Source organism: Caloenas nicobarica, chromosome 3, assembly GCF_036013445.1.
Source record: "Caloenas nicobarica isolate bCalNic1 chromosome 3, bCalNic1.hap1, whole genome shotgun sequence".
Lineage (NCBI taxonomy): Eukaryota > Metazoa > Chordata > Aves > Columbiformes > Columbidae > Caloenas > Caloenas nicobarica.
Window position 1 is genome coordinate 77177629 of NC_088247.1, and position 120430 is coordinate 77298058.

A 120430-nucleotide genomic window follows, 5' to 3' on the forward strand; every position below is an offset into this window, starting at 1 on the left:
TTCAGCTCTAAAAGCCTCCCTGCTGTCACCTGCGTTTCTGTTTGCCACCTGAGGATGGAAGACGGCAATGGGTCTCGTTCCTCACATGTACACTTTACAGCTTTAATTTTGCCACGATGAGCTCAAGTGAGGAGCGAGCCCAGCGCCTCACCAAACAGGCGTGAGGACGCATCGGCTGGAGCTCTGCTGGCTGCTCTGTGGGCAGGGGTGGAGAAGAGTCCCTCGGCCTGATGGATGTGGGTTGGGTGGTGCTGCAACAGCACGCTGAGCTGGAGACCCCCAGAGCTCCTGGACAGGCAGCATTTTGGCAGGACCCACCTGTACATCCCCATCTAACTCTGGCAGTACCAGGAGCCCGGCTGGCCCATGACCAGCAGCGATTCACGCCAGTGATTCACGGCTAGTATGTGAGATCGTTAGAACTTTCCTGAGTTATTACAAGTACAGAGAGACGAGCAGTTCAGTGGTGACCATGGTGGGCATGTGCAGCTGCTGGCTGGCTCCTTGCATGCTAATTGCCTCTGCTTTCTTTCACCCTGTCCCTTTGGAAAGCTCTTCAAGACTGACATATTTCATGGTGTCCAGCCCTCTCAGAGACCTCAAGTGTTAGCAGGCATGGTTTATAGCTGCCATGTGTTCTCAGCTAGAGAGCAGAAAACATACACCCGCCACATAAAACCACACTGGCACTATTTTGCAATAGCTATCACTATATGACTATTTGTATCAGATCAAAAAGGTTTTCTTATGTTATGACATTTAAATGTCTACATTCTGGTACAGGAACAAAGCCATATTACTGCTCAGCTATCTTTTTAATTTAATGAGCTGGATGCTTGAAATAAAAATTCTAACTAGTTTTTAATGTTAACTCCTTAATAAAGGAATTACAGCTAAAGTCTTACGTATTAGCTAAGACTTGCGTTGTTCTAAAAGGACCTATGGTTGCCATTTATGTGGTTCTTTACAAAGCTCTAATTATGAAGTTCCTTGAGAAAATGAAAAGTATGCTTCCACTTGAACTCATTCGTGGATGAGCCTTTACACCCTTCGTATTTATTGATGTCATTGTCAATGAAATATAAAGTTTGTGGAATTTAATAATTTGGAAATGGAAACTGCAATATCTCAATTACAAGAAGTTAATAGTAAAACCACAGTTAGGGCTCATGGCATATTTCCACATGCTGTCCCTGAACAGCCAACTTCACCTGTGGCAGTGGTGCACAAAGTAAAGTTTCTCCAAGACAGAAGAGACCAGCAAAGCAATGAGGGAATTAGGCATTCCAAAGAGTCATATGAAGCTCTCTTTACCTCCAATATTTTTGTGCTAGGATTACTTAGTTCATTTTTACTACAAGCCCCTTCATCCCTTTCCTGCCCTGACTCTAGTCACTGACATTCCAAGATTTCCAGGCTTAGAAAACAGTATTAAACTCTTTTTCCTGTCATCCTTTCCTAAGCACGAAGACATGACATTTAATAATTTCTCGTGAAAACTGTAATCACTATTTTATCTGCAGTTTTTGGATAACATACTGTTAATAGACCCATTAGATGCCTGAAGAGAGAGCATCTGAAAGTCTGTCTCAGTCTTATTGCTATTATCTGAATAGGGATGATGCAGGTGCTAGAGAGTAGAAGAACTACTTTTAGCTTTTGTGTGGGTGCTGAATTTTAAAGACTCCAGCATCCTTTCTTATTCTCAAATAAAGAACATTTCAAGCGATGCGTATTGATGTGACAAATTATGTTTCATATAATTGTATCATCATTTTCCTGAAAGCTGCCAATGACTAATCCACTATCTTGGAAATACTTTCATTGCAGTATATATCCCTTAAATTGGAAAGGAAAGCAGCTAGGTTTACCTCCCACTGCATTCTTAAGATTTCTCTCTGATTTTATTATTTTTAAAAGCTTTGCATACAATTTATGCTAAAGGAGAAAAGCATGGCAGTGTGCAGCAGGCAGGGACAGAGATACTACAATTAATTTGTGGTAGATACTCCAGGTACCATGAACCTTCAAGAAATGTAGTTAGTATTATACAAATTAACATGCCAGTGCTGATTCATTATTTTTAATATCTCACCTTCCTGAAATGGTATCTCCATCCATGTATCACTTGGCTGTCTGGCAAAATTGTGGAAGGAAAGTTCTGTGTTAGCTGCTTTCAGTGGATGTTTAAAACAATGAGCATCAGTTAATAAATAGAAGTTAAAGACAGAAAAGAGTATTTTCCTAATATTGACATCTTACTGAGTGTCTTTATTTTATTTTATTTTGGGAATGGAATTGCTTATATGAGTAAAGGTAGAAGAGTTTATGTACCTGGATGCAGTCCTGAGCATGGAAGTCAATGAGTGAGTGCTACTGATTTCTCTGATAACTGTCAGTCACTGCAACATGCGCTGTACTCCAAAGATGTAAATAATCCTACTGCAGTGTTGCAGATGAATGCATCTGGCACATGCAGCCAGTGAGGCTGCAGTCATGCTTTAAAAAGCTGTGGTCCTAAATAAAAAAGATAAAGAAGTAGTTTGCAAAGTCCTTGAGTGGTGGGTCATGGAAACCAACTATAAAATGCAGTAATGGCATTGTTTTGTGATTATATTAAAATATGATTTTATATGTATGATATAAACAAACATACATCTTGACATAAGAAAAAATTTTACAGTAAGAACAATAATTGATTGGAACAACATCCTCAGGGACATGGTGTAGTCTTCATTGCTGGAGATTTTCAAGGTGCAATTGGAAAGGGTGCTAGATAATCTCATCCAGGCTCCCTTTCCTGTGAAAGGTTGGACCAGATGATTTTAGAGATCTCTTCCAACCTGGGCTGTCCTATCATTTTTTGATTCTATGATACATGCTGTAAGATCTATAGTGAATGTATGTAAAATGTAGAACTGCAGTACGAAAATGGACCAGCCTAAAACATGTTTTGAACACATATCATGTTAAAATATTGCAGAATCATCCTCTTTCACTGATGTGTTAAGTACAGGCTAGTATTTTACATCAAAGATGAGTTGAGTACAGAGAGATGAGGAGGGAAGGAGGCAGGAGGGGAGGCAGGGAAGGATGAAACTTCAGCTCTCTCATGCTGGAGTCACCATGCCCAAACAAAACAGCATAAAGGATCTTCTTGACTTGCAACATACTACCTCAGTGCCCCAAATAATAACTAAAAAAGTCTGTGGGTCTCCACCTTCTCTTCCCCCTGACATGCTCATGATGACAGTGAGGAAAGTTCTCAAAAAGGGACTTAATGATTTTTAGTTCATTTGACAATTTCGTCTGGGTTGTTGACTTCTTAGCTGGCTAGCTGGAGTTCGATGATATCCCAGGCAGCACAAAAGTAGCGAAACTGAAATGGAGATAACTGCCCATGTCTGATTCAGCAGACTCTTCCCAAAATTCAGAGACTATCAACTTATTTCAATCAGGAGAGGAAATAGATGGCAGAATTGTTTATTTCTTTGATAATATTCCCATTAAAACAAAGTTCAAAAGCTCGCCTTCTTTAAGACAAGAGAATTAGAATAACAGTGCAATATATTTGTCCAAAAGTGTAAAGCTTTTAATCAGGATTACAGTATTCATGAGTAGGGCCATGAAAATGGTCAGAGGGCTGGAACACCTCTCATATGAAGACAGGCTGAGAGAGTTGGGGCTGTTCAGCCTGGAGAAGAGAAGACTCCATGGAGACCTTATTACAGCCTTTCAATATGTAAAAGGGGGCTTATAAGAAAGATGGAGAGACTCCTGTAGTGACAGGACAAGGTTTTAAACTGAAAGAGGGATGATTTAAATCTGATAGAAGGAAGGAAGGAAATATTTACAATGAGAATGGTGAGATACAGGAACAGGTTGCCCAGATAAGTTGTGGATGCCCCACCATTGGAAGTGTTCAAGGCCAGGCTGGATGGGGCTTTGAGCAATCTGCTCTAATGAAAGATGTCCCTGCGCATGGCAGGGGAGTTGGACTAGATGATCTTTGAAGTTCCCTTCTGACCCAAACCATTCTTTAGTTCTGTGGTTCTATGATGCTGTGACTGTCCAGAAGATCACTGCTGTTGCCTTTCTTTCATTCTGTATTGTTTCTTCAACTTGTCTCACTCAGGCACGTAACTCCATGGAAGACTACCTCATGAAACCTTTATGTCTATCTGGTTTATATTTCTCAGTGGTTTCACATGTTTGTTTGTTTGGTTTGCACTCTGATCTGTATCTGAGTTTTTTTGGAGATGGCATGGTTTCAGCCACTTGGTTTCTTAAGGGAGTTCAATAGTTTCTCACAGTTATCACGAAGGAAAGGTAACAGTTGTATGTTGCAAGTTCAGTGAGGTTTAATCAAATCCACAATGAGACTGTGTTGTGAAAGAGGCAGGAAACAAATTTTCCCCCCTTCTCATTTTTTCTAATAGATATCTTTTAGAGAAAGAGATGGAAGAAATTTAGGTATCCCTTGACAATAGGGGTTATGCATTTTTAGCATTTGCATTGGTAGCCACTGGATGTCGCTAATGGTTCACAGAAATAGAAATCTGTACAGTTTTTCCAGGCAGTAAAAAAATGCGTTAAAGAGCACAAAATTTGGAGGAGAAGCAGTTCTATGTGAAATGGAAGCAAATTTTATTACTGTGCAGTAACCCTAGATCTGGTTTGGATAACAAAGTGGTATTGAACTCGATGACTTCTTAGGTAGCAAACAGATCCTACATTGTGAGAGTCTGGGGAACAAAGCCTGCAAACTTTCTTGTACAGCTCAGTTAAGAGGCATGAGCACACCAAGCTGGAAGAGAAACTCTGCATGGGAAAATGTGTGAGTTGTGTTGTATGTGTAATGGGTATTGCATACAAGTGTACACTCACACACAGAGAGTCCACTAATAACACCACAAGAGGGGAAATAATGAAAATACCTCAGGTGTGCCATTATTGTATAAACCAGTTAAGAGGAAAAATACATATCTGAGGATTTTAACAAATGCACTTTAAAATGGCAAAGTGTCTTCTGACCAAGATCACCATATAGGTACCATTACTGCTGTGCCTTTTGCACTGCAAGTCTCAAGAAGACAACATAACAAATAACTTAACGCTGTTGTGATTTTTTTGCATTAAATTAGCAGCCACTAGAATATCTGCTACAGATGTGTGTAGGACTTCCAGACTTCTGTTCAAGAAATCCTAGAGAGAGATTTCTATTTATGCACCACATATGCCAGATATCAGACATACCCCAACTGCTTCAAATTTGCTATGAATGTATAGATCATCTGTGCAGCCACCATGCAAGGGACGGATGGCTCTCTGCTGCAGTCCAGGCGAGTGTTTTGGTCAGATCCACTGGCATCAGATGCATTCCTGTTGCCTGGAATGCCACAGATTTCCTGACATACCCAGTCAATCTGCTCGCGCACCACCAGCCATCTGCCGGGGCTGCCTGATTTCTAGAAATGCCAGAAAAATAGCCAGACTGCTTTTTCTTCTAGGACATAAACTGCAGGAAGGAAAAGAGGGCATGCTGGTCAAAAAATGAATCTATAAGCAAGAATACAGGGAGCAGAAGTAAAGGTACACTATAAATACATTACAAATATAGTTTAACCATTGCAGTCTGGGGACTGGCCCATATGTTAAGGCAAGTTGCCCTTATACATGAACACATATTTGATCAAATTATAATTTATTTCTTTGTTCTTTTGCTATCTCAGTTTTGAATACTGTTATTTTTTGCTTTGTCCACCCTCAGTTCCTTCCATTTCGGTTTTAAAGTTTCATCTGTGTTTCTAAGTTGTAGACGTGTTAATGTCTGTGTGCTTTTTAAAGCCCAGGCACAACTGAAAGTGATAGTAGCAATGGTATGTGCAAGATGTGAATTTTATGGTATGGGATACAAAGAAACCCCTAGGCAGACTATAATGAGGCTCAATGTACTAATCACCTTGGTATAACTCTTATGACTTCAGATGGATTATACCAATAAAACAAAAATTTACTTTCTTGATATGAACAAAAAGACATGCTGAGCAATGAAGCAACATCTGTCAATGGGAGCCAAATGTGAGACAGACATCTGTGGTTTTAAGGGGCTGATCATTCATAGACAGCATACCCAGAGGTCTCTTCTGCCAGTGCTTGGGCCAGGGACAGATGTTCACAAGTTTTTCTGTCCATTCCTTTGTGGGACTGCATCTTGGTCTCAGACCTTGGAGAGCTGAAACTTTAATCTCAGCTCCGACATTAAATTCCTTTTTGATCACAGGCAACATGCTTAACCTTTATTTGGCTCCATTCCTCCACGTTTTTAAAAATGACTCTGCACAGCTAGAAACCTAGAGTGATATTGATTTTTAAAAAATCCTGAACTCTGTTGAAGTTAAGTTTACCCAAAAGTTTGGCAAAACCTGTCTTTTATGAGAAAAGCTGTATTTGATTGGAGTTATTTTTGCCCCTTCCTACCAGGACGCTGTTGGGCTGCATAGTTTTCTTCTGAGAAGAATTCTTAATCCTCATGCAGATGGGAAGTAACAATAAACACCATCTGCTGCAAATTAGGTTACTCGCTTAGCAACGAGTGAGATCAGGCTCCATCTCAGCCTCCCATTTTCTGTGCTGAGGTACACACTGGCACTTCAGCCTCTAACAGAGCAAGTGATCAGAAACAAAGTGGAAATGAGAAATGAAAAATCTTTCTTCCTCCCCTCCTGGTGAGATCCTTCCCATCCCTGCCAAGGCTCCAGTTTTATCGCCATACACCAAAGAGGCCGAGCTCTGATCCTCACCCCAACTTCCTCTGGTTTCCAGCTGCTCCCAGGGGAGCAGGAGCAGCATCATGAAATGCTGGCAACCTCTCACGGCTGCGAGGTGCTGGGAGCCAGCCCAAAAAGCAAACGGGATCAACAGGGGAGGGCTACGTTGAGACGTGAGAGGTGATTTAAAGCTGACTGCTGCTGGCAGAGCTCGTGGAGGAGAGAGCCAGCGAGGTACTCGATTGCTACCTGGCCTCCCCCGCAGGACCTGTCCCCTGTTCTGTGGGTGCCATTGGTCTCTCCAGCCAGGCATCAGCCTTCTCCTCCCCGATCCACCCCAGGACTGCTCAGGATTACAGCATGTCAAGTTGTTTAGGATAGCAGGTGTCTGAGCAGACGCTTGTCATTAACTTGGCATGGCATCTCTCCGTGCAAAGCTCTCTCTGCTGCACTGTGACAAGGTGATTTTAAAAGAGAATGGGCTGTTTTTTCTATCATTTTATATGGTGCCCAATTGGCACTCTCTGTTGGTAATGTCAATGAGGCTTCAGGCAGCCCGTGATTCAAATGCTGTGCAGATCACAGATTCACATGCATTCATAGTCTTCAGAAGACATTTAAAGCATCTTTCTGATGCAGCTATGCAAGGAAATGTTATATTTGCCCTGAAAACACAAAAAATACACTTGTAGATAAAGGACTAGAATTTGACTCACTGCCACGGGAAAGATCACTCTACTCTTTATTCGAATATTTGTGAAAAAATTGCAAATCTTGACAGTTTCAAGAGCTCCTCATAGAAATACTGTATGCATCATTCCTTTTTCATATTTGTTGTGCTGTGGTTTCCAGTTAATGTGCCGGTAGGTGAGTGTTGGCATGATTAGTCACTGGGAACCAACCTTTTTAATCTGCTCGGAAAATTTTACTGTCTGTGTATTAGATTTGTTAAATTAATGCATGTGACACTCCATACGTTGCGAGACTCAGCTAATTGCAATGAGCTGTATAGATTATTTTGTGCTTCGAGGATGCGTCACACACTACTGAGTTTGTACACAGGTGCTGATCAGCTGAAGCTCCTGAGAAGTGGAGGATTTATGGGCACATGCACTAAACCATCCACATGTCCATATGTTAGTCCTGCAGGTCAAGCATGGTACATCTTATCTATTGATGCTCTGAGGTAATATCCCAGCTTTCCAGACATACAGTAGCCTGGTTGGAGCTAGTGACAAATAATGCCAGCTGCCCAGAAGTCATAGGCAAATGTGAAAGATCCTCTCATTCTACACAGGCAAAATTTTTAAATGGAAAAAAACCTATCCGAGGCATACGGCAACCCAAACTACACATAGATGCAGACTGTGAGTCACTGTCATTGTCTAATGCTGTACAGTTAGAGCTAGGAAAAGGACAAGGCTATGATTTGCAATCCTCCTCTGTCCTTAGGCCAGCTTTGTTGGATTCTCACTTAGGCTACCAATTAATTTACACATGGCAATAAATGGTCAGACATGAGCCCATATTTTCTGTTGATTCCACCATTTTCTGCTTGTCCTCTGCCATCTAAACCTAATGAATGGCTCCTGTGCAGTCAAGTGCCTTTGTTAACAAAAGTTTCCCCTGACCTCAGCCATAGTATAGAAAGATATTATAATTGCAGATAAAATTTGCAGTCAACTAGTTTTATGGTGCTTTTGGTTTAGATAGTTTATAACACTTGGAAGGGACCACATATTTGAAAGCCATGCTTGAGGCTTCTTAGGAAACAGATCCCTACAAGGTGGATCACATTCAGCATCTGAAAACCAAGGCAAGAAAAATCATGAGTCATTTATTAAAAAAGCAGAACGCATCTGTGCTTCACCAGTGGTGTAATTATGTGCAGTAGGTTAAGAAAGGGGTTTTTTATTAAAAAGAATTTATAGCATGCACCCTCCTGAGATATAAGCGAAGAAATTAGCAATAGAAATTACCTGTTTGGTCATTAAGTCCATCCCTTCACAGCAGGATAATTGCTGTGCAATAAGGAACACAAGTAGCTTGAATAAGCTTAAATTTCTCATGGAGAAGACTGAATGCAAGATATTACTTCTTTGTACAGATTAAAAGGGCTTGCCTTGATGAAGTGGTCAGCATTTGTTATTAAAAAAAAAATCATTGTGCCAAGAAGACAATGCCCAGCCTGACCCAGTTTCTGAAAAGCAAAAAACATGGCTTTATCTTTTCTCCTGTCTTTGAGTATATGGTTCCTGTGAGATATGGGAAAGGTGTGCTATGGAGACTGATTAGAAACAGGAGTGCTAAATATCATTTACTGTGAAGAAGAACTCCCATTCCTCCCTTAATGATCAGAGTTATTGGCCATCCTCTACTTTTTTGAGCAAATAATGTGTGGCCCTATTCTGTAAATCTTGCATGAGTGGCATTGGACATATGATGTACTCTGCTGGGGTTCCCCACACCCACACTGAATGTAAAGGTGGAGGGCAGGGTGCCGGGGTGCATGCACATTGCCAGTGGCCCTGTCTGCTGAACTGAGGGAGTCAGCCCTGAGTCACCCCGCTGTGGGGGAGCTGCCAGCGTGAGGGAGGCGTTTATGTCAGCTCCTCACTGGGCTCCCACGCATGCTGCTTGCTGATAATTTTATGATAAATCTCACAATACAGCACTTGGCCCCTTGAGTTCCTATTTAACTTTTCTGTGCCATAGGCAAATGGCACAGTAGGCATAGACAAATGGTTTTCAGTAGTTGAATGAATCCTGGGAGGCAAGTACAGGGGACCAGACATAGACATTTGACAGACAATTAGAGAAGTTTGGAGCAGTTCTCAGCCTGAGATCAGAGTTTCACATCTTCAAGATACAGGGGACAGCCCAGAGTTGGGCTAACGTGTTTTTGAGAGTGCTCTCTGGGTTACTCTCTTTAAAAGATAGTGGCACTGAGGAAGCCCTGGAGCGTACTGAACACTACTTTGTGTTTTAGCAAGTTTGCATCTCAGCTATGGAGAGCAAGAGAACAGAGGAAGAAAGATATTGAAGGAACAAGAGTGGTCTGAACTTACCCAGTAAAACTATGTAGAGGTGCTACAAAGATGCCGAGAGTGCTGTGTGAAGCATTTGAAGTAAAGAAACCACAGGAAATGAACCTGGAAGAGTTACAGGACATCTGGGAACGCTGAAGAAAGTGGACTGAAGTCAAGGGAAGGGATAGCTCCTGTCTGAATCATGGAAGAGGCTCATGAGGAAAACAAGGAGGCTGTAATACTCTTAAGTCTTTTGAAGTCCACCTCTAAGTTCTTGCCTTGGAAATTCTTGGCAGTGCTGAGTCGTCTGGTGCTCTGCAATGACTGTTTGCCTTGCCATTCACAGCTTGATTCCACTTGACCAAATACCTCTAGATCTATTTCCATTGTCTGATTGGTTTTGTATCCATCTGAAGTTTCATAAGCTGTATTTCACATGGCTGTAGTAAGTGATTCCCAACTGGGTATGCTGCTGACCACAACAAAAATGTTTTTTGAAAAAGAGAGAGAAGAGCCTGGGAGAATTTTCAAGGTTAAGGTATATTTGAGTAGATATAAATAGACTAAAGCTATCATCCCACCTGCTTCTCTTCTCTAACAGTCCTGCAGATCACAGGCTCTAAGTGTCACACACGACAAGGACAGGAGAATACAGAAAAAAGGAAGGAGTACTGCTGGCAGTATAAAAAAAAAAAAGTTTAAATTTATTTCTCGCTCACAGGTCCTAAACCATAACTATTTTGTGCAAGTTGTGAGTTCAACCGTGAAAGCACTTTGGGTCACCTTGCTACAAATATAACACACTGCTGTTTTCTCTCGTTGTCTCATAAAGTGTGGCAGGTGAGGTTTCAGTTCGGCTTTACTGTTCCAGCTCTCTCCCATTCTACAACATCTCCTAAAATATTTTCTCTAGTCCCCTCTGTAAATTAAAAATGTTTTCAAGTCAGATTTTGGTGTTTTGGTTTGGTTTGGTTCGATATATTTATATTTATATTTATATTTATATTTATATTTATATTTATATTTATATTTATATTTATATTTATATTTATATTTATATTTATATTTATATTTATACTTATATTTATATTTATATTTATATTTATTTTTATTTTTATTTTTATTTTTATTTTTATTTTTATTTTTACTTTTACTTTTATTTTTATTTTATTTATTTATTTATTTTTTAAATTTTAAAGATTTTAACAGTTGCTACAGAAAGTCTGATTGACAGCTCAGCTGGCCCCACATGCTGTCTTTGATGGTGTCTAAAAACAACAAGGATATTTATTGAATCTCTGAAAGGTACTCTACAGAATCTCTCCCTAGCTAATAATCAGAAAGACTCAAATGCCTCGAAGCAAATTAACAACCTGAAGCATCAAAAAATCTCTTCTTATCCCAAACAGTGACTGGAATGTCCCTATTAATGAAAGAAAAGGCCAAGATTTAGGCTTACTGTTAGAGCCAGCTTCAGGCATAAATATGCACCAATGACTGCTGTAACCATGTGCTTATAAGGACCTTTCCATGTGCCACCCTGCCCAGTCCTGCATCCTATCAAGCCATCCTTCTGCTGCAACTGCTGATGTGGAGGCTTTAATTCAAGATAACCGAAGGCCTCTTTCCCTTTGAAGGAAACCTGAAATCTTTGAAGGAAAACCGAAATCTCTGGAGACATTCAAGGACAGGCTGGATGGGGGTCTGAGCAACCTGGTCTAGTTGAAGATGTCCCTGCTCACTGCAGGGTGTTGGACTAGATGACCTTTGAAGGTCCCTTCCAACCCAAACTATTCTATGATTCTATGAAAGACAGCTTGATGTGCACTGTGGCACAAGATAGTAGGGATGCTGGAGCAACAGATGTGTTCTCGTGGGTGGTGGTGGGTTTGTAGCTCCCAGATCTCTTCTATAGGTCTCTGTGCAAAGACTGAGCTGGTGTTAGGACCAGCACTGCCCTGTAAAAGCACTGGTGAGTCCTGGGAAGCAGGATACAGTATGGAGTGGGGCACTGGAGGTGAGCAGAGAGAACACAGGGGAGGTGGAAAAGATGAAGACCGCCATGGGATGGGTGCTTACCATATGGGGGGAGGTAAACCTGCTTATTTTAGAACAATTTAGAGCCCTGAATCCAAGTTTGGAAGATGGCCCAGTTTTATTACAAGCCAGTCTTTACAGCATACATTCACTCCTTACCAGAGAAGGAGGAGAATTTTCTTCACAACATCTGAGCTGACAGGACCAGCTGGAAGCAGACAAAGTGGAAAAGGGAAGGGGGACTTTGAAATGGTCTTCAACTGGCCTGGTTGATGGCAATAATTTAATTCGTTCCTTCAGCTCAGAGGCTTTGCAGAGAGCAGTGTCTCATCAACATTCCAGTTTGTTGTTGTGACCCTAGGGCAGAAATCTGTGCTTATATTTTTTGTATTGTCCTCTCAGATTTTTTTTTAAGAGAGGTCACAGGCAATTCCACTTATTCTAACAACATTTGTTGTTTGTAATCCCCTATCTCATTCAGATTACAGCTTGCAGCTTCTGCACATGAGGAAGTCTGCATAATAGTTTCAGTTCACTTGTTAACAGTAATTATTTTTTCCAGCCTCTCTTTTGATGTAACCTGAATAGCTTGGCCTCTAAGAGATGTAATTAGTGATTCCTGCAGTTTGCTATGGAATTGGGCAATTGCATCATTGAATTCAAGATAAATCTTAACTTGGTGTTTCAGGCACTCACATAACCTGTTATACAACAAGGGAATAAAAGCTACGCAATCCTGCCCTTAAGAACTTTGGCCCAGTTATTTCTGCTTCTCCACAGCTTTAATGCAAAGAGAGAAAACACAGATTTACCACTGCAGATGAAGGGATATCAGCTGCCCAGATAACATCAACTGGCATGTCCTTGGTTTGTGTGACATGGGATGAAGCAGCGTAGACCCACCACTCCCCTCACCCTTTTGGCCGTGCAGCTAACAAGGTCTGGGTATAATATGTGCAGCAGCAAAGATGAGAAGCGATACTAATGCAAGAGAAACAAAACCAAAACCAGTTCCAGCTTATTTGGAAGGAATTATATCTGGGGAAGGCAAGTCAATCATTCAAGAGTGTTATCATTTGCTGTTTTCTCTCAGCTTGATTATTGTCTTCCGTTGAAATACAATTACTGTAATAACACTTGAATTTTTTTTAGCATTTACTATCAGTGGGTCTGAAAACTCCTAATGTTATTTAAGCCTCACCTCACTCCTGTAAAGTAATCATGTTGTTATGAATAGGAATACCTATTCCTTACCTCACAGGGAAACCAAGGCACAGAAATTGTAATGTTATCTGTATATGGCTGTGCATAGAATAAGTGGGAGAATGAAGAACTGATCCCAAGTATCGTGCAGCTTTACCAGTTTCCTACTTTCCTACTATCCCAGTAACCAAAGAATTTGGAAAATAATCCGGTCACAGGGGAAATAAATGTAATTTTATTTAGTAATACTGAAATCTACTGTTTAAAATGTTATTTATTATTTTCATTGTATACGGCCCCTTTCTTTGCAGCTAACTAGGATTGATTTTAAGGTAACAGTTCCTGAATTTTATGTATAATCTCCTTAAAAACATCCCTGCTTTTGGACTGTCCTCTTCTCAAAGTCATATGGCAACCCCGTGACAACGCAGTGTTGTACCTGCACACAGAAATCCTAACACTGCCGCGGTGATTGATAGGACACTGCCACACAGTAGGCAGGAGTACATTTTTAACAAATTGCAGTCCTTTCCTAGGATCAGAACTGCATGACACACAAAAGAAGTAGAAACTAGTAGTAGAAACTCATCACTTTTATTTCTATCTCCTCTGCTCTGAAAGCTAATACGTAGCTGGATGCTATCTCCAGTATTTCTTACCAAAACATCAGTTGTTCAAACCATGCAAAACACCTCTAGGCATTCTTTGACTATTCCCCGAAGTACACCAACATACTGCTGTTCTACAACCTTAAGACAGTTTTATTAGGGCTAATGCCTTGTCCCTCTGGCATTATCAGAAAGCAGAGAGAGAGGTGAATAGAAATGTTTGCCTCTTTCATTATGTTGCCTTTTCTCACTTATTTTTGTGTAGTGTATCTCTTGCCTATATACATATTCTGACATTCCCTGATTGTCTCTTTTCCCCACCTCTCTTATCTGTCTTGCAACAGATTTTGCTCCCTTTTCTCTCTACTCTTCCATTACAATTCTTCACTTTGACGTTCCTAGAAGAATATCACAGATATCCCAATGGATCCTGTGAATGGTAGGCCAGATTTAAAACCCATTTTAACCAAGGGAAATCTCTCAATTTCAGCTATAGACAAAAATAGCATAACAAGAACTGGAGTTTGGCATATCTGGTGTCTTCTTCCAAGGCACTGATCACACATTGGAATTTGTCAGCTCTGTCCCATATGTTGTTTTTTAAGTTTGCAGAGATACAGTCCATTAGTAGGCCTTGTGCATGCTTCACCATTTCTGAATTAGCCAGAGCTCTTTTAATTTTAATACCCAGACTGTCTCCTAAACGTGTCTTATTAGAGCCGTATTTCCTTGAAGATGGTATCCATTAAATTTTTGGCTTTCTTGGACAAGCAGTGTCTTGCCTAAAGCTTGGAATCAATTTTTGAAGATGTCCTTTTACACTCAATTTGTCTATCATATCTCATGTACTAGACATTTAATTCCTCATTCTTATTGTGGCCAAGACGCAAGAGAAACATATCATTCCTCTAGAAGTTGCTACCACAGGGATCAAGCCCAGCTTCTTAGGATGATTTATAGGATACACATGGGTGTACTCAGGTGGCTGATCCACTGTTTCTCTTCCCTATCACATTCTGTCTCATTGATGGATGCACATTCTTGGGATCTGTGATGTGAGACGGACTGTGCAGTGTATCTCTTCCCAACTTGGGTTTACATGATCCTTCTATTCCACCAAGGTCTGCCAAAGAGAAAAAAACACCAGCTGGAAATCTCTGATAAAACTGGGAGCAGAGGCTATCCTAGTGTCATGTGTGAAGAGCAGCTCCCATTACATTCTCAGCGAGCTCAGCTACTAATAAATGTTAATTAGTTCATTAGTGTCCCCATTAGTGTCTAGTAGCATGTGATTAAGCTGCACACAGCACAATGGGGAAGGCAGTCAACAAGCTAGGAGGAACTCAAGTCACTCTGAAGAACTCTTCCAGCAACAGAGCATTGGAGGATACCACTCTACGGTGTCAACACAAGTCACAACAACTTCAGCTGGAGTGAAAAGGAATGGAGATCCCACCATATGTGAGAGAACATGAGGCAAGTGTTGCTTGCTTTGGAAAGGTTGATTGGGTTGCTCTGTTCTTTCTCCATCTCTTCTTTCACCATGTCCCTCAAAAACACAGACCTCTTGTTGATTCCCAACATAAGGCAGTTCCATGGAGAGCACTGTCCATCTGTGGATGATAAAGGCCATGGCCCACCTCTGGTCTTTCCCTCTCTTCTCTCCTTAAGCTAAGGCCTTAGGACTTGCAACTTTGAGCAGAGCAGTAAGGCACAAACACAGATAGATGTTCAGGAGAGCTGACCCACAGCAGAGCTGGCACAAGAAGAATATCACAGACAATGGAAGTCTGACTGCCCTGTTGTTTTGGTGGGTTTTGGTCCTGTGACTGTTGTAAGCTGTCGTACTACCCCAGGATCAGTACATCACCCAGCACAGGTTTCTATGTTCTTATAAAGGCTTCTGTAAAATAACTGGATAGGGAGTTTCTGAAAGCACAGCTATGGGGATTATTCACCCATTCATTGCTAATATAGCACTTCCTTATACCTGTATCTTTCTTTGCATTAGCATAATTTTTTACTACAAGAAGTCACTACCCAGTACTATATCTTCTATTTTTTGTTCTCTTTTATGTGATGAATTGTGTTGCTGATGGAAAAAACACGTCTCTTTATTTATGATACAGATGCTTTAGCTGTCAGTCCTCACAGGCGACATCCTTGGCCACCAGACTTTAAAATAGTCTGGACTTCATTCCTTTTCACAGACAAGGAAAGGTGTATGATTGTTTGCCTTACAGTTCCTCTGTTTCCTAATATGTGCAAGGCTCCTCTCCTTGCATGAGTTATGGGCACGAGTATCACCTTTGCATGTGCAGGCAGTTCTGCCTTGAACAGATGCATCCTTGGCAGTGAAGATGTGCAGAGTTTGCAGATGACACTGGCAGCTGGCTGGACGGAATCTGCTTGTACACCAGCCACGCTCTGCCATGCTGACTTGGTTAATCCTTCACAAAGCCACCAGGAAAAAGAGTTTAAGAAATACCTGATCCCCTGTTCTGGTTTTCACCATTCCCCACTCCTTCTCAAAGGCAAAGGGCATCACTTTCCTGGTCAATGCACACATAAGCCCAAATCCAAAGGGTGGCATGCCAAAATCCAGAGCTGCTACTCTTTGGTGTCCCTTTAGGACAAGACAGCTGGCAAAACACCTCCTCCACAATAGCTACAGATTGTTTTGTAGAAGTTGTTTTACAGTCATCTAGGGAAATAACTTCTCTTCATTTACTATTACAATGACTTTGCAGTTTGTGAGAAGCCTGCACTTTACTGATTTGAATGATTCGTTACAGTATCCTCACTTCTTAATTTTTAATAAAGTGGCTCAAGAAAGTTCTAGTAGTAATGTAATAGACATTTTTTTTTCCCTGTGTGGCTTAGGCACTGTTTTTCCTGCAGTTTCCTTACTCTTATGAGGAGCATAAATTGTCAGTTGTATAGTACTGTACTGGGGATACATTCTTCAAAAATGTGAGAAAGAAGCCAATTAGTGTAGAAATTATTTTGGCTAGCCAAAGAAAGCTGCATTCTTATGCCAACCTTAGCTGTCTTGACAAGTCATTGTTGTTGGCAAACCTCCTCTTTTTCATTTTAATCTGTATTTTTTATAATTCAGCGTCCCCATTGATTTTACAGAAGACTGATATCAGACTGATACAACCAGTATAAAACCAGGGCACAAAGGAACAGAGGAAACAACAAAAAGGAGAAGAAACATGAAAAAGCATATTGTGGCAGGGACTGAGTTCGTGTCACTGGCTGTAAGTAAGGCTGCCTGACACTTCCCAGATAAGGCTGCTTTCTGTTGACTATAATTATATAACTCTTTATCTGTTTAGGATTAAACTTGTCTTGCTGTGTGTCTGCTACAAATATATATAGATATGTATATATATATATATATATTTTTTTTTAATGCCAACAAAATACTCAGTGGCAGAAGAGAAACCCTGGGGAAGCTTTCCCTCATATTCACCATCTGGAACAGTAAATTCCAGAATGGCTGTCCAGAAAAGCCTCCTTAATGGAATAAGAATCATGTAGCTATTGACATAAAGCAAATAGAAAGGCTGCCTGCTTCTTTAACCTAAGTAACAATGTCCTGGCCTTGGAACCCTCAGTCTCATTCAGTGACCTACTCATTTTCAGAGACCACTGTTTCTATGATGCAATGTGACAACATCTCAGTTTCTCGAGGTGGTGCAGTGCATCAGATGTGTTTTTCTGAAGCTGAGGAGAGCAAAGGTGAGCAGCTTTGCCAATAATGAAGATGAGACCCTAAACCTCTATCTGTATTTCCACTCTTGGAAGAGACAGCTGTAGTCAATGTTGGCAGCTGCGAACGCAGTAGCGTATCTTTGGTTAAGGAGGCAGCCAGTCTTTGTGCTCTTGCTTTACATGGTGACTGTTCCTTTGCACTTTCTGACTTTGCTTGTCAATGGCTCGAATCTCCAATTTATCCTTCAGATAAATTGCCAGAAGTCTGTCATTCTACCCCTAGCTTCTCCATCCCTTTCCTCAGGCGTCACCCCCACGTATGCTCATATTCATTGAGGTTCATGTTCATCTTTCAGTTCACTCATGTCCACTCTTGGTTCATTGTGCAGGATTGATCCTTCCTGTTGCTGTAAACACTGCTCACACCCCTTATCTTCAGCCCCCTCTGCAGAAAGGTAAAAACAAAAAGACTTGCCCCAGGGATCTGCGACTGGTGACCTGCCTTGGCAGTGTAACTTCAGCTCTGCAATATATGTCAGACCTGGACCTCATTTCCAGTGAAAAGAGTGCCCAGTGGACCAGTCTGAGGCTCTTGACACAGAGATAAGCCATAGCAGCCTGAGGGACTGGTCCTCACTTCTCTGGAGTGTTTACGAGTTATACAAGTGTAAAAGGAAACACTGCCTTTGGAAGAGACACATCTCAATTTTATTAAAAACTAAGGAAATTAGTAATGACAAAAATTAACTCAATAAAGCACTACTTTTTTTACACAGGACTTCAGCGGCTGAAATGGTGCTGAGCTTTTCTCTCTTTCTTTTTGCATTCTCAAGGAATTCTGCAACAATCGGAAGTTAAAAAACATTGGTTTTGTCCGTGTATGATGTAGAAAACATTTCCTTTTTGAGTTCTGATATTATGGTCAAAGTCATGTTTTTAATATGATGTACAGTGGTGAAACTTTGCTTGTATACATACCATTGCCAGTCCTACCAAATCAGCTAAGTAAAGCTGAAAAATCAGGTAGTCATAGCTGGGTACAGAATGTTGGTCTATAAATACACCCTGAGCTGAAATTTCTGTTACTGATAGGAGTACAAGAGTTGCCAGATTTTGAATAATTTTGTAGCTCTTGCCTTCAAATCTTGTTTTGATACTGAACTTTGGGAAATAAAAAGTTTGAAATAGATAGCTTAAAATATTAATCTGTTATGTTGATTATCTGAATTTACATGTCACCTGCTTTTGCATATTCTTAGATTTTTTTGCATTACTGGCCACCTAGAAACCTCAATTATTTCCAAGCTCCTGGTAGCATTTCTTCCAGAAAAAGGTGTGCATTCTTAACTCTTTGAGTGGATGGAAGTGAAGTGACTGTTTTTTTCATAAGAGGGTAGTTGATGAAATTTCCAGACTTTGCAGTACTTCAGAGGGATTGTTCGTTGTGAGTCAGTAGCAAAGGGGAAAATTAACTTTACCATCTGACAAGTCATACCTCACTATTGAAAGTCTCATTTAACAGTGTTTCACTGCACCCTTTCAAAACATGCTGTACCAGATAGCTTTGGGAAGTAGAGCCAAAGCCTTCACACAGACAGTTCCTCTCATTGAATGAAAGATGTGCATGCCTGATGCTGTGACTAACACTTTCCACCTTATGTCCTGAAATGCAGCGTCCTGTTTGGATCATTTCTTGCTTCCTTTTTCGCTTCCTTTTTCTTCCCCTCATAGTTATGTAAACATCTTTTTTGCCTATGTTTTAAGTTTTGGCTTGTCATGTTCAGAGCAAGCCCATGGCAACAAACTCATTTCCTTCTGTTGCTGTTGGCTATCTACGCCTGACACAAAGCCTGGCCTATTAGTAAAATTATCATTGTGTGTGCTCTATTTTTCCTCCATGAGAAGTTGTTATTGTTCCTCATAATAGTTATTCTCAATCACATTCATTGTGTGACTTGTTTATTTAATGTCCTTCAGTTTATTTATAGCTCATTTGGAATCATCATCAGCTCCTCCCTCATGCAGCAGAGTATTTGATTGTGGAAGCTGATTCATAAAATTGCCTTGAGCAGGATGGCTCACACAGGCGCTTATGCTAACCCTGCATTCAAAGATCTGGGCAATGCAGGATCTGAACAAGACTCTTCCTTGACTAGAATTTTCTTTGGATGGTTCTGCACTGTAAATGCACTTTGTGCACTTCCAGATATCACCGCTGTCTGTGTAAGTTTTCTGCAGGCTGTATTGATTGTGTATTGGAAGTACCTGAGTTGGACATAGCATTTACTTCTCTTCATTCAACAAATAAAGGTGTTTTTAGTCAACAGTCTCTGTATAGCCTTTTGTCCTTAATTGCAGGAGGATGCTCATGCAGACTGAGAACAAAGACTCCTCCAGTTCAGCATTGTGTCTCTGATACTGGCCAACAGCAGATACTTAGAAGAAGAAAGTGAGAAAAAGGGCAACTATAAAACAATCTTTCTTCTATTTCTTGATGCCTCAGCATCAAGATTTTCTTCATCTTGAGGATTTAGCTAGGAGGTTAAGTTAAATAACCCTTGGTGGACTTCTACATTAACGACTATGTCCAGCAGGTTTTTTAACCCCTTCATGCTTTAGTCTCCTCAACACCTGTGGCAAAGAGTTCTGTGGTTTAATTACCTGTTGTGCACCAAAGCACTTCTTTTTGTTTTATTTAGATTTGCTGCCTGCTATTTAGTTTGGATGCACTTTCATTCTTTCATTCTAAGAAACAGTGAAGATCTGTTGTCCTTTTCCAAACTATCATATTAATAAACCCTCAGTCGTCTCTTTTCCAAGTTAAAGGGATCTAAGCTGTTTCCATAGCTTTGAACAGACTTATTTCCTTTGTCCATATCTTCTCTGAAAAAAAAAGATTTTTTCCCCCTGAGAAAATGTAGGCACACAGTGTATTTATATAATGATGATTTCTATTTGTGACTCCCATTCTTTTTTTTGCCAATGTCAATAGCTAATTTAGAGCCCATTCACTTTTATGTATACTTAAAAGTGTTTTTCCTGTATGTGATACTATGATCTTAACCTTATGTTTCATCTACCATTTTATCTTGCAGCTATTCAGCATTGTGAAATCCCTCAGTCACTTTGTGCAGTCAGCTTTGGAACTGATTTTACTGAACAATTTTTTATCCTCACAAAAAGTTTGTCACAGAGGCATATACCTTCTTCTCCTGTCATCTCTAACTTTTTCACAAGTCCTGGCACATAACCTTGAGGATTCTTGGCGGTAATTTCCCTTCATTATGAAAAGTTAATGTTCCTATCCTCTTTCTGCTATGTCATAAGCAGATTTTAATGACAAGAGCTCCTTCTTTCCCATGTCATGATAACTATGTTCTGTGAGGGAGCTTACTGAGAGCTCAGAAAAGAGCTGTGGAGCAGGGGTGAGCTCTGAGAGCTAGGGATTCAGATTACAGCAGCAAAGCATCTGGGTCATCTGGTGGGAGCTGGAGCTGCTGAAGGTCACGACTAAACAGCTGGAGAAATTATTAAGGAGACCTGAAATTAGGTCTGGCTGAGAGAAAACAGGTTGGAGAGACTAAACGATCAGCCCATATCAGATCTTGCTCAGAAAGCTAATTCAGATTAAGCCATGCTATGTGAATGCAAAGAGTTATATTAAAATCGTGTCACAGAAAAAGGATTAGATGACTTGAGGGAGGGGCTGTATGCCTCATTCCTATTTGACTGACAGTTTAAATCCAGATCAGGGCTGTGTTGCTCAAGGTGTATTAGCATTTTGCGGCTTGTCTGAGTACAGTATGATTCTCTCAAGTCATTCAAACAGGGATGACACAAAATTTCCTCTGGATGTCTCTTTCATCCCCGGGGCCAGTTCTCACGATCAAGCCTGTTAGTGTATATGGATGGCACTTCATCCTAAAATGCCATAGTAGAAACTCTTTCTCTTTGGTTGGCGAGTAATTCAGAGGGGTATTGTCTCTTCAGAGAGATAGCGGAACTGGGTATCTTGGTTTGTCCCACAATAAATTTTGAGGAGTCAGAGCCCAGAGCTGTTTTTCTTATAAGTCTCTTAGTGATGAAGGGTGCCAGTAGAGAAACCAAAACCTGACCGGGTAGGAGGAAAAACCTCCTTCCCAGCCCGCCAGGAAATCCATTTCCAATGGGCTTATACTGATGACTGACGACATACAATTTTTGGTTGGTGAGATCTTCCACTCAGCCTACTCTGTTTTCTCTTTATGCCACTGCTTACCTCTGACTCAGCTAACTTATAAATGTTGCTTCATTTTGAGAGAGAGGTTGGTAATTGGTTTTGGAAAACACTTGGAGGTGACTCTTCATTCCCCAGCTTTGGTTTTTTGCATGTGCTTAATGCCCAATCCATTTTTGTAAGAGTATGCAGAGCCTGCTGCCACCAAATTGTCCTTCTTAGTAGTAAAATTATGGTATTTAGTCAAATGCATTGTTATTCCCCAGACTTCCGTTCACTCAAACTGCTCCTTCTGCAGTGTTCATATGTATTTTAAAAAGGCAAGAGAACAAAAATACCACATGATCTATTTGAAGCAAAGTAATGGCTGACAGGGAACTTGAGTTTATATTAAAATATATATATATATATATGTTTTCGTTGGCTGAGATAGGGCTCTAACCACATATCAGAAAATTCCTTCCATGTATGTTGTTATGTGACCAACAGAATTACATGGGAAAGAGCTAGCATTTCTTTGTAGAGTCTTCTCATGTTTCATCACACAAATGCACATGGTCCATCACTGAAGGAATGTTTTTGCTTCATGAAAAGACATAGTTCATTATGATTTGTTGCTGTGCTGTGCTAGTGGTGACTTTTATCGTTGCCATGCACACAGCCAAAAACTTTCAGTCTGGATGGCTTTAATTTAAGTTTCAGATAACAAACGAAAAAAAGAAAATTTCCATGTCAGAGATAGTACAGTATGTGTGCACCTCTTCTTTTCAGGCTATTGTGAACTCCCAGAGGGTTATTAGCTTGAAAAGTTAGACACATAAAGCCATAAAACTCAGCAGTTGTTTTCATTGCCTATGTCTAAATTAACATTTCCATTTGGACAAATACTGACGGTTTTAAGAGAATTCTTTTATCGTCTCCACTTATCATTTGTTGGCTTGGTTCACCAAGTGGTATCTGCACACAAGGACTGGATTTGCTTCAGAAATGACTGGAAGTTCTGCTCCAGCTGTGCACCAAATGTCCTCCTATCCTTACCGGGTACAAAGGTCTGGAACAGTTATTGGTTCTTGGGACAGCTTTGAACCACAGACAAGACAGAGGATCATCAAGTCCAAGAGTCCACTGAGTAAAGATAGTTCAAAGTAAACCCTCTGGCTTGGGTATAGTGTAGACAGAGGAGCCTCATGTGATCTGTTCCAGTGACACCAGAGTAGTTGCTTATGCAGACAGCTGCTGTGTATCCAAGTCCACAGTCATCAGTACTGCAGAATGGACAAAACCAGACATCTTCCAAAAATAATTACCTCTGTCTAACTAAGACTTGGTGGCATGGACAGGAGGAGCAACCCGTGGATGCCTCACTGTGTGGCAGGGCATTGCCTTGCTTACTGACCGGAGATCAAATAGATCATCCTCAAAGGTCAGGGAACAAGTTGTCCTCTGGTCCCACATACCTGCTTCCCATGTGGAGTCAGGTTGGTTGAAAACCGAGTTTCCAGTGAAAGAAGATTTTCAGGGATAAGACACACTTTCAGCTGAAGGTGCTGTATTTCCAAGGAAAACTTTTCTCTATAATATCTTTGTCCCCAACTTTCCAGTCTAGTAAAAAGACTTTTTAAAAACCTACTTGTCGTATTTTCTGCCTTTACCCCAACACATTTGCTGATCAGTTTTCATTGGGAATTGAAATTGAAGACATCCATTCTGGAAATATCCATTCTGGAAATAGCCTTTCACTCCCACCCATTGCCCTTTTACTCAGACTTTCCAGGCACCAAAAAAAAAAAAAAAAAAAAAGCTTCGTGTTTGGGTGAGTGGGTGGATGTGACTTAGTGGATTAGGTGGAAGGTAAGAGAGACAAACTGAGAAAGGGAAAAAGGATATTTGAAATGGCGAGTAACCAAGAGAATATTTAAAGGGGAAAAACCAAATGTGAGTTTAAGTGTTGGAAGAAAAAGGACAGAGAAAAGCAAAAATTCTATAAGAAAGAAAAGCGGGAAAGGAAAATAAGTGTTCAGACAGTAGGAAAGAATAAAACTGTAGGGGAAAAGTAATAAAACGGGTGAAAACCTAGAAGAATGGTATTAAAGACCCCTCCGTATTTTCATGATGAGACAGCAATTTGGTTTTATGCCCATACGTTAGTGAATGAAGTCGGCTGTGGTGCCAATTAGTTTCTAAGGGCTTACACCTTGTCCTCATTTTTCACTGCACTTTTCCTCTTATCTCAGCTGCAGTTTCATTTCATAAGCACAGCTGTAAGTCTCCTTTCTCTTACGGGAGCTCCGGGAACCATGACATGCTGTGCCACCACTGGATGTGCGTGGAAAGCTGCAGGGTCATGAAAAGCAAGACAGAGAGCTGCTGTCTTTAGACAGAGCTGCTTCAGCACCCGCACATGTTCCTCAGCATAAAAACCAAACTTGTCAGGGTCCAGCTTCATCTTCACAACTGCTGACAGGTTCTCAAATGGCATTACGGCAATCTGGGGCTTCAGAAATTATTCATTTGGGGGATTTTTTGTTCTTGCTGTCTAGCCTTTTAAGGTGGAAATGTACTATTTTTCAGACGAGTTGATGTGCCTTCTGTAGTATTTTAAAATTCTAGGGGAGGCATCATTTTTCAATGCAAGTTGTGGGCATTTTAAGATGAATTTCAACTGAACTCCATTTAGACACTTGACTACTCTATTGTTCCTAGAGGTCGCTTGGAGGAGACGTCTTCCTGAGGCCACAGGTTGGTGTGCAGAAGGACAACAGAAGCGGCAGCTCTGAAATAACTTTTGGCATGAGGAATAAAAATAAAGTTTTAACCAAAGAAAGGAGAAATGTCTCACATTTCCAGAAGCACAGAGCATAACAGCCCATTTTCAGAGCTCGCTGAAAGAAGTGGTGAGCTTTACCTTTAATGTGCATGTGCCACACTGCTGTCTTTCAGCCCTCTTTTTAATCTGAAAGCAAGGTATGCTATGACTAATTTGTGTAGCATAAAAAAAACCTTCCTTAATTTCTCATACACTGTAAACCATCAAAATTTGTGATGGGACAACAGTGCAAAAAGTTTCATTAAAAAAAATAATTGGATAAAAGTAGTAGTTTCTTTGTGCATGAATACTCCTGTAAGAGACTTTCTGGAGAGCATTTTCATTAACAGTAACAATAATAAGAGTAACAGTAATAATACTATAATGGCAAAAAACCAAGAAATACACCTTGTATTTTTACAAAGGAATAATTTCTCCAGAAATTTACTTCCAAAAGTGATATTCTTCCAGTCCAGGGCCATGCACTTACCGTGTTACACATATATCTAATTAAATCTCAGCAACAATGCTCCAATTTTAGATATCTTACATTTTTAATAAACTGTACAAGAATAAAATCCATCTGACAATAGCATGAAGATCTTTCAGAGGCAAGCTTTATTAATCTTTATTCCTGCCGATAAGCATTTAATCACACCAGGAATCCTACTTAAATGAATGAGAGAATAGTGTGGAACTTCTGCACCTCCATAGGTAATTATGAGTAACTTTGGGAAGAAATCTTATCAATGCTATCTTTGTCTCTTCTCTAACCAAAGGGGATGGCTGATGAAGACATAAGTTGCATATCCAGATTTGTAAACAATGTCTGAAATTAAGATTTTAAAGTCACCTTCTATTGGTTTTGATCCAATTTGGGGGTGTGCGTGGTAAACAGGCCTGGTAATTTAGCCCTTGTGTTGACTCCAGCTACTTACATAGAATGCATTCTACTTACCAATAATGAAATGCTTTCCCTTGCATTAGTGGGAAACTGCCATGTAGCATCAGATTTGCATGGTATAACCCTGAGTCTATATTTTCCCTCTGACTTTGAGCCCCTCAGAGTTCCTTTAATGACTTTATAGGTTCTGTGTTCCTTCATTTAATTATTTAAATTATTATTATTACTATTACTACTATTATTATTATTGGTATTAGTATTATTATTACATATTGTTCAATTAGTTCCTCCATTGACAAGAAGCACTGATGTGTCAAGTTTAACAGAAAATTTCTAAAGTCCATCCTCATACAACTGTTTACATCTCTGTTCACTCCCTATTACCCTTGTTGATTTTTTTTTCAGGGAAGGTAAATTGTTAATCTTTTTGTTGATTGCTAAAAAACCAATAACATCAAAATCCTTTGATTATTTTTATCATGTAGTAAATTCTTACATTTTCGTAGTTTTCCAGAGTAAGTCAAATTCTGCTCAAAACTAACTGCCAATTTCTTTTTAGATTGTAACTGTGCAGGTATTGCACTGTTTTTTTGTGGTTGGTTTGTTTGTTTGTTTCTGTTTTTATTCTGGAGAAGTTTAGATACCTTCTTTTTCCTTCATCGATTTGTCTCTGGCATTTCAGGTTCTTATCTCAGCAGAATTATTGACTTAAGCTCAGTCAACCACAACAAACATATGCAAAGCTACACAACCCCATACAGCAATTTCTGTCCTGCATCATAGACAAATGGCAAATGCGCGTTTGCCAATCACCTAAATTCTTCTCACCAATTTGAAGGCTATCATCATTTTTCCTTTCATCAGTTAACTCGAATAACCTCTACATTGCTGCAACAACAATTTAAACAAATGCGCTTGCCCACCAGTGCTGAGACTCACTTTGAGTGGGTGCTTGTGCTCTGGTGGAGATGCGAATGGGTATTAGCCTCACACAGGACTTTTCTGGTAGCAGATTTCCTATGTGAGTCAGGTTCTACATGGACCTTGAGCACATAGATTGAAAGCCCCTCCTGTAACGTAATTCTGTACATTTTCTCTGTGTTTGCAGCCTATGGTTGTAGGCAGGCATCAGTAGTGTCTGTGGAGGATGTCATGACTCCAAATGATGCAAAAGAAAGTAGTTAGAAAGGTTGTTTGAAAGTCAGTAAGCTATCTTTAAAGAGAGGATTCAAATTTTGTGGCATCCAGACTCATCAGTACCTATGAAGGACCTCCAAATGAATATTAGATGTTAATTTTAAAAAACTAGGGCAAAAATTGCCCCAAATACCTGTTCCTTAACCAAGCTTGCATGCTTTCTTTTTGAACATCCCTGGCAAGCAATAGGAAACATGCTGGTGAAAATTATGATTTTGCCTGCTCACTTGACTAGCCTATTACCTGTGTTCAGGCCTGGGGACTGTTCACCAGCTGAATATTGTTGCTTGAAGCCGTCTTGATTGTGTTCAAAATACATCTGCAGATGGAGTGAAGAAGTGCTTCTCCTGCAGTGAACAGTCCTCTCTGTGCTACTATCTTGTTTTTGTCACAGTGATTTTTCTTTTTTGGGGGGACAAACAGCATTTAGTGCTGAGCATTACCATAACGTTTTCTAAAAGCACTTTCTGTGACGGAAGAGACCGCTGCTGGATTCCTCATAGGCCTGCTTGGTAGCCTTGCAACAAGCTGATAAAAAAAAAAAAAGGCAGAGTAATGACAGAAATCAGCAAACTGACATAATTCCCCATGTTAATAAATATTTCAAGTCATCCCACTAATGCTGCGATTTTCTAAGAATATCCAGAACCTTTCATTAATGACCTCTGCTAATGCCTTTTGCCGGCTAGAGTCGTTCCTCTCAGTCACACTAATAGCAACATGACAGACAGGCCAGTAATGGTGTCCTGGTGGCCGCAGCCACCACAGACCAGCCAGGGCCTTGCACTGGGGAAAGCGGGCTGGGGGCAGCCGTGCCCTCCCCCTCGTGATGGCCACAGGGGTTCGGTCAGCTGGGGCTGTCTCTGTCAGGGTCCCATCCTATGGGAGAACTGGGATGATCCAAAAAAGGGGAAAGGTAGGGAAACCCGTGAGATGCCATGAATTTTGTGGGGGACCGAGCTTGCCCATGGCCGCCTCAGCAACAGGGAAACAGTGGAAGAAGGTTGTAAAAGGCAGTTTGTCCCCACCTTAGTTGCTGCACTCAGGAATATTGTCCAATTTTTTTACCATAGTATTTAACTTTGATATTAATATTTCTGCAGCAACATCTCCTCAGAGTACAAGGAACGAGGAGCAAACATTATCTGTGTCAGAAAGGTTAAAAAGCATCCAGATTTTGGTAATTATCACTCATTCATAATTTCAGTCCGTATATACAAATAAGTGAATTCTGAACTCTTCCCATGGAACATTTCTCATGCATATTTCTAGGACCTGTTGAAAATGTAGGTGTGTTCCTACCCCCATGGAGGCCACCGAGGAGGGGAACCTGTCATCATCTGACTCTGGGGAGGAAAATGCTGCTGCTCTGTCACACATGTCCCACATGCTCTGGGACATGTTCATGTGGAGCAGAGAGGGAGGAAAAGGCTGAGAGTTATAGCAGCACCTTGAATAGGTCCATGCCCATCACTGAGGGTGGCAGAGGGCCCTTTGGGAGGACCTTTTAGTCTTCAGGATCTCACTCAGCCACCGGTACAGAACTTGCTGTTGGACCCAACCTTCTTTGTGTACCCAGGAACACAACTCACCGATGTTTCTTTCTGAATTGCCCTGCCCTGTTTTCATTAGCAAGCTTGCCAGCAGAGACTTTGGGGTCACCACTGACATCGGGACTAACATCTCTGCCAACAAATGTACACTTTGTCAGCTGTTCCCCATACTACCGTTCCCCCAAGAGGGCCTGTGGGTTAGAGTGCGTGCTGTATTGCCCATGTATGGCCATTGCAGGAGGGTGCTGGCTCTTTACTGCGCTTGATCCAATCCCAAACATGGACCACATTAGTTCAGGAGACCGATGGAGAGCAACAGTGGTCTCCAAATCCTTGCTTGCAGCAGAAATGCCTAAGCTGCCTGTGTGTGCAGGAGACAAACACGACACTGCTCCTAATATTTTTCCAGCACTATCTCTGTCATGCAGGAAATCATTGACAAATAGCTTCAAGATATGCAATACAAATGCACCTGGTGTGCACCTCATGCTGCAATGCCTTTCATCCACTCACCATATTGGTATCTTTTCAGACAGATGCCAAACAGTTGTTACCAGGATGTTTTTGCAAAGAGGCTTCTGGTGTGAACATCTTTTCTTGGTTTTCCAAATGAAAAAACATAGATCTATAGCTCAACATGATCACTTCCCATCCCCATGTTCCAGTCCTCAGAATAGCCTAGAAGTAAAGAATTAAAAAATCAAAGAATTAAAGAATCCTAGTAAACTGAATTTTTCCTCTAAGTTCTCCTTAAACATGTGGAGTTAAGGGAGAAGCTGAAGGAGCAAAGTTTAGTCAAAAGTAATGCCATACAACAGCTGCTTTTGACAGAGATGTCAGACACGCCTAACATCAAACCAAGGTGAAACCAGCTTTGCTGCTGTGTTGCATCTCAAAAGGAAGAAAAGATTTCTGGTCCTAAACTGACTGAAGGACTTTTTTTTTGCTTACTCTATACTGAATGACTTTGGTGCTTTAACACATATTCTGGATATAGCCAGGACAGCAGCCAACTACAGCAGCTACAGCAAACGATAAGGAACATTAGGGATGAACAATCAGAAACACAGAGCTCACTTTCTTTACTAGTATGTGGTTCCAAACAGTGGGCCACATCTGCACCTGATAAAATTAATTTCATTGTAACCCAAGGACGACACCAGTCTGTTTGCTTACAGGATATGGTCATCTCCCTTTCCTACATGTTCTTGAGCAATGCACTAGTGAGTATCACAGACTATCACTTCCATTGCAGCTTTGACTTAATAGTTTATAGTGCGTAACATGTGTACCTCTCAGGGAGATCAAGAAAAAAGTCAATACAGGAAAAGTTCTGGTTAGTGAATTTCAAATGTTCCACTTTCAGATAAATATTCTGAAAAAATGCTACTTGTAAAACTCTCGGAAGTGCTAGGTGAGAGTAATTTTCTACTTGATTTTGAGATGAAAAATATCGATGACTTGTTTTTCTTCAAATACTGCCCTTGATGAAGATTATGTTACCTTGCAGCAGCCTTAATCTGGATTTTTATTTATAAAACATTGAGCTATAGTAGTCCCTCCACTGGGGTGAACCCTAAATGTTTAATAAATGTTCATAGACTAACCTCAGCACTTACCCAAGGAACAGAAAAATCATGCTGCTTTTCTGGTTTATTTACAAACAAGGATGGAATCCTGGATGTGCCAGAGTCAGTGGAAAGACCAGCTCTGGTTGCGATTCCTGACTGCCTCCCTCCCTCCAGAGGCCAAGTTCCTCAGCATTCCTCTTCCTCCATGCTGCTGGGAGCCTGGGGGCACTTTGCATCGAAAGATGCCTTCACGCTTAGCATTTCACAGAGCACCATGCATGAGCAGTCCAAATTTGGATCAACCTAAAAACATAGACAAATAGCTCTCCACAAACAAGAATGTGGCCACTGAAAACTACTGGTGTTTTTTGAAAAGCCGATTTAATTCCCCTCTAAATAGATTTAGTGGTTTAGCTCTTAAAAGAGATACATGGATTTAACCAAAACCAAAAAGCAAGACCTTTTCTATCCACTGTTGAGTAATTAGTGCATTTAATTTCTAAATTGATTTATTTTCAATTACACTTAGCTGAAAGACTCAGGTAGCCAAAGAAATTGTGTTTAAACTTAAAAACAAAATGTTGAATTGGACTGAGACTGAGAAATCAGATTTCTTACCCCCTTGACATTAGTTAGTCAAAATTGTGATGCCTGAATTAAACAAGAAAAATATATTTCTAACATATAACAGAGATTTTTTGAGAGTTTTTCAACAGTCAAAATTTATTCATTTAGGAAAGGGGCTATGTGGATGCAAGCTGTCCTGAAGAATTCTCAGTCCAAATTTGATCTCAGTGAAAGATGGTACAACTCTCTTTCACCAAAGAGTTACAATGGATGATGCCTTTGATGCATTTGGCCCTGCGAATTAAGCATCAAGGTAGTTTTCAGCAAGCAGATTTCCTATGGAATAATGCTGATTCATTCAAGCTGAAACCATCCGCAGGAAGCATCAGTTCTGACAATTTTTTTACCATCGAAAATTTTCAAAAGTGATTTAAAAAATCTCAACACAACTAATTTTCTGATTTCATCATATTTTCATTGTGTTTAGAGGGTTTCCATATGTTGAAACACAATCTGTGGTTTGAGCAAGATAATTGTCAAAATTGGATTGAAATATTTCAAAGTTTTTGAAACAAAAAAACTTGACACAAATTAAGTTTCTTTACTTACTAAAAAAACCCCTCAAAACCCAGAATTTGACCTCTTGTTCTATAGAAAAATGAAATTGTTTGTGTGCATTGGTTTTCCTAAAAAGTCTGGGAGAATCTATCTACATCTAGTACATAAGTTAGTCAGAAATGACTGTTTCAAAGCACTGACTAATATGTCGATTTGTACTTTTCCCCGCTCCCCCCAACAACGAGAGCCTGATAAAGTTGTGAAAGAAATCAGTGTCTTAAAGTTCAGCACCATAAGGAAATCACAGATGGTGAATCAAGCCCATGAGAGACTCTAACAGAAGGGAAGAGGCCTGCAGCTTATAAAAACACAATAAAGGTCTAAAAATTCCAGTGTGAATTCTATAGGCTGTTCTCAACCCTCCAGCAAAAAATAGCACCATGGCATGGAAATCTCTGCGGTGGAAAGCTTCAAGATCAGACTCAAGTTTTACTGTTAAATATTAGTATCCATGGTCATACTGTATATTACCTCCAAAAGACCCCTCACTGACTAAACGTAACCCATTAATAAAAAATTATATTTATGGTTACTCACATCCTCATCTTTGGAATTAGTAGATCAGTTTGTGTCATTCAATCATCTTCTGTTCCAAGGTAGCAACAGGTCACTTCCACCCCCTCACAAACATTGGCATGTTAAACCCCCTGAGAACCAGTTCTCACAGTTTGGCTTTATCTATAATATCTATATGCATCTGTCTTCTAGAGGCAAAAGGTGGCCTGGAGTGTGTTCTTCCATCCTTGTTTATTGATTTAGCATCCCTTGGTCCTGAGAAGACTAGCTTTAAAACACCGGCACATATATGACGGGCTTATGTTCCTGCTGTGACCCACAAGGCTGTATTCATTTCTGCTCAGCATAAAAGCTAATTTTAGTCACAACTCAGCAACTCCGCTACCACTGCAAGGGTAAGAAAGGCATAACCAAGACCGCATTAATCTCCATTTCTAGTTGTCCTTCTCACCCTGGCTCCTAATGTTACCATATTTTGAGTTACAAGTATATTTGTGGATTTGTATTCTCAGCATCTTTAACAAACAATGCGTGCATTCAGCTGTTTGCCTTGTTAGAAGCAGAAAGATGGCACATAAACACAACACGAGACCATGCCTGCAGATGTGAAGGACTTGCCTCTTCCTGAAGGACCTGGATCCAACCGTAGTGCCCTGCCGAATGTATTGATCTGTGAGCTGCTGCCTGGGTTTCAATATGATCGGATATCATCCTTCCATGGTGGCCCCGAGCCAAGGCTTGATTTGGTTTCCTGGGCGTATAGGTATTTCCCCACCTCCCTGGACTGTCCTCAGCAAGACGGATGATCAGTGTTTCCACACTGACAGCACAGTGACAAAATGGCCTCTCGACTCCCTCTCTTTCCTTCCTATAATTTTTACTGTCCTTGTCTGTTTAGTGATGCATTTTATAGCTGAAGCTGGTTCATTTGAGCTTAATAATGCAGCCAGCCTGCTTTCTGGCGTTATCCCAGCATAATCACCATAATTCCATTTGTTTCCAATATAGGTCAAGTTAGGCCTGATTCAATAAAATATAATTTTTAAGTAAGCATCATTCATCTTAGGGTGCATTAGTCTGTTTCATTTTGTTAATTGGTCTCTATAATTTTTGTTTGCTTTTTCAGATTTTCCTTGGCCTTTAACTCTGTAATCACACGATTGATTATTAAAAAGCTGAATCCCTGTTAAATAAGGTGACCATATACAGGAATAAATTTGCAGTTCAATTTCCATTCTTTCAGGCTTCAGCATTCATGCTGTGTTGGAGTTGAGCTAAGAAGTGAAGAGTTATGATTTTCAATTGTAGGCATAGAAAAGAAGAAGAAGAAAGAAAGGGTCTAGCTGTAGTCATATCTGAAATTGAATAGAAGTGGAAGTAATTTTAAAAACAACTGAAGTAACTGAGAAGGTTTAGGGAGTCCAGGTACTGGAAATCTGATATTTTCTTGTGTGGTATATGACAGCTTTTGGAACGTGGAAGACATCTCTGATGTTGAAGACAGAGAGAGACAGCTGTAGGTGTATGTGATTATATTTCTCCTTATTAGATCTGTCTGAGCCCAGGCTCCAAAATAACAAACATGCAAGTCAAAGAGATTAATAGTCAACAAATTAAAAAGAAAACCCAACAGCTTTTGTCATTATAAGTGGCTTCAGCCTAAAAGAGGCCGCTCTGCTAAAGAGAGGGTTCTCAGCAGATGAGGGTCCTAAATGTAAAGACTTACATTGAGAGTCAGCAGTTTTTCAGAAAGTTCCCAACAACCACGGGAAGGATGCGTGATAAAAATTGGCCAGAACTTCAATTTCTTTGGCAGGCAATACAAAGTTGTAAAAAGCGGCTGTATTTTTTATCAAAATGAAATTTAATTAAAATAATAAAAACTTAAAATCAGAATTTAGATTAATTTAATTGTTAAATACTTTATTCTGATTCTACTGAAATACCTGAATAATGTTGAAACACTATAAAATATAAATATACTTAGCACATGTACTGATAAATATTCTATGTAGTATAGTATGAATATTTTAATACAAATCAAAATTAGGTGAATGAAACCAATGCAATCTGAATAGAATTATCAAGACAAGACAAATCCAAGATATTTATGACAGTTCCCTATTGAACATGTGAAAGAAATAGACATATTTCTGTGAAATGTTTAGGAGGGAAACTGTATTTTTAGGGGCAATAGGTATACAGATGTTTTTTCAACTAGCTGTGTTTCCAGCAGGCATTTTTAAATTATAGTACAATCTGCTCACTGTTTGATGACAGTTGAGAGTTTAGTTTATACCATGCAAACAAATGAATACTGAAAGTAATCATAAGTAATTGTTGTATATTATTTATTCTTACTGGTTTGCCTGGTGCTCTTGCAACTCCACAGGCTCAGCAGGAGTGGTGCCTTCCCAGGAGAGCAGCTGGAAGATTTTTATCTATGACAACCTTCCTACTCCTTCCAATAAAACAAACACAGAGCAGAGGTTTCCCTCCTTTTTATGTTCTGCAGGGAAACAACGGAGCATCCTGCCCGTTTTAAAAGTCTCAAACCAAACTACCAGTAAGAAGCGCATGAAAAACAAGAAAAAATGAACACATCATGTGCACTTTGCAGCTAAACCTTCACGCTCTTGAGAAGGCTGGATGCACTGCAGCCGCAGGACCAAGGTGATCTGAGTGGCACCAAACCCACCACAAATGCAGATGGAGAACTTAGATTAGGCAGTCTTTTATACGTGTATAAGCATATATAGGACATCAATACTTATGCTTGGGGCAGCAGACTGATAGTGGTCGGGAGAATATTCTCCATAATTATCTCTTGTACTGGCTTCTCATCCTGGGCACCATCTCTGGTTAGGTGGATGAGGAGGTGATGTATGTATGTGCTTTTTCTACAGACAGGTGCAAGTCACTTGGGCATATTTACATTTAACTAACCTCCTCGCCAATCTTGCGCTACATTCCCATACAATCACCTCTACCTTTCTGGGTAGGGCAAGGAGACCAAGGGAGCTGCCTCTGCGCTTGATTCTGTCCCTCTGAGCACATGGACAAAAGGACAAAGATTCTGTAGCTTTTCCTGTGAGTTGCAAACCTTGCTCTTTTGGCCTTATGGTGGGCAGCAGGCTGCCAGCATCACCAGGCTGGTGCAGAACGCAGAGGCTTCCTGGGAGCCTTTGGCACCCGTTCTCCAGGACTCACATCAGATGAGAAACCTTTGGTAGGATTTGTAATCCCAAGGACCCATTGGTTAGCAATTATAATCCTCGGGCAGGCTCTTTCTCCAACTCTGCCCTACATTTCCCAAACTACAATTCTTGCCATGCTTTGATGCTCTTTTGATATTTTTGTTCAGCCAAATAAGCCTGATAAGAATCCTGGTTCAGAGGCCAGAAATGTTTGTCTACACCATCACCTGGAATCACTGCTCAAAGTTTCTCCAGACTTCATCCCATCCCCTGAAATCCAGAAAGGCTGTCCACAGTATATTGATTGTTGCAACAAAATGGATGAGAAAAAATGTTTTAAATTAATTAATTCCGTTAGACTGTCACAGATGATTCACCCTGGTTTAATTCAATTTACTCTAGTGGGCTAACATCGGTGATCATTTGGCTCATACCTCTTGGATCTGTGAAGTAAATAGCTATTACATTCCATACATGAAGTTAGAGCTGTCAGTGTGCCAAATCAAATTAATACAACTCTAGTCTGATCTGACATTTTTTCCTGAGTTGGTCTAGAAGAGACTTTTGCGACACTGAAGAGCAACTCAATATGATGTGATTTCTTACACTGATTAAGTCTTTGACATGACTTCCTGAGACATCTACTCTTTTGTAGGTAATAACTGTTTCATGTAAGTGTGCTGTGATTTCCAAGTGCATCCATGTGGAAAAAAACCTCAAATTCCTCTCTGTCAGGGACAGCAATTAGGGTTGTGAGTTCCTGAACCAGGATTGTGAGTTCCTGAACCACTAGCTTTTACCTACCTTAGAGAATGACTGAAGTCAGAATATGAGAAGAGGCTGCTGTGCAAGAGGTGATTTTAAAAGTCATCAAGGCATGATTCAAATAACAAGTGGAAACAGAGCTGTCTTGAGGAAAAGAAAGCCTTGAACTTCAGACTTTTCCTAGCAATTTATTTTATGCACTCCAATTCATGAAGGCCCAAGTGACTTCATAATTTCTCCAGGGTCTCTGCTTGTGTAGTGGAGCTTCTGTAAGTGGCAACAGCTTCTTGTTCTGGATACAGACAGAGTCTGACCCCAGGCACTGGAAGAGATGGAGGCAGACTTCCTCTCCTGTTTCACTGCCATTCATAATAGCATGCATGCAACTGGTGCTCCAAGGTACCAAAAACTTTGTCTACAATATCAGTTAAATATGGAGGCTAACCTGCTTTCCAGATCAGACTCATCTAGCATAGACATACATATACATATATAATCATGGAATCATTTTGATTGGAAGAGACCCTCAAGATCATCGAGTCCAACTGTTAACCTAACACCGGCACTAAACCATCTCCCTAAGAACCACATCTACGCATCTCTTAAACACCTCCAGAGATGGAGACTCCATCACTTCCCTGGGCAGCCTGTTCCAATGCCTAATATATGTGTATCAGCCTGAAGATGCCCCCTGTGCCAGAGTGCCAGGGCATGCCAAAGGGGAAGCAGCAATACCCAGGCTTGCTGGGTGCTTTTAGCCTGTACCCAACATCTCTTCGGGGTGGACTGGGTAGCCCCAGCACTGGCAGAGCTGAGCACACACTTGCCCACTCCACCCATCCTAAGTGGAGCTCTGCTGAAGCCTGAGAAGCTCCCAGCCATGGCCAGCCACGTGGACCACTACAAGTGTGGCACAGCGTTAGTGTTTCTCAATGCTTACGGGCAACAGGATGCACCATGTTGTCTTTGTTATTCTCACCAGAGGGAAAAAGGGAAAATTGCCAGCAAGGCACATTAGGTTTTCCTTGTCTAAGATTTTCTATCTCTGGTGCCCAGGGGATACCTCCAGAGGACTAAAAGGGCCATTCATTAGCTCTGTGTGAGACCTTTAGTGAAGCAGTGGGACAAGGCAGATACTCTCCAAACCCTGGGGAAACCCACTGCAATTCTGGATCATTTCTGGATAACAGTGTGGCGTTTGCTTGTGTTTGGAAGAAGCTGCCTCTTTCCACTCTGACCTGTTTATATAAAGGGACAAGATAAACCATTTTCCGAAGTTGCTATTGCTACCTCAGTTTCTTCAGTGCTGGCTTCTTTCCCCCATTTAAGTCTGCTTTTAAAGTCTGCTTATGAGTAAATTCATCACAATTTCCAAATACATAGCTAGAAAAAAAGACACTTATTTCCATAAGACTGTCCATTTTCTTCAGGCTTTCCAGATTTATTTTTTTCCTTAGTCTCCAAAGTAGCCAAGAGTAACTACCCGAAGCCAAACCAATTACTCAATCAATTAAAAAATAATAAATGACAAAAAATTGTATTTATAAATAAACAGGGAGAAACTGTCTGGTCTCCATCCTGTTCCTAATCTAGTAACACTTTTTACTCGAGTAATCAGGAGAAAAACAGGTTAATTTAGCCATCTAGACAATCATGGGGTCAACAGAGAAGTATAAAAATCACTTTGACTGATGGTCATCTCATTGCAAGGGACTGAAATGATTAAACTATTCAGACTGTATAAAGCCAACATATGTGCACCATAATCCCCTAGGTGCAATAAAGAGTAATAACGCTTGGAGCACATGAATTTTCACATGAAACATTTTAAGATAGAACTGCTGGAAGCCTCTTAGGGCAATAATGGCTGTAAATTCATACGTAATTCAGTAACAGATCCAATATATCACATGTACAGAACCTTGTTGTCACTAAACATGTGGAAAATTTAAATCAAAATAATTATTTTCCTTCATTCATTTCATCTTTTCACAATTTAAAAAGTAACAGAAAATGAATTTGGGACTACTCTTCTAGTTTTGCATTTAGCATTAGCAGTACTGTGTGCTTAGTACAGGCAGCGGTGCAATAATCAAAATGAGGCCATTTATCCCACCAGCTGCTGACATTCAACCCGTGCTTCCCCATCCTCCTAGACTGCACCTGGGCCCCTCTGACAAGTGGTCCCTGGTGCAGTTGTGTGCTGAGTAGCTACATCATTTCTTCTCGCATCTTTCCAGCTCCTCCTGCCTCCACTAAAATGCCATCATTTTCACATCTTTGATTATTTTTTGTCCTCATCAGAAATTACACTAAATGCTGTTGTTCCTCATTGATAATGTCTGCTTCATCCAAATGTGAAAAGCAAGGTTGTATGGTCCACATCTTGGTCATCTCTTACCTCTCATGCTGCAACTTGCTTCTCTGTAGCTTCCTGTCATCCAGCTACCTGTTCTTTCTGAAGATGAGCTGAATAAAAAAAAGTCTATATCATTTATCTTCACATGAATTTATGTATCCTTGTGTCCTTTTCCACATTTTTGTCTCTATTTTTACATTAAATTAAAGCACCTCAGTTCTGAAGTTCTGCATCTCATTTTGTTCCAATCAGCAACTATTATTCATGAAAGAGAAAGAGGATTTTTTCTGGATAATTCCCCAAAACATTAGTTTAACATTCAGCATCCATGAAAAACGAAAATAGAAGCCTAAAAACTAGTAAGAAATGAGTAGAAAATAGAATAGAAAGCATCAATAGGTCATTGCCAAAGTCTGCAATGCGCTCACACCTTGAAAACTTCATTCAGTTTTGATTAGTCAGTCTTTAAAAGGATATAATAAAACTAGAAAAGATACAAAATAATAAAATCATATGAAAACAAAATATAAGTTATATTTATATAAAGTCATGAACACCACAGAGAAAATGAAAGGGGAATAGCTATTGACTGTTTCTCACAATGCAAGAACTGAAGGACATAAAATGAAACGAGCAAGTGGCAGGTTAAAAACAAAGGAAATACTTTATAAACAGTTCTTAAATTGTGGGATTCGTTGTCATAGCATGCTGTGAAGGGTGTTGAGAAAATTGAAAGTACAAGTCTGCTTGAAAAGCAATTGGAAAAATTATTGGAAATAAAGCCTACCAAGGCCATTAAACAGATGTAGTTACACCCATCTCTCGGAAGTTCCTAAGCAGATGAGAGCTCAAGGCTGGGGGCTAACAGTGGCAGCATGACAGCACTGTCCCATTAGGCTTTTCCTCTAAGCTTCTGCTACTAGTCCTTGACAGAGAGAGTATGCAGGCAAGAGAGACCTTTGGTCTGTCCCAGCATTAAAATTCGTATTTTATTTTCTTCCCTCTTGCTGGGACCCTTTTTCTTTTGGTCTTCCCCCTCCAGCTGGTCACCTTTCCTACTGTAAACATCCCATATCCTCCACCTATTTCACAGGAATTCCTGGGTATTGAGACATCCTGAAAACACATCATGATTAACCTTACACCTTTAGTGTGTGTGTGTCATAACCTGAACTGAAATATCAACTGATTTTGGAAGGTGTCATCCTTTTTTAACATTTGCAGATTGCTGAGAATGCCTTCAGGGATGAAGAAATGTCACCGTTATCTTCCAGCTTCATAATGTCATGCCCACAGCTCACAGACTTTGTTGTGGTAGCAGAGATCAATAGGAAAACAGAAAAAGGAAAAAGAAAGAAAAGATGGATGGGTGCACTCTGCATTCAACATTGATTAAGGGAATGAGTTTTGCTTCTGAGTTAATGCAGAAAGAGTTAAGACAGTGTTGGAGACACAGCAAATCCTGCCTGGCAGAGCCTTCATGGAAAGGAGGCTCCATGCTCATGCCAGAGAGGGATGCTTCCAATGGAGGGCCCACGAATGTGGCCCATCTCCTGTCTTGTGACAGAACATTCATGTGGCATCTGGGCACAGCATCTGGCACTCTTTGTCAAGCCACCTGACACATACCCATCACCCAGTGACAGCACCAATCTCTTAATTAATGTGACAGGCATACATCCAGTCACGTGGAGCTGTCTGTCACTGCTGGAACAACTCGTGCAGTCAACAGCCAGCTCTCTGGTATGTCTGAAGAGCCTTTCTGAAAGAGCATGGCAGAACTTTTGTGAAGGAAGAAGCTGTACAGATAAGGTAGATCTTGTCAGTGGCTTATGGGATCTGGGCTATGAGCCCTGTGAGCCTGTGTTTCTGTGCTGCTCCCCATGCTGTGCATGAGGCAGAGGAGGGGAAAAACTGCAAACACAAGCACTGGCAAATAAGTAGCTCCCTCAGCATGATCAGCATACATGTTATGGCCAGATGAGGCTAATAGGGTTGAGTATTATTGAATCAGACAGTTATGGCCCCAGATTATCTGGCATAACCTATTGATCGCTCTCACTTAGTACCTGCTGCAAACACATATCCCCATCAACAAGCAACCACTCATTGACACAGGAAATGATAAATATAGGATGTTTATGTGATGGAGTAAATAGGCTTTCCTTAAAACAAGTGTGCATTTTCCACAATTATATAAATTCGTGTATACGCCCTTATTCCTGAAGAAGTGCAAGTATACAGTCAGCTATTTTGTCAGTAGCCTTTACTTATTTTTTTTTTCTCAGTGGAATCAGTGTCTCTTTACTTAAACTACCAGACAAAAGGTGCCCAGTGCTGAACAGATCTGTTTAACAAGCTTTGCAAGATAAATCTTGGAGAATATATATTTGGAAAGACATTTCCAAGACAGCTAAATGCTCAGGTTTTTCTTTTAGCTTTCAGTCTGCTTTTGTGTATTTCAAGATCAAGGAGATTTATGGGATTTGAGCTCACTGAACTAGCAGAAAGGGGACAGCGTTACAGCCAACAGCTGATGATTTGACCTCTGCTCATCTTTGTAGAGTGTTCACTTGGAAAAAAGGAACTGAAGTGAAACAAAGCTGACTTAAAAGTAAAAATCCAGCTACATTCATCAAACAGTACATTTAAGGCTCTGAAATGACAACATTCAAAAATAACCCTAGTAAGTGTCCTTGGAAAATAATTGTATCAAATTATTAATCTTCACTAAATAAATTGGTTCAACTTGTACTGCAGCTGCCTGCAGCAAATGTCTGTTTTAGTAAGAAGTTCAAGGCTCCAGAGAAATGTAATTTACATACCAATCTTTAAGTACTGCTATGACTAATTGTCTTTGGGACTGGGGTAAAATTCTGACAGTATGTTCCTGAGGTACCACCTTGCTAGTAGGTATCGATGCCGTTGAAGTTGTCCAGGGTTCTAAAGTGGTTGAGAAGTTTTCCTGGAGAAGACAGAAGCCAGAGAAGACATCTAGCAGCAGTTAACTAAGGATGAGAATAAACCATAAACTAGATTTTGCCTTCTCTCTGGAAGGCCATGACATGGGTTATGTGGGAAAACATAGGAAAACAGAGACCCAGGAAGGGCAGGTTCAAATTTACCCAGGAATGGAGAAAGGAGAGAAGCTACAGAGACTATAGCCACATCACTTGACATGCCCATGACATTTCCTGGTGGCTATGCAGACCTTACCTGTGGGAGGGTAAGCTATTACACAGTACAGCTTGTGAAGGAAGGCTGTGTCTACAGAACAGCATGATTTCCACTCTTTAATGGGTAAGTCGGACGAGAATGTTCCCTCTGTAATTGTAGCAATCTGCTAATAAGGATGACCAGGGTGAAAATCAAGCCATGCAACCTTTTTTTTAAGAGTAATGACTATAAATCCAAAAACCGACAAGATATTTTCATGTCAGTTAAGTCAGTTAAACGTAATGTACTGATTCTTCATTGCTCCCCAAGTAGATACCAGGTAGTGATATTAAACTGTAATTTCTTTCCTATATTTTGAGCATGGAGGAGAAGAGAATTTGGAAAAAACAGTAAGCCACTGTGGGAAAAGACTCCTAAAACCAAAAATTAAACCAAGGAAACAAGGAAGATGAAGGCCACAAGTATATGCTCAGTTAAATCAGTGACAAAAACTTCTCCTGGTCCTGATGAGATAGATGGGTCAAATCAGGGAGACCAATTCAGGGCTGTGTGTAAGGGAAATGCAGAGAACCAGTATGTCCTCAGTTTACAGACTGTGAAGGAAGCTCTCATCTGTGACAAAAGGCTTCCCACAAGAACAAGCAGTAGTTGTATACAGTGGGGAAGATGAAGAAAGATGCAAATGGTGTTTAAATCATGACAGTAATGCCATATTTCTCTATGCTATTTGTGTAATCTCCTCCAGCGACTAATCTTACACATAAAGAGCTTTAAAAAGGCAGGTGAGCCAAGTGAGGAAAAGTAAGTGGGTACTGCAAGGGAACAAACGAGTGGTTTGATAGCACGCAGCTAGAATACTTTGCATAATATCTATTTTAAGTTTTAATAACTAAACTGGCATTCTGAAGGGTTTCTGCTCCTTTTCTTCCTTCTTTACTAGACTCTCTGTGTTACAGAGCAACTTTGAAGGGCTAATAGTTAAGTATCTGATAAATATCAATGTCACTCCAAAATTTAGTGAAGACCCAGTGCCTTTACCCACTGTGGTTTCTCATTTACTTCATGAAATTAAGCAGACTATGACATGACACATGAAGCACTGTCAGATTTACAGTGGTAGCTGAATTTCCATGAACATTCTGCTGCTTTCAGCAAACACAGCTTTGCTAAAAAAACAATCTCAGCAAAGCAGTGCTCACCTAGCAGGGTTATTTTTATAAAGAACATGAAAAAATATGTGTTTTCTTTGTCTCTTTTTTTGAGAAAGAAGACAACAGAAAAGGGAAATATCCTGATGTTAGAGGTTTCTATTCAAATCCAGGCCAATGGGCTGATACCTGATCTTTGTATAGTTCTGGTAACTGATAGATGCTCTGACTGAAACACAGTGGTGATACTCCAGACGAACTACAACTCAAGTGTTTAACCAGTGACAAAATGATTACAAAGCCTGAAGTGAACCTTACAAGCAGTCTCTGTCAATTCAAGAAGAGTAATCCTCAAGCAAGGTCACTAGGAAATGTTCCAAGGTCTGAGGACTGGACTGCTCGGCCGTGAAGTCCCAATGAACAGCGAGTAGCTCCATACCATGGGGCAACATGCTGTAATAAACTGAGATACAATGAGAAACTGTGTTTTTATAACTCCTGTGTTGAAATTAATCCATAGGTTGGTGCCGTCAGGAAGAGGACAAGGCAATAGCTGTGGCAGCTCTCCACAATGGTGACTCATTCAGCGACCCACCATGTAGCAAGGACACGGCACACATGGAAGAGCAATGTTCTGGCTTGTGAGTTAGCTGCAGCTGGTCACTGGCATTGCTCTAGTGCCTCTCAGACCACATTATCTCCCTGAAAAAAAGGATTGGAGTAGGATTCCATCAATAAGAATGTTCACACATGTTTTCTTAAGATAGTGGGAACAGGCTTTTTAAAGAAAATGTTAAGCTTCTCTTCAAATGTAATGAACCCAACACATGACAAGGTCACCAAACTGAGAAAAAGCAAGGGAGTTTGTTAGGGCATGCCCATCTGAATGAAAGTAACAGACACTAATCAAACTATCTAAGCTACACAAAAGCCAAAAAAAAAAACAAACCACAAAAACCACACACACACACACAAAACCACACACAAAAAACCCCAAACAAAACCACACAAACAAACCAATCCCCCCCACACACACAAAAAGAGAGCATAAACCTAATATAAATTCTGATTTGTGTTATTTTTTCATTTTTGTAAAATTATTTTCAGCATCACACAGCAGGAACTTCTAAAAATGCATTTCAGTTAATAGTTTTATCCATCTCGCAGTACCAAGAAGCCTGATTTTTATCTTGACAATGCTCTTTGGAAATGTTCCTCTTTTGAATCCTGACTGCATATTTGGAGAAAAACTGGCATGCAAATAAATCATTTCTGACAGAGGATACAAACTTTTTTTTTCCAGATGTCTTTTAAATATCCTATTTCTAAGAACATTATAAGCTATTTAGGGACTACAGCTTCTGAAATTGGTAGCTTCCATTGGTGCATCTCAGAATAGAAATTCAGAGTGCGCCGAGCCAGCAGTCATTGACGTGCCCTGAAAGGACTATTTGATGGGCCAAATCCTGAGAGCTGGGAAGTGTTTGTACGTTTCATTCACTGCTGCAGATGTTCAATTACCCTCAAGAGCAAAGCCCACTTATTTCGGGAGGGTTGAACTTTCAGCTTTCACTTAGAAAAAGAAATTATCTCCTACAGGGTAACAGATGTCAAACAGAAGGTATTTTTGAGATTAATAATAATTTTTGTTAATGAAAATAGTCTCTCTTACTTTCTTTTTCCCCGTCCCCTCACATATTTTCAGTATTGCTCTTTTTTATGATCAGATTTTGACTTCTGAAAGACTTCTTTTGCAGGAGTTAATTGGGATCTGGTCTCTTTCATGACTATTTTGATGAACAGAGTTGGTAAACTCTCTGAGTTCAACGGTGACTAACAGCCATCTGCCATACTCTGTGACTAACTTTATTCCATTTCTGGAATCACCCTATACAGAAGATATTTTTCCTTTTCAGCCACTTCTTTTTCTTTTTCTTTCCCCCCGCCCCGCCTCTGGAGAGAAGTTGAACCCCCTAAAAATGTGATTAAGGGGCCACTTTTGACCAAAACAGAAATGAATCTGGTGTCTGAAGAAATGCAACAGAGTGTCAGTCTAATCTTACTTTGCTAACCTGTACTGCTTTGCAAGGACTACCCATTTCAATAGGATTATAATTGTCTGACAAGTTATTAGCACAAAAAAACCCAGAGGTCATCTCTTACTAGGAGGTTTAGCATAGGTTGGTGATGGATTGGAACATATCTAGATAACACTAATCAACGCATTTTGGCAACTGCTAGATGGGATATTGGATTTCCTGGTGGCTTCAAAGGGCATTTTAGAAAAAGATGCTAAAAACCAGAATGCATTCCAGCATAGAAAAGGAAAGCGGTGTTAGATGGCAAGGATAAGCAACTCAAGGAACTGGCTTTGGGCATTGTGGCTCTTCTACCCACTTATGGGTTGTTTTCTGTCTCCAAGAAAATGTATTCATAGTGTTAGTGCATGTTTGGGGCTGCTTTTCAATAGCATCTTATACTTCTTTTATGCTGTTATTATTGTAAAGTTTAATGGTTTATTAATACCATTGATTAATTATTTGTGAATTATCAAATATTAATTATAAATTATTAATGTTTGTAATATTTAATTATATTACCATTCTACATCTTTCTTGGAAAGGTAAATTTACAAGCCGATACATAAAAAGAATAAGCAAATTCTGTAGCTGAAGAACTGTCTAGTTGGAGCTGTAATGGGAAGAATAGATGTAGGTGTAGCCTGTAGAGCAAATAGACAGAATATGCCTGTACCCTTTCACTCAGGAAGGCAGACAGGCAGGCACCTGACTTGGTAGCTGAAGCATCCTTCTAGGAAGGTCTCCAAAAGGTGAACTTGGAAATCTGCAGACCAGTGGTGATAAAGCAAGGATGGCCATGGTAAAGCGAATGCTGTGCAAGACAGCAAATGAGGAGCCAACCTGGACCGGATCCTGTTCTTTAGTCACCTCCTTCATGTGTTGTCACAGCATGGCTTTCTCCAAAAAAGCTTTTATGTTTTTACTGACCTAACAAACAAATAGAATAAGACCTGAAATTATCATTTGCAGCAAATAGGGTTGTAGATGGTAGAAATGCAGGTGTGTTTTAATGTGCCGTTTGCATAGTGAGGAGTTACCTATTATCACAGACCTGACTGTGAGTTGTAGGTCCTGAGGAGCAAAGTTTCTGTCATTAGCTGTGCGTGTCATGCCCTGCAAACTTAATCATCCTGTAATGTGTTAATAGAAATAACTAGCTAAACAAAGAGCCTCCAGATGCTACCCCACTCCCAATCCCAGGGACTTTCTAGGTTCTACTCAAAAGCTGAACATGATTTACAAAGTAGGGGACACAGGCTTTTATAGAACATTGGCTTTATGACTGCAGCCTTTAACAGTGCTGCCATGAGGCTCTGCCTTACTTATCAGGTCTTTCTATGAAGTATGTACATGGGGTCAGCCCTTCAAAAAGCACATTTCAAAACTGCGTGGTTTTTCAATGGAAAAATAAGTGCAGCATTAGAGTGCTCTGTTTTTAAAGAGACAGCACAGTTCTGTGCTTCTGGCCTACTGGATATAGCTTCTGATCTATGAACGCACCGGAGAGCAAGACAGGCCTTTCGCAGACTGTTGCAGCATACTCTATGGACCCTCCATAAATTATTGATGAAACAGCTAATCTTCAATGCATGCATGAGCAATAAACTTTATATTTCCCTTTGGAGCTTAGGTGAGAGTTGTTCATAATACAGCTTTTGCTAAAAATGTAACACACATGCACAGAACATGGTTTTCAAAGGCTCTTAAGCCAAACAAATCAAAAGTCTTAATCACTGAAACACTCAAATTTCTCTGCTAAATTTTAAATTTCAGCCCACATCTGTTTCAGTGTTAGAAGAGTCAAAAATCACCTGTCCTTTTTACAATAAGAGAAAAATATATTTGCTCCCTTTCCCTCAATTGAAAACAACAACTTGCTATTTTCCTTGAGCTTTGAGTTAACATCATATTTGGGCAATGTAAAATATCAATCCAAGAAATAGAAGGATCAAACACTACTAAGAAGCTGAAAACCAGAAAGCAAAAAGAAAATATCTAGACAAGTGTTGTTATTGTTGTGAACATCCCATATGCTATAAATACCTGATGAGTTTAAAAGAAAAATAACTCCACCTATTATTAATGTTACTTCCAAGAGGAGAACTGTAGGGAGGAGGAGAAACTCCCTACATGGAATAAGTATATTACACAGGGCAGCGCAGTGGCAAATCAAGCCCTGTGGAATTGCTTTTCCCTGTGCCATGCAGCCAGGCCTGATACAGAAGCCTTTATTGCAGAGCATGGAGAGTGATGTAACATGACTGGTTGTAGCTGTATAGATTTCTCCCCTGTAAAGTTGGGACATCACATGGTGAGGTGCTGAGAAACAGTCTGATCCACGATCTCTCCCAGGGACAGCTGCTCCCTGCCTCACCTCAGCCGCCTGGGAGGAAACCGTACACTGGCTCCAAGTCATCGCTGTTTTCAGTCTTGATGAAGCCTTTTTCCCAAGTTTTCCTGTTCACCTGAGCCAGTGCAATAATGGAAGACAGAACCAGAGCTTATTGGCCTCACACTGGCTGAACAAATTGACTCTGACCCTACAGACTCCTTTTAGGAGGGCATTGAGATGGAAGGCAGTTTGAAATTCAGATTCTGGGCTGCACTTTCAGAACAGGGGATTAGAAAAGAATAATTTTGTAACCTGATTAAATATTATTCCAGCTTGATGTATTTGTGCTGTGAAAGGTACAGGCACACACCAGGGCTTAGGTCTACAAACTGTGAAATCAACAGGAAGTGAGGAATCTTAGGCAGGAGACAGAATTGTCAATATTCTGTTGGATCTGGGACAAGGTTTGACAGTGTAAACTACTGTGCAAAGATGGCACAAGACTGTTCCTCAAAGAGCTTCATGTTTAAATATCAAGAGTAAGTTACTGAGAAGGGAGAAATTCAGGACTTTTCACTACAGGCACAAGGCCTCACTTTTCTTATCCTATTAAGTTTTAAAACCCATCACATTGCATGTTGGTTTAACAGACCTGCTCAAACCAGCCCACAATCCTTCTCTTGTAGTATGTGTGTCTTCAGCGAGAGATTTCCTGAAACACAGGGAACAGCAGTACAAGAAAAACCCTGACACATTTCTAGCTACCTTTAAATACTGTAAAGAGAAGTGGGTGAGGAGTTAGAAATCTATGATTTGCCATCTTTCAGTGGTTCAGTTTCTCAGCAAGAGCTCTTCAGACAACCCACAGTCAATTTATGGGAGCTACAGAACCACCAAAGCAGGCAAAAGTGAAACTGAAGTGGTCTTCCTCAGCAACCCAACTTAAAAACTAAATGAGGGCCCAATCCCACTCGCAGCAGAGACGCCATTGATCAAGGCAATGGGATTATGGAACCTTTGGCTGCAGTGGAAGAAGGACAAGGTTTGAAGCTCTGCAAAGTGAATACAAAGGACCATCTGACCACTAGTGCTGACACTGCTCAGTGGGGTCTCCTATGCATGACGTGGTCCAACATGCCTCTTCCTCAAAATATTTTATCACTTGGTTGAAAGTTTAAGGAATTGGCCACTGACAATTGGCCACCAGGGCTGCAAGGGAAGTGTTAAAGGCTTCAATGACCTCTTGCAAAGGATGAGAGGCTCAGGCCTATCATAGTCTTAACCTTGAAGTTTGTCAGGTTCAGACTGAGTGTACAGAAGGCATCATTGCTGTTACAATAAAAACAGAAAACTTCAAGGAAAAAAACCCCCACAAATATTTTCTCTGTAGGCAAATTAAAAGTGGATCCACAGGTTGCTATGGATACAAAAGTCCGTTTACTCTAGTATTGTTTTCTAGCAGCTAAACACAAGTGTAAGTAATTAAGGAGAAAACACAGCTATGTTTATAATGTTCCATTAGGTTTATATAATTAGTTCTTTCAACGGCAAACCACCACTGGTGACCTTTTTCTTGACTGTTCATAAAAACTCAGTGGCCTAATGAGACCATTTTTAGAACCACTTGCCTTGTCTCTGCCTCTCCACAATGATTTGGGATCAAATGACTACTAGCATGTCACACATGGCATTTTTCACAATCCAGCACGCTCATTTTGGATTACAGTAATCCAATTAGTGGTTTGTATGGCTAGTCTGAAAGGAACACATGCGCAGCTATGTCTTAGACCATAAGGCAAGCCAAAACCCCAGGCACACAGCCCTATGTGGAAGACTGTATGGTCCTGTCTCAGAAAAGTGACCTTATCCTCCCATGCATGCATGAGAGACTAAAGCAGTCTCTCTGCTTGTGGGACAGGCAGAAGAGCTACTTTTCTTTGTACAAAGCAGGCTGAAAGAGGGGAAAGTTCTGCTAACAAAAGGCTGACGAGTGTGCGTGGCGGGAGAGTCCATCTTTGAAACATGACATTGGATTGGTAACTGAAAGGCTCAGTCCTGCCTCTCTCTGCTGATATGGTCTCCCCCCAGATATCTTGTGTCCAGATTTCCCTTCAAAAAAAGGAAAGCTGAAGTTCTGACATCTAGCACACCATTAGGTAGGAAGGTCCTGGCAGTGTGCCTCCGCCAGCTGGAATGGGAGCTAGCTTTTGGAGTGAAGTGTGCAGGAGTTGGGAGAATTTGTCTTTGCTACGACCAGCAGCTAGAGAAGTCTGGGTGGGTTTCTTCAGTCTCTGGACTGTTTCCATTAATATTTTTCCAGGAACCCACTCAGATAAACCTTCTTTTCCTGTCCCAGACTTCAGAGCAGTCTTTCCCACTGTTGTGTTGCATTGAAAAATAGCAAGTTTAAAGACGTTTCAGTGTCTATGGACACTTCCATAGAACCTGGATTCTGAAGTGAATTCTACATCACCTGGATGGAGAAGTCCATCCATCCACAAATCAAAAGTTTATTTAGTACAATGAACATCTCAACATCTTTAAAGTATTTTTTTTTTCAATCTTAAAAAACATTTTCTGAGAAGGTTGACACAGGCCACCACTATTTTTTGTCTCCTGAGGACTTCATATAAACCAGATAACATTTGTGAAGAGTAATCTGTGGTTTTCTACACGCCAGCCCAGCAAATTGGATTCATGAGTTTCAAGGTGGTTGCTCATCATTACCAGCGAGAATAATTCTGCAAGTTCACTTATGCCTTCCTATCAGGGTATTCTGAAGACACAGGGTGGCATGGATGAGATTAAAAGGATAGTTTGGCCTACAGAGCTGTGATTTCTGATGAGCAGAGAGATGAAACAAACCCAGTGTGATGCCCAAGTTACAGGCTAAGTCAGCAGAGCTTGCAGTTAAAAAAAAAAGGTATATAAATGTAGTAATTTTTTAATATCATCAATAAGACACTTACGAGATTTTTCAGAGTAGAAATATAGTTTAAATCTCACCCCTCAAATTACGCTGGGCTTTTATGTTTGCTTAAGGATGCACAGGAGATGGATCCTTTTCTCTGGATTTGGCTGTATGCACTACATAGAACTTTAAAGTTTTAATGAAGTCATTGCAATTTAAAAATTTCTGCATAGAACATAAGCTTAGTCTTTTAAATACCTACACAGTCCAGCTTTTATCATATTCCAGATTGTGCTAGAGTCCTTGAGAGCCATCGGAAGGACATTAATCTTTGTTTTTTAAAGACAGAAACATTCAGTATTATAAAATCTGTTGCATCAAAAAAAGCAAATAATGTCGCCACCCCCAGTTGCATAAAATCAATCCACAGAATCCGATTGCTGTTTATTTTGAAAGCACTGCTGTGAAAGAGTAAACTCGATAGCTGCTATCCCTGTTGGCGAGAAGGGAGGCAGGGACTGTCTTCTTAATGAGTGTTTGTACAGTAACCAGCACAGTGGGATGCCAATAGTAATAATAATAAACCTTGATCAGAGATTTCAAACATTCCTGTAACATCAGACAGACCGCTTTGACTGCTGCACAACAAGGGGCTTCAGCTAATGTATGATATCCTTAGATTGCTCCAGGGGTACTTCTGAATCATGTTTAACTAACCCAGTCAGGGCACTTACCTCATTTTTATTGTGCCACCATATTGCTTTTAAATCAGTGGCACTTTTGGAAGAACGGTTACTTCACACCGTACTTGCCTGACAAATCAAACCACAACCTGCGGTGTGCTCAGTGCTGTGTCCAGCAATGGGCAGGACCACGCGCGTCACCCCATGCCCATGCAAAGCCTCTCCAGCGCCCGAGCTGGGCGGCAGGCTCAGCAGCCAGCGAGCACCTGGCTGGTGGGGCCCAGGTGCCAGGTGTCCTGCAGCCCTGTGCTCCAGCACCTTCTCTGCTTTGCTTCAAGGGCCGCCCCAGTGCTGCAGCTCTGTGCCCTGTTTTGGGGCAGTGACATCAGGGCTCTGACTGCCGTGTCCCTGTTCACACTGCCCTGCCTGCTGTGAAGCCATGACGAGTTCATGTGGCATTAGCCACGCCGTCGAGACCCCGACCCACCCGGGCCCTACCTCAGCGTCTTTTTCCTCCCTGGGGAGGCCCCGACTGCGGAGCATTCCGCATCCAGCCCTCGGCGGCTCCTTGCCCGCGGGAGCCCTTCACCTCCCCCCCCGCACACCGGCCGCTACTCAGGGGCCTGCAGGCAGCGACGCCAGCGCCCGTACTTCTGCCCTCGCCGGCTTCAGCACCCCGACCAGGCGGACAGCTCCGGCCGGGGCCGGGGCCGGGGCCGGGCGCGGCTCAGGGGCCCCCCTTCCGGCGGTGGCGCGCAGCGGCGGCCCCGCCGCAGCCGGTGCTGTGGTTTTAAATGGGTGGAGCGGTAGCGAACGGCGGGGCGGACGGTGGGCGGCCCGCGCCGGCCCGCGGCGCCCATATAACCCCACCTCCCGGGCCTGGAGTGCCGCGGTAATTGGCTGGATGTGGTACTTGGAGATGTTGAGCTGGCTCCTTCCCCCCATGTCCCTGCACACACACAGGGGCGGGTGGTGCGGGCGGGAGCGGGAGGCAGGGCTCAGCCCCGGCGGCGGTGGGGCTCCCCCCACTCCCTGTTTGCCCGCCGCCGTGCCCGAGCCGTTCCTGCTGCTGGGCTGCTGCCTGCGGCCGCAGGACCCGGCCGAGCCGGGCCGAGGGGAGCGCGGGCGGCTGCTGGCAGCGGCCGAGATGATGGCGGAGGGCGGCGGGCCGGCGCGGAGGAAGGCGCTGTCGCTGCTGGAGGCGGCCCGCTCCCGCTACGAGAGCCTGCAGATCTCCGACGACGTCTTCGGGGAGTCGGGCCAGGATAGCAGCGGGAACCCCTTCTACAGCACCTCGGCCGACTCCCGCTCCGCCGCCTCCTCCCAGGACGAGGAGGACGACGAAGAGGACGAGGGGCGCCCGGAGGGGCCGGGCCTGCGGGGCAGAGTGGCCCGGCGCCGCGGCCCCAGGGCGGCGGCCACCCCGGCGGAGCGGCGGCGGCAGCGGCAGGTCGGCGGCGGCAGCAGCTGCGCCGTCCCGGGCGGCCCCGGCCCTATGGAGGAGGAGGAGGAGGAGGAAGCGGAGACGGGGGGCTGGACACGGTCGCTGCGAGACGTCCCACCCCCTCACTTCAAGGATGGCAGCGGTACGGCGGAGAGCGGGCGGCCGGGGCAGGGGGCGGTGGGGCCGGGCGGCTCCGGGCGGCCCTTGGGAGCGGGAGTGCCCGGAGCGCGGCGCCGAGGCCTGGGTCGCAGCGCAGCCGTGCCCGGCAGTGCCGGGGAGGGAAGCCCCTGCGGGCCCGGCTGTCGGCCTGGGCCGGTGCTCCGCCCGTGGCTTCGGGGGAGACGGCAGGTGCCTCCTGCGCGGTGCCCTCCCGGGAACAGCCCTGCTGTCAGGCCGCTGCTGCCCAGGGCCGGCCGCGCTGGTGTGGGGAGAGCCTGGCCCAGGCGGTGAGCGGGCGGCCGAGGGGAGGCCGCGTCTGCTTAGTCACAGGCGTGCCCTCCCCAGCGCTGTAGCGGTGCCCCGAGCGCCAGCAGCTCCGGGGATCCCGGCGGGGAGCGGGCGGGCTCTCCTCGGAGCAGGGTGTGCTGCGCAGCCCCCGTGTTTGGCGGTGCTCTGGTGTGGGAGGTGGCTCCTCGTCCCTGCTTACAGGTGGAGAAAGTCCGGATCTGGGCGATGCAGGTGGCCTGCTGTGCAGAAGGGCTCTGGAAATGGGACTGGGATTCCCTCTGGCTGCAAGGCTTTCTGTGCAGCCGTCCCTAACCTTAACCCTTCTTGCATGGCTTTTGGCCAGAGTGAAGTTGAAGAGAGTAATGAACTGACATGACATGACATGACATACAGCAGCAGTGCACAGCATCGAGATCTTCATGGACTGGCTTGTGTAGCAAGTTGCACCACTGATTTTCCAGCAGAACTGTTATATCTGCCCACAAACATCAACACCCAAGTTAACTGTGTAGCAGCGAGGCTTTGCTAAAAAAGACTAATGGTTATGAAGAGCTGGGATGTGAAATAAAACATTTCCATCTCAGAACAGGATGTGGTGTTTGCTGTCATCTTCAACTGAGCTTATGGCTTGCCTGTCTTAAGGTTGCTTGTCTTCACCGTTTGTGTGTGGTTTGGTTTTGGTTTAGGTTGGTTTGGGGTTGTTTGGTTTTTTGTGTGTGTGTGTATAGTGTTTAATTCCTTCATTTTGCTATGAAAAGTTAAATACAGAAGACTGCTGCTAGACTTAGTGTAGTGTGCAGAATTTTGTCCAGTGGGACAGGTAGAAACCAATTTGAGGAAGGAGCTTGCAGGGGAGTAAGGTGGAGCTAGCACCGGAACCCAGAAAAAGTTCTGTCTTGCTTCTGACAGTTGTGCAAATAGAAGTTGCATTTACCTCTAGAAATAGCTAGACACTGTAAAATATTTAAATATCATGCTGATGTGACTCTTTAAAGAACTCTGCAAGTTTTGTTGATGATTCTTATTCATAAGCATATCAAAGATCAGGTTCTGGACTATAGGCTTCATGCTATTTCAGCATTAATTATCACTTAATTTCTCTGCCTTTGCTGGCTTATGCCTTTATATATTTTTCTTTATACCTTAACACCCATTTTAATGTAGACAGAACTGGGATTAGCGTTTTAATGCTGGTTTGGAAAAGAATTAAGTCGATGACCTATTAATTCAGGAGTTCATACTTCCTTTGAAATAAAGGAGTCTGGTTTATGGCTGTCAGAAATAGATGCAGATGTCTCTTGAGGAAGGTGTACAGGTATTGCTGTGAATATTTCCTCTAGTAATAGCTGGAGAAGAGGTTGCTGCTGCCCTTTAATTCTGTTGATGATGACAGATGCTACATGCTGTTCATAGCATGGTGATTTGGTTTGGCTGAAGTTCATTTAGTGTTATGCTTTGATATGTGTGAAACATGTACCCTCTGTCATGTTTTTTTTTAACTACTTGAATTCTAAGCACTGTGTCATATATAACTAAGCTCCTCTAATTCTAGTTTGCAGATCATCTGGTTTTAGGCCACACATATATCATAATTGGAGTCGCACAAAGCATACTCGTACTGGCACCATTGTCACTTCATTGGATGCTGTTCTGACCAAAGAGTTCAGATCCATACACACTGAGGAAGAGGTCTCCACTGAGGTGCAGGCAGCTGTCCTTTGCCGTGACAGCACATCTTGCAGTCACTAATGGAATACAAGGGTTGATCAGACACAGAGCACTAACAAAACTGTATTCTCAGTTCAGATGTGTTGGATGTAAGAATGCCTTCTTGCAAAGCTCTGAGCTTAAAAGGAAGAGGCCTTCATGAGACTGAGGTAAAACTTACACTAGGGTAGCATGAAAACTTCCAAGTGCAGCCTTTTGGTCAAAATCTTAAGAGTCCTAGTGGCAATACTTGACATCATCTGATGCCAGAAGACAAATGTCCTTGTGGACTGAAGTCTCAAGAGACTTCAGCTACATCAATGCTGGAAAGAAATTATTGAGTCAGACTAGGATCAAACCTAGTATCACGCTGTTTGACTTCGTGAAAGGGACGGTGCGGAGGAGAAAAAGATTTAAGTTAGTTAATAAGAATGACTTAAAGCTCCTCAGAAAAAAACTGAAAAGCCACTTAAAAAACTCTCATGGTCCTTTTTAATTAGAAGTAGGAAATATTGTCATTTCCTTTTTTTTTTTTTTAAAGTAAATGACTGAATACTGCCTTTTCCTTGCCACCTTCAATATTAAACTGATGTCTTAAAAAGTATTGTATCCATCCCTAGAATTAGTCCTGATCACAGATAGGCTAGCTGATACTTCATCTCTAAAATATCCTAGAGGCCCGGGTGTGCTGGGGGGTGCTGGCAGTGTTAGATGGTTCAGTATGGCCTCAATCTGCAGTCAGTTACTGCCTGTGTTCATGGTGATGCCTGCCTCACCCGTGTGGCAGGTTCTGACAAAATGGGAAAGGTCTGGATTGACTTGTGTGTCGGAAGAGAAATGACTGGATGGCATCACTACACAACATTGTGCTGCTTGTGTCTCTGACTTTTGTTTTCTACCCTTTTTTAAGGCATCTCCAGTTACTGTTGTTTCTGTTGCATTTAATAAAAATAGTGAGTGTTTAGACTGCCCAAAGGGAAGGGGGGACCAAACATTAATAGCTTTAGCAGACTTCCTTTGTGGAAATCCAAAATAGCTGTTAACTTTTTAACACAGAGGTTAGAACAGATGGCTTGCTGGCACTTCATGTTATTTCCAGTTAAGCTACTCTGAGAAATCATTCTCTTTAGTTGCTGAGAAAAATCCCGACCATATTGCGATGCCCTGATTTTTAAACTGATAACTAGTGGCGCTGTGTAGTTCTGATTAAAATAGGTTGAGGAAACGGGAGCTCAAGTGCCTGTCACAAATAGCAAAGCAGTAACATGAGTTCTGAGGTACTGGGATGTGATCAGTGGGTAGGAAGTCTTGGAGGCAGTTGCTGAAATACCTTTCCTTCACAGAGATTACCTGGCCAGGTCCGTGGGTAGGTCAACGTGTGTGACGATTGTATTCATGATCGAATATTGGATCCGAGCATATTTTTGGCATCTCCCTTCTCTCCAAAACTTCACTGTGAGGGGGAAGCAGAATTGATTTGTTGGGAAGTGAACCTACAAATAGACTTCTAGGAAAGGAGGTCTGAACTCTGCCCAAACAGTACTTTGATTCTGGAATGAGGGGTAGGTGGGGCTGCTCTGGCTTCCCTTCCTCTGAGGCCAGGACAGAGGCAGTTGTGGCAGTGCAGAAAGAATAAGAGAACAAATTGCTGCTGGGATAGGGAAAGCATAATGGAAATGAAGAGAGCGAGTGAGCAACTGTTATTACTTTAGTGACAAGCTAGCGAGTGCCAGTATCTCAGTGCAAACCCTTGATTTCTGGTTGCTTCTGCCTCAGACTTAATTGATGTGCTCTTCTTTCCTTCAAGAGTGGGGTTGGCTCTGGGTGGTGCTTTACCTTGTTAGCTCAGTGATCTGGCCAGGAAATGTTCTGTAACACACAGGGCTGCTATTGGTTCTGGTCGGTCTTTGTGGAGAGTCTTAGAAGGTGCAAATATCCTTGTATTGCTGCAGCTTGATGTTCCTGAATTGAGGTAGCTGGCATTCTCTTCCTAGGGTCCAATGCTTCCTATATCCATATAGTTCAATGACCAGAAAATTTGACCTCAGATGTAAGAGCACTTCCGATTGTTAGGGATAATGTTTTACTGTGGCAGCAATAGCAGAGGAGTCTGAGCAAAAGTTACAGCCAATCAGCGATTCTATTTTCTTAATTTTCTATGCCCTCCAAACCCTGTCCTTAAGCCTAGAACTGAGGACAAAATGTTAAGAATGTTCCTTGCTAAAAGAGCATAGCAGCTCCTCTTCAAGCTGGATTTTTGGAGTGTAACTAGCTTTTTGTGGATTTCCAGACTATTTATTTGAAACACTAAATGTACTGTAAGTTACCATCTTTGAAGAACATGCTCCAGTAGAACAGCATGCTCTCAGGGAGAAGCTGCATAGACCGTGTCATCTTGGAGAGGTTTAAATGAATATTTGAAGCCTCTTTTTTTTTTTCCAAATGAGAATGTTCTTTTCAAGAAAGACCAGGTTATGTGAAACAGTCATTTATTCTGTCATGGCTGCCATATGAGAGATGATCTTCTGCACAAGGAAGGGCATGTTATGAGAGATGAAATGAGGCTGCATGTTCCAGCTAAAGTCCAGGAAGCAAGGCACAGCTTTGAATTTCAGGTTGTGACTACCCTCACGGTAAAAAAAAGGTTTTTCTTATGTTTAATCACAAGTGTCTGTTTGCATGTCAGCTGATAAGACTTCACTCTTGCTTGGATTTTTTTCAGTAGTGTTATTTTATGAGTGTTAAATAAGGAAAATGAATTTAGTTTCTTCAAGTCAGTCTCCAGTGAATCATACAATACAATATATATTGATAAAGCATGGAATTTTCATTTGGCTTGTGTTCTAACTATTTTTAGCAGAGCTAAACAATTCAGTTAAAGTTAAATAATCAAAAGAGAGGAAAGTGATACAGGTAAGGGGAGAAAGGCTGTTAGCTGTGATTAGAATGGCTATAATCGTAACTGGGCAGAGAGTGTAGGGGGAGATCCAGTGCACATGGCTCTTCACAAGAGTGTGGAAAGGTAGATGGGAAGGCAGCATTCCAGCAGCAGGGAGCCTGGAGCAAGAGCTCTTGGGTCAGGTTCGGTCACCATCTCACAGTGGTGGTGATCTTGATTCAAGTCCTGAATCAAATCTGAAGGCTTTAGTCTTGTTAGATTGAGGTCAGTACTTAAAGACTCCAGAGGTGGAGGAAAAGCTATGAAAGCTATTTAGTCGCTTATGACAGATTCTGCTTCAGAAATATCTGGGCCAAATTCTCTGACTGTAAGTGGATAAAGTGCTGCTGATGTGACTTGTTCTTGCCTACTTACATCATCAGAGAAATTAGCTGCTTTTGACTTGCACAACCATGGAAAATACTGGAAAAAATTTGCCTGTCTATAGAATGTTCTTGCATTCTAAGTAGAAATTACCTATCTTCCTAGAAGTGTTGTGATGCTGTCATGATGCATCACAAAGATGTACACTACTACTTTTCAGATCCTTTATAGGATGACTTAAATGTTTGATGTTTTGTTAAATAAGTGAATTATGCAAAGGTTTAATATCTGAATACATGTTAAGAAATCTAAGTGTGCTCTTCAGGTGGTTTTACTGGATTTAGAGCACATTTTCCTGCTTCCATCATCACTGAAGTGTTGCAAGTGACATGGCAGCCTTATTGATTCTAAAATTTAGTGCAACTTAGCTGTGTTCCTTTCCTCCTTTTGCCTATACCTCTGCAATTGAACATGCATTTGGGGAATAACCCAGTGTTGAACTTCATGGAGAAAGCTGTTCTTCTCTACTTTTATATGGAGAACCAGTTTTGGTCAGTATTAAACATTAAAGCCTATAAGCATTGCAGATCAAGGTCTTTCCCACAGACACCATCTAGCCTTTTACAGAGAAAAAGCATATTTACTCCTAGATCTGTCACTGCATCAAATGAGTCTTTTCCCCTTGCAGCTATTGATGGGGTCATTTAAAAGAAGTAGATTAGTTCCTACAGATACTATCGTCCTTTTGTCAACATCATAGAAACAGTACAGCAAATAATTTCATTGTCTGCATACCTCCAAGTCAACCTGGAGAGGAAATTAACTTCTTTGCTGAGTCTAACGAGGATGTTAATAGTGGAGTTGACTTGCTAATACTGTACAGACTGCTAGGTCATAGGAAGCTGTCCAGGATGCCACAGACTTAAATGAAGCTGGAAATTTCTTTTAGGTGTGCTTGTTCATGTAAGTGTTTTGTTTCCCTCCCATGCTCAAACCTCCAAAATTTTGAAGCAGTTGGATTTAGCAGTTTGGAAATACAAGGCCTTTCCCAAAGGGAAGGTAATAATGGATACGATGACGCATCTTGTCTAGAGGTCGGTGTAATAAGACCCCTAAAACACCCCATCCTTCTGAATACTGCCAAAAATTGGGCATTTTATTAGGAAGCAAAACAGATGGACTCAAAAGGAGTGCATGGCTAAGACAAACACATGAGAATACTAGCATTTGATGTCTTGTTTCCTTGTGGCAAGGCATCCTTTCTAGGAGCTTATCCAAGTTCCCACTTCATATTCCTTAAAGAACAGGATGTTAATCAGTCACTGGCTCTATCTGAAAATGAACAGACACATAACTGAGTGAGTCTTTCAAAAACAAAGCCAGAGCTCCTTAATTGAGAGACTGCAGGGAAATAGGCTTGGAAGGCTCCTTAGCTTATTTCGATTCTGTATAAATTACTCCTGGATTATCTCCTGAATTTCTGTGAAGACAACTGATATTAATGGTGCATGATATTATAGAAAACATGCTTTCAATTCTGCTTTCTTGGACAGCATGAGGGACTCACATGACCTGTACTGACAAACTATATTTGCCATTAAAAGGGACAAAGAACAAAACCAAGCAACTTGTATTCAGCAAGCAGTACAAAGCTGTAGCTGTGCAGTTGAAAACTGGGCAGACTGAAGTGTGGTCAATGATGCACACTGTAAGGATGCAAAAATCGTATCGGAGAGGGATACACAGGAGATACTGAAGCAAAGAATATCATGTACGTCTGTATGGATTGAGGAAATTAGCTGTGCATTGGACAGGAAGATTACTGGACTGAGATAAAACATACAGTGAGCCCATCGGTGGTCACAAATTGAAGTGTTATTTCTGGTGAAGAAAAAGCAGAAAAAAAAGACTTAAAGCAGCTCCTGTTAAAAGTGTGATTCATTTCTGATTACATATGGGAGAGAAGTGGGTGTATATGAAAGATTAAATTGGAGGGAAAAATGAGAATATCTTTCTTTCTGTAAGTTATTTACGAAATTCACTGTTGTGGAAAGTCTGACTATCTAGTATGTGTAGTCATCTCTGCTTTTTTTGGAAGGTAGATGCTGCCTAACTTCCCAGTGGGTAGCACTTGTAGGTGTACGGTCTGGGGTCAGCCTTCCCATTGATGTCACTGTGCTGTCTGCTGCTGGATGCACCCTACTGATACAGACATTGAGCAACGGTAATCTTGTCAGTTCATGCCCTGAAAAACTACTTGGAAAAGGTTATATGTATTGAAACTCATGCATGTATGCACTTGTGCATATGGCTTGTGGCATTTGTGATGGGGATCTAGGATTACTTACTCTGCCCCAGTACTGGGAAAACAGTTCAGCTGGACTGAAAGGCAAGAGGCAGTCAGTCTTCCCCAGAGGGCAGGGTGCTGGCTCACTTGCTGCAGCAGCCTGGCAAAAATGAACTACCTTTGGTTTGGGGCAAGAAATTCCTGAGATGATCTTGAAAAATGTAAGATGCTCTTACATCTGTCATGCTGGATATGGTGCATTATGAACATAAATACATAGATGGATAAAAATTCTTATTTCGTATTTCAAAGGGCTTCTAGTTTGCTGGACTGTGTTCTTGAATGGGTTTACTAAATGAGAAGATCTCCTAAAACTGGAGACTTTCCCCCATTTCTTGGGCTTTGTAATTATTCCTTGCTTATTAGCTTGTCCTATTATGCAGTAAAATACAATGTCTGAAGGTTTATACTTGTGAGGTCTGCATTAATTCCCTCTCATCATGGTCTTTGAGGTTAAAAGAAATTAAGCACTAAGACTTCGTGTGTCTTTGAGTGATCTGTAGCTATTTTCATGGTGCTAACATTGCTGCAAATAGTTGCAGCCCTTTCTTTCAATGGTACGGAAAGGAGGTGGCTTTAAGCACATCACAGATCTCCCCCATTGTGAAAAGAATGATGAGTCGTGGAGTAAATGACATCCTGCTTTTTCCACTTGATGGGGTTGTACTTGATAAATAGCGAATGACCCTCTCAAAAAAAGGCCTTTCTTCATCTGCTTCTGTGCTTCTGGGTAATGACTCACACTTAAACTGACATCAGTGATGGTCTAAAACAGCTTATCAAACTTCTACAGCAGCCCCGTGTCACTGTGCCCCGTGGAGTCGGAGGGCTCTTCATGGGGGACTGTCAGAGCTGGGCTTGGTGGAGAGGGCCTGTCCTACCAGCCCAGCCAGGACAATTGCAGCCGAGGGCACTGAGGCAGCTCTGGGCACCAGGCATCTCCCTGGGAACAGGCTGAGGCCGGGTCAGGATTTGAGCCTGGCTCAGCCGTGGCCATGGCTGGGCAGGGCTGTGGGGAGCTGGAGCCTGGCCCTGCTGGGGCTGACCTGAGGCCCTGGGCCGCGGGGCCGGGCAGGGACAATCAGGCATGGTGGTGCCCCTGGGGCACTGGCAGCAGCTCCTTGAAACAAACAAGAACATTGGCAAAAAGCCATGACTTTCTGTAATGCCTTTTCCACAAAAAAGGTGTTGAGAAGGAATGTGGCAGTGCTCATTTGGGCCGCTCTTCTAGCCTACTTCCCAAGGGCTCTGGGCTCTCCGTACCCTGTCCCTACAGCTCTGGCTGTTGGTGGCCAGCCCTCCCCTCAGCCATGGAGACCCTGGCTGATATCACAAAGCGATGGGGAGATAGCACTGTCTTCTCATTACCTTTCTATTTCATAGGTGCCCTGCAAGTTCCTTCTGGTTCAAATTACTTTTAGTGTTCATTTCTTGTGTGTAAAACAAGGTACCAGCTGGTGGTGGTTTTAGCACCTGGAGTGGCTGTGCATAGTTAGGAGCTATCAGAGCCTTGGGTGGCCCACCATGGCCACTGCGTTCCTCATCAGGCTTAACTCCTTATTTACTATACTGAATCAGAGGCAAATTCTTGAGGCAGGAGCCATCTCTGCATTACTAGCTCCAAGTTTCACATTGTGCTTTGTTATGCATTGTTCCAACAAACCTTGAAGAGATTAAGATATACAGGGGGGACAAGCAGGCAGATGCAGAAATGCCTGACTGAATAAATACCATCTAGTCCCCGCCAGGTATTCTCAGTAAAATCGTCATAACTGCAAATGTCTGTTTCCGTCTCCAGCTGAATTCGATAAGGTCTGGCCCAGTATCTCCAAAAATGTGTTGCATAAAGATCTGGCAAAAGCTTAAATGTTCTGATGGAAGTGGGTTTTTTTGTTTTGTGGTGTGTGGTGGTTTTTTTTTTTTAATTTAATGGGAATTTGAAACTGCCTTCCTTGAAAGGAGGTGGACTTACTGAATTTGTTTATTAAACTTTTTGATAACATGAAGTTGGGAGTGACTCCATGTACACTGAAGGACAGGCTGAGAATTTGCAAGGTTCTTGACAGCCTGAAATAGCCCAGGGGGAAAGAAAAGGGCATGGGGCAAGGGAGAAATGCTTAGTGTGAAGACAGCAGTGACTAACAGCAGAAGTGGAAAATGGAGGGGAAGGGGAAGAACTTGTTTAGATGGAAAAGGAACTGGAGGCTGAAGCTGAACGCCAGAATAATATGACTCAAGTGTCATGTTGTTGTGAAAATGCAAACATCCTCCCCGGATATTTAAACAGAGAGTACAAGACTTGTGATGAGACTGGCTTGCCATTTATAAGAGATAGTCTGGGTCACCAACTGAGGTGAGAAGCAAATAGTCAAATGTGAAGAGAAAGGACTGAGAAGCAGAAAATCTGCTAACTGGACCACCATTCAGTATTCTGGTTTTTTAAGCTAAGTAGCCATATGGATAAGGGCTATCATAGGAAAGGGAATTATCTGCCTTATCTGCTGTGAAAACTGAATCTAAAGAATAACACGTATAAATTGAATTGGTAGATAATTAAATCAGATGTGATCGAAACTCTCAAGCAGGCAGTGCAGTGCTGCAGAAGACATGAGGTGTGTCACTGGAAACCTGAGAACAAGTGGCACTAAGCCTGCTGTACTAGGCTGACACCCAGGGGTGTAAACCTCATTAGTTGCCTTGAAAATGAAGGCAAAATCCTTGCCCTGACAGCTGAAGCATACCTGGGTTATCGTGAATCTCTGTATCCTGAAAATTGCAGTGGTCTCACTTCCTCCTTCTTCCTCATTCTCATTTTATTTGGTTAAAGAGCATTTTGGATCTCTGTACAAGGCACAGGTGTTCCTGCTTAAGAGGAGTGGGAGTATAGCCAGAAGTACCTAATCCTACAATCCTACTAGACTGGTGTAAATATGTTGAGCTCTGTTAAGTGCAGATCATAGTGTGTGAACACCTACTTGCTTTCTGGGACAGATGGTGGGTGTCAAATATTCAGCTATGTATATTTTTTGAATTGGTACTGTCAGAGTGGGTACTGAATATGAAATTGTTCTAGGAATGTGAAATGGACTTAACACTGTTAAGCCTGTTGTTGAGATTGTACAAGTTTTTAACTCTTTTCTTTTGGCTGTGGGCTATCACTCCCTGAATCAATGAAAACAAACTAAGTAAGCATTAGTTTCTTTCTAAAAGCAGCCCTTTGTATTGTACGCTGAAGCATTTTATGGGCAGATATTGCAGTTGAGTGAGTGAAATGTTAAAATACAAACTGTGCCTTTTCTTCAGGTCTTTTGGTGAAAGGTTGACTCAAAAGGGGTCTGAGTAGTGACCTGAAGCAGCTTGACATCGAGCAATGTGCTACCAATTCTTCTAATGTCAGCCTTCTTCCTAAGATAAAAGGAAGATGGGATTCTTTCTTTTAAAGCTGAAATGGGCAGCTAAAGGGAGCATGCTTCAGCACAATACTTTAATCAGAAAAGGAGCAAGAAACAAGTATAACAAAAGCTGTTCAAAACTTTACTTTGAAGCTTTCCATTTCTACTGAATCCTTTTAATCTGTTCTATAACCTTTTCCTAACCTGCTCTTCTCTGCTACAGCATTTGGTTTCCCTAATTGTATTTTGCTTCCTAGAATCCTTTGCTGTCATAAAAATGAATGTTTCTCTTATGTCTTAATATAGATCCTACTGATACTTCACATTTTAACAACATGTTCTTAGTCATTATGAAACTGCTTTTTTTTATTCTTCTGGGCTCTGCTGGACACCATGTCTCCACTGTTCCTGTTAAAATTGCAGGTAGTCTGGGGCAGAGGTTCATTGTTCAAATTTTGGTGGTTAGTAAGCCAGGCTTTTTGCAATTTTGCTCTGCCCCATGCGCCCAGGTCCATTCCTGTGGGAGGAGAAGGTAAAGGTCTTCCAGGTATTGAGTTCTCATCTACCTTATGCAAAAATAGCTGATGAGAGTGACAGCCTTTTGAACTGTCCTTGCTGAAGGATGGCTTGCTTGAGTTCAGTCCTTATTAGACAGCACATTTGTAGTGAGAAGAGCCTGTAGGCTCTAACAACATCTCCTGTGATGAAAAAGCTAGTTAATGTCAAAAGACAAGGCTGTGTGAAACCAAAGTCTGCCTGATCTTGTGTTCATAGTGTCACACAAAAATGACAGCTGGTACTTCTAACATAGCAAAGTGATGGCCAGATGCTCCTGACCATGCTGCTCACCCACACCCGCTACAGCTGATGTTCCAGATCTGAGTGTGTAGGAGATGCGATATGTGAACAACTGTCACACCCACCACGACATCAAACTTGGCACTAAAAAGCTGTAAGGAATGCAGTGTGCAGCTCAACAAAATTTGCGTTACGGATCTAATAGGAGTGGTGCTATCTATGGGTCTGGTTATCTCATGATTAATCAAGCTTCTGTTTGGATGAAAGTTGCACTTTGAAGGTGTCAGCTGCTCCTGCATAGAGTTTTGAGTGAGCATTTTGTTGGGACTGGGGTGTGAATGCATCTGTGCTCGTGCTGCCTAGTAGAAGAGACTAGTGGAAGTTTAGAGAATAATGCACTGAGTAATGGGCCCAGTTCTTTGCGGCAAGCATTTAAGGAATATTCTCCCTTCTCCTTCACATCTATTGGTTTGGGTGGGGATTGGGTCTCCTATGTCTGGTTCTTCCCTTGCTTGCAGAGTATACCCTGGAGCCTATTTTTCCCCAGACATTGGTTCTAGAGGCAGAAGGATGTGGCCAAAACCAAGTGATAATTTCTATAAAGAAAACAAAATGTTATGTTTGTTTAAGCCGTTTTGGTGTAGCTATTGCTTTTCTTTTCCCCTTTGAGACCAGCTGAACTCACTGATCTACATACTGGTGGAGCCTGAATGCTTCCTAAGGAAAGGAGACACACAGATACATTTTAAGTTTTGCTTTCTGTGACCACTGGTGTAGACAGCCATTCTAAGTTGCCTTGTCTGTAATTTAGAATGGGGAGGAGAAAGTAAGCAAGCTTTTAAGCTCAAGTAAAAAAGTTAGGTCTTCTAAGCAGCATTTTTAAGTACTTTTTTTGGTTGTGTCTTTAAGGACTCTGTATTGTACTTCTCACTACTCATTCTTTTATAGTTATTCCTGGTTTTGTACAGACTGCATCACTTGATATTATAGTACCTCTACTGCTAACTTGCTTGGAACAACCCTGGGTGTAAGAAACATGTGTAATCTCGCTTCAAAAACAGGCACTTCAGTGTAGTATTGTACTTGTGCCAAAGAATAATTTGGTCACTGTAGCTTGAGTATGTGCCTCAAGTGTTCTCTGCTGGACTGGAGCCTAGGAGACCCTAAAAGAAATTAGTGTTGTCATTTAACTCCCAACCTGTAGTTTCAAAATTTTAAGAAATCAGTTTTGATGTTTGTTGAAAAGCACAACCAATTTGCTTTGACTATACAAGGAGCTTAAGTGCCTGATGTTACATGCCTAAAACTCAATGTCAAGTTGTCTGACTGGATTGCTCTCTGAACATAGCATTTAATTAGCTTTTAATAAACACTTTATGTAATTACAAAAGTAATAAGTTTAGTACCAGATTTGAGTATGTGGTAGAAACTAACATTAAGATCCATGATCAAAAGCAAAATCCCATGTTCCTTGAAGAACACATGGGTTGCAAAACGTTGACAAGGTTTGAGAAGAATGACCAGCATCTATTGAGTGTGAGAATTGTAAGGCCCTGAAGGGAGGACAGCAGGGCTGGAGGAGAGACTACAGAGGATTTTTATGATAAGAAGACATTTCCCTTCTTTCCTACCACTATGCATATTACTGCCTCCATCTTGCTTATAGGATTAATAATTTTCATGGCTGACTGCACAATGAGTATGTGCTCTGGAAACTTATTTCCACTAGAGAAAAACACAAGACTATGAAACATCCTTTTGATTTGTGAGTGACACAAATTAAAAAACTCAAGATGAGTGTTGAGGCATATTAATATAGTACATTATCCTTTGAATCCAGAGAAGCATATAGGCACGTACTTAAATAAGGGCATATGTGGTACTACTTTAATGATATAGTCTAGTAACATGCTAATAGCAGAGCAACATGAAACACCAATGCAAAAGTGCCCGTGGCTGGTACTGCCACTCCCCGTCCATTCAAGAACAGTTTTTCATGTAGAGCAGTGGAAAATTACTCCTTTTCAAAGCAAACTGGTTGTACTGGTATAAAACCTACAGGTAGATCAGCTGAAGCTTATAGGATTCAAGTGAATGCCGAGCTCTCTGCTAAGCTGAGCAGGAGCTGTTTCTGCTAGGCTGCTTTAGTCCTGAGTGTTATTACTGAAGAACGCTAAGGCAGTGTTCTCCAAACATTTTTGATCTTGTACCCCTATCACTACAAGTTTTTTGAGCAGGTACCCCCATTGTATGTATGTTTATTTATAAATTATGTACATGTACTAATACACTACATACATTTTAAAACATACACAAAAAATAAAAATTTTAATAGAATGAGATAAAGATTGAATAAACACTATGTAAATAGTATTTTCTTGTAGTGTTAATAAATAAAACATTCTTCTAGCACCCAAACAGATTGTCTTGTGCACTCCCTGGGGTGGGTGCACGCCACGTTGGACACCACTGCACTAGGTGCTATGAAAGGATCTTGATACGAAGTTCATATGTGGGCAAGCAGACTGTGCCTGGCAAACAGGACTGTGCTCATTTGTGTCCAGCTCTGCCAGACTGCTTTAGGCCAGGCCTAGAGAGAGGCTTGCTGCAGAGTGGCTTGTCTCTCTCTGCCAGGTGTACCACCAGTCCCAGATCTAGTATTTAGCTGTTATGAAAAGCAGTATATTCACCTGTTTCCTCTGTCTTCTCTCTCCCTTCTCCCTCTTCCCCAAATAAATAAAATTCTAGCTTGCCTAGAAAGCTTGAGGGTTTGTTGACATTAGTTGCAAAAACTCCAGGCCCAGCCTTGCTAATAATCTCAAGGCTTTTTTTTTTTTCCCTTTTTTTTTTTTTTTCTCCCCACTGACACGTAGATGGGGGAGTTATAGCACTTAGGATGTAGTTGAATCTGGCCCTAAGGGCAGAATGTAATCAATTCTTGATGTGGAAGGGAAAATGCTACCTATTCAGGGCTGTTCACAGTTAGTGAGGAGGAAAGGAGCTGCATCAGAGATGATGGAAGAAGCTGATGGGATTGAATGAGACACAGCAGGTCTCTTCTTAATTTTATTTTATGAGGTGGCCAACATAAATAAAGAATGAACAGAGAGTAATGTTGCTTAAATGAGAGACCTTTGTGAACGTAGCTACAAGCAGCTAAGGAAGTGGAAGGGCAATACAAAAGAGCAAATCTGTCTATAATATAAAACCACCTTTAGCAGTTAAGTCTGGAAGGCTTAGAAAGCAGGAGGCTCCCCAGGGAGATAAATATTCTTCTTATGTATTTGCCTTGCTATTCCTGCACACAGAGCCAAGAGAGCAGGGAGCACTTAGCAATCAAAACTTAAGGTTCTTGGATACTCCTTTTCCTGGGGGATTCCACATTCAAAGAGCACTTAAAACCAAATCAGAACATGAAAGAAGGTTTGGAAACAGATGAGCATTCTTGACACCAGAGCTGCAGTGCTGTTATCCTGGCTGGAGCAGCAGCACAGGCTGACACTGGGGTTTCTGATAAATGAACACTGATTGGGGCAGCATCTCAGTGAGGGCATGAAGGGAAGTCTCAGCTTTGTAGAAAAATACAGTGGTAAAGAGACAGAGATGGTTGGATGTCAGTAGCAATAAAAGAAAGGAAAGTTTTGCCAAGCAGTGACTTCCCTAAATAACCCTCTATTGTTTGTTATTTAAGTGGAGGCTGTGAGGCACCTAGAGAATTGATTTTTTTTTTTTTTTTTTTTTTTTTTTCCCCTTGTAGAAAATGTGGTGGTGCTAGATAAATGCCGATGTGCTCCACGCAGATGTTTGGCACTTCCTTGCCAGTAGGGACCAGCCGAGGCAAGAAAGAGACTTGCAACAGCAGCTCTATGTGAGTTGTTCTACATCTGCTGTGAAATTAACTTGATTTTGCTGGGCTGGCTGGGCTATAGAGAAGAGTACATTTCTGCCTTTGCTCACAGAAATATATACATCACCTTTTGGGTTTTCTTGAAGCCCACAGAATTTGAATTCACACTTTAAGATTTTGAATGCTTCTTCTGTTATATTGAGAAGTATTGAAGAGGGTGTAGGTGCAGCGTTCTCATACCTGTAGATTGTAGGAAAAGAGTCAGGGAATACAACTTTCAACACTTTTCATGTAACGTTACACTGTCTTCAAAATGAAAAAGTCCCCAGCAGCAGACCTCCTTCACCAGTAGTTATGGCATTTCATCTGTGCTTACCTGCTAATTAGGTATTCCTTGCCAGAAAGGGTTTAATGGAAAAATGATGTATGAAAGTATGACTGTAGATGTCAGTACTATGTTAATTCACATGGGCTGGTGTTTGGGAGCAAGGAAGAAAAGTGGAACAGGAACAAGAGGGGGCTGGAACATCTAATTTTTCATTTTGAACAGCCATAGGCTGGCCAGGCACAGGTGCAGACCTTTATTCTGTGACTTACAACTGAATAATGTGAGTGGGACACACTCCTACCCAAAGCTGACCCAGCTGACCACCTGTTGTATCTGACAGCTAATCACAGAATCACAGAACGTTAGGGATTGGAAGGGACCTCGAAAGATCGTCTAGTCCACCTTGTCTCAGAACATGTATCCTTAGGAAGAGCAGTTGTAGACTTGAATAATTTGTACTAACAGAAGTCTCATCTCATCACTTAAGTTAGATGCCAAGAGAATGGGAAATCTTGAGGTATGGCAGTGTCTTAAATGCGAGGCAGGGGAAGAGGGGAGCAGCAGAGAAGAGTAGCCTGGGGAAGGTCAGGGTCAGCTAACAGCGAGCAGCTGGGGAAAGCTGGGAATGTACAGAATGGAGCCAAGGAAAAGAGAGTATAGATCCAGGGTCAGCCTGAGAGATGGATAAGCCAGAAGCACAGACGATTTGGTGAGCCTAAGACAGCAGAGCGCATCAGTCACAGGGTAAAGCGTTCAGGGAGGCTGACTCCCAGTTCCTGAGCTCAGGAAATAGTTGCTCTGGTGTGATGGGCAGGCAGTTTAGGAGGGAAGCACCGCTTTTGCCTTTGAGCAGCAGTCAACATTCACAGCCCTTGTTTTAATGGGAACTTTTCCAGTTACTTGTCACTGAGTAAATACACTCCATTATATCATGAAATCATAAGCCAGCTTGATAGGAAAACAGCAGCTTAGAGCTTTTCCCTTTAAGAAAACTGATCTTTAAGTAGGTAACAGCATGCAGGATAGGACTTTGGGCCAGAGTTTACAGAGCAAAAAACATACACTTGGAAACTTCCTTATTATTATATTAGTAAAACATTACCTTAAGCATGCCGCTGATGCTGGCTATGGCCACTAATCAGTCACAGGCTTTTGTTGCAGACTGAGATTTTTTCCAAATTGTGGAGGATTTATCTCTGGTGTAGCAATCCAAAGATCTGTTCTGAACCCTAGTGTGAAGACTGTATGCTTCTTCTGTAAGAGAAAGTATACAGCTAGTAAATGTGAAGGTCCAGTCACTGAGTTCTTGAGCTATAAATGTCTTAATCTGTAGTTACAGAATGGCAAGCTATTATTTCTCTTGTGATAATGCCCATAAGCATCTGTACGAGTCCTTAATGTGAAGTGCTTGGCACTCTGCAAACAGAAGGACATGCTTTGCAGTCGTTGTTCCCAGGTTACTAATTTAAATTTACCTTGCAGGTGCATCCTGTATAATAATAACTGCAGATTCAAGAAACTGAACTTTGGGCCTGGTTTTTATGCAGCAGAAAGATTTATTGGCTTTGCGTTCCATGCCACTACTTAATATGACCCCATATTAAGTCATCACTGATGACTTTTTTTTGGTGAGCACATAAGGAATTTCTTTGAAAATATCTGCTGTCCAAAATGAGACATCTAAGCTACTTCCTCCTCTTATAACCCAAGGCATATTGTCACAGAAGTTAAATCCTACGGGTCTTTCAGCTTTTATTGGTTCCGATGTTGGCAGCCCTCAAGAAGCATGGAGAATCTAGATGACCTCCAAGAGTGTCTGTGACCCGGTCTGATAGATGTCTACCAGCAAGCAGTGCCCATCTGGTCACCGCAAATCTTTTCCCTGCCTGATCTCAGAGTGCAGCACGCTGTGTTTGAGACAGACAGACAGACTTTGGCTTCAAAGTAAAAAGCATCTCTCCCGAAAGGCTATGGGGGAAGACTCACGATGGTCTTCTTTGCAAACCTACTTCCATGGCCTTGTTCGTGGCGGCCTGTGCCCTGGCGGCGGTGCAGCGCGGTGTGGGCCCAGGGGGGAGCTGAGCAGTGATACTGGCTGCAAGCAGGGGCTGGGCAGAGGTTGCAGGAGCGGTGCTGTGTTGCTGAGGGACTGCTATTTCTAGATCCTGCTCTGACTTCACTGCACTGTTTAGCTCTGTGTTGTGCTTCTGGCTCGCTCTCTGCAACTCCCTGAAAGCCTTCCCTGGGGTACAGCCGTTTGTAAACACGTCTGTGCCATCCTGGACTTAACACAGGCAGTACAAGCAGTATATCTACCTTTTTTTACAGATGATTGCTGTTGTGTTTTTTTTTTTTTTTTTTCTTCCAGTGTGTAGTTGAAGAAATGCTCTGGTTTCTTAAAACTGAGAAGTTGTGGTTTTTAGAGTTTTTAGAAAGCCTAAGCAGTTGGAGTGGAGTCTGTCATGTATCCTGCAACAGAGAAACTGTCTTATTACTGGGCAGTTGCATGTGAATGCTTTCCTACAGCGGTAAAATCCAGGGGAGGCTCGTATAGCCCAAAAGAAGCAGGTTTGGCAAAACAGCCTGAATATCAGTCCCATAGAGCTCCTGGCACCAACGTCCTTGGGCAGATTCTGGCTTTTGAGATTGTCTAGCTGGGCTGCCTCAAGAGCACCCTGCTCGTCGCCCTCTCCCAAATGGGTGCAGCGTTAGGTGCTTAGTTCTGTGTATGGGAAGTAGCACTGAACGCTTTGGGGACTATGTGCTTGCCCAAACAACTATTTTCTGTCTTTCCCAGGAAGGGGCTGTATCTGCCAGGAAGCAATTGCAGAGACCAGTACTGTAGCTACTTTAGCTTGTGTGGGATGGAGATGAATCATTAGGAGGCTCTGTACTGAAAGGAATGTTCTTGCTTAGCAAAACTTTACTGAACTGTCTGGATTTCCAGTTGATATATCCTTGCTTCTTTTTTTTTTCTTTTTTTTTTCTTCCCTAAATATCCTAAATAATCAATTTTTGAACAAAGCAGAAAACCATTTCCTCATGAGATTTGCTCAAGAAAAAGAGGTTCATTTTTCAGTGGCATGTGTGTGCTGCTTTCAGCATCTCATTATATGGGTCACTTGCTTATTGATTTTTATTTACATGACATGATTTGCTTAGAAAACATACTAGGGTATTTTTTCTTCTTGAGACACAAAATCCCTTACTTTGGAGGCAGAGTCCTGACATCAAATGTTGCTAATGCTTATACAGGTGGATTTTTATATTACATTGCTGGAAAGGAGTAAGTTGCATATGGGTAATGGTATCTGTGAACAGTGCACACTAGAACAGACCAGGAGCCCAGGAGAGGAAGGTGTGAAGGTGGATTGCACCTGCAAGAGTTGCCAGTGCAGGGTGGGTACACCCATGGGTCCATCTCAAAACAGCCTTCTGGGATTTAGTCATGAGGGTCACCCTGCTGGCAATTGATGTTGTGCTGACATAAAACTATCCATGTTGCTTTGTGGAGTTATTTCATAAATGTGCACAGCTGTGCCTACAGCCAGATGTGTAACTGCTCTGTGATCTACTAAAAGCGGTATTACAGGTGATGTATGAAGTCAGCTTGGTGATGGTTGTCTCTAACCTGCTAGATATGCTCAGTGTCAGCTGGAATGCCGGGGACAGCCAGTCTGCTCTGATGGTTGAGTGCAGCAAAACGTTAATAGAAATCTGCAGTGGCAAAAGCAAGTGCAATGGACTATTGCCATGGAAGCTGCTGCAACAGGAATTCCCCTGATAAGGGACAAGCGTGTTCAGTCCCACAGCCAGATGAATAATGTGCAAAGGATTATGTAAACTGTGACATAAGACAGTATTGCTTCAGCAATGACCCTGCTGTTTTGAGGTGTTTGGCTTTTTAAAAATTATTTTAACCACAAAACCTTGTACCAGTGTTTGGGAGGTTCTGTTGGATGTTGATAATGCTGATTACTGGGTTGTAAGAAAGATCTCACCACAGAAATTAACGAAGTATATAATTAAAGGTGTCAACATTACCTGCAGTGGGCTGTTTATTCTTTTGCCTTCACTCGTTGTAGCTTGAAAGCTTTGTAGCCTTAAAACATTACGGTAAACACAAAGAAATACTCAATTAAATGTTTTTTGACGTTGCCTAGAACAAGCCACACTTCCATGGAAGACTGCCACAACACCTCTCAATGTTCTCATTCTCAGACCAGTGCTGTTGGTGACACAGCATACATGCGGTCAATGGGAAAGGTGTAAGACCTGCCTGCTTGGTCCCCTGAAAATGCTCAGAAATGTACCTATTTTCATACAGTGTCTCATTACACATGGTAACCTGCTGAGTGACAGCCAAAATTCTTTACCCTTGGCACCCCAGTCTTGTTCTTGGTGCCCCACTGAAGTTCTCCACCTTTCCTGGGCTGAAGTAGCAGGTTGTGCGCAGCAGCTCGGGCTGGGGGAACGGGCAGAGCACTGAGGAGAGGGAGATGAGAATCTGGGTCCGTACATAGCAGAGAAACAAGCTGAGCTGCAGGAAGTTCCTTAGTTTACTAAATACTTTGCTAAATTATACCATTTAGTTTGAATTTTAGTGTTTGGTTTACTAAATGAGTTCTTTATTCGACTTGTCATAACTCAGCACTGCCTGGTCTGGAGGCCAGGGACTCTTTTGACCAGAGTCAGCTTGGAGCAGCTGTGCGCTGGTTTTTAGTCCTTTTTCATTTGCCCTTGGATCACTTCTAGACATGCTCTTAATTCTCTCTATGGATAGACGTCAGAGTGCAATGTGTGAATCATGTTATTGCTGATGCTGTGAGGAAAACAATCTTTTGTAGTGCTGGGAGGCAAGAGAAAAGCACCCTTTTGCGGAATTTGTTTGGAACATTTTCTGTGATTAGGTTATTACGTGCAGATGTGGAGGCATTGTCAAAGGCTTCCTTATAGAGGTTGGAAAAGTGCAGTCAAATCACTTTTTTACTAAATAGCTTGGAATAAACTTAACTGAAACCAAATGTAGAGCATAACCGTGTGCTACTGGCTGCTTAGGCAAGGGTGCAAAGTAAGTTTCTGAAGGTGACCTAGTAAAAACTTACCCAGAAGCACGGGCTGCCAAGAGGGACCCTAATGTTTAAGAGGAGAACCATCTTTGGAAGGACTATGTCCAGTTTCATCTTCCTTGTGTCAGAAAGCCAATCTAGTGCCTGTTCAGGAGGCTGGGGTTTTTTTGTTCATTTCTTATTTAAATTGCTTCTTCATAGGTTAGCTCTGAGCTCCAAGCAACTCCTGAGTATGGATCATTCTTTGATCATTTATATAGAATTCTTGTGCTAAGCAGTCCTAAAGGAAAGTCAGATTCATCTACCAAAATAGAAAATGCAAACATCTACTTGCTCTGGAATATTGGTCAGAACCCTAGTTAGTATAAATTAGGATGACTCCTTTGACTTGACAAAGTAGACTTGTCACTGTAGCTTTGGCTGCTTTTTTTAAATGAAGAGGAATGAAATACATGCAGCAAAATGTCCTGCATTAAAGATCTGGATACTTGCTGCCCAGTTCCTGCAAGAGAGCAGTGTCTGAAATAAACTGGAATAAAATGCAGAAGAGAACTGTTACGTTCTCGTCAAGCTGTATTGACAGGCTTGTCATAAGGCCATCAAACTGGCTATGGTTTGAGAATGGTCTGGTGTACATTTTTTCCAGGCCATTAAGAATAGAGCTGATATGAAAACTGATTTTCTGGCAAGCTAGATAAGCTCCAGTGCTTCCAGAGCTTACATGACAGAACTTTGTGTGAAACCGAAATTCTGAAAAATCTCACTTGGGAAAATATTAAAACATTACTTTTTATTTTGTTGCTGGTTTTTTTCAGCTCTTTGTATTGGTCTCTACTTGTCGAGAAAGATGAAAAATTGTTTAAACTGTCATATTTCATCAACTGCCACTTTCCAAGAAAACATCATTTTTATGATGAATGTGTATTTTCTGACAGAAAACTTCTGTCAGCATTTTATAGTGTTTTCTAAATAAGACCCAAAAATCATTTTGTACACCTTCAGAAAGGTAACTTCTCAGGAATATAAAACAGTCTATAACTGCATGGACTTAGGAAGAAGGAATTAATTGGCTTTTCAAACCCTAGTCTTTGAAAGCTGTGCCGTATGTCAGAGGAGAAAATATTTCCCAGTTGTCAAAAAATAACAGGTTCTGGATAGATTTTTCTTAGGTATGTATCTGTATATAATACACTTAAATGTGCTCTCGTCACGTGACTGTAAGTTTTTAGCTTTTTGCTCAAAGAAGACAATAAAATTATTTTTAAATTCTTTAACTGATGTTTCTACCACTCCTGTGCCTGATTCAGGAGTATTGGGGTCTGCCCAGTTGCTAATGAAGTTAAATTAATTTGAAAATCAACCCTGGATTAGCTCTGTACAAGGTTTGTTTCCAGGCCATGCAGTTTGGATTGGCATACATATGGGTAATAGCTGGGCCTATCAAGGTAACAGGATATTTTATCATGAACCTCGGTTACACTTTGAATGTGAGCAGTAAGTCTTTTGTGCAGCAGAGCAAAACAAGAATTTTTTTCCATTGTGTTTGTTTCTGACACATCTGATTTATCCTGCCAAAAATGACAATGCTTTTGACCTCCTTAAGATTTGTGTGTTATTGTAAGTGCCAATAGACTACAGTAGGTTTTGAAACTTTCCATTTTTATTCTGAGCCTCTGAACTCTGAGCTACTAAATAACAGGTTGGTAATCACAACAGGAAAAATGCAAAAGGATAAATTAACCTATTAAAAATGTGTTCAAATTACTTAGTCCTGCAAAGCAGTTAAGTATAGAAAAAGCGGTTAATTCATTTGGAGTCCTTATTTTTTTCCTAACGTGCTGCTCAGTAAGGAAGACCAAAAACACTGGTGGGATTGGAGCAGGGGGAAGAATGTGACTGATGGGGACCCATCCAAAAGAGGACCGAACTGTAGGAGGATGTGTGGGGGCTACCTGAGGGTGTTTCATGTGAACATTTTCTTAAATATTTCTGGGTTTTTTTTTCTGCAATGTGTATGTTTGCTAAGGAGTTGAGCATGCAGCCCGCTCTCTCACCAGGCATCGGATCGGATGAGGCTGCTGCAGTTTGCCCTGAGCTGTGCTGAGCCAAAATGCGCCCTGCAATGCGCCCGCTCTGAGGGTGAGCTGCCAGCCTCCGCTCCGCAGCCCTCTTTCCAGCATGGAAACAGAAATGGCTTTCCCTGCTTAGCTTCTTCATTTATTTTCAGTCTATTCTTACAGTTCAATAGCTGTGGCTCTGGGAGATGCATTCCTTCTGAGTGCAAAACAGAAAATGCAATGAACCCGGTCAAAGTAGGTTCTGGTAGCAGTAGTGACTTGCATGATGATTGCTGCTGATTGCCCATACAAGTTTTTGCTGGTAGACAGCGTGAGAAGGAAGAAGGAGAGTTTCTGTGTGCATGCTGTATCATAACCATGGAAGTTTGTTACTTTCCATGTTCTGCAGAGTCCCTTAAGCAAGCCCAAAGTGCAAGAGCTGGCATATGCTGCCCAGCCAGGGGTTGCTTGGCGGAGTTCTGTCCCTGCCCTGGGTGTGCACAGACCACTGGCTCTGGCTGCATGTTTGGAAACTCCAAGAGTGCTTTTGTGCTCTGATTCTATAGCTTGAATTGGAAATCCTGATTGGTTTTTAGAGCAAAAAAGCCTACATAAATAGATGTATTCTCCACGCACACACTTCAGGGCAGAGGAGAGAGAAAAATCTGAATTTTACAGTCATAATTGTATATTCATTCTGAGAATGGAGGACTAGGCGAAGCCACTATTTAATTTGACTAAGTAAAGCTTTGAAAGGTAAATCGTGCATGTGTGGAACACTGAACCCTTTTCATTTCAGTATTGTTTCGGTAAATGCCATTTAAGTCAATGTAAAAACCCTTAAAAAGTGCAAATTCACTATTTAGGTTTCTTACACAGTTGCGTCTATGTTTGGGATATATTTGTGTACTTAGAAAATCATATTTAAATATTTTATACTAGTCATTAACTATGCAAAACCCTGTTCATGTTAAAAATTCAGTTCTCTTCCTACAGAAATTTAATGTCACTCTTGTTTTATTGCATATTAGTAAATTATGAAACAATTGTGCTCACTTTGCCAATAAAGGCTGTTTTTTAAGACAATGAGATTATACAGAGGCTTTCAGAATTATATTTAGTCAACAATTAGGTTGATGTTTGAGTCAGAAAGTGATTCAGCTGACTTTTTTAGAGCTGTGTGGGTTTTGCATAGGGAATGAGTTACAAATCTTGCACATTTATTTCAAGAAGGAGACCAGATAGGAGATTGTGTGGCCGAAGCAGGACTGCTGGGTAAGAAAGGATTGTCCTATCCAGTATACCTGGCAGCTTTCCATAATCACTTTTCAAGGTAAACTTGTGCAGCTACCAAAAACTTAATTATATACAAAAGTACCTTTTTGTGCACTTGACTGCTCTTGTCTTCCTGAAGGTGGAGTTCAGCCTATTGTCCATTTTCATGTGTCTCAAGATTGAGATATTTCACTTCGTAAGACTTAATACTTTATGGATGCATTTTGTTTGCTATAGGCTTCCGCTTCTAAAGGCAAGAATTTAAAAACTACCTCTGTGCTCTACCTGGAGTGTTGCCTGGGCTACTCAAGACTTCCTGTATTAGTAGGAATACACTCTGCAGTGTGGCATTATCAGAAAGCCATATCTACTGGGGAATGTCAAAACTTGATTAAGTTGCGGGGAAGGAGGAGGTGATGTACTGTAAGTCACTCATACAGAATCATTTGTAGGAGTGTTTTATGTCAGCTCTAACAGCCTAATGGGTGCTAGCAGAATATAAATCTCCTGATCAACAGAAGATAACTCTTTGTTAAGAGGCTTTATTATTGCAACAGCAGTTAAGGTTAAGTAAGTATATCTATTCTAGCACCATAGTTTTCACTTATAGTGAACACCTGTTATCTTTTAAGCTGAAATTTTCAGTTCTGTCCTTAGCAGAACGTGGTTTGTGTGGGGCTCTTAGTCTTGCTGTATAGAGGAATGTGCTTCCAACTGAACTGTTTCACTTCCAGGTTCTCAGTCTCACAAATTAAAATTGGAAAGTAATCTTTAAATACATGCTTCTTTCCCCACTGCACTCGGAGAGTGGGGGGAAAAAAAAAAAGACAACTGAGTTTGCTTCTTTGGCATTCTTTGCAGTCTGAAGGTTCACTGTTTCAATGTCTTGGTGCTATTTTTGCTGCCCTTCTATTAGCCTGAGTTCACCAGAGGGCACCGAAACATTAAGGCTAAAGAGCAAGTCCAACCACGGTATTTGTGTAGTTCCTCATAGTACTGTTTCATGCAAAATTTCTGCAAGCTGTTGTTGTTGCTGTAACTGAGGATGTGAGCTGAGACACAGGGGTAATGGAGAATGTGACCTGACCAATACCTTAGTGCAGGGACTGTATAAATGTACAGTTCTAAAATGACATTCGGCCCTTCGAAGGCAACCACGAGGCTAATGTGGCCCCCATTGAAAATGAGTTTGACATCCCTGCTGTAGTGGATCTTTGCAGAGCCAGGTTGCAGAATAGCAAATCTCGTGCTCTGTTTCAGCTGGGAGAGCTGATGCTGAGGTCCAGGCAGCCGCATAGGGCACAGAAGACTCACTCTCGTTAGGCAGAACTTCATATGAGGTGCTGTTTTGGATGAGGCACAGTGTTGTTCAGACAGTCCCAAGGCCGAAGGGAGGCTGTTAAACTAAGGTGGAGTATTTATTCAATCCAAGTCTTGGTTTGGGGCTACGATCATGACACTATCTTTTGCAGAAGGATGTAGAACTGCTCTTAAGCACTGCCCTACCCATTCGGTTTTTCCACACTGCCCTTCTCAGATGTATTGATTTTCACTGCTTCTGTAGGAGAATAGAAAGGTCCCTTTCCCCATAACTCTTACCTGGTGATTAAAGCACTTCCATGGGATGGGAGCATGAAAGATGCTACTTTTAAAATGGAACTTAATTAGCTTATGGAAGGGATTAGAGAAGAGAGGACTGTAAGGACTGGTGTCTGCGTCACTGGTATCGCAGGCTAATTTGGTTTAATGTAATCTGGTGTCTGACTGGATAACCTTGTTACACTGATACAGTGCTGCCAACCCTTAGAGCCTCGTGGTTTTTGTAGGTGTTTTGCTGGGGTTTTTTCTTTGTTTGGTTGGTTTTACCTGTTCTTCTTATGGAATAGTTGAAACTAGCAGAGAAGGTGCAAGATCAATGAAAAGCTAGAGTAATGATAGTGTGGGGCTGCAAGGCTTATTACATTATTGGAAAGAAGAGGACCAGTGTGTGCACTATGATGCTAAAAATATTCATTGTGATGTGGGACAATGACATTAGCCACATGATGTCTTTGACTTGTTCTGGTAATGTGCTGTCTTGGGGGTGTCAGAGTGCAGGATAAGGCTCCGGTGTGGTGGCAGAGACACAGAACTTGGAAGCGCATAGGCATGACCTGCGCAGCTCTGTGTCTGGAGCAGAAGCAGATTTGAAAGTCAGAGGATTAGTGACAGTGAACTGGGCAGGAATTGGAAGTGCAAAAGAAAAGGTGGGATCAGGTTCCAGTGCCCAGGAATCATGTCAGCTGGGCTGGGGGCAGCACTCTCTCTGGAGGGCTCAGACACCTTCCTTCTGGGCTATTTTGAGGAAGATACTGCTTTGACACACGTATGGCAAAAAAAATATTATTCAGAAAAAGGCCAAAACAGCTGCTGAGAGTGAAAGGCACAGATAGTTTATAAGTGGAAAAATTAAATGCATGCTGCCTTACAGACCTGCATGCCCTCTAAGTCTTGCTACAAACAAATAAGCGTGCAGAGCAGAGGAAGAATTATTCAGAATGCACTGTGCTTGTGTAGTAAAGGAGGAAGACAGAGAACATAGGGGAGAAGTTTCCTGATGAGATCTGTTAGACAGTGGAAATGGTTTCAAAGCAATTGACTGACATGCTCTCACTTTGGCCTTGTTTTCCTGCTTTAGGAAAGTTAGTCCTGCTTTAAATTGCTGGTCTTGGACATGCCTTATGATGATCAGGTGTGAGCTTACCTTCCCTTCCTGCTTTTGTCCTAGGTCCAACACGAAAAATGCCCCTGACTGCCAGTGCCATGGACTTTTTTCAGCTCTTTGTCCCTGATAACGTACTAAAGAATATGGTGGTCCAAACCAACATGTATGCCAAGAAGTACCAGGAGAGGTTTGGTAGTGATGATGCCTGGATTGATGTCACCTTGACGGAAATGAAGGCCTTCTTAGGCTACATGATATCAACCAGCATCCACCACTGTGAGTCTGTTCTCAGCATCTGGAGCAGCGGCTTCTACAGCAACAAGAGCATTGCACTTATCATGACGCAGTCACGGTTTGAGAAGATCCTGAAGTACTTCCACATTGTGGCCTTCCGCTCGAGCCAGACAACGCACGGCCTCTACAAAATCCAGCCCTTTCTGGACTCTCTGCAGAATGGCTTTGACTCTGCTTTTAGACCTTCGCAAGCCCAGGTAAGAGTTAACCTGCTGGCAGGGAACGTCTCACTTACACGCTTTAGGTTGTCTCGCTATGACTGAAAGCACAGAGCTCAACTGCCTGTAGAAAGAGCTGGGGCTTCAGAGTGTGAAGCCGGGCTGCGGTGCCTCCAAAGTGGCACTGTCCTGCACCAGTCCTCAGCAATGTCTGACTTAGCTCTACAGTGCAGGTGCCTGGCATTTTTCAAAAGGAATGATGCTCTCTGAGCTGGGGCTGTTTGCTTTGGTGGTCTAAACAAGCCTGGGGACTTCTCAGTGAGCTTGGCACCACTGGGTTTTCCTATCCTGAAGATGAATTGCAGGCTCCTCCTGCAGTCCAGGAGAGTGGAAAGGGCAGAGCTGGCTGCAGCTGTGCTGGAGGCACAACCTGTAGCTGCTTCTGCTACAGGCTGAGGGTTGGATACAGGAGCTGAGTTTGCTCGGAGTGACTGGCCCTGACTGTAGCAGTAGATAATTGCCATGTGGTCCAGCAGCCCAGCTACCTCCCCAGGGCCAGGAAAAGGGAAAATAATCAGGGGGCAGGTGCCTTTGCTCGCTGCGGTTGTCAGCTGCCCTCAGCAGCACTGCCTGTGCCTTGTGCCAGTCCTGTTTTTTAATGCTGGGTGATGCCTCTGTGGAAAAAGTTATTGATGTGCAGATTTGCAACCAAAGTGCCAGTGAACTGGAATTATTTCTAGACTATCTGGAATAAAAGTAAACAGGACTCCAATGAATTTTTGTTTCCGATACAATAAGGGATAATCCTTATGGCCATTGACTTCAATGGGCAGACGATAAAGGCTTCAGAAATGTGATCGCTGTGTCTAAGTATAATGGTGTGCTGTGGGATGTGCTGTGAGTGCAAATCCATTAAGGGATGAAATTTGATTTGCATGTATATCCCTTTTCCCTTCCTCATTCCCGAGCAAGGTTTGAGAACTGAATTGGCAAAATCATAGCATCCTATTTGCAGTGTCAAAACATCTGAATCTCCACAAGCAAAAAAAAGGGCAGGGGGGAAGAAGTGACAGTCCAATTCTCTTGCTTCCCCCTCCAGTTCTCTGTTCCATTGTCAGCGTTTACGTCAGTGATTTCTACACAGCACGTTTCAGTGATATTGAGTGAAATAAAAAGCACTAAAATACAGCTTCAAAAATAACTCAGTGAGAAAGAAAATGGCTTTGGACCTGTTGTTAAAAATACCCTAGTGTAGTGCCTGTAGCCTACTGGGGCATGTTCCAGGCCTCCTAAAAGGAGCCTTGTGTCTTGGGTTCTGTGAGGCAGTGCTGCACACTACCTGTCTCAGGAGACATGGACCCATCTGCTCAAAACAAAAGGAAAGATCTCTCCCTGGAAATTGTCTTGAGTGCAGATTAGCAGACTGCGGCAAACATCAAACTCAGCATGTCAGGCCTAGTGAGAAATAATAGAAATAATTAAAAATAATAGCTCTGTTGCACAGAAGCAAAGAGAAAAGACAAGAGGAAAGACCCATTCAGATGGACTTTTGGATGTGCTGCCTCAGAAAGTGTTTTGGGAAGAGGGGCCCAGGTTTCTGTAATCAGTGGTACCTGTAATCCCAAATTCAAAAAGGATTTGTTGCTTAAGGTACACCTGTATCTTAAACATAAGACTTATGGTATCTGGATGGTTTGTACCTGAGCCGTGATCTATGCTCAGGCATTAGGCTAATGTCTTGTAAGTGGCATCAAGCAGAGGAATGACTTGGACTCCTTGCTGTTTGGACTGTTTGGATTTGTAGGTAGGCTTATTACTGACTTTATTCCTCTGGCAGTGTGGACTCACACAATGTGGGTTAGGAAGAGGCATTTTTAAGTCACCCCTATGGACAGCGCAGGCAGTCTGTGTCAGGTGGGCAGTGCAACATCTGCCTTCACTGTTATTTCTTCTACAGATTTGATATTTTGTTTTTGGAGAGCTAGAAAAGATTCTTTAAGTGGAGTTTATCTCTCAGAAAATATTTAGGTTTGTGGGGTTTTTTTGTAATCCCCCCCAAAAATGTGCCTGCAAAAATTACATCGCAGTTTCCATGAAAGGAAACAGGGAGAGACAACTATGCCAATATACCAAAACAAAGAAGACAGTCCAGTGGATTATAATTATTTTGCTAAATATACTGAGCAAACAAAGGAAATAATTACTCTCCAGCTTATTGAAAGCTCAGAACATTATAATTGTGTATTGTAGTGCTAGCTTCGGTTTCTGAAGTAAAAAAAAAAAAAGGTGTTCTGACCTGGATTGGATAAGAATGACAGGAATATTCTCTGCATCCTATCCTTCCCCAGCATCTTCTATACAAATAACTGCTGCGTCTACCTGAGCAAGAAGAGGTGGAGGTTTGGGTCAATTCCTGCCATCAGTGCCACCTCTTTGCTGCTGGGGTATGTGTAGCTTTGTAGCTCTGTTACTTTTGACAAGTAGAAGCCTGAAGATGTGGAAGATGCCCTGCCTGAGCTGAGGTATACTGCAACAAATTCAAGGGTACTCACCTGCCAGGGGTATACACTGAATTCCAGAAACCGGAGGAGTTCAGGAAAACAACATTACTGCTCAAATATCCTTCTGTGCCTGCTGAGTATTTATATGCTTGTCAGCGGGATGTGACTAGACAGGATTGCTGTCCCCGGCTGCCCCTGGCTGTCATGGGAGAGGTCAGGAGCACAACTGCAGGCACTCTCCTCTTCCCTCTCACCGCAAAGTATCTTCTCTTTGGCATCTTGGAACCAAACATTTCTGAGTCTGTCCAGTGAAATGTCATCTGGGAACAGCCAGCTTAAGTCTTCAGCTCAGGCATCAACAAACTCCCTGGCAAAATGAGAGACATAATTCTAACCTTTTGCTCCAAAGGCGTGGTGCTAAAATTTGGCCAGTAAGTAGGGGACTTGTTTATGTTTCACTCTTGGTGGTATCGTAGGGCACAGCTAAACAGTTTGACGTAGTTCTTCCAAACCAGCTCACAGCATTAGATGACAGTTCATCTGAAAACACAGAGGGGCAAGACCAGGCTGATGAGCTCATAGCTCTTCTGTGTCCTCAGCATTAAATATCGATTTGGTTTGGGCATTTCTGAATTATAAGGTCTTGCTCAAGTCATACTTCTATACCTCAGTTTTCCTGTTTGCAGAATGATTCTTTGTAAGGGTGATGGTCCCAAACCAGGATTGTTCTGTCTCAGGGCTTCTGTGAGTGTAACGCAAAGATGTAAATATTCAGAGGACATCAGCTAAGTATAGGATGTGGAGCAAGAGAAAGACAGACAGAGGAGCAATAAGAATATTGAACAGCAAGGTTAAATTTCTGATGTCCTGTAGCTCTTGGCTGGTTGATCCTCTGGTGGAGCCAGATTTTAGGGAGAGTTTGACAGCAGAAAATTAACCTTTATGGCTATTTTTAAATTACCTCATGGTAATGGATTGCTGAAAGAACTGATATTTTTTTTCTTTGAAGAGAGTCAATTGAAGACTGATCAAATGGGCAGAGAAGCTTGACATCATGCCTCCATCAGAGGTGGAAGTTAACCTTTGAATGATGGCAAAGAGGATCAGTAAAATGTGGATAGGCCAAACAGGACTTTGAAAGTGAAGAAAAAGAATCTGATATATTGGAGAAGAAGAGCTATCAGAGAGAAAAAAAAGTGAGGTGGCCAGTGTGATGGACTAAGAGAGTGGCTTTCCAGCAGCAATTTGTAGGGCAGGATTGCCTTATGTTTAGGCCAAAAGGAAAACTGTTGCAGCATGGCTGTTGGCTTGGATGAAAACTTTAGTAGGTAGGTGGGTTGTTACTCTAAAATGAGTAACCTTTTAGAGCTATTACTCAGAAAGAATGGAAAATATGCAGGCTTTGCCTGGCTCAGAAGACCTTGCAAAGATTTGGAGGTAAAGACTGACATTCAGATTCACTGGCCAGCGAGATCTGCAGCAGGAGAAGGAGGACTTCTGCCAGGGCCAAAAAAGGAGATACTAAAGGGTTATCTTAAGGGAAGGGAGATGCTCTCAATTGTAGCATGATAAAACCAGAACGGACAGCTAGGTACGCAAGCAGAGATGTCAGATGCTAGCGGAGAATTTAGTTTAGACAGGAGGAGCTCTGGAGCAAAGAAGCAGAAGCACAAGCTACTCTTGCAGAAGCAATGGCTCAGTCTGCATACAGGTGCAGTTACCCAGGGGACTCAGTTTGCATCTGGATGGTACCCACCAAAAGCCAGAGACAAGGCAAGCTGAGGCAGTTTCTCCAGGAGACAGGCAGAAGAGAGAGCCTGTGTCGGGGCTGGCCATGGAACTAAGAGAAGATGAGCTATCTCAAAGACATGTTGGTTCTTTATCTAAGGCAATGGAATCTGGGAAGTCCAAGTACAGAAAAGTTAGTGGCTCTGAGCTTTGCCTACAAGCCTTTTTGGGCTGTGGTGATAGCAGGATGAGTGGAACTGTGGAGTGGAAAGAGCTTTGGAGATTATCTAAAATGGAGAAGAAAGAAAGGCACTCCTGACAGTGGCTAGCTGCTTTGTTCAGTGAATGAAAGATGTTGTGAGATGTAGCAATTCTGGAGAGGCAAGACTCCAAGATGAGACTCCAACATTCGGAGTGCATGTACACATATTGAGGGAAAAACAGAGTGAAAGCTTACTAAGAAGATCTAGCAGGGTTGAGGATAGCTATAAAGAGGAGGAACAAAAAACCCAATGGGATACCTTGTGGGGAAGCAAACCAACTAAATGAGGAGCTTCTCAGGCCTGAAAAAACCTGGGAATTTGAAAGAAGAAAAAGGGGGTGATTTTGGTGAAGAAATCCATGGGATATCTTGCATCAAAGGAAGTCAGAATAGGGAGAGGGGAGGGCTTGGGGAGTGAGTCAAGGTTGGTGAAGAGATGGCCAGAAATACATGTAGGAGTCAATTAAGCCTGAAAGTAGATTTTTATATAGAAAGATGAGAAGTGGGAAAGAATATGTCATGGGGACAGTAAGCTCACTCTTGGAGAAGCGGGTATTGCAGCGACAGCAAGAATGGGGAGGAGGGAGGAAGTAAATACCACTTTGCATGGGGATTGGGCAAAGAGATGGGTTTGAGATTACAGGAGGAGTGAGGAGACTCAGAATGGAAGAGGATGAATGAACTAACAGGACTGGCCAGTAGCAAGAGAGAGAACTTTTGTCATAAGAAAACCATGTCAGTGCCAGAAGCAACAATTGCCCCCTTTGAAAATGGGATGGGGATCAGCTGCTCCAGCAGCAGGCACAGCCCATGCAGTGTCCTGCTTGCAAAGCCATTTACAGCTGCTGAGCAGCAGTTGCACGTGGAGAGGTGACAACAGCTGCCTCCCCACCCTCTCTGGAGGAAGCTGGAAGAGCAAGCTCCAGGGTTTTCATTTCAGTTCTCCTGCATGTCCATGTCCATTCTTTGCAGCAACAGCAAATCTTGCCCTACCTTGTTTCCATTTTCATTCCCTCTCGCCAGTAGGGACTTTGGAGGAGCATTGGTCTTATGGAGAAATGGGAATGACTTAAACTTTTGGAATATGGGAATGAAGGGGAAGCTCTAGGTCCTAGGGGAAGGTAAGGCTGAGTGTGGATAGGGAGAAGAGGAAGGTGAGGAGACACTTTAAAATTCAGATTTGCTTTCTAAATTTAAGGCTGACAGGCCTGACTGTGTCTTAGAAGGCAGAAAGCGTGTGAAAGGTAAGCAGGATGCAGCAGAGCTGCTGTGAGGTGAGCTGATGCTGTGATGCAAAGGAGGGAGCTAAGCTAATGACAGAAGGTAAAAAATTTCCTCAAGTGATGCTCATACAGACTTTTCTTTCTGCTGCTCTCCATCTGACAGCGGGAGAGGTTAAAAGAGTTGAACCACACCACACTGCAGGATCTGGCAGGTAAGAGAGCCTTTCCAGAAGCTGAGGAATTCATAAGAGTGTCTCCACCCAAGGGATGTGGTCTTCCCCTCTGCACAGAAGAGGCAGAAAGGGAAAAGCGAATGAGGGCATGTTTAATATTTGCAAAACGCTGACAGAGCTCCCCAAAGTGGAAGTGTGAAATGCCCCAGGTGGCCGTCAGAGAGGAAGAGCAGGGTTTTGTGTGGACCTCGAGAGATGAAGAGGATTTAGCTCCAGTGGGGAAATGGGGTAGCTGCAGCTTTAAGAACAGATAGCTTTGTGTGCAGCTCTCCTTGCTTGCATCTGCATTTTGGTGTATAATTTGAACATTTCACAAGAGTGCTTTGAGATGGTCCTGTGAATGTTTTATGAGCCGTTAAGTGGTGGAGTGTGTATAAATGAAAGTGTGCAGCCGCCACTGCGCGGGGAGGGCACGGGTGCCTATTTTGGGCTGACAGTGATGTTCAACAAACATCTTGTATTCAGGAGGCCAGCAGCTGCTCATCACTGGTACTTAACTGCTTACCCACCACATCTCTCCTACAAGCATTGCTCCCAGGTTTAATGCAGCTTTGTTCTCATTTCCTCCACTGGCTGCGTGCAGATGTGCACAAAAGTAGGACACGTGCAGACGTGGAAAGGGTTGCTCTGAGGGTGAGAGCCTCTGCATCGTGGATACCGGTATCTGAGCCTGTCTCCTGGGGTGATGGTCACTGGAAAAGAATGGGCTCCTTTAGATCATAACCCATCTGACCTATTTTACATGTCTTCAAAAGGGTATGAATTATGACCTGCTGGGACTGCTTTCTCCCTGTGTAGAAAGAGGGGAGCCTGTAGTGACTTGCTTTGATTTAGATGTAGATGTCCGAGTTTGGTCATCATTCATCAGCTGAGACCTTTCAACAGTTTCCAAGCATTTGTACTCACACAAATGACTTGCTAGACTGTGCAGTCAGGCACGTGTATGTTACGCACGGCTACCTGTGAGCTGCAAGGAGGTAGTAATGCTTTTCTATAGGTGGGTTCTATAGTGTAAAACCTAATGACTTTGCTACAGAATTAATGGAGAGAAGTATAACAAAACAGCTATAAGGAGCAGGAAACCACTTACATCATCTGGCTGCAGAATGCAGAAATTACTTCACTTTCACTGATTTTCATTACTTACTCCAGTCTGCCTTGTGTTTTTCTATTCCTGCCTCTGGTCCTTTATCTTTCTGTCTCCTTTTGTCAATTTTTTTGTGTCCTAAGGTAAGAGAGGCTTCCCTGAAGCTGCTGCCACCAGGAAAAATGTTTCCTGTCTCTTCACCACCTTATAAGTGGCAGCAGAAAATATCTTTTTCTCCCTTAACTTCTCTCCCTCTTTGCTGTGTGTTTTCCTTTGCTGTAACCAAGGAGTGTACTTTACAACATATTGTAGGGGATGTTTGGATGGAAGACATTTTGCCAAACAAGATGAAGCTGATGGCAAAGCTTGGAGAAGGATGCTGCTAACAATCCCTGCACCCTCCACCCCCCGCCTCATTTTGGAGGGATGTTGAACTGTAGCTGATGCTGAGACGAAGAGGCACATTTTGGAGGGATGCTAAACTGTAGCTGGTAGTGAGAAGAGAGAGCCATGATTTGCAGCATTTGCAAAGTATGTGTAGAGTAGCCATCCACAATGGAATGTGCTTGGCCGGGCTCTGTTTTTTGTTGGATGGTAGCATTGAACAAAAGTGCTTTTGCTCCTTTGTATGTGGTGATGCACACAAGCACAATACAAAGATTGTATTTCCTGGGAAGAATTTAAAGCACCATTTTTTTCCAGAAATCACGTATTCTCCTGTTTCTTCCCCCCCTCCCCCTTTTCTTGCCAATTGCAGGTACTACATGAGCCTCTGATTGATGAGGATCCCGTTTTCATTGCCACGTGCACGGAGAGGGAGCTGCGCAAGAGGAAAAAGAGGAAATTCAGTCTCTGGGTTCGGCAGTGCTCATCCACTGGTTTCATCTGCCAGGTGGGTTTCACCTCTTCAGATGTTTTAATTCAGTTCCAGCAGGCCCTTAAATGTATCGCAGGACCAAAGGTAACAGTCTCTTCTCTTCATTTCCTTGCTTGGAGCTGCAATCTGAACACAGGAGACCTCTGACTCCCACAGATACTGGGTCCGAAGAACGGAGATGACAAGTTCCTGATGCTCTGCTGTATGATTTAAATGAGGGTGCCTGTCTCTAATACTGTCCATCTGGCTGCCAGCCCTAAGCTAATTAAATTGAAATGGAGTTAAAGGTCTGCCTGTTTGTACATCTTAAGTTTATCTAAATGTCTGGCTACTGTGACTTCTGTAATTTTTAGTGAGTCAGCTTCTCTCTTTAACACTGCATCTGTGATTGCTAGCAGTGTCCAATAGACTAAATCAATGTGGTATCAAGATGTCTGTTTTTCTGTGAGAGACATATTAGCGGGCTTTCCTATTACATCTCTTTTCATACCTCTATTTTTCTACCAAAGAAATAAAATCTGATGTGAATTCAAGGTAAGATAGGAGCTTGAGTGGGAGATGTGTTGAAGGGTTTGTTTTTAGTGTTGTAAAGTATTGGGGACAACTTTTCAAATTCTCAGATTCCCCAATTTCTGATGTATTTTGAGAGCTCTTGAAATATCTAGCCATTTATTTTGATACCTAGAGGTGAGGGGACAGATATTTTCTGATCTTTCTTTTTCCAAAGAGCTTCTGTGAAGACGTGGTGTCCTGCATGTTCCGGAGGTGCAGGGAGGACATGCACGCTGCCTGCTCAGGCTGAATGCATCTCAGAACCACAGGGCCTGTGGATTTGCTGTGGTTGAACATTTGTTCACAGTAAAATTTGGTCTGTGAATCACTACGACTGTTTAAGTAGCTGTGCAAGAAAAGAGGCTCACTGGGAACAGGGGTTTGCATTTTCAGCAATGCTGTTCACTCTAAGAGGAAAACTAGGATCACACATCTTCCATCCAGGTTTTAAAGCGGTTGTTTTGTCTGATACAAAACAGATCCACCTTGTGAAGCATCCTTGGAAGTTTCTGCTCTCAAGGCTTTTGGAAAGTCATTTGCCACACAGAGGCAGTGTCCTTAATCTCCAAGGAGAACTCCACCAGTCCCACATGAAGTGTAGTGGTACAGTGAGCACAAAGTTTGCTGATCTCTCTTGCCATGCTCCCCCCAGCCAATTGCCACCAAACTAATAAGTCTTCAGACATGCCAAAGGTCTCAGATTCTGAGCTATAATTATGTTGCACCACCCATCCTGCCCACTGAGAGATTAAATTAATGGAATGTCAAATTAAATGAATAGATGCTCAGCACCACCCTAATCCTCCTGCTCTCTTAATGAATTAGATACTCATGCTTCACTTGCATCCAGATGACATCGAGGATCATCTTACCAGCCACCTTCTTTTTCCATTCCATGACTTGGCTGTAATTATCATCATGCTAAAATGATTGGTTGAGAGGAACCTTAGGGAAGGGTGAAAAAAAAGTATACAGGAACATGACTATTCATGCTAAAGTGGAAAAACCTAGTCTGTGGAGGACAGGGATCTTCAACTGTGGTATGCTTGAAATACCGTGTTCAGTTTTATGTCACACTTACGAGGGATCTGGCAGAATCCAAAGCACTTACTCAGTGGTGGTTTGGTTTATTTACTGTATTAAAACAGAGTTTGGTTTTTCGTGTGTGGTGTGGGGTTTTTTTGTTTTATTTTGTTTTTTTCCTCTGTGTTTAATGTGTGGAGAAAATTGATCTAAACAACAAGAAAATCCAATGTTTCCCCCCTTCACGTGCACACTTTCCCCTCCATCTTTTGTGAAACTGCCATCACAAAGGAAGGACTTGTTGCCTGATAGTTAAGGACTGACTGGTATATCAGCTGTATGCTGTCAGAAAAACTGTACAGCATCCACTTGGAAATATGTAGAAATTCTATCATACTGTCTGGATGAATTCCCTCCTTCATTGTTTCCACATGATGACGTTGAGGTCGTTTTATTCAGGATAAAATGTGACTATAAACACTGCATAAATCAGGCTAATTCAGTTTCAAAAGAATGAATAATACATTTCTGTAAAAAGGTGAGGCAGCCCAGGCAGAAGAGAGAAGTCAGCTACATATGAGTGGCTCAGCAATGGAAGGGACCTCAAGAGGTCTGCGATGCTCCTGGCTAAAAGCAAGGTCCTCTAAACCTGAATGGGAATCCTGATGTTGAAATGTCTATTTGAGGCCATCCCAGTTTTCCCAGTGACCTGGTTGTCCTATGATGAAAAGAGTTGTTTTGAAGCCACATGCTGAGCTATTCTGAGCAGCTCCTGGCTGACAGGTCACAGGGCTGTTGTTAATGCTATAGGAGCTTTAGCTGTTTGACCCCCCAGATTCCTCTGTCTGCTTGTTCTCATGAACGAAACTCTGATTCACTTTTTTGCGTGTAAGTAAGTATTTCTATTTGGGTCATCATTTGCTTTTTTAAGCAAATGGTGTTTGGTTACAAATCCAGCCCAATAAGCCATTCATGGAACAGAAGCGGCATAAAAATTAAGTATTGCTGGTGGATATGAGAAGGTGCATAGGCTTATGTATGCATAATATAAATAATGTAGATATATTAGACTACTTTTCTGTCTTCTCTAATACAGATAACTTGACTCCACCCTGACAGTTAAGTCTCTTTTTTAAGATGGATGCACAATTTCAGATTGTATCTCTGCTTCAGAATTTTTCAAGCAAAGCATCTTTTCACGGTCAGCTGGCCAAGTGGGAACATGCAAGAAGGACGCATCATTCAAACAAAATAAATATATATCTACAGCAGCTGGGAACATGAACAAAATCTTTCAGAGGGTCAGAAGGGCTCCAGGAGAGCTGAGTGTGGCAAAATGGGCAGCAAAACTGCCCTGATACCGTTGCCTTTTTCACCCATCCTTGATGTTGGACATCGAGGTGGCAGCAGCTGCTGCAGCAGGAGAGGATTTGGGCCTCCTTGTTTCTTTCTTTCTAGTCCAATGAGAACAGCAGACTCAGTTTGGAGGACCTCAGGTGTCTGTCTCTTCTCCATCTCCTCATTTCCTTCCAATATATTTCCCTACATATGTGTTACCACTAAAACACTTTTCAAACCAATATCTTGATTGCAGTTTAGATGATCACAGTAGCTTAGAAGTGTTTCTTTCTTTCTTAGAGTATTTGCTGAGTAAGCCATCATATTTAAATCAAAACTCTAGTTGTATCAGGTTTTATTTCTATCCTTTTCTCTCAAACTCTGGAACCCTTCCTTGTAAAACATGCATAAATATGATTGGTAGGACTCTTTTCCATTTTAGGTATAGCAATAGACCTCATAAAAAATTGCTGAGAGTTCCCAAATACCTGATCAGGGCTAGTTAGTCCTCGTAGGATGCATCATGCTCTCTCCTTTGCTTGTGTGGCTCATAAGGAATGAGTGTGACCATGGGTAACTGTTATGGAGTGATGCTTAGTCCTTCCGTAGCTTCTCTTGCACGAGAACTTTTTCTGGTCATTTTGCAGAAGGAGAAGGAAGCACAGGAAGCTGGTGCTGTGCACTGAACCCCACGGGGAGCCAGGCAGGATGAGCTATTGCCATAGGCCCGTGGCATAAAGATAACCCTGAAGACAGTCCTTGACCCAAAGAGCCATCGATCAACAAAATGGAGGGCGGTATGTAGGTGGTAGACAGCACAGCAAAGGGGTGGTCAGGCAATATTAATCACTATGATAAGTGGTAATGGAATTAGCTCAACCTAATTATGCACTTTAAAAAACTGTGATGTGATGTGGTGGAGAAGAGATGACCTTATGGATGTGTGTATCCTTTCCTGTTCCTTGAGATGAAATTTGTTCTCTGAGGCTATTCTCACCACCCCCAGCTATATGGGCTCTGCACTTTTATTCACTGGCAGAAAGTTCTTGCAATAATGCATTTCATTTTCAGTAATGTCCCCGTGAAATGTGTTGCTCAGATTTATGAAGTCCTTTAGATCCTTGTGCTGGGACTGAATTTGAGTTTCCACCTTCCACTCCTTACCCTGAAGAAGTGATGAGTCAGAACAGATGAAGGAAAAGGACTGTGTCTCTGCAGCTTGAGTCTTCCCACATTGCTGAACAATCAGCAATTTGCACTGTTGCACTATTTGAAGAGTGCACCCTGGATCGGGGTGGCCTCTGCATGAGAGGTTAAGAAATCTGTCTCTCCTTGAAGAGCAGCAGTCTTGGTGAAGGGAGATGTCTGAGATCACTCCACAGATCAGTGGCAGAGCTCTCAGTTGCAGCAAAAAAAAACCCAAGCAAAGTAAATACCGTGCTTGTATAGTAAATGCTGAAGTTCATTCCTGATTTCAAACAGGCTAAGTACAGACAGCTTGCATACTTCATAACCCTGTTGATTTTACAGAGGAAGAACTTCCAGAATTTAGGAGAACTGAGGTGATGCCCTAAAGAAATTATAATTTCACAACACACCACATAAGTGCATTCAGTCACCGGGAAAGGGAGGGATAAATAAGCCTGGAGTGAATTTTGTTTTCAAGGTCAGAGCTGCGGGAGAGTTAGCCATCTGTGCACTTGTTTCATAAAGCTGCTCAGAAATGTTGGTGTTTTAGCCTATTTAAGTTCTGTTTAGAGATTAGTCTGAGTCCTTGGGTTTCTTTAAATAGTGCCCTGATAAATTCTCTGTTGCTGGGATGGTTGCATCTGGAATGCACAGATGTAGCAGCTCCTTTGAGGAGATTCTCAAGGTCAGGCTTTGGCTGGGAGGGGATCCCAGGAAGTCTGATTGCCTTCCTTTGTCAGTCACTGGCTGCTGGAAAATCCTTTCTGCTTTCTTCCTCTGGCCCCCACCAGGCCCTATTTTTTTGAATGCATATGATTCTGCATTGTCAACATCTAAGAATCTCAGATCTCAGTTGTAAGTCAGTTATTGTCTTGCTCACCAGTATAAAGTGGAAAGGTAGTTTTGCAGATGTGTGATGGGCCAGCCCTATTCATTTCTGTCAAGTTTGCAATCTTATAGTGTTTATAGATCAATGGGAAAAACAAACATCTAAACATGACATGCAATCAGCCTGAGCGGTTGAGTATTTAGCTGTGAAGTCTATAGAAAAATGAAGTTACTTTTTTGCTAGTATTCAGGATCCAAAAAATATTATAGTACCATTCTTGGTTCTTTTGCTTTTGTAACTCTACCATCTAAAAACTTGGCTGCTGTTTTCTGGTTGTTTAGGGTCTGCCCTTTATGAGATATTTTGTACAACGTAGCCTTCGAAATCTTCCTCCTGTTTATTGCTACCCCCCCTGCTTTTCTTTTATTCCAAATGTCATCTATTTCATTTGAGAATTGTACCCTGGGGTGCTTCAATTATGTATGAATGTGGAGTATTTGGGATGTGCTGTTCACAAGTGCTTTCAATTTGCCATCTGAGCTTTGAATATGTGCGGAATCACCAATATTTTACTTTCTAGGGCACTCTTAAATGTGCAGTCGAGATGTAGCTTTTGTTCCTAAGTGCTCAGGTTTTTTTACCCAGTTTCTAGTGAGACCTTATGAACCTTCCACATGAATTTTCCATAGGGTAAATTGCCAGTCCAGAGCAAGTAAATTGCTGTTGGCTTGCAGCACAGATGTCTCCTATGAGACCTTCCGTCCTCTGGTGGGACTCTCTCCAGCAGTCTGCCTCTGTAGCCAAACGTACTTGGTTTGAGTTTCTGTATGACTGGTGATTGACTTGCCTCTCACCTGTCAACACGTGAAATCTCCTCAGAAATGTGATGTCATTTCTGATTGCCTCTGTGTAGGCAGTCTTTCCAGAATAGTTTGCTCTGGTTTTGTTTGTTTGGTTTGGTTTTTTGTTGTTGTGGTTGATTGATTGTGTTTTTTTGTTGTTGTTTTTGTTTGTTTCGTTTTGGAAGAGCTCAGCACAGTCTTCACCCATACCCTGTCACTTGGTCATTTGGGTCCAGTGATTGATACCTACGTTTGTGTTCGTGATGGAAAGAGGCGGAAGAAGTTGTTGGTGGAACGAAAAATGAGCCATAGACTGTGATATTTCCTTACTGTCAGGCTGTTAAAGGGCAGAGACTGTTAGGATGCTGCATGGAGGCTGAAGGCAGAGGAGAGGAGGGTTTGAGGGATGAGTTAAGTGGTGTGAGAGGCGAGATCTAGTATTGTGCGCACGGGATTAAAACGTGTCGGATTGAAAGCATCTGGCGCAGTAGGGCTGCAGTCGATAGAGAGATGGCAGAATTGAATGTGCAGCTGTTCTGATAAGAAACAAACAGTTGAGGGATGACTGGAGAAAGCTCCGTTTCTGTCCCAGCACTGCAGGATAAAGAGCTTCAGCCTGTAGTTGCCTCCTAAGACAGATGATGTCACATCTATAGAAGTTATTCCATTTGGTGCTGTAGATCGAATGGATCAGTAGCCACTAGAAAAAGATGCACATTAAAAGTGATCTCTGCAGATACTCAAGAAGCTTTGTGTCGACTGTCACCTGCAGAAGCAGAGGATGTTGCTGCCAACATCTCCGCCTGTTGTCCAGCAGCAGTTCTTGAACCTGTACCACTGGCCACATTTTGCTGTTGGAGCACAAAGCTCTGACGCTGTCACAGGGCAAACCAGAAGACCTGGTGAATAGTTTAATAGACATTATTGGGGAGCAGCTCCTGACTGTGCATGTGAAGGTCTTGCAGTCAATTTCTGGCAACTCTGCTTTTTCTGCGGACTGCTAACTGTTAAATACCACTTCTAATGCATTACAGAACGGGGTGAGGAATGCTGTGGGCCTCAGTAGGCAGGATCTTAACGATTTGAGGTAGAATGAAATAAGCTGGGTGAGATGATGGGGACAAGGAAAAAAAAAGACCATATGGGATCCTAAGCACTTGCAAGGATATTCGAAGCTATGCCTTTGCCAGTTGTCTGTAGCCAGCCTCTGTTTCACAACAGCCCTAATGCCTTCCAAAATTTTGCTGCCGTCACCCATTTTCCCAATAGAGCTGAGCATGATAAAGCTTTGAATGATAGTTCTCCAAAACAAGAAAAATTCTGCCAAGAACGAAGGCTGTGCTTGGACACTCACCAAAATGCCCAAGGAGGAAAAAGTGGGATATATTTAATATTGGAGGAGGAGGGAAGGTTCAGTAGTGGGTATGGATGCTTTGGTAAAGGGCACTGGGGAAGTGAACAGAGCGAGGAGGGATGAGAATCGCAAGGTGACCATTACAAGAACCCTTGAGATAGAGGGGAGCGCAGAGGGAGGGCACCAGATGCACAGGCAACTCTGCTAACAAAACCTATGCAGTATGTAGCATTCTAGTAGGAATACAGTGATATCTCAGAAGATAGTTGCATGGTGGGCATGTGCTTTAAAGTAGCTGCTTGCAGACCCAAACCAGCCCATGGTGAGGGACCAGTTGGCTCACCAGCAGACTGTCTCATCCCTTGGGGAATACTCCATGGGAAACATGAAGTGAGCATGGAGCAGGAGAGACTCTCAGTTGGCTAAGATTTACTGCAGTAGGGGCGGGAAGGTGTAGGACACTCTCCTAGACTTAGAGATTCCTACCTTGTTTTCAGCTCAACTGCCAGTCCAAGGTCAGAACTAATCTGTCTGCATTTTTGTTTCCACTGCCTTGTCTGTAGTTTTTAAGGGCTTGATGTGTGGTCTCTGTGCTGACATACTAGTAACCTAATCTTAATTTTGATGTCAGTAACCTTGAAATACCTTTGCTGTAAATTTGAAACAATCTGCCCTTTGTATGCATTGCACTGTTAAGCTGCTCTCTTGAGCCCTGATTAATAACCTAAGTGCCTTACTGTAATTAGGTAGTCCTCAGCCTTAGCATTGGGGAAAGCACAAATTTGACAGCTTTCAAAAGTCAGTGGAGCATAGTCAGGGAGTCTGCAAACTTTCCTGCCTTTCTCTTCATCTGTTTCTATCAAAAAAGGGACTTTTTTTTTTTTTTTTTTTTTTTTTGTAAAGATAAATAATGGGTATTTAAGACTTCCTTTTAATATGTGCTGTACTTCTTTTTGGAATTAGCGTGTATTCATCCTTGCACCAACTCTGTTCTTTAGCACATCAATTACTTCAAAATACAAATGAGGTCTCGTTTCCCAGAGATTTCATACATAACACACTCCTGAGGTCTGTTTCACAACACATGAATTACTGGGGCATATTACATTAATATGTCTAGAATATCAGTGCTGGGAGATACACCATCTAAAATAGGGAGAAGCTGTTTAATTGAATTTTATTCCACTCTAAGATCATTGAGATATAAATTACTGGGAGCCTTACTGCAAACGTGAGCATTTTTGTCCTCTAAGCATTGTAATGAACTTTCCTTTATGAAGAAGTGTGTTGGTAAAAGAAAAAGATGTATATACAGAAAAGCAGTCCTGCCTGTTCTGGATGGTTGAGGTCTCAAGCAAATTTACAAAAGCTAGTTGTGGATACATCACTCCAACAAACAAGCCAAAATTCCTTTTCCCTGCTCCTGAATATTGAGCAAGTTTCAGCTTTTTTTTTTTTTCTTGCAAGTAAAAATTTCTGGAATTCCTAAAAGATTTGAGTTTTTCGAAGCCAAACTCACAAAGGCAGGCCTAGGCAATTTTTTCAGAAAATTTGCTTTTGTGTGTGTTTTTAAATCTTTGCAAGTTCCATGGTGTTACACGTTGAGTGACTGAGCACAGTGTCTGCTGCTTCTCATTTCTCTTTCCAGCAGGTTGCTTCTGACTTTTAGAACAAGATGAAGGTCAGATGTCCAGTTGATTTTAATAGGTACTCAACCTTGGCGTATGTTATACTTGTAAAATACTGTCAGTGAAATAAAATGGAAGATTTGTGTACAAAGGAGGGGTTATGTGCTTCCTCCCTTAGCATAACAATGCAGAAGACTCATCTTGTAGAAGGATCTCTTGTAGAAACGAAGGAACAACTTTACTTCAGTGCTCTATCAGTTGGTGGGTGTACTAGCTGGACTGCATGTGGTTAATTATAGTCACATTACTAAGGGATAAATGTTCTTGCACACTAACGCAGACCCGTATGTCCACCAGGAGATGATGGTGACAGCTCTCTTGAAATGCACAGCGTTGTGGATGGCACAGCAGCAGGCTACACGCTAAAGCTGCTGCAGCCTGCTGCAAATGAGCCAGGCATTTCCCTAGGAATAGCAGCATATTGCGCTGTACCCTGGTTCCCGCTTCAATCTGTTTTGGTGAGTTGTCTCCAAATCATGATCTAAGTAAAGGATCTAAGAATTAGCGCTGTGCCTGGAGAGTTTGATGTCGATGTTCTGGCTGGTTGGGTATGTGTATTGCTGGCTTCTCTCATTTGTGGGGGTGCACATGCACTTGCATTGCAGCCTAATGGTTGCTGCCAACAGAAATAAATCTGAACATTACTGCAGTGAGCTAATGGGCCATTTGCTTCTGGTCATCTTGTAGGGACCCTTTTTGAAACTAACCTCCCATGCTTTCCTTTTGCTGGCAGCATTAAAGCCTGTGCCGATTCAGTACAACACTTAATCTCTGTTATGACTTGAGTATTCTCCTGCCAAGCAAACAATCTTCAAACTGCACAACAGTGACAAGAACCTCAGGAAGCCCTTAAACCGAGGCGAAGGACACTGTATTTATAGGTAGCTGTGCCAGCTAACCTGAGGTGGTTTTAACGCAACAGACCATTGAAAAAGGCTTTAGATATTAACAGTTTATATAAAGTATCTGCTGCCTTGACTCTCAGCTTGTTTCCAGTTGAGCTGAGCAGGTATGTTGGCAATTGCATCTGCTCCCTCTGGATTCCTTATAACCTTCTGACTTTTCTTACTATTTCTCATTTAAGATTTATGTCCATCTCAAAGAAGGGAGTGGTGCTGATGGGCTGGATGCTTTGAAGAACAAACCACAGCTCCACAGTATGGTGGCCAAAAGCCTTTGTCAGAATGCCTCTGGGAAGAACTACATCATCTTCACTGGCCCAAGCATTACCAGCCTGAATCTCTTCGAAGAATTTGAGAAGCAAGGTGTGTATCGGGTGACTCACTGTTTTGTAATGATGACAGACCTAGGGCCCCTCCTGTCACTGAATTAAAAAAACTCCCAAAAGGCTTCACCAAGATTTCAGGTCCTTGTATAGACAGATAAGTGGGTCATTGCCAAGAAAAGATCTCATTCATGCAAAGGTACTATGCAGAGGACTTTCTAAGTTTCTCTTTAAATCATCTTAAAGTTCAAAATGAGGATGTAAAAATATTTTTAATAAGGATATTTAAAGCCCTTGCTTTTGTTCTTTGCCTTAGAAATGTGAGGTCTAATGTCCTATATGGCCTGGGGGACTTTTCAAAGGATTTCGTAGCTGCCTGTGATTTTTCTGTTCCCATTGTGAAAGACGAGGGATGGGATGAATCCTTAAAGGTGTGCCTTAGAAGTCCTTGCTGATTTAGTATCTACTAAAGGTATGACTTCTCTAGAAGACATTTTATGCCATTGCAAGAGCCCTAGCATGCTTTGCCTGCTTTCTGGTGTAAACAAGCCTTGGTAGGACAGTTTTTTGTCCTGAAAGTGCAATGATCTCTACACTGGCACACTTGCCAGCAGAATGTCCATCAATATGGCAGTGTGACTCTCCCAGCCCAGTTCCTTGCTAGCGCAGAGAGTAATCCCAGGACATCCTCTCTGTCAAATGCCCCCTCACCTTGGGTGTGGAAAAGCCACACGTTACTTTGCTTTTAGAAATGCTGAGGACTTGTGGCTCCCCTTAAATTATAGGCTCCTGCACTCTTGACAGTCATTTATAAGTCATCTCAATGGAACTCTCAGCTTGTTCTTCAGTCAGCATGGCTTTTCACCATCGGTATGGTATGTACAATAGATCCTCCACAACAGTAAGACTGGAGGTTGCCATTATGAATCACATGGGAGGAAGCTACAGGGCCATTTCTCTTTTCAACATGCCACTGAAGATAGAGTTTTGCTCTTTACATGTTTTTCCATTGCAGAAAATTAAACCCACCTGGGGCATTATATTAAAGAAATGTGGCCCAAAGCGGGGGAAAGACTGGAAACTGAGACAATATCTTGATTCTCCTTGAAATGAGAACACCAGTGAGCTACATCAGTGCTGTAGTTGGCAATTCAGACTGCGCTGGCACTGTTGAGCTCTATGCAGGACCTAGCTCCTACATTATTTTAGGTAAGCTAGAAGCTCACAGAGTACAGTGCAATACCACCATATTCTCACAAAAGAGTCCTGGTTTCCCAAATGCTGCAAACAGCCAAATGGGAAAGAAGTCAAGCATATTTATAGTGCACTGTTATTCCTCTGAGCAGAGACTGTTCTTTAGTAAATGACTCTTTTCACAGCTAATTATAAGCATTACATTAAGACTACCAAAGCAATGGTGCAAAATGTGGGTTCAAAAAAAATATAGAGGATAACCGACATACTCCTAGTACCTGAGGTGTGTCAGGTGTAAATGTAAAGACTGACAGACAAAAGTTTGACTGTTGAGTCGCACTCTTTATGCTCAGCTAGGGAAGGATAAAGACAATATGGCATGACCCAGTGAGTCCATAACCCCAGTGGAGAAGATGCATGGCTACTGATCCAGCTGATTGTTTACTACTTACAGATAATTCAAATTGTTCATGGGGTGAATTATTCATGGTCTTTACACTGAACAGATCATTGAGATTAACACTTTCTGCCAGGTAGCAAATTCAGTAATGTCTTTTTAAAGCATGTAATTTTGATTTACTCTCTGATCAAGTATGCTAATGCTATACTGAGATTTCAGTTTGGTTCATGATTTGTTATATGGCTTCATGAGACTTTTTCTGATATTTGACAGCTGCTGCCAAAATTAAATTTCAAATCTGGTACCTGCGATCACGTTCCTGGGGGTGAAGGAAGCTATGGGGTGAGTGGGGGGTGGACACTAAGGTAGCAGGCTTATTGGCTTTGCAAAATAGCATGGCGCTCCTATATAAAGATGATCATGGGGAGAACGTCAAAGTGTTTTTGTTTAATAAGGACATGGGATTGTCTGCATTTGCCATCAGTTACTAGCTCAGAGGTTTTGCAGGGGGATGTTGAACGGGCGGGACTATGACACACTGGAGGGGTGAGATGCTAGAGATGTCAAGCAGCAGTGAAGTAAGAGCCCTGGAGGAGATGGTGTTTACTGACTCCACTGCAAAGCAGCTAATGTATTGCCAGCACCTGCTGGGATCCTACTGCATGCGCAGTGTATTCAGGGAGAGGCAGGCAGAGAAGTCTGGACTCAGCAGAGAGATCTTTCCTAATGTATCACACTGTCACTCTCAGCAATGACCTTAATGTTTTTTGGTACATGGCTTAGCCAGCTAAATCTGAACAGGGCCACACCATGACCAAGAAGTGTCATGAGAGCATCTATGTTGAAGAGCATCTATGCTCAGGTGCTCATGACAGTTCAAGATCCATTCTTAAACTGATGATTTTACTTTTCTTATTCAAGAAAATTCAGTTTCTGGGCTAGAGCAGGGTCAGCAGTAGAAAGACCCCATTGAGAACTGAAAAACAAAAAGAAATTGGTGTTAATCTTAACTGCTTTATGTTGTTTGGGGTCTTTTTGTAACTATCAACAGAGAAATAGGGGCAAATTTAGATAAGCTAATGTTTAGAAACTATAAACTTTTTGGGAACGTAAACTGGCATTTAAGGGAACAAAAGGAAATTCTGGAAAATCTAGAAAGAGATACCCACTAAAAAGATATTAGTTCCTCTCAAAACTCTTGATGACAAGGACCCGAGGTCTAGGTAGCCAGAGAGTTGAACATCAGACAGTGGTGTGCTTTGGCAGCAAAGATGGTCAGCACCATCCTGAGCTGTGTTAACACAAGTGTAGCCTCATCCCTGTAGATCAAGGGAAGAGATTATTGCCTCCTACTCAGCAGTTTTGGACAAGACCCACCTAATACAGGATAAACTGGAGTAAGTTCAGCAGAGAGCCACCAGCCTGACCAGTGGAGGCCCAACTACATGCTCCTCTTCAGGGAAGGAGCTGCGCTTGTTCAGCCTGAGAAGAGAAGGCTTCAGGGGGGACCCAACAGCAGCCTTACACTACCCTGAGGAGGTTATTGAGAGAAGCGAACTGGCCCTTCACAGTGGTGCGTCGTGGAAGGACGAAAACCAGCAGACATAAGCTGAAGCAGAAGTAGTTCAGACTGGGTGTAAGGGTTTTCCTGAGGACAGTGGAGCAGGATGCCCAGACAGGTTGTACAGTCTTCGTCCTTGGAGGTTTTCAAGCCCAGACAAGGTAAAGTGCTGAGCAACACTGTCTGACCTCACAACTGACCCTGCTCTGAGCAGGGGATGGGACTAGGGACTTTCTGAGTTGCCTTCCAACCTGAATTATCCTTTAATCCATAGCATCCTGTGATCCTATGAAGATTTTTGTGGAACGTTAACTATTGTTTGTTTTTCCTAAGCCTAACCCACACATGCATTCTGCAAAAACCGCAGTGTTCATTATTGAAAGCCTGCTGTTTAGCACCTTCACTGTACTACAGTAGAGAATATGTGCCTAGTAATATAAATGGATATCATCAGTGAACATAATTCTGAGATCTCTGAAGATACCAAGAGCTGAGAAAATAGAAAGAGCTTAGAAAACAAGACAGGGCACTTTGAGCTTTTTCAAAATCAAAAACCTTAATAGACCTCTTTTTTATTTTTCAGGAGACATACAAAGCATTTCTTTCTCTGGCCTCTGAATAGATCTGGAAACCTGCACTGAAATGCCCCAAATTCTCTGTTCTGTGAGCAGACAGCTGTCATTGTTATTTGCTGTGACATTCATAGTGCACATGCCTTTTTCCTCCTCTTAAGCATTAAAGTTGTCCCTTATAGAGAACAGCACCTCCTAAAGCCCCGTGTCCCATGCTTCCCTTAAGCATGTGATCCCTGAAACTCCCTTTTGCAATTTTTAAACTAGCTAAAGCCACTGGCTCGGTCCCGCAGAGTGGCTGGGGTTGGCAAAGCTGAAGGAGTTGCCAGCCTGGGTGACCATGGCACTCCCACAAGCTTTGCAGGACCTTGCAACTCCAACACATGGACTACAGCAAGCTCTCATCTCCTCCACAGCAGGCTCCCCAGTTACCCTAGCTCTGACTCGACCCAGTGTTGCATGCGGGATATAGATTGCAGAATGTGGGGGTTTTTGCCTGAACTAGCTCGAGCCTGGTTGCCTTTGTGAATGGTATTAATGGAGATGTGGTGAAATAGGCTTCAGCATAAGCTCTCTGGGGCCTGAAGACCCTGGGAATGAATCTCGGATGACTACACAATATTTCCTCATTTTTGCTAAGCTATCTTAGGTGTATGCATTTATATTGCAGTTACAGTTTAGGAAGACCAGAAGAGGACAACCTGTCTCCACTGACTCCTGTGTATGTGGCAAACACCTGTTGTGATTCTGATTTAATTACACACAAAAACTTCATTGAGCCAGATGGGCATAATTTTTATTGCTTCTATTGCTATAGTAACTGGGTGGCTTTAAAAATCTCTACAGATTAAGTGTGGCATCCTTAATAAGAGACATTAGTAAATCTGCAGAAGTGTTGCACTTTTCTAGGCTATACAGCAGGAAGGTTACACGGTGTGTTCTGGAGAGAAGAAACGGTTCCCATTATTCTGCATGTGGAGTGAAACATCTGCTGGAAGCTTTCTGCAGGTTTATTGCCTGACCTAACAGAAAGGCTACAATTTATTATTATGGGATCTCAGGGATGGCTGTTGCTATTTTGAAGCTCTAGCACAATAATGTACTCATTTGCTGGTTTTTATACCATTGCAGTCTCCTGGAGACAGTAAGTATCAACCTTCAGTGAGTCATAAACTTTAGGCAGTGAAGGAAATTCTTCTCAGGCTTGCTCGTTATCAGAGCAGGAAGACCTTAATATTGGCTGGAAGGAAGCTTTCTAAAAGTTTGCTATGTTAATGCCAAAGTTTGCAGGTACGTGACCTGCACTGTTTGTGTACCTCTTAGCAAAAGAAGAAATTGAAAAAAAAACCACAAACCTTCCAGTGGAGGTGCAGGTCCTCTTGTATTTACTGAAAGCATGTTGTCTTCAGGTTTTCTTGTTGCGTTTTGTGGAAGGAACTTACAGATTTCCAGGGACTGAAAGTCATTAGAGGTAAATGGAGTGCACATTTCCTCCTTCAGAATGAAGTTGCCCCATGCTGTGTTGGTTGACCTTCTTCTGATATAAGTGCTTTCAATTTCTGATGGAAGAGCCTTAGCTCCTTGTAGACCTGCCCACAGCAACTGTGGACTAATTAAGAAGTATTAGCAATTATTATATTAATATTCCTATAGTATCTGTGAGCTGTTGAGGGGGTGCTCAGCATGCCAGGCACTTTATGAACCAAGGTTTGTGCCCACCTGGCTGCATTGAGACATGTTTTAGAGTGTTAGATTTTATTCATTGCCTCTTTCACATAGGAAAGGCCAAGAAGCTGTGAGCAGCAGAATGTGCCACCTGTGTAGCCTCAGACGTCTGCACAGGACAAGATCAATGCTCACTCAACTACAGCACTATTTGGTTTATCTCCTTTCCCTAAAATCCATTTTAATTGAACTTGTATTTCCATCTTCTCTATCCTTTTGGCACATGCATTTTTTAAATCAACCAGTGGTTTCAGTGTTCTGAATTGCTTAAGCAGCATTTCCTTAACAAATCAGATGATGCAGGGGCAAGGAGTAGTGAGCTGAAAATCAGGAACCGGGCAACACAGTGAGTCAGATTAAACCAGAGTTTGTCAGCTATTTATATTGTGATTAAAAGCATCATTGGAGTGATGTAGGAGAATTTATTTCAGTTAACATCTAAAATGCTATAGCTTTCCCTACCTCTTCGCCCTCTCCACAATTCATTTTCTTAGTTAAACGTCAAAGACTTGCCTGGATCATAAATTCTGATTTGTTCCATAATGCATATCACTGCTTTTTTTCAGTCCAATTTTAAACATGTTGTGAAGACTATTATACAGATTATAGATGTTATTGCTAGGAAGATACCCTGAATTCTTCTCTTTGTCATTTAATCGTGACTGTGCAGGAGGTGTCAATACGTTTAATCAAGAGTGGAGGCTTTCTGCGCTTGTCTCAGTTTCCAGAGGCATTCATGTAGGACACAAATCTTTGGTATTGCAGGAGAAGGCCAGTTGGTGAACATATCTATTGGACTAGAAAGCTGTAGGACAAGCTCTTTCTCTAGTCAGGTCATTCAGACGTGCTCCACTGCTCTTGCTTTCTGGGTCCAAGCAATGGCTTGCTGATAGGGAATGTTTTTGTTCACACGCAGAGATCTACTGCTGTGGTCTGCTGAGCGCCAGGAAGAGTGACTGCACAGGCCTACCTCCATCCATGCTGAACAACCCTGAAACTCCCCAGTCCAGAGGACAGTACAGAATAAGAATGAAGGGAAACATGTCCTTGATCTGCTGGTACAATAAAGGGCACTTTCGTTTTCTGACCAACGCCTACTCACCGGTTCGACAAGGTAAGCAATATTCCTACTGCTCATCTGGGACATCCACATGTTTTATGTGACAAGGCAAGATGAGTCACTGAGTTTGATAATAAGCCTGAACAAAGAGCTTGATTATAATATCCTAGAAAAACAGTAGCAGCAGTGATGACTTCCCTTTTGTGCCTTCCTACAGCTATTCTTTTTTCTCATGTGAAGGTTAAAAGCCTAATTCTAATGCAGCCTCCTTTGCCTGAGCTGGCAGAGGCAGTATCCTTTTAGATATAAAGATTATGTCTTTCCTGATGGTCAGAGAAGGGAAGAGGGTTGCCCATCTTGCAAAGCATCTTGTAGCATTGCTGCTACAGAAAAATTAATAAGCATCATGAGGTACTTGGAACTCTGAGCAGATCCTACAATTAATTTATCTTATCCAATAAAAACTTTGTCACAAACAAATGTCTTTTTGCCAGAAATAAATATGATTAAGGCTTCCTGGTTTATGTTAAATTGATTTTAGCAGTTGATGAAAATAAACAAAAACAGATAACTTGGATAGTTCAAATAATTGCAGAGAGCTCTTGATACTGAAATCTTTTACTTTTTGAAAGTACGCAGATGTTTTTAAGAAGGTTTGGAAACTTCTGTAAGATACAATATGATTAGTTAACTCTTTAAAACTCGTCTTCCAGTGAAAATGTTGCTTCAGTTTCTCTTCAGTTTTATTATTCAGAATTATGTATAACTACCTGATACAAAAAAGAATAACCTAAACTTTTACATGTAAAGACACCGATTCAAAGGTATCTTTTACACTCATGGTCTGAGTATAAAAGTGAGTCTGAGTGACTCTCATGTGTGTACAGGCTACAGAAGCAAAGTTGAGGCCTTGATTTACTGTATGATGAGCTGAGAAGTTGACTCAGTGTGTTACTCAGTGCCTTGCCAGAAGCAAAGCGTGGCTATTCCCTAGGAATTCTGCCAGGCATCATAGCAGAGTGAGGACCTGGTGACTCCAACAGACCAGTGTCTGAGCGCCAGCGCTGAAAATATGTGTGTGAGGGAAATATCACTAGAAAAATACTCTGTTTCTGTAAGCGTTAACTGCTCCTTTAAAAGAGGGGCCAAAAGCAGACTTTGCATTGGCCTTTACAAGTAGCACACAGAGGTGTGAGCTGTCGTGCTTGTGGGTGACCTTGGGTCTGTCTTGGCGTAGACAGGATGGTGGGTTGCGTGTGTGAGGCAGTTGAAGGTCCAGTGATCAGGACCTGTGCGTGGTGGTGGGCAAGACATGCCCAGCACATTGCTCACCAAATGTTTGCTGGGACAGTTGACATGGTTCACGGTGAATCGGAGCAGAAAACAAGAGGCTGGCTTTTTGAAGAATGGTGCTGGGGAAAGAGAGTCTCTAGCGGAGAGCTGGGAACAGATGGAGACTCGGTTGGAAGTCAGGAGACCAGATTGCCTGCCTCTAATTTGGCATCTCTGAAGTCAGTGCAGCAATGCTAGTTTAAACCAACTTGAAGCTTGACCACTAGAATTTTCTTTAAGGCATGTAAATAGAGAAAAGGAGGATGAAGAGGAGGAATCTGTGCTCCTTGAGGCAAGCCTGTAGCACAGACCTGCTGAGCACATGTTAGACAGGAGAGGAGGTAGGGATGAAGCAGAATAAAACCCACACAAGGGTAGTTGGACAGAGACGTGCACCAGTGGGATTGCCAAAAAATGCATGGTGCGTGTTTGCACTTGGTTGAGCATAAATGTTGATGGGGGTGGAGGAGGCCATGAAGATAAAACCTTGAAAACAGAAGGCAAGAGATGGTCAAAATAAAATTTAGGATGAGAAAAGAGGTGTATGTAACTAATAATGAGCTGTTTGTTGCAATTTAAAGGAAAGTTGAGAAGGTAAATCTTGCCTGTACCCGAAGAGCAAATCTCCCCAAGGCAGAGGCACCAGGAGGGCAGTACACTTGTCAGACCTGATCTATGAATACTATTCTTAGATGCAGCAGGTTATTTATTATGGATGTTTTGAACCAATGTGTCATAATACATCAACTCAGATGCTAAAGGATGAATCTTGTTCCTTTAGTCTTGCAAAAATGTCCTGCTTATTCTTCTATCAAGTATGAAGTTTCTGCCTAGAACAAAATTCAGTGGGGTTCTTAATTTCCCTTAAGCTTTCACTTCAGTTTAATTTTTCCTTGTGCCTGTATTACAGAAGAACTGAGAAGCCAAAAGAGATTGAGATCCCCAGAGAGTAAAAAGTGACCCTTATTCTAAAGCAAGTGATACATGTACTGGCCTAAACCTCCTGTTCTGTGGGACAAGGCTGCATTTTTGGATTTCCACTCCAGATCTGGTGCCCACTTTCCCATCATCTCCAGTACTATGTTCTAGAAATAACTACAGTCTTGCAGGCAACGACCTCACTTGCTGCACAGCAGGATGACCAGAACAACACATTGAGCAAAAACTTGTTTAACCCAAGATCTTTTTAAGTAGCTTCTTTCTGAGAAGAGCTTTCACAGCTGCTCTTCACCAACCAGCTCTACTTAAAAGCTAAAAAGACAATAGCTAAGGATGGAAAACAAATCTTGGGCCACATACACAAGGATTAAAGAGCTGCAAATGGCATATTGGCATCTTACAAGTGACTTGTGAGAAGATGGGGGATGTGGAGACATCGCAATTGTATGAAGCAGTTGTATAAGTCCCTGTGTGGTTCTTAGCCCAGGAGGAGCTGGAGTGAGGAGTGTCTGTGACTGTCTGGTTTCCTGAAAAGAACAGTTTGTGAGATTTGCCCAGAACTGAAAAATCTGGGAAAAGAAACATAATGTTAGAAAATACACTTCAGAATGGCGAAGCTTAGGGTTTTAACTTTAGATTTCCACATGTCCTTTGTGCAACTACGTTTAGGGGGTTGTGTCCAAGTGTGGTGAGAGTGGGGATGGGGCCAGCGGACTCTGATGGGAAGACCTTGAATGTTAGACCTTGTTACAATGCTGACTGTCTGCAGTTCTACATCCTAATAAAAAGCCAAATAGCACTTGGGACATGCAGTGCTCCCTCTGTTGTGTTATGAAATGTCAGTGCTTGCCAAGGAGGAGCGGTGCCAGGGAGGGAACACGAGGATGCTGGGGGAGGACGGGGAGGGGAAGGAGCTCCCGGGCTGTGCCGCTGAGTCAGCTGGCTGGGGACCACTTGCCGCAGAGATCTCGGCTGGGAACCACCTCGCTCTGGCAGTTGCCTTCCCCGGAGAGGTGGCCTATGGCCACAAAACAAGCCCAGGAAAGGCTATAAAAATAATGTGCGTATAAAGCTATTTATAGTCTCAAAACAGAGGAGTGTTACGTGGAATATAATAGAAAGTGAGAGGGAGTATATGGTACCCACATAGCTGCCCCTGCAATGCATTTTTTTTTTTAAGGATTGTGAATACGAAGCAAATTGCAAAGGAAATATAAATCCTGCAAAGGAGAAGAAGGGAAAGAAAGAAAGGAGAGCAAGAGGAGAAAGATGGGGATTTTTTTTGTTTTTTGTAAAACGCTGTCATCAGGAACATACTTTTCCTTTCCTGACCTGGCCAGGTGGGATGGCAAGTGATTTTGCAGCACTGATGCAGGAGGCTGGTGGTATATCAGCCCTCTTTACCTCATGCTAGCCAGACTTTTGTAGGACTCATTAAAAGGATCAAAAAAGCTCTATAATAAGTATGTGAAGGTAATGAAGGGTTTATTTATTTGATCGGGGATTTTTCCTCTCCCTTTGGGCTACATTTACACCCAGCTTGGGGAGACAGAGGTAAAAGAGGATGTTTTGAACAATTTAAAGGTGGTATCATTTTGAACTCTTGAAAAATTAGACTTTAAAGGCCCCAAATAAATTGCTGCATGGCTCAGCTGTAACATGACATTTAGTATGTGTCGTAAGTCTTGCTTCAAAATAAAGCCTGCCAGCTAGGACGGCACGGGGGGCTTGACAGAGATAATGGATGGAATGAGACTTCCAGCTGAAGGAATGAAATGGTGAAGTCTGTAATCATAACGTGAGGAGCATTTTAGGGATGATTGTAAAAGAGTTGGCAGAAGGAAGGCAATGAGAGTTTGAAGGCTTGAGAAATGAGAAAGCCTAGAATTGTACCTGTACTGAAGCAATGCTGAGAAAAGGTGCAACCAAGACTGTGCTTCTCTAGACCTGGAGAAAAATAGAGTTGTGCCTGGGGGGAGCAGGGATCCTCACTAGACAGTGTGACCTAGACATAGAGCAAGAGACAGTTCATACCCTGGAGAGCTGACCATCAAACCCTGTGGGGACATAAAGTCAAAAGTTAGGGAACAGACTCCTCAATAAAGTACTACAAGTTTGTTTTACTTATCCTTCTCTTCTACAAGCAGCTTCCTCCGGATGGGGAAGACGCAGAGGAGAGGAGGAATAAATCCAAAAAGAGCTAGGGGAGTTTCTTGGGAGAGTGTTGGACTCATAAGTACTGCTGTAGTGTTGGAGAAGCCAGATCAAAGATGCACCATATGAAGAAATGGGGCCCATTCTTGGAATAACATCTTTGTCTATGCATAGAATGGTTGGTAGGTAGCGGCAGAGGACTTGCTGCCTTACCACAGATTTCTGCAGTACGCAGGATAATCATCCCCCATGATGAGCTGGATGGTCTATCCAGCTGAGCAGGCAGGGCAGGCGAATGTGTGCTCAGCTCCACTGAGCAACCTACGCGTACATCTGAGCTCTGGCTCCCAACAGCAGCGGCTCAGGCTGCTTCTCATTCCAGAGACACTGCGGTTGTGGCTCCTTCAGCTCACCCACCCGCATCGCCTCTGTCATGAGTGGGTTTAGCTGGCTGGCTCCTTTTTCTTGTGTTTTCTTTCTTTGTCAATTAGCACCCGGTGGAGTGGAGGTGCTGTCGCTCTTGGGCCCTGTGGGTGGAGATGAGGAAAGGATCTCATTTGAAAGGAGTCATTTGGGACCTTCAGAACTCAAAGCATAAAATAGCTCTAGAGGTGACCACAATTCATTGACAACCAATAGAAGAGAGGCTAATACTGTTTTGGGAGGGGGGCTACTGTGGGACTATGACAATGTGTGGGTTTTTTCTGAACATATGGTAAAAGTGTTTGTGTCTAACACCTTTTCATTTCCAACTGAAAAATGATAACTCTTCTTCCCCTTCCACTTGCTCAGTGTACTACCAGTAAAAAAAAAAAAAACCTTAAATTAGCATCTCTGTTGCAGATAATTTCCCAGCTTTAGGGCAGAAACTGTCAATTAGGTTTATTTTGTAATAAACTGTATATAGAAACCATATATTTTAATTACTAGACCTATGAAGTGGATTTAAAACTGTTATGTTTCTAATTGATGCAGGAGTTATAATTAAGAGAAAAAGTGGAGAAATTCCATGCCCGTTGGCAGTTGAAGCCTTTGCTGCTCACCTTAGCTATATCTGCAAATACGATGACAAATACAGCAAGTAAGTAAGAATGTGTGCGTGCGTGTGTTTATTTCTTTCACTCATCCTCTGTTGCTGCAATGTCTGAGTTCTTTGTGTTGAGCTGCAAGCTGAGGGCCCAGTTCTGCTTTTATAGAATTAATCTCTGACAAAACTCCCGTTTCAGTCAAAGATCAGCAGCTGGCTCTGCACAAGAGCAAGAGCTGCATTGCTAGTGTTGTTTTGGTTCTATCTACCCATCCACCCATTCTACCCAATTTTTTAAAAAAATTGAGATATATGTTCTTAGTGTCTTCTAAATGACTTGTAAGAAGTGTTGGGAAGATGGTCCAGCAGGCTGATGTTCTTGGTTACATCAAATTGAAGGCTAAACAGAGAATTTGACAAGGGTCTGCCAGCCCCACAAGTCTCTCAGGCTACCTCAGCTCTCCACCCCTATCAGCACATAGCGTTTAGGTGATTGTCTGTCCCGGTGATACTTGCGTCACCTGGAGCCAGAAGAAAAAGGCATTCAGTCATGGATGTAAAGCAGATCTAGATGATTGGGGACAGCAAAATGTAGATCTTTTCACTCCTGAATTCCAGTGGGAGTCCTCGGTGTTAGCTCTCAATGTAGCAGGGAGAAACAGAAATGAGTAATAATAGCAGTGGTGAAGCTTGGCTTTTGGAATAGCGAGGAGGTGCAGATGATTTCAAGAACTAAAAAATCGAGGCGAGAGAAAAAGCAGTGAGGATTTTCCAGGCCAGTTCTGGGCAAAGCAGCAAGAATTCAGTAAAAGAGATGAAAGAGGAGGAGGCGGTTGCTGGAGACTGATGTTGGGATCTGATCTGAGGAAATCAATATGAAAAAGAGGTGATGTAGCAGATTTAAATGGTTACTAAAAATGAAAGTAGGAAACTCGGAAATCTCATGACCAAAGAACAAATATTCTGGCAATCCTAGAATTAGTGAGAACCTAAATATAAGGATGTCAGTCCTTTCTAGTTCTGCATTGTGGAGAGGTGCTCTGCATACCAGCACTGCACGCTCGGGCTCTACCCCCACATCCTCCCACCTGCTGTTGGCAGCAGCAGAAATCATTCTTTGGTCACAATAGAGATAAGCAAGAGGGGAAGTATCAGGAATCTTCCCTAAACTGTAACATAACATGCCTGGGGCTTTTTTTTTAGTTACAAATTGAAGGGATTTAGACCCATAGCTCCCATCACGTGGATATTTGTCCCAGGTAAGCTCGAGGGGTCTGTATCGGTAATCTTATTTACGTGGGGTGGTGCAGAGATGAGTGTGTTGCTGAGGCTTTGCTTCTGAAAGCAAATGAGTCTGTTCTTTTAGACACTACTAGAAATTTCCAAAATTGTGCAATTGAACTGCAAATGATTGTAAAATACATTGCACAAAAGTTCTTAAGATGATAGTTGCACTAGGTATTAAGTCCTGGGCCTGCTTTCCTTTTGGGACTGGAGAATCTTTGTCTGGGGTTATTTCTTGCATCCCACCTGCAAGGGTTTGGCTGAACAGTGCTTTTCCTTCCCCTTGTCTCTTGTCTTTGTAGGTATTTCATTTCTCACAAACCAAACAAGACCTGGCAACAAGTATTCTGGTTTGCCATCAGCATCGCTATTAACAATGCCTACATCCTCTACAAAATGTCGGAGGCCTACCATGTGACGAGGTACAGCCGTGCACAGTTCGGTGAAAGACTTGTAAAGGAGCTTCTGGGCTTGGAAGACACCTCGCCCTCCCATTGATGCATTATTCTTGGTGGCATAGGCAGGGGGTGGAGGGTAAGCAGAAGAATATACCACACCTGGAACGGCAAAGCAAGGAACTTGTGACACCACCAGTGCTGTCCTTATCCAAAAATGCCAAGTGATGCTACTAGAGAGGTGGGAACTTTGTTCCTGGTAGCAACTGGATGTAAACATGTCCTGCAGAAAGTGCCACTGGAAAAGCTGACACAAAACTGCATATGTGAATGCCCTGTGGAAATCTGTACGCCAGAAACAGTCTTAAATTAGTCATCATCTCAATACTATTTGTTGAAGAGGGTAATCTTGCAATGTTCCTCTTGGGCTAAGAGCGTGTCATTTATGTCATAGCTCAGCAGTCCTAGGCAGGCGTTACAGAAAACTCTATACCTTACTTGGAGTTATTTAATTCTGGGACAAGCACCGTAAGTCTGCACCATGGGCTGTGGTTGAGAGCGACTGCTGTCCGTCCTCCCTCCCAGTGTGCGAAACGAAGCAGTTCAGATACACCAACACTAAAGCAAGCGTATTGACAAATAAAACCTTCCCAGGCAGGCAGCCAGGAACTGAGGACCAGTTACGACTTTGTCTTCTTTTTTTTTTTCCTTTGTTTTTATTAGTGTAATGTAGGGCAATTTGATCCCAGTTAGAACACAGCAAAATTAGGAGAAACCAAACACAGTAGTAAATTTAAAATGGAAATGCATTACATTTATTTTCTTTTTTAACCAGGATGAAACGTTTTATACACAAACAAACAGTGAGTAATACTGTGTTAAGAGTGAGTAAACCAGTCAGTAATACTGCCTCATAACTTAACTGCCACGGTTAGTGTGTAGGTGAGAAACCAGAGTATAACCATTATATTTTTTTCTTGATTTCAACTATCTTAAATGTTGCTTAAAAATCTAATGTAATGGACTGTTAAGCCTTTAGGAATATCAATTTGTTTCTTTTTATTTGTAACTGTCAAGGCTTTTTTGGTCCATTTTAGAACTTCATTTGGCACACAGTTGGCAGGAAAAAAATAAGTCACTAATAGCAGTGTGTTTCCCATTATCACTGCAGGATGTTCTGTAGGAATTCTTCTTGTTAGAATTCAGGGCTTGTCACAGTAGTTGTATTTAAGCAGTTTACATGTTTAGCAAAATAGCATAGCATTGTGTTTTACAAAATGAAAGAAGTCCAATTAAAACCAGACCTTAAAACCTCACTAAACCAGAGCAGGCCCAAAGAGTTCTCCTGTTCTGAGTAACGCTGTAGAGGACAAGCACCGTCATGAGCTGGTGCCAATGGCTGAAATGCCATGTTTTGGTGCTGGTGGAATCTGAAGGCAGCTGAAGCTTTGGAAAACAGGGCTGAGAGAGATACATGATTGAAACGGGAGAAATGATACCAAGATGAAATACTGCCCTGCCCTCTATACAGTATTGATTTCAGTCCACAACTCAATAAGCAAAAAACTCTGTATTCTAAAGGTTAGAAGTGATGGACACAAACAGAATGACATTAACTTACAGGGCAGGAACAATGTTGCTTTAGAGGACCAACTGGTTTTAGGTCTGCCCCTGAGCCTGAGAAGTTTTACCAAAGAATGACTTGGGTTGATTCAAGAGGAAGGAGAGTGAGTGATGGGTTTCCTTATCAGTGTAAACCTCACCAGTTATATGTATCTATCTGGTGAGAGACAATAGAGGGTAACCAATGTGAATTTGAGAACTCCCCAGATTTCATTGTGATGTGATGTGCAAATGCAGAGCATGTAAATCATAACAGAGGAAGAATCTAGCAGGGATTAGTAAAATTACTGAGTAGCCCAAAGAGCATCCTTGCAATGACATCTGTGTCCTCAAAAGTCTTACTTTTTTGGAGTAGACTTAGAGGCAGATCTCATCTGATTACCAGGAGAGTAAAGTGGCCAGCAACATCGTGGTTCTGCTCCCAGTACAGCTTGGAGACCATCCCACATGTCCTGCTCTGCCTATAGGTTTCCTAAGCATCCCTTTTCGCTTCTCAGTCCACAAAGTCTCCACCCAGTAACCACGGGAGAAAAGACAAAGCCTTGTGCAGTGAGGCCTCCTAGCCTCAAAAGGAAGAAGAGGGTCTGTACCACTCTAGTCTTTCACAATGCTGAGCTACATAGGAGCCCAAGGATGAGTTCAAAACTTCTTGGCCCTGCAGAAAATGGAGACAAGCCCTCTTCAGACTGTGAGTGGTAGTTAGTTCTTGTCAGTTGTGTAAGTAAGTATTCAAAGGGGGAGAGGAGCTAGTGTGAGGCATGAAAAACAAATGTTCAGCAACATAAGCCCACAATTTCCTTTTTTTTTTTTTTTAAATGGAATTCCACAGAGGTACGTAAAGGCAAATGGTGTTCTCGTTGGTCCCTGGTACCGACAACACCAGTCTATGCTGGCATATGCAACAGGAAGAGTAGCTCCAATTTCATTGTGTCCTGTAAATTTATACAGTAGTCAAAACTGGGGCAGTAAGGAAAGGTTTGGCTGGAACGTTGCTGATGAGACTGCTTGAATGAACAGCAGCTGCTGGGAGCCCAGCTTCCTCGCAATGCCGGAGCACTTGCAAGGTGCACATGCCCCCAGCAGAGACGGGGAGGTTTGCAAGGCCTCCTCAGAGCCACTTGGTGCTTCTGAGGAGCAAGCACAGCACTCTCCAGCTCTATTGTAGCCTCTTCAGATAGGTCTGAAGCCCTTGACCAATTGTTACATTACTATGTATGCTTAAAGGCTCAGATCTAGGCCATCCCATACAGAAAATGCCTTTTCTTTTTGGAATGATTAATTTTCCACTAATGTATGCTGTTAATTATATGGATTACTTGAGCTGAAGTCATGAGGTCCTAGCTTTTTGCCTCAGGGACTTGGTCCTGAGTAGTTTTCCCTAGAATTGGTGTTGATGGGGGATTACACAGTGGCTGACTATTACAGGGAAGATGTTTTAGTCTCCTTTGTAAAGGGGAAAAAATGAAGACAAAATTATAGCTTTGCAATGAATTTCATTTTCTTAGCCTTAACCATCCCTCATCATTTTGAACTGGTGCCCTAAACATACACAAACATTCCATAAATAAGCAAAAATATTTATATATATTTATATGTGCAAAAATGCCTGAATTTGGCTCTCGAAGCCAGCAAGCAAAAGCCACCAAAGCATAGTCTATATCCACAGATGACTATCCCACCTCATCTTCTCCATTTATTCACTGGGAGTGAATAGGGGAAAGTTAAGATTTCTCCTTGTTGAAAAGTATCTTGCACTTTCTCTATGTTACTACAAACAAGGCAAAGTAATTAAGGAAGAAATTGCACCTTTTTTTTTAAAAAAGGGCAAAATTTGTTAACTGCAGCTCAGTTTCTGTCGCATTTCCTTTACTGCAAACAGGCTTACTCAGATTTTGTTCCCCACCTGCTCACAACATTAAAGCTTCTCCCTAGTTAATGGGAAAAAAAGGGAGGCGGGGCTTAGTCTCAAAGTAGTGCAAGAATGCTAGTTACAGTGTGTGTGTTAATTGTGCAATGACTTGTGAAATAATAGCAAGTTTGAGTTGTTTTGGGGATTTTTTTTGTAGCCTTGAGACAATCCATGTAACAGATCTTAAAGCTCAGCAGTAGCTAAAATGCAGTGGAAATGCCAACCAGGTCACAGAGGAACAGCTCTAAATTTTTCAAGTGGGAGGAAAATAAAAAGTTTGAAGCTAAAGTAGACAAGGGAGCAGCCAGGCTCATTTCTCTCCTGCTGAATTAAACTTTCATTCACACCTACTTCTGAAAACGGAAAGTTACTTATTTATGGTATGCAAACCTTGTTTCAAAGAACCAGACCATCAGTAAGACATACTGACCACCTTCTATGCACAGTACTTCTTTCAAGAAGTGCCTGTCGTGCCACAATCCATTCTTGGAAAACATTTCTTTTCCCAGTGTGTAATATAACACTCACTAAAGCTTAGAAGCCACTGGGAAATGGTTTCCACTGCTGTTGTCTCAGTTGAAAAATGCTTCAAGGGCTTTCAGAAACTGACACTTTTTACTTCAGCCCATTTGTGCACTTGACAGTAGGGCACAATTTAAAGACATTTCGGTTTTCCATTTCTATTCTCTAGCCCCAACCCTTCTACATTTACAAGGTAGTCTGAGAATCCAAATTTATAGAAGTTTCAGTGTCCCTAATGGGTACAAGTTCATTTTCTTTGGAAAATTCCTAGAGAAAAATGAATTTAGCTGTTTCCAGACTGACATGAAGAACAACAACTCTCAAAACAGCATTCCTATTCTTTACTTCCAGATACATTTCCGTGTTTTCTTTTGTTTTATTGACTGAAAAGGTTTTGGTTTTGGTTTTGGTTTTTTTTCCTTTCAAACATTTATTTAGTAGTCTGTCTTGAGCTGGTGAGTAGTGAAAGAAGCCTCCAATATCTGACTCTTACATGTCATAGTCCCATAGTCCTAGAACTGATTTTACTGATGAGTAGGGGATTATGCTGCGCTGATAGTTCTGTGCCAATAGTTCTGTGCATCTGTGCTACTTTCCGTGGCAGGATTGCAAAGTGTTTTAACAACCTCAGCACTCATGAGGCATCATTAACTCCCCAAATAGGAGCTTCCCCTTCCCTTATCAGACAATGAGGCACAGCACAGGTAAGGGAGTGATGAAACTGTAAAGTGAAGTTTGCGCTTCTGCTGATAAAGTCCATGTTCTGCATTTTCAGTGACTTGGTTCTTGTTCAAATGCACTTTTCCAAACCAGAAATGAAAGCATGCCCAACATTGTTCCATCCTGAAGAAGGAGCTGTTGGACTTTGTCAGCACAAGTTCCTTACTCCGTATAGGCTGGTGTGAGTCAAAACCAAGTTGCCTCAAAGGTAAGAGAAAACTGGATAAAACAGCAGCCCGACATGCCTGGAGGAGCTTAGAGGAGATAAACAGAGAGTCTGAAGCTTTGCTATAGTCCAGTAATCAATGTAAAATTCAGATAAATACTTACTAAGACTGACTTGAGAAAACTCACTGAGGCTTAGGTGGAATCTGAAGTCTTCCATCCATCTCATGTGGAGTTTGCCATGGCAGTTTCTTGTTTCTAGGACTAATGTAAGTTTAGTTGCTTGTAAAACAAGAGCTCATCTCGAGCTGGTTTAGCACATTCAAGTGCAAAGGACTTTTAGGAACATTTCCCGAAGGCAAGGAACTCTAAGCTCAAAACATGTATATATTTGGCCTGTCATTAGCTAGGATATTTTGCTCAGACAAAGCATGTCACCATCTGCTCAAGTACAAGCCCATCACCAGTGCTACTTGATACATACTCCTCCTTGTAACGGTTTTTCCCAAACCTACCTTTGTTTCCAGAAGAATTATGAACCGGAAAACTCCCTTATCATCATCTCACAGTTGGGAACAGTTGAGAAAGTCTGTGCTTTGTACAAAAAAGGTCTCTTCTTCTTTTGAGAGAAGTGTCTTCAGGAATTGAGCCCTGAAGAAGTTTCTTGCCCTGTGCTTTCCTTTGCTTCCCTCATTCCATGCATTTAGAGCACATCCGTATCATCCCACAGGTTCTTGGTCAGTCTGGAAGAGGTGACAACAGTCTACTTTCATAGTATTACTTTGCTGATCCTCTCTGCTAGTTTGCAAATCTCAGATGAAACAGGGTATTGTTTCTGAAGCCTATACTAATTGCAATCACTGTGAAGGTGTTGCCTGCTTTGCCCCACTAGTGCTGCCCGTCGTGTTCGTATGGATCTAAAATAGGTATCAGCATCACCACCCCCAGCGCTCCCATGAGAATGGCTGTAACATTCCTCAGCTCCGGATCACTGTCGAAGAGGAGCCTTTGGCATGGTCAGGGAGTTTTTGGGTAGTTTTCTTTGTTTTTTAAAGCCTTCCATTCTGATGGGTGTGGTGAGCAGCTGTAGGTATCACGAAAAGGCCTTAAGTGGTAAATCCCTTTTATATCACTCTTCTGAAGTAAGAATTGCTTGTATTAGATGTCAAGGTGGTCCACACAATGTGTAGTGCAAAAATCTTACCCGTGAAAACTTCACTCTGCAGAAGTGCTCATTTGATGTAGCTGCAGCCGCCACTGAATGCATGGGGGACCTGGATGAAGTGGGAAAGGACCATAACACTGTCCTGTAGGGCCAGAATGTGCAGGTCCTGACCAGATAAACAAATGGGGGGCAGGGGGATGAGTGCAGTTTGGGATTCAAGCTCCTTGAACAGACTTCATAGTAGAGTTAGTCTCATGTTAGCAGGGAAGACACCAGGCCCATGCAGGTTTGCTCCCAGCCCTGGCAACTCTGTTTCTAAAATAAAGCAGCTGGCAAATGCTTTCACCTGTCAGGTATATACAGTGTGCTCTGGACTTCGAACAGAGCATTTTGTCCTATTTTCACTGCTTACTAAAAAAAGCCTAGAAACCAAACAGCAAAGCCCAGTACACTAGGTTCATCTGAAGAGAACCCCAACCCACGAGGTGCCAAAGTAACTGTGGTCTTGTTCCCGCATTAGTCTGTGAAGGCACATGCAAAACATGACTGCTGAACAATTGGCACCTCTCTGTGAAACAGAGTTGCTCATTTGATGGAAAACAAATCGCAAGTCTCTTGGACTTGCTTTTGCAACCTGCGTTTTTCTTCCAGCTCTAAGTCAAATCTTTGCCTGATACTTCAGTACTGAAATTAAAAATAACTTGGCCCCATGGTCTGGGGTGAGGTTAGAGACAGCAAAACTCACCTTAATGCCAGAGATCAGACTGATCCCATGTGGGTGAGACTAATCAGCACAGGAGGAGTTTTAAGGGGAACAGCAGGTTGGAGGAAGCAGAGGCAAGTTCAGAGGTCGGGGATGCAGAGAGAGAAGAGCCAGGTGATCCCTTCCAACTCTTATCCTTCCAGCATGTGTACTCCCTCCCCCTGTGGCCTTTGAGTTAAAAAGAAAAGGCTGATGTCCAATACAACCAGTCCGCATACCTGCTTTAGCGACACGAGCGCAGCGTCAGCCAGGTGGCTGGGCTCGCTCCAGCCCCGTCCTTGTGCGGTCCCTGCTCAGCAGCCACCAGCCCCGGAGCCCGAGCACCACTGCCCGGCAGCCACAGTAGCAATGGGAACAACAGGGATTCTGGAAAAGGAATCTCCCCCTCTACGTTTACTTTTCGTTTGTTTTCAGTATGTGCAACTTAAATTCGATCAAACGCAGTGACAGTAGGAAGTGCACAGACGGGCCTTAGCTGGCCGAGGGCTTTCAGGACGACTCCATCGGGCTGTGCTCACATCAGCGGCTGCAGTTCTGTTGCAAAGTTCCATATTCTTTATCATTCTGAAGTTTTCAGTTGAAAGTGAAATTCCAGAGGTAAAGCATACACTGCAATTGCCTTTTTTCTTTTTTTTTTCTTCTTTTTTTTTTTTAAAGAAAAACTTCTCAGAGCAATTTTGTAACAGCCAAGTCTTTCAGAAAGTGCAGGTGTGTGACCTCTCCACACTAAGAGATACACAGCTGTGTTTCTGCATGGGACAGGGAACTACTTTTGTGACACCAGTTTTGTTCTACACAAAGGCACGCTTGCAATAAATTTTTACAAGTTTTGTACACCATGAGCTAAATTCTGAGTTCCAAAAATGTGAAGTGTGGCAACAATAACAAAATGGATTTATAGTATCACTCTGATAACTTGTCATGTGATTTTATTTCTTCAACAAAGTTTGTTTACAATCAACAACTTTGAAATACAGTCAGATATATTACCGGCTGCTTTTCTGTCTCGTTCTTTTCTGGAATAGGTGGGGAAGATGTTTGGTTGTTCTCTGGGTGTGTAGGTGAAAGGATATGGAGAAAATACTGGTAGATAAAATTACAGGTTCTCATTCCAAGACCATTAGAGGCAAAAGCCTGACATCTTTATCCAGCTATTGAATACAAAGGCATTTCCTTTAGGAAAGAACTGAGTTTAAAAAGCCTTTGAACATGGTCTGCACACAGGCATAGGAAAGGGGACTGTTCCCCCCGCCACCCCGTGCCCTCCGACACCCACAAGCGATGCTTCCCAGCCCCCTCAGGGCAGGGAGGGGGGACACAAGGATGAGGCAGCTGTCCCAGTTCTCAGAGGTGTCTCTGCTGAATGGTACCAGCCCTTTGTCCGCACTGCTCCAATCCTTCCTGGCAGGGTTTGTACCACCAACAGTACCCACCAAAACTGTGACCTGCATGCTGCGCCAGTGGTGCTTGCAGGCGAAACCAGACACGCATCAACTGCAGATAACCACTGTGTCACAGCTCCAAGCTGGCCAGTTACTACGACCTGGTTTAAACCTTAATCCAGAAAGGGAGGAAGCCTTGCAGGAGAACACGTAAATGGGGCTACAGGGTGTCTTTGCCAACAACCACAATAAAGATGCCCCCCACACCTTGGACTTGTGTCCCTTATGCCCCCCTGGCTGCAGAGCATCCTCCGGGTACCTGCTAGCGTGGCTCAACACTGACCTCTTGCTGCAGCCTGTCAGATATCTGGAGTGTCTAAGTTGCTCAGGGTATTTCTTCATAGTAACTTGGGGGTTGTTTTCCACAGGAAGAAATGTAGTTTGCATCTAAGTTGTCCAAATAAATATCTAGATTTTCAGGGAAAACAAAACTCAGAGAAGCAACCAGCAACGTGCACCTTGATCTATTTAACGTCTCTATGGACCCCATCTCTGGGAGGTGAGTATTTTTCTTAAGTTGCTTAGCTAGTCACAGAACAGGATATTCTGGCATGTTCAACATAGCCAAGCTCTCAGAAATCTTTTCAACGTATAGGTAGCTGAATTAACAACTCCTAATGCGTTGGTCTTCTAGACCCTTCACACAATCAGCTCCTCCAATAAACAGGTTCCTTTTCTCCTTTGCCTTGTATTTTTTGCACCACAACTGTCACACTGCTGAGCAGCTGGGGAGGAACCCACCGGTTTCTACTTTGAGACATCACATCCAAAACCAAGTAGTGATCAAACCACGCTGCTTGCCTGCAGCGCACACAGCGGAGCCTGGCTCATACTAAACGAGTGCCAAGGCTGGAAACATGCGGGTACATCACTGGAGGGATGGACTGGCACAAACACCCCCTGGCAGGTGTCAGGGCTCCCCGAGATGCGAACAGCCAAGCACAGCACCTGCACCCACGGGTGGTTCTGTGCCTCGTTCCACAGGCACGCAGGGGCAGGAGGGACCTACAGGGATGATTACAAGCCCCTGCAGCGAGACCAGCCACATGCCAGTCGAGAAGTTCAGCTGTGTCATAATCCAAATGAGAATTTCTCCAAGTTTGCTGTCACTGTTGGAAAGCCAAGCCCAGCAGCATGTCGCTTTGCTCCCTGGATGCGCCGTGACCGGAGGTAACGCTGTGTGTAATCAGCATGATCAGAGTTGCGAGAAGCAATGCAAATCATCTTTAACACACTAATTGAATAAAACAAGGAATTTAATTTGTAAAAATATGAAATCCAGGATCTCATTAACACTCAGAGACACACGCACGCATAATCTCAGTGCTGTCATTTCAAACAATGCCATCCATTCAGATCAGAGCAGGGCCTGCAGTAACTCAATCTCCTGCGAAGCTGTTCTCAAGAGAATTTGCAATTAATAATTCTGAC

General features: G+C 42.3%; 1 protein-coding gene across 1 annotated transcript; it reads left to right on the forward strand.

Annotated features, from left to right (window-relative positions):
* Nucleotides 1–50919: 50919 nt before the first annotated feature.
* PGBD5 (piggyBac transposable element derived 5) lies at nt 50920–118490 on the forward strand. Its single transcript, XM_065632372.1, has 7 exons — nt 50920–51554; nt 78709–79136; nt 86889–87023; nt 96907–97087; nt 103416–103613; nt 108960–109065; nt 110598–118490. Exons 1-7 carry the CDS (start codon nt 51116–51118, stop codon nt 110791–110793), a joined length of 1683 nt encoding a protein of 560 aa, XP_065488444.1. The 5' UTR covers nt 50920–51115; the 3' UTR covers nt 110794–118490.
* The last annotated feature ends 1940 nt before the right edge of the window (nt 118491–120430 follow it).

Excerpts from the sequence above, each read along its gene's own strand:
- PGBD5 (XM_065632372.1), top strand. The coding sequence starts at position 51,116 with ATGATGGCGGAGGGCGGCGGGCCGGCGCGGAGGAAGGCGCTGTCGCTG. Across the intron at positions 51,555-78,708 it reads TCACTTCAAGGATGGCAGCG|GTCCAACACGAAAAATGCCC; the intron begins GTACGGCGGAGA and ends CTTTTGTCCTAG. Across the intron at positions 79,137-86,888 it reads TTAGACCTTCGCAAGCCCAG|GTACTACATGAGCCTCTGAT; the intron begins GTAAGAGTTAAC and ends TGCCAATTGCAG.